The 144,179-nt window shown below is 41.4% G+C and overlaps 1 protein-coding gene and 4 long non-coding RNA genes across 9 annotated transcripts in view; all 5 read left to right on the forward strand.

Moving 5' to 3' along the window:
- The window catches only part of LOC148315791 (uncharacterized), an 11,029-nt gene extending 4,232 nt beyond the window's left edge, over window positions 1–6,797 (forward strand). Inside the window, exons 2-3 of the long non-coding RNA XR_015840570.1 lie at window positions 6,521–6,621; window positions 6,697–6,797. This is a non-coding gene — a long non-coding RNA (uncharacterized LOC148315791). The remainder of the gene's footprint in view (window positions 1–6,520; window positions 6,622–6,696) is intronic.
- A 6,609-nt stretch (window positions 6,798–13,406) lies between these two features.
- Window positions 13,407–16,847, forward strand: LOC148315792 (uncharacterized). The gene is made up of 3 exons (XR_015840569.1): window positions 13,407–13,513; window positions 16,571–16,671; window positions 16,747–16,847. It is a non-coding gene; the product is annotated as an uncharacterized LOC148315792 (long non-coding RNA).
- A 17,405-nt stretch (window positions 16,848–34,252) lies between these two features.
- Window positions 34,253–50,314, forward strand: LOC148315793 (uncharacterized). Its single transcript, XR_015840567.1, has 5 exons — window positions 34,253–34,348; window positions 46,970–47,089; window positions 48,294–48,463; window positions 49,264–49,401; window positions 49,529–50,314. It is a non-coding gene; the product is annotated as an uncharacterized LOC148315793 (long non-coding RNA).
- Window positions 50,315–55,212: 4,898 nt separating this feature from the next.
- On the forward strand, window positions 55,213–99,435 carry LOC148315794 (uncharacterized). 5 transcript variants are annotated; one of them, XM_088287334.1, is made up of 11 exons: window positions 55,213–55,313; window positions 55,390–55,490; window positions 66,174–66,274; window positions 66,352–66,437; window positions 84,855–84,974; window positions 85,582–85,745; window positions 86,088–86,276; window positions 87,217–87,469; window positions 88,551–88,646; window positions 89,704–89,856; window positions 89,964–90,702. In XM_088287334.1, the coding sequence occupies exons 8-11, from the start codon at window positions 87,392–87,394 to the stop codon at window positions 89,979–89,981; spliced, it is 345 nt and encodes a 114-aa protein (XP_088143460.1). In that variant the 5' UTR covers window positions 55,213–55,313; window positions 55,390–55,490; window positions 66,174–66,274; window positions 66,352–66,437; window positions 84,855–84,974; window positions 85,582–85,745; window positions 86,088–86,276; window positions 87,217–87,391; the 3' UTR covers window positions 89,982–90,702. The 5 variants fall into 5 exon arrangements, 4 of the variants coding, with proteins under 4 accessions (XP_088143460.1, XP_088143462.1, XP_088143463.1 ...); XM_088287335.1 differs by lacking the exons at window positions 55,213–55,313; window positions 55,390–55,490; window positions 66,174–66,274; window positions 66,352–66,437 and adding an exon at window positions 84,141–84,194; XM_088287336.1 differs by lacking the exons at window positions 84,855–84,974; window positions 85,582–85,745; window positions 86,088–86,276; window positions 87,217–87,469.
- LOC148315795 (uncharacterized) lies at window positions 91,326–92,625 on the forward strand. Its single transcript, XR_015840571.1, has 3 exons — window positions 91,326–91,656; window positions 92,223–92,276; window positions 92,366–92,625. It is a non-coding gene; the product is annotated as an uncharacterized LOC148315795 (long non-coding RNA).
- Window positions 99,436–144,179: the final 44,744 nt, after the last annotated feature.

Below are 144,179 nucleotides of genomic sequence, written 5' to 3' on the forward strand. Positions count from 1 at the left end.
GAATCCGACTGAAAATTAGTCAGAAAAGACTCAAGACAATGATCTTACTCTCTGCCGAATTTTGTGACGTTTTGGCAAAAGAATAGAAATAATAGAAATCCCTTTATTGTCATTGTACTCAAGTGTGCAACGAGATTAGAGGCGTGGCTATTAAGGTGCTGAAAAGTCCGATTGTACTCTGTGACAACAAAAGCTCCGGCAACATGACTCAGATGATCCTATCTTCTCGAAGTTGTACACATTTGAGGATACTTCAGCCCTGAAGACATCTACCAACTTATTTTACATCGTAGTAGTAGCGCCACCAACTGGTAAAAGCTAATACAAGTTATTTTCTTGGATGTTTTTCTCCGTGCAACTCAACAAGGTCGCCCTCATATATGCTCGGATGACTGTTTCGGCCATGAGGATGTCACAATACGAAATTCGTCCTTTTTCGTGAAAAGTTGTGGGAGTGGCATTGCACTGTTCGGCAATAAAACAAAGCTGATTATGAGGTTCTAAATATGAACGACAACTCGTAAAACTTTACACACACATCAGGCCGAGCAAATTTATCAATATTTTATACGTTAGTTGTGCAGCTTTTTTGAAATGGCTCGCCATGGCCCTCGAGAAATGTTAAAAAAAGCAGCTCTGGTTGAGTGTTTCACCTCGCTTTTTGTAAATTTTATGGAGTACAGTGAACCCTCGGTTATCGCGGTTAATGGGGACCGAGACCACCCGCGAAAACTGAAAATCCGCGAAGTAGCGGCGCACCTTCAAAAATGCTTAAAAAAAATATACAATATATATAATAAATATATATATATATATATATATATATAAATATATATATATATATATATACTGGGAGAGAGAGAGTGAAATTCATGTTATAACAAAAAAACCAAATTATTATTAAAACGTATTATTTTTTTATTCCCCAGCCATTCTTTTAGTATTTATTTAATTACTCCGACTTTTACCTGCTGGTACGCCGTCCGGTGTGCCCTGTGAAATGAAAGGTGGCATTCTTTATTTATTTATTTATTTATTCATTCATAACTGACAGCCTCGCGCTCCGCTCGTGCCCGGGCAGAAGAGGTGCTCCAATTTGGCTTAACTGTGACACACGCCCGCCCTCCTCCCCCGGAGCTTCCATTCGGTTAAACTTAGGGGCCGCTTGGCACCGCCCGTGCCCGGGGAAGGTGCTCCTCTTCGGCTTACTGTGACGCGAGCATGCCCTCCTCCTCCGGAGCTTCCATTCGGTTAAACTTAGGGGCCGCTTGGAACCGCCCGTGCCCGGGGAAGGTGCTCCTCTACGGCTTAACTGCCACGCACGCCGGCCGGAGCTCTGGTACGGTCCGAACCGCGCGAAACGTCACCACCGATCGTGTCCGGGGGAACGTGCTCTTCTTCGTCCACTCTCCTCTTCGCCCACGCTCTTCTTCGGCGCACGCCGGCCGTCTAACCGCTCCAGCGCCCCGTCGTGCCGCTCGGCGAAACTACAATGCCCCCGAATATTTTTTAGACCCGCGAAGCACTGAACCCGCGAAAGGTGAACCGCGAAGTAGCGAGGGTTCACTGTATGTATAAGACCAAGACCTACAAAAAAGTCTCTTGGAGCAATGAGCTAGGTTTTACAGGAAGTCGGCCATTTTGAATTTACTTAAAAGGGGGCGGGTCACCACAATGGACTTTGTGTAGAAATTATTATTGGGGCCCGAGCAGCGACCGCGGCGAGGTCCCTATTGTTTTTGTAGAAAACATTATTACTTTTATTATTATTATTATTATTATTATTAGGGCCTGAGCAGCGACCGCTGCGAAGTCCCTATTGTTTTTGTAGAAATTATTATTATTATTATTTTTCCGATTGCTCGATCGCATTTTTGACCCCCGAAACATGCACAAAAACTCACCAAACTTGGCAGTCTCATCGGGCATGGCGAAAAATTTGATATTTTAACGTCTAATATGAACAGGAAGTGAGTTATGAATTTTTGAAAGTCCGACTTTTGCCCTTTTTTGCATGTTTACAGGGGTCATTCTTTTGCACCCTGATCCTAAAGGCTTCATCTGATTGCCTTAAAATTCTGTCTGTAGCATCTGAAGACCTGGGACAAACACTGGGGCTAAAATTTTTTGTTTCCGAAATACTATATGACGGGGGCGGGGCTTCAAAGTTTTCACTTAAGATTTCCTTCGCCGCAATGGACAAAATGCTTAATAACTCTCCTGCACATGCTGCTAAAAATCCAAAACTTCACATGTACATAAAGAGTCTGTACCTGAAGACATCGATATGTTTATATTCAGTTATACACCTTGCGCCAATCAATATCATTTTTTACATTTTGACGTACTGCATGGTACCCTTTTAACGAATCCGATTGAAAATTGGCTAGAAAAGACTCAAGACATTGATCTTACTCTATCCCTATTTTTATGACTTTCCTTCAAAGGGCGTGGCTATTACGGTGCCGCAGAGTCTGATTATTCTCCGTGGCAACAAAAGTTCCTGCAAAATGATTCAGATGATCCATCTTCTGGAAATCTTTCACATTTGAGGATATTCAGGCCCTGAAGACGGCTGCCAACTTATTTTTGATCGCAGTGGTAGCGCCACCAACTGGTTAAAACAAATACAAATTATTTTCGTTGATGTTTTTCTCCGGGCAGGTGAACAAAATCTACCTTATATTTGCTCGGATGAGTGTTTAGGCCTTGAGCATGTCACAATACAAAAGTCTTTCGCCTTCTTCAGAGTGTCACATGATGCTGTCTTGTGACCCGTCTTTATCAGCTGATGTTCCATGAGGGCGTGACTTACCTGTCACAAGAATGAAGGCAAGTCACGCCCCCCGCTGTCCGTTCACTCCGCCAAGATGCTGGTCCAGGTGGTAGAAAGGATGAAGGCTCCCTTGTCTCTGTTCATGGTTTTTATGCCTCGCTTGCAGATCTCAATGGCCTCTCTGATCCAGCGCTGTTGTTTGTTCTCTTCTGTGCGGATGACCCTGCCCTTCTCCCGGTCCATGATGTGGTTTTCCCTTTTGCAGTGGTCAGTGATTGCTGATTTGTAATGTTCATGTTGTGCTTGTTCTTTTACTGCTCTGATTTTTTCATTTTTTTGACAGGTAAGTCACACCCTCATGGAACATCAGCTGATAAAGACGGGTCTCAAGACACCATCATGCGACACTCTGAAGAAGGCGAAAGACTCGCCGAAACATGTCAGGTAAAAAATTAACCTAAAACATAATTGTCTGCTTTTAATGAATCAGTCAAATATCAATAATAAGAAGACAAAATGAACCTAATACAAATAAATGAATGCTTAATAACTCCCCTGCACATGCTCCTAAAAATCCAAACCTTCACCTGTAAATAAAACGTCCCGACCTGAAGACATCGTAATGTTATTATTTTGTTATACACACAGTGCCGCCAAGTGGAATCAAAAATTTGTTTTTATTTTAATTTTCACGTACTGCACGGTGCCCTTTTGACGAATCCGACTGAAAATTAGTCAGAAAAGACTCAAGACAATGATCTTACTCTCTGCCGAATTTTGTGACGTTTTGGCAAAAGAATAGAAATAATAGAAATCCCTTTATTGTCATTGTACTCAAGTGTGCAACGAGATTAGAGGCGTGGCTATTAAGGTGCTGAAAAGTCCGATTGTACTCTGTGGCAACAAAAGCTCCGGCAACATGACTCAGATGATCCTATCTTCTCGAAGTTGTACACATTTGAGGATACTTCAGCCCTGAAGACATCTACCAACTTATTTTACATCATAGTAGTAGCGCCACCAACTGGTAAAAGCTAATACAAGTTATTTTCTTGGATGTTTTTCTCCGTGCAACTCAACAAGGTCGCCCTCATATATGCTCGGATGACTGTTTCGGCCATGAGGATGTCACAATACGAAATTAGTCCTTTTTCGTGAAAAGTTGTGGGAGTGGCATTGCACTGTTCGGCAATAAAACAACGCTGATTATGAGGTTCTAAATATGAACGACAACTCGTGAAACTTTACACACACATCAGGCCGAGCAAATTTATCAATATTTTATACGTTAGTTGTGCAGCTTTTTTGAAATGGCTCGCCATGGCCCTCGAGAAATGTTAAAAAAAAGCAGCTCTGGTTGAGTGTTTCACCTCGCTTTTTGTAAATTTTATGGAGTACAGTGAACCCTCGGTTATCGCGGTTAATGGGGACCGAGACCACCCGCGAAAACTGAAAATCCGCGAAGTAGCGGCGCACCTTCAAAAATGCTTAAAAAAAATATACAATATATATAATAAATATATATATATATATATATATATATATATATATATATATATACGGGAAGAGAGAGAGTGAAATTCATGTTATAACAAAAAAAACTAATTATTATTAAAACGTATTATTTTTTTATTCCCCAGCCATTCTTTTTGTATTTATTTAATTACTCCGACTTTTACCTGCTGGTACGCCGTCCGGTGTGCCCTGTGAAATGAAAGGTGGCATTCTTTATTTATTTATTCATTTATTCATTCATAACTGACAGCCTCGCGCTCCGCTCGTGCCCGGGCAGAAGAGGTGCTCCAATTTGGCTTAACTGTGACACACGCCCGCCCTCCTCCCCCGGAGCTTCCATTCGGTTAAACTTAGGGGCCGCTTGGCACCGCCCGTGCCCGGGGAAGGTGCTCCTCTTCGGCTTACTGTGACGCGAGCATGCCCTCCTCCTCCGGAGCTTCCATTCGGTTAAACTTAGGGGCCGCTTGGAACCGCCCGTGCCCGGGGAAGGTGCTCCTCTTCGGCTTACTGTGACGCGAGCATGCCCTCCTCCTCCGGAGCTTCCATTCGGTTAAACTTAGGGGCCGCTTGGCACCGCCCGTGCCCGGGGAAGGTGCTCCTCTACGGCTTAACTGCCACGCACGCTGGCCGGAGCTCTGGTACGGTCCGAACCGCGCGAAACGTCGCCACCGATCGTGTCCGGGGGAACGTGCTTTTCTTCGTCCACTCTCCTCTTCGCCCACGCTCTTCTTCGGCGCACGCCGGCCGTCTAACCGCTCCAGCGCCCCGTCGTGCCGCTCGGCGAAACTACAATGCCCCCGAATATTTTTTAGACCCGCGAAGCACTGAATCCGCGAAAGGTGAACCGCGAAGTAGCGAGGGTTCACTGTATGTATAAGACCAAGACCTACAAAAAAGTCTCTTGGAGCAATGAGCTAGGTTTTACATTTTAAATTTACTTAAAAGGGGGCGGGTCACCACAACGGACTTTGTGTAGAAATTATTATTGGGGCCCGAGCAGCGACCGCGGCGAGGTCCCTATTGTTTTTGTAGAAAATATTATTACTTTTATTATTATTATTATTATTATTATTTGGGCCTGAGCAGCGACCGCTGCGAAGTCCCTATTGTTTTTGTAGAAATTATTATTATTATTATTTTTCCGATTGTTCTATCGCATTTTTGACCCCCGAAACATGCACAAAAACTCACCAAACTTGGCAGTCTCATCGGGCATGGCGAAAAATTTGATATTTTAACGTCTAATATGAACAGGAAGTGAGTTATGAAATTTTGAAAGTCCGACTTTTGCCCTTTTTTGCATGTTTACAGGGGTCATTCTTTTGCACCCTGTTCCTAAAGGCTTCATCTGATTGCCTTAAAATTCTGTCTGTAGCATCTGAAGACCTGGCACAAACACTGGGGCTAAAATTTTTTGTTTCCGAAATACTATATGACGGGGGCGGGGCATCAAAGTTTTCACTTAAGATTTCCTTCGCCGCAATGGACAAAATGCTTAATAACTCTCCTGCACATGCTGCTAAAAATCCCAAACTTCACATGTACATAAAGAGTCTGTACCTGAAGACATCTATATGTTTATATTCAGTTATACACCTTGCGCCAATCAATATCATTTTTTACATTTTGACGTACTGCACGGTGCCCTTTTAACGAATCTGATTGAAAATTGGCTAGAAAAGACTCAAGACATTAATCTTACTCTATCCCTATTTTTGTGACTTTCCTTCGAAGGGCGTGGCTATTACGGTGCCGCAGAGTCTGATTATTCTCCGTGGCAACAAAAGTTCCTGCAAAATGATTCAGATGATCCATCTTCTCGAAATTTTTCACATTTCAGGATATTCAGGCCCTGAAGACGGCTGCCAACTTATTTTTGATCGCAGTGGTAGCGCCACCAACTGGTTAAAACAAATACAAATTATTTTCGTTGATTTTTTTCTCCGGGCAGGTTAACAAAATCTACCTTACATTTGCTCGGATGAGTGTTTAGGCCTTGAGGATGTCACAATACGAAAGTCTTTCGCCTTCTTCAGAGTGTCACATGATGGTGTCTTGTGGCCCGTCTTTATCAGCTGATGTTCCATGAGGGCGTGACTTACCTGTCACAAGAATGAAGGCAAGTCACGCCCCCCGCTGTCCGTTCACTCCGCCAAAATGCTGCTCCAGGTGGTAGAGAGGATGAAGGCTCCCTTGTCTCTGTTCATGGTTTTTATGCCTCGCTTGCAGATCTCAATGGCCTCTCTGATCCAGCGCTGTTGTTTGTTCTCTTCGGTGCGGATGACCCTGCCCTTCTCCCGGTCCATGATGTGGTTTTCCCTTTTGCAGTGGTCAGTGATTGCTGATTTGTAATGTTCATGTTGTGCTTGTTCTTTTACTGCTCTGATTTTTCATTTTTTTGACAGGTAAGTCACACCCTCATGGAACATCAGCTGATAAAGACGGGTCTCAAGACACCATCATGCGACACTCTGAAGAAGGCGAAAGACTCGCCGAAACATGTCAGGTAAAAAATTAACCTAAAACATAATTGTCTGCTTTTAATGAATCAGTCAAATATCAATAATAAGAAGACAAAATGAACCTAATACAAATAAATGAATGCTTAATAACTCCCCTGCACATGCTCCTAAAAATCCAAACCTTCACCTGTAAATAAAACGTCCCGACCTGAAGACATCTTAATGTTATTATTTTGTTATACACACAGTGCCGCCAAGTGGAATCAAAAATGTGTTTTTATTTTAATTTTCACGTACTGCACGGTGCCCTTTTGACGAATCCGACTGAAAATTAGTCAGAAAAGACTCAAGACAATGATCTTACTCTCTGCCGAATTTTGTGACGTTTTGGCAAAAGGCGTGGCTATTAAGGTGCTGAAAAGTCCGATTGTACTCTGTGGCAACAAAAGCTCCGGCAACATGACTCAGATGATCCTATCTTCTCGAAGTTGTACACATTTGAGGATACTTCAGCCCTGAAGACATCTACCAACTTATTTTACATCGTAGTAGTAGCGCCACCAACTGGTAAAAGCTAATACAAGTTATTTTCTTGGATGTTTTTCTCCGTGCAACTCAACAATATGCTCGGATGACTGTTTCGGCCATGAGGATGTCACAATACGAAATTCGTGATTTTTCGTGAAAAGTTGTGGGAGTGGCATTGCACTGTTCGGCAATAAAACAAAGCTGATTATGAGGTTCTAAATATGAACGACAACTCGTAAAACTTTACACACACATCAGGCCGAGCAAATTTATCAATATTTTATACGTTAGTTGTGCAGCTTTTTTGAAATGGCTCGCCATGGCCCTCGAGAAATGTTAAAAAAAAGCAGCTCTGGTTGAGTGTTTCACCTCGCTTTTTGTAAATTTTATGGAGTACAGTGAACCCTCGGTTATCGCGGTTAATGGGGACCGAGACCACCCGCGAAAACTGAAAATCCGCGAAGTAGCGGCGCACCTTCAAAAATGCTTAAAAAAAATATACAATATATATAATAAATATATAAATATATATATATATATATATATATATATATATATATATATATACGGGGAGAGAGAGAGTGAAATTCATGTTATAACAAAAAAACCAAATTATTATTAAAACGTATTATTTTTTTATTCCCCAGCCATTCTTTTTGTATTTATTTAATTACTCCGACTTTTACCTGCTGGTACGCCGTCCGGTGTGCCCTGTGAAATGAAAGGTGGCATTCTTTATTTATTTATTCATTCATAACTGACAGCCTCGCGCTCCGCTCGTGCCCGGGCAGAAGAGGTGCTCCAATTTGGCTTAACTATGACACACGCCCGTCCTCCTCCCCCGGAGATTCCATTCGGTTAAACTTAGGGGCCGCTTGGCACCGCCCGTGCCCGGGGAAGGTGCTCCTCTACGGCTTAACTGCCACGCACGCTGGCCGGAGCTCTGGTACGGTCCGAACCGCGCGAAACGTCGCCACCGATCGTGTCCGGGGGAACGTGCTCTTCTTCGTCCACTCTCCTCTTCGCCCACGCTCTTCTTCGGCGCACGCCGGCCGTCTAACCGCTCCAGCGCCCCGTCGTGCCGCTCGGCGAAACTACAATGCCCCCGAATATTTTTTAGACCCGCGAAGCACTGAACCCGCGAAAGGTGAACCGCGAAGTAGCGAGGGTTCACTGTATGTATAAGACCAAGACCTACAAAAAAGTCTCTTGGAGCAATGAGCTAGGTTTTACAGGAAGTCGGCCATTTTGAATTTACTTAAAAGGGGGCGGGTCACCACAATGGACTTTGTGTAGAAATTATTATTGGGGCCCGAGCAGCGACCGCGGCGAGGTCCCTATTGTTTTTGTAGAAAATATTATTACTTTTATTATTATTATTATTATTATTATTAGGGCCTGAGCAGCGACCGCTGCGAAGTCCCTATTGTTTTTGTAGAAATTATTATTATTATTATTTTTCCGATTGTTCGATCGCATTTTTGACCCCCGAAACATGCACAAAAACTCACCAAACTTGGCAGTCTCATCGGGCATGGCGAAAAATTTGATATTTTAACGTCTAATATGAACAGGAAGTGAGTTATGAATTTTTGAAAGTCCGACTTTTGCCCTTTTTTGCATGTTTACAGGGGTCATTCTTTTGCACCCTGATCCTAAAGGCTTCATCTGATTGCCTTAAAATTCTGTCTGTAGCATCTGAAGACCTGGGACAAACACTGGGGCTAAAATATTTTGTTTCCGAAATACTATATGACGGGGGCGGGGCATCAAAGTTTTCACTTAAGATTTCCTTCGCCGCAATGGACAAAATGCTTAATAACTCTCCTGCACATGCTGCTAAAAATCCAAAACTTCACATGTACATAAAGAGTCTGTACCTGAAGACATCTATATGTTTATATTCAGTTATACACCTTGCGCCAATCAATATCATTTTTTACATTTTGACGTACTGCACGGTGCCCTTTTAACGAATCTGATTGAAAATTGGCTAGAAAAGACTCAAGACATTGATCTTACTCTATCCCTATTTTTACGACTTTCCTTCAAAGGGCGTGGCTATTACGGTGCCGCAGAGTCTGATTATTCTCCGTGGCAACAAAAGTTCCTGCAAAATGATTCAGATGATCCATCTTCTGGAAATCTTTCACATTTGAGGATATTCAGGCCCTGAAGACGGCTGCCAACTTATTTTTGATCGCAGTGGTAGTGCCACCAACTGGTTAAAACAAATACAAATTATTTTCGTTGATGTTTTTCTCCGGGCAGGTGAACAAAATCTACCTTATATTTGCTCGGATGAGTGTTTAGGCCTTGAGCATGTCACAATACGAAAGTCTTTCGCCTTCTTCAGAGTGTCACATGATGCTGTCTTGTGACCTGTCTTTATCAGCTGATGTTCCATGAGGGCGTGACTTACCTGTCACAAGAATGAAGGCAAGTCACGCCCCCCGCTGTCCGTTCACTCCGCCAAGATGCTGCCCCAGGTGGTAGAGAGGATGAAGGCTCCCTTGTCTCTGTTCATGGTTTTTATGCCTCGCTTGCAGATCTCAATGGCCTCTCTGATCCAGCGCTGTTGTTTGTTCTCTTCTGTGCGGATGACCCTGCCCTTCTCCCGGTCCATGATGTGGTTTTCCCTTTTGCAGTGGTCAGTGATTGCTGATTTGTAATGTTCATGTTGTGCTTGTTCTTTTACTGCTCTGATTTTTTCATTTTTTTGACAGGTAAGTCACACCCTCATGGAACATCAGCTCAAGACACCATCATGCGACACTCTGAAGAAGGCAAAAGACTCGCCGAAACATGTCAGGTAAAAAATTAACCTAAAACATAATTGTCTGCTTTTAATGAATCAGTCAAATATCAATAATAAGAAGACAAAATGAACCTAATACAAATAAATGAATGCTTAATAACTCCCCTGCACATGCTCCTAAAAATCCAAACCTTCACCTGTAAATAAAACGTCCCGACCTGGAGACATCTTAATGTTATTATTTTGTTATACACACAGTGCCGCCAAGTGGAATCAAAAATTTGTTTTTATTTTAATTTTCACGTACTGCACGGTGCCCTTTTGACGAATCCGACTGAAAATGAGTCAGAAAAGATTCAAGACAATGATCTTACTCTCTGCCGAATTTTGTGACGTTTTGGCAAAAGGCGTGGCTATTAAGGTGCTGAAAAGTCCGATTGTACTCTGTGGCAACAAAAGCTCCGGCAACATGACTCAGATGATCCTATCTTCTCGAAGTTGTACACATTTGAGGATACTTCAGCCCTGAAGACATCTACCAACTTATTTTACATCGTAGTAGTAGCGCCACCAACTGGTAAAAGCTAATACAAGTTATTTTCTTGGATGTTTTTCTCCGTGCAACTCAACAAGGTCGCCCTCATATATGCTCGGATGACTGTTTCGGCCATGAGGATGTCACAATACGAAATTCGTCCTTTTTCATGAAAAGTTGTGGGAGTGGCATTGCACTGTTCGGCAATAAAACAAAGCTGATTATGAGGTTCTAAATATGAACGACAACTCGTAAAACTTTACACACACATCAGGCCGAGCAAATTTATCAATATTTTATACGTTAGTTGTGCAGCTTTTTTGAAATGGCTCGCCATGGCCCTCGAGAAATGTTAAAAAAAGCAGCTCTGGTTGAGTGTTTCACCTCGCTTTTTGTAAATTTTATGGAGTACAGTGAACCCTCGGTTATCGCGGTTAATGGGGACCGAGACCACCCGCGAAAACTGAAAATCCGCGAAGTAGCGGCGCACCTTCAAAAATGCTTAAAAAAAATAAACAATATATATAATAAATATATATATATATATATATATATATATATATATATATATATATATATATACGGGGAGAGAGAGAGTGAAATTCATGTTATAACAAAAAAACCAAATTATTATTAAAACGTATTATTTTTTTATTCCCCAGCCATTCTTTTAGTATTTATTTAATTACTCCGACTTTTACCTGCTGGTACGCCGTCCGGTGTGCCCTGTGAAATGAAAGGTGGCATTCTTTATTTATTTATTCATTTATTCATTCATAACTGACAGCCTCGCGCTCCGCTCGTACCCGGGCAGAAGAGGTGCTCCAATTTGGCTTAACTGTGACACACGCCCGCCCTCCGCCCCCGGAGCTTCCATTCGGTTAAACTTAGGGGCCGCTTGGCACCGCCCGTGCCCGGGGAAGGTGCTCCTCTTCGGCTTACTGTGACGCGAGCATGCCCTCCTCCTCCGGAGCTTCCATTCGGTTAAACTTAGGGGCCGCTTGGAACCGCCCGTGCCCGGGGAAGGTGCTCCTCTACGGCTTAACTGCCACGCACGCCGGCCGGAGCTCTGGTACGGTCCGAACCGCGCGAAACGTCGCCACCGATCGTGTCCGGGGGAACGTGCTCTTCTTCGTCCACTCTCCTCTTCGCCCACGCTCTTCTTCGGCGCACGCCGGCCGTCTAACCGCTCCAGCGCCCCGTCGTGCCGCTCGGCGAAACTACAATGCCCCCGAATATTTTTTAGACCCGCGAAGCACTGAACCCGCGAAAGGTGAACCGCGAAGTAGCGAGGGTTCACTGTATGTATAAGACCAAGACCTACAAAAAAGTCTCTTGGAGCAATGAGCTAGGTTTTACAGGAAGTCGGCCATTTTGAATTTACTTAAAAGGGGGCGGGTCACCACAATGGACTTTGTGTAGAAATTATTATTGGGGCCCGAGCAGCGACCGCGGCCAGGTCCCTATTGTTTTTGTAGAAAACATTATTACTTTTATTATTATTATTATTATTATTATTAGGGCCTGAGCAGCGACCGCTGCGAAGTCCCTATTGTTTTTGTAGAAATTATTATTATTATTATTTTTCCGATTGTTCGATCGCATTTTTGACCCCCGAAACATGCACAAAAACTCACCAAACTTGGCAGTCTCATCGGGCATGGCGAAAAATTTGATATTTTAACGTCTAATATGAACAGGAAGTGAGTTATGAATTTTTGAAAGTCCGACTTTTGCCCTTTTTTGCATGTTTACAGGGGTCATTCTTTTGCACCCTGATCCTAAAGGCTTCATCTGATTACCTTAAAATTCTGTCTGTAGCATCTGAAGACCTGGGACAAACACTGGGGCTAAAATTTTTTGTTTCCGAAATACTATATGACGGGGGCGGGGCTTCAAAGTTTTCACTTAAGATTTCCTTCGCCGCAATGGACAAAATGCTTAATAACTCTCCTGCACATGCTGCTAAAAATCCAAAACTTCACATGTACATAAAGAGTCTGTACCTGAAGACATCTATATGTTTATATTCAGTTATACACCTTGCGCCAATCAATATCATTTTTTACATTTTGACGTACTGCATGGTGCCCTTTTAACGAATCCGATTGAAAATTGGCTAGAAAAGACTCAAGACATTGATCTTACTCTATCCCTATTTTTATGACTTTCCTTCAAAGGGCGTGGCTATTACGGTGCCGCAGAGTCTGATTATTCTCCGTGGCAACAAAAGTTCCTGCAAAATGATTCAGATGATCCATCTTCTGGAAATCTTTCACATTTGAGGATATTCAGGCCCTGAAGACGGCTGCCAACTTATTTTTGATCGCAGTGGTAGCGCCACCAACTGGTTAAAACAAATACAAATTATTTTCGTTGATGTTTTTCTCCGGGCAGGTGAACAAAATCTACCTTATATTTGCTCGGATGAGTGTTTAGGCCTTGAGCATGTCACAATACAAAAGTCTTTCGCCTTCTTCAGAGTGTCACATGATGCTGTCTTGTGACCCGTCTTTATCAGCTGATGTTCCATGAGGGCGTGACTTACCTGTCACAAGAATGAAGGCAAGTCACGCCCCCCGCTGTCCGTTCACTCCGCCAAGATGCTGGTCCAGGTGGTAGAGAGGATGAAGGCTCCCTTGTCTCTGTTCATGGTTTTTATGCCTCGCTTGCAGATCTCAATGGCCTCTCTGATCCAGCGCTGTTGTTTGTTCTCTTCTGTGCGGATGACCCTGCCCTTCTCCCGGTCCATGATGTGGTTTTCCCTTTTGCAGTGGTCAGTGATTGCTGATTTGTAATGTTCATGTTGTGCTTGTTCTTTTACTGCTCTGATTTTTTTCATTTTTTTGACAGGTAAGTCACACCCTCATGAAACATCAGCTCAAGACACCATCATGCGACACTCTGAAGAAGGCGAAAGACTCGCCGAAACATGTCAGGTAAAAAATTAACCTAAAACATAATTGTCTGCTTTTAATGAATCAGTCAAATATCAATAATAAGAAGACAAAATGAACCTAATACAAATAAATGAATGCTTAATAACTCCCCTGCACATGCTCCTAAAAATCCAAACCTTCACCTGTAAATAAAACGTCCCGACCTGAAGACATCGTAATGTTATTATTTTGTTATACACACAGTGCCGCCAAGTGGAATCAAAAATTTGTTTTTATTTTAATTTTCACGTACTGCACGGTGCCCTTTTGACGAATCCGACTGAAAATTAGTCAGAAAAGACTCAAGACAATGATCTTACTCTCTGCCGAATTTTGTGACGTTTTGGCAAAAGGCGTGGCTATTAAGGTGCTGAAAAGTCCGATTGTACTCTGTGGCAACAAAAGCTCCGGCAACATGACTCAGATGATCCTATCTTCTCGAAGTTGTACACATTTGAGGATACTTCAGCCCTGAAGACATCTACCAACTTATTTTACATCGTAGTAGTAGCGCCACCAACTGGTAAAAGCTAATACAAGTTATTTTCTTGGATGTTTTTCTCCGTGCAACTCAACAAGGTCGCCCTCATATATGCTCGGATGACTGTTTCGGCCATGAGGATGTCACAATACGAAATTCGTCCTTTTTCGTGAAAAGTTGTGGGAGTGGCATTGCACTGTTCGGCAATAAAACAAAGCTGATTATGAGGTTCTAAATATGAACGACAACTCGTAAAACTTTACACACACATCAGGCCGAGCAAATTTATCAATATTTTATACGTTAGTTGTGCAGCTTTTTTGAAATGGCTCGCCATGGCCCTCGAGAAATGTTAAAAAAAGCAGCTCTGGTTGAGTGTTTCACCTCGCTTTTTGTAAATTTTATGGAGTACAGTGAACCCTCGGTTATCGCGGTTAATGGGGACCGAGACCACCCGCGAAAACTGAAAATCCGCGAAGTAGCGGCGCACCTTCAAAAATGCTTAAAAAAAATATACAATATATATTATATATATATATATATATATATATATATATATATATATATACGGGGAGAGAGAGAGTGAAATTCATGTTATAACAAAAAAACCAAATTATTATTAAAACGTATTATTTTTTTATTCCCCAGCCATTCTTTTAGTATTTATTTAATTACTCCGACTTTTACCTGCTGGTACGCCGTCCGGTGTGCCCTGTGAAATGAAAGGTGGCATTCTTTATTTATTTATTCATTTATTCATTCATAACTGACAGCCTCGCGCTCCGCTCGTGCCCGGGTAGAAGAGGTGCTCCAATTTGGCTTAACTGTGACACACGCCCGCCCTCCTCCCCCGGAGCTTCCATTCGGTTAAACTTAGGGGCCGCTTGGCACCGCCCGTGCCCGGGGAAGGTGCTCCTCTTCGGCTTACTGTGACGCGAGCATGCCCTCCTCCTCCGGAGCTTCCATTCGGTTAAACTTAGGGGCCGCTTGGAACCGCCCGTGCCCGGGGAAGGTGCTCCTCTACGGCTTAACTGCCACGCACGCCGGCCGGAGCTCTGGTACGGTCCGAACCGCGCGAAACGTCGCCACCGATCGTGTCCGGGGGAACGTGCTCTTCTTCGTCCACTCTCCTCTTCGCCCACGCTCTTCTTCGGCGCACGCCGGCCGTCTAACCGCTCCAGCGCCCCGTCGTGCCGCTCGGCGAAACTACAATGACCCCCGAATATTTTTTAGACCCGCGAAGCACTGAACCCGCGAAAGGTGAACCGCGAAGTAGCGAGGGTTCACTGTATGTATAAGACCAAGACCTACAAAAAAGTCTCTTGGAGCAATGAGCTAGGTTTTACAGGAAGTCGGCCATTTTGAATTTACTTAAAAGGGGGCGGGTCACCACAATGGACTTTGTGTAGAAATTATTATTGGGGCCCGAGCAGCGACCGCGGCGAGGTCCCTATTGTTTTTGTAGAAATTATTATTATTATTATTTTTCCGATTGTTCGATCGCATTTTTGACCCCCGAAACATGCACAAAAACTCACCAAACTTGGCAGTCTCATCGGGCATGGCGAAAAATTTGATATTTTAACGTCTAATATGAACAGGAAGTGAGTTATGAATTTTTGAAAGTCCGACTTTTGCCCTTTTTTGCATGTTTACAGGGGTCATTCTTTTGCACCCTGATCCTAAAGGCTTCATCTGATTGCCTTAAAATTCTGTCTGTAGCATCTGAAGACCTGGGACAAACACTGGGGCTAAAATTTTTTGTTTCCGAAATACTATATGACGGGGGCGGGGCTTCAAAGTTTTCACTTAAGATTTCCTTCGCCGCAATGGAAAAAATGCTTAATAACTCTCCTGCACATGCTGCTAAAAATCCAAAACTTCACATGTACATAAAGAGTCTGTACCTGAAGACATCTATATGTTTATATTCAGTTATACACCTTGCGCCAATCAATATCATTTTTTACATTTTGACGTACTGCATGGTGCCCTTTTAACGAATCCGATTGAAAATTGGCTAGAAAAGACTCAAGACATTGATCTTACTCTATCCCTATTTTTATGACTTTCCTTCAAAGGGCGTGGCTATTACGGTGCCGCAGAGTCTGATTATTCTCCGTGGCAACAAAAGTTCCTGCAAAATGATTCAGATGATCCATCTTCTGGAAATCTTTCACATTTGAGGATATTCAGGCCCTGAAGACGGCTGCCAACTTATTTTTGATCGCAGTGGTAGCGCCACCAACTGGTTAAAACAAATACAAATTATTTTCGTTGATGTTTTTCTCCGGGCAGGTGAACAAAATCTACCTTATATTTGCTCGGATGAGTGTTTAGGCCTTGAGCATGTCACAATACAAAAGTCTTTCGCCTTCTTCAGAGTGTCACATGATGCTGTCTTGTGACCCGTCTTTATCAGCTGATGTTCCATGAGGGCGTGACTTACCTGTCACAAGAATGAAGGCAAGTCACGCCCCCCGCTGTCCGTTCACTCCGCCAAGATGCTGGTCCAGGTGGTAGAGAGGATGAAGGCTCCCTTGTCTCTGTTCATGGTTTTTATGCCTCGCTTGCAGATCTCAATGGCCTCTCTGATCCAGCGCTGTTGTTTGTTCTCTTCGGTGCGGATGACCCTGCCCTTCTCCCGGTCCATGATGTGGTTTTCCCTTTTGCAGTGGTCAGTGATTGCTGATTTGTAATGTTCATGTTGTGCTTGTTCTTTGACTGCTCTGATTTTTCATTTTTTTGACAGGTAAGTCACACCCTCATGGAACATCAGCTGATAAAGACGGGTCTCAAGACACCATCATGCGACACTCTGAAGAAGGCGAAAGACTCGCCGAAACATGTCAGGTAAAAAATTAACCTAAAACATAATTGTCTGCTTTTAATGAATCAGTCAAATATCAATAATAAGAAGACAAAATGAACCTAATACAAATAAATGAATGCTTAATAACTCCCCTGCACATGCTCCTAAAAATCCAAACCTTCACCTGTAAATAAAACGTCCCGACCTGAAGACATCTTAATGTTATTATTTTGTTATACACACAGTGCCGCCAAGTGGAATCAAAAATTTGTTTTTATTTTAATTTTCACGTACTGCACGGTGCCCTTTTGACAAATCCGACTGAAAATTAGTCAGAAAAGACTCAAGACAATGATCTTACTCTCTGCCGAATTTTGTGACGTTTTGGCAAAAGGCGTGGCTATTAAGGTGCTGAAAAGTCCGATTGTACTCTGTGGCAACAAAAGCTCCGGCAACATGACTCAGATGATCCTATCTTCTCGAAGTTGTACACATTTGAGGATACTTCAGCCCTGAAGACATCTACCAACTTATTTTACATCGTAGTAGTAGCGCCACCAACTGGTAAAAGCTAATACAAGTTATTTTCTTGGATGTTTTTCTCCGTGCAACTCAACAAGGTCGCCCTCATATATGCTCGGATGACTGTTTCGGCCATGAGGATGTCACAATACGAAATTCGTGATTTTTCGTGAAAAGTTGTGGGAGTGGCATTGCACTGTTCGGCAATAAAACAAAGCTGATTATGAGGTTCTAAATATGAACGACAACTCGTAAAACTTTACACACACATCAGGCCGAGCAAATTTATCAATATTTTATACGTTAGTTGTGCAGCTTTTTTGAAATGGCTCGCCATGGCCCTCGAGAAATGTTAAAAAAAAGCAGCTCTGGTTGAATGTTTCACCTCGCTTTTTGTAAATTTTATGGAGTACAGTGAACCCTCGGTTATCGCGGTTAATGGGGACCGAGACCATCCGCGAAAACTGAAAATCCGCGAAGTAGCGGCGCACCTTCAAAAATGCTTAAAAAAAATATACAATATATATAATAAATATATAAATATATATATATATATATATATACGGGGAGAGAGAGAGTGAAATTCATGTTATAACAAAAAAAACAAATTATTATTAAAACGTATTATTTTTTTATTCCCCAGCCATTCTTTTTGTATTTATTTAATTACTCCGACTTTTACCTGCTGGTACGCCGTCCGGTGTGCCCTGTGAAATGAAAGGTGGCATTCTTTATTTATTTATTCATTTATTCATTCATAACTGACAGCCTCGCGCTCCGCTCGTGCCCGGGCAGAAGAGGTGCTCCAATTTGGCTTAACTGTGACACACGCCCGTCCTCCTCCCCCGGAGCTTCCATTCGGTTAAACTTAGGGGCCGCTTGGCACCGCCCGTGCCCGGGGAAGGTGCTCCTCTTCGGCTTACTGTGACGCGAGCATGCCCTCCTCCTCCGGAGCTTCCATTCGGTTAAACTTAGGGGCCGCTTGGAACCGCCCGTGCCCGGGGAAGGTGCTCCTCTTCGGCTTACTGTGACGCGAGCATGCCCTCCTCCTCCGGAGCTTCCATTCGGTTAAACTTAGGGGCCGCTTGGCACCGCCCGTGCCCGGGGAAGGTGCTCCTCTACGGCTTAACTGCCACGCACGCTGGCCGGAGCTCTGGTACGGTCCGAACCGCGCGAAACGTCGCCACCGATCGTGTCCGGGGGAACGTGCTCTTCTTCGTCCACTCTCCTCTTCGCCCACGCTCTTCTTCGGCGCACGCCGGCCGTCTAACCGCTCCAGCGCCCCGTCGTGCCGCTCGGCGAAACTACAATGCCCCCGAATATTTTTTAGACCCGCGAAGCACTGAACCCGCGAAAGGTGAACCGCGAAGTAGCGAGGGTTCACTGTATGTATAAGACCAAGACCTACAAAAAAGTCTCTTGGAGCAATGAGCTAGGTTTTACAGGAAGTCGGCCATTTTGAATTTACTTAAAAGGGGGCGGGTCACCACAATGGACTTTGTGTAGAAATTATTATTGGGGCCCGAGCAGCGACCGCGGCGAGGTCCCTATTGTTTTTGTAGAAAATATTATTACTTTTATTATTATTATTATTATTATTATTAGGGCCTGAGCAGCGACCGCTGCGAAGTCCCTATTGTTTTTGTAGAAATTATTATTATTATTATTTTTCCGATTGTTCGATCGCATTTTTGACCCCCGAAACATGCACAAAAACTCACCAAACTTGGCAGTCTCATCGGGCATGGCGAAAATTTTGATATTTTAACGTCTAATATGAACAGGAAGTGAGTTATGAATTTTTGAAAGTCCGACTTTTGCCCTTTTTTGCATGTTTACAGGGGTCATTCTTTTGCACCCTGATCCTAAAGGCTTCATCTGATTGCCTTAAAATTATGTCTGTAGCATCTGAAGACCTGGCACAAACACTGGGGCTAAAATTTTTTGTTTCCGAAATACTATATGACGGGGGCGGGGCATCAAAGTTTTCACTTAAGATTTCCTTCGCCGCAATGGACAAAATGCTTAATAACTCTCCTGCACATGCTGCTAAAAATCCAAAACTTCACATGTACATAAAGAGTCTGTACCTGAAGACATCTATATGTTTATATTCAGTTATAGACCTTGCGCCAATCAATATCATTTTTTACATTTTGACGTACTGCACGGTGCCCTTTTAACGAATCTGATTGAAAATTGGCTAGAAAAGACTCAAGACATTGATCTTACTCTATCCCTATTTTTGTGACTTTCCTTCGAAGGGCGTGGCTATTACGGTGCCGCAGAGTCTGATTATTCTCCGTGGCAACAAAAGTTCCTGCAAAATGATTCAGATGATCCATCTTCTCGAAATTTTTCACATTTGAGGATATTCAGGCCCTGAAGACGGCTGCCAACTTATTTTTGATCGCAGTGGTAGCGCCACCAACTGGTTAAAACAAATACAAATTATTTTCGTTGATTTTTTTCTCCGGGCAGGTTAACAAAATCTACCTTACATTTGCTCGGATGAGTGTTTAGGCCTTGAGGATGTCACAATACGAAAGTCTTTCGCCTTCTTCAGAGTGTCACATGATGGTGTCTTGTGGCCCGTCTTTATCAGCTGATGTTCCATGAGGGCGTGACTTACCTGTCACAAGAATGAAGGCAAGTCACGCCCCCCGCTGTCCGTTCACTCCGCCAAAATGCTGCTCCAGGTGGTAGAGAGGATGAAGGCTCCCTTGTCTCTGTTCATGGTTTTTATGCCTCGCTTGCAGATCTCAATGGCCTCTCTGATCCAGCGCTGTTGTTTGTTCTCTTCGGTGCGGATGACCCTGCCCTTCTCCCGGTCCATGATGTGGTTTTCCCTTTTGCAGTGGTCAGTGATTGCTGATTTGTAATGTTCATGTTGTGCTTGTTCTTTTACTGCTCTGATTTTTCATTTTTTTGACAGGTAAGTCACACCCTCATGGAACATCAGCTGATAAAGACGGGTCTCAAGACACCATCATGCGACACTCTGAAGAAGGCAAAAGACTCGCCGAAACATGTCAGGTAAAAAATTAACCTAAAACATAATTGTCTGCTTTTAATGAATCAGTCAAATATCAATAATAAGAAGACAAAATGAACCTAATACAAATAAATGAATGCTTAATAACTCCCCTGCACATGCTCCTAAAAATCCAAACCTTCACCTGTAAATAAAACGTCCCGACCTGAAGACATCTTAATGTTATTATTTTGTTATACACACAGTGCCGCCAAGTGGAATCAAAAATTTGTTTTTATTTTAATTTTCACGTACTGCACGGTGCCCTTTTGACGAATCCGACTGAAAATTAGTCAGAAAAGACTCAAGACAATGATCTTACTCTCTGCCGAATTTTGTGACGTTTTGGCAAAAGGCGTGGCTATTAAGGTGCTGAAAAGTCCGATTGTACTCTGTGGCAACAAAAGCTCCGGCAACATGACTCAGATGATCCTATCTTCTCGAAGTTGTACACATTTGAGGATACTTCAGCCCTGAAGACATCTACCAACTTATTTTACATCGTAGTAGTAGCGCCACCAACTGGTAAAAGCTAATACAAGTTATTTTCTTGGATGTTTTTCTCCGTGCAACTCAACAAGGTCGCCCTCATATATGCTCGGATGACTGTTTTGGCCATGAGGATGTCACAATACGAAATTCGTGATTTTTCGTGAAAAGTTGTGGGAGTGGCATTGCACTGTTCGGCAATAAAACAAAGCTGATTATGAGGTTCTAAATATGAACGACAACTCGTAAAACTTTACACACACATGAGGCCGAGCAAATTTATCAATATTTTATACGTTAGTTGTGCAGCTTTTTTGAAATGGCTCGCCATGGCCCTCGAGAAATGTTAAAAAAAAGCAGCTCTGGTTGAGTGTTTCACCTCGCTTTTTGTAAATTTTATGGAGTACAGTGAACCCTCAGTTATCGCGGTTAATGGGGACCGAGACCATCCGCGAAAACTGAAAATCCGCGAAGTAGCGGCGCACCTTCAAAAATGCTTAAAAAAAATATACAATATATATAATAAATATATAAATATATATATATATATATATATATATATATACGGGGAGAGAGAGAGTGAAATTCATGTTATAACAAAAAAAACAAATTATTATTAAAACGTATTATTTTTTTATTCCCCAGCCATTCTTTTTGTATTTATTTAATTACTCCGACTTTTACCTGCTGGTACGCCGTCCGGTGTGCCCTGTGAAATGAAAGGTGGCATTCTTTATTTATTTATTCATTTATTCATTCATAACTGACAGCCTCGCGCTCCGCTCGTGCCCGGGCAGAAGAGGTGCTCCAATTTGGCTTAACTGTGACACACGCCCGTCCTCCTCCGTCCGGAGCTTCCATTCGGTTAAACTTAGGGGCCGCTTGGCACCGCCCGTGCCCGGGGAAGGTGCTCCTCTTCGGCTTACTGTGACGCGAGCATGCCCTCCTCCTCCGGAGCTTCCATTCGGTTAAACTTAGGGGCCGCTTGGAACCGCCCGTGCCCGGGGAAGGTGCTCCTCTTCGGCTTACTGTGACGCGAGCATGCCCTCCTCCTCCGGAGCTTCCATTCGTTTAAACTTAGGGGCCGCTTGGCACCGCCCGTGCCCGGGGAAGGTGCTCCTCTACGGCTTAACTGCCACGCACGCCGGCCGGAGCTCTGGTACGGTCCGAACCGCGCGAAACGTCGCCACCGATCGTGTCCGGGGGAACGTGCTCTTCTTCGTCCACTCTCCTCTTCGCCCACGCTCTTCTTCGGCGCACGCCGGCCGTCTAACCGCTCCAGCGCCCCGTCGTGCCGCTCGGCGAAACTACAATGCCCCCGAATATTTTTTAGACCCGCGAAGCACTGAACCCGCGAAAGGTGAACCGCGAAGTAGCGAGGGTTCACTGTATGTATAAGACCAAGACCTACAAAAAAGTCTCTTGGAGCAATGAGCTAGGTTTTACAGGAAGTCGGCCATTTTGAATTTACTTAAAAGGGGGCGGGTCACCACAATGGACTTTGTGTAGAAATTATTATTGGGGCCCGAGCAGCGACCGCGGCCAGGTCCCTATTGTTTTTGTAGAAAACATTATTACTTTTATTATTATTATTATTATTATTATTAGGGCCTGAGCAGCGACCGCTGCGAAGTCCCTATTGTTTTTGTAGAAATTATTATTATTATTATTTTTCCGATTGTTCGATCGCATTTTTGACCCCCGAAACATGCACAAAAACTCACCAAACTTGGCAGTCTCATCGGGCATGGCGAAAAATGTGATATTTTAACGTCTAATATGAACAGGAAGTGAGTTATGAATTTTTGAAAGTCCGACTTTTGCCCTTTTTTGCATGTTTACAGGGGTCATTCTTTTGCACCCTGATCCTAAAGGCTTCATCTGATTGCCTTAAAATTCTGTCTGTAGCATCTGAAGACCTGGGACAAACACTGGGGCTAAAATTTTTTGTTTCCGAAATACTATATGACGGGGGCGGGGCTTCAAAGTTTTCACTTAAGATTTCCTTCGCCGCAATGGACAAAATGCTTAATAACTCTCCTGCACATGCTGCTAAAAATCCAAAACTTCACATGTACATAAAGAGTCTGTACCTGAAGACATCTATATGTTTATATTCAGTTATACACCTTGCGCCAATCAATATCATTTTTTACATTTTGACGTACTGCATGGTGCCCTTTTAACGAATCCGATTGAAAATTGGCTAGAAAAGACTCAAGACATTGATCTTACTCTATCCCTATTTTTATGACTTTCCTTCAAAGGGCGTGGCTATTACGGTGCGGCAGAGTCTGATTATTCTCCGTGGCAACAAAAGTTCCTGCAAAATGATTCAGATGATCCATCTTCTGGAAATCTTTCACATTTGAGGATATTCAGGCCCTGAAGACGGCTGCCAACTTATTTTTGATCGCAGTGGTAGCGCCACCAACTGGTTAAAACAAATACAAATTATTTTCGTTGATGTTTTTCTCCGGGCAGGTGAACAAAATCTACCTTATATTTGCTCGGATGAGTGTTTAGGCCTTGAGCATGTCACAATACAAAAGTCTTTCGCCTTCTTCAGAGTGTCACATGATGCTGTCTTGTGACCCGTCTTTATCAGCTGATGTTCCATGAGGGCGTGACTTACCTGTCACAAGAATGAAGGCAAGTCACGCCCCCCGCTGTCCGTTCACTCCGCCAAGATGCTGCTCCAGGTGGTAGAGAGGATGAAGGCTCCCTTGTCTCTGTTCATGGTTTTTATGCCTCGCTTGCAGATCTCAATGGCCTCTCTGATCCAGCGCTGTTGTTTGTTCTCTTCTGTGCGGATGACCCTGCCCTTCTCCCGGTCCATGATGTGGTTTTCCCTTTTGCAGTGGTCAGTGATTGCTGATTTGTAATGTTCATGCTGTGCTTGTTCTTTTACTGCTCTGATTTTTTAATTTTTTTGACAGGTAAGTCACACCCTCATGGAACATCAGCTCAAGACACCATCATGCGACACTCTGAAGAAGGCAAAAGACTCGCCGAAACATGTCAGGTAAAAAATTAACCTAAAACATAATTGTCTGCTTTTAATGAATCAGTCAAATATCAATAATAAGAAGACAAAATGAACCTAATACAAATAAATGAATGCTTAATAACTCCCCTGCACATGCTCCTAAAAATCCAAACCTTCACCTGTAAATAAAACGTCCCGACCTGAAGACATCTTAATGTTATTATTTTGTTATACACACAGTGCCGCCAAGTGGAATCAAAAATTTGTTTTTATTTTAATTTTCACGTACTGCACGGTGCCCTTTTGACGAATCCGACTGAAAATGAGTCAGAAAAGATTCAAGACAATGATCTTACTCTCTGCCGAATTTTGTGACGTTTTGGCAAAAGGCGTGGCTATTAAGGTGCTGAAAAGTCCGATTGTACTCTGTGGCAACAAAAGCTCCGGCAACATGACTCAGATGATCCTATCTTCTCGAAGTTGTACACATTTGAGGATACTTCAGCCCTGAAGACATCTACCAACTTATTTTCCATCGTAGTAGTAGCGCCACCAACTGGTAAAAGCTAATACAAGTTATTTTCTTGGATGTTTTTCTCCGTGCAACTCAACAAGGTCGCCCTCATATATGCTCGGATGACTGTTTCGGCCATGAGGATGTCACAATACGAAATTCGTCCTTTTTCATGAAAAGTTGTGGGAGTGGCATTGCACTGTTCGGCAATAAAACAAAGCTGATTATGAGGTTCTAAATATGAACGACAACTCGTAAAACTTTACACACACATCAGGCCGAGCAAATTTATCAATATTTTCTACGTTAGTTGTGCAGCTTTTTTTAAATGGCTCGCCATGGCCCTCGAGAAATGTTAAAAAAAGCAGCTCTGGTTGAGTGTTTCACCTCGCTTTTTGTAAATTTTATGGAGTACAGTGAACCCTCGGTTATCGCGGTTAACGGGGACCGAGACCACCCGCGAAAACTGAAAATCCGCGAAGTAGCGGCGCACCTTCAAAAATGCTTAAAAAAAATAAACAATATATATAATAAATAAATATATATATATATATATATATATATATATATATATATATACGGGGAGAGAGAGAGTGAAATTCATGTTATAACAAAAAAACCAAATTATTATTAAAACGTATTATTTTTTTATTCCCCAGCCATTCTTTTAGTATTTATTTAATTACTCCGACTTTTACCTGCTGGTACGCCGTCCGGTGTGCCCTGTGAAATGAAAGGTGGCATTCTTTATTTATTTATTCATTTATTCATTCATAACTGACAGCCTCGCGCTCCGCTCGTGCCCGGGCAGAAGAGGTGCTCCAATTTGGCTTAACTGTGACACACGCCCGTCCTCCTCCCCCGGAGCTTCCATTCGGTTAAACTTAGGGGCCGCTTGGCACCGCCCGTGCCCGGGGAAGGTGCTCCTCTTCGGCTTACTGTGACGCGAGCATGCCCTCCTCCTCCGGAGCTTCCATTCGGTTAAACTTAGGGGCCGCTTGGAACCGCCCGTGCCCGGGGAAGGTGCTCCTCTTCGGCTTACTGTGACGCGAGCATGCCCTCCTCCTCCGGAGCTTCCATTCGGTTAAACTTAGGGGCCGCTTGGCACCGCCCGTGCCCGGGGAAGGTGCTCCTCTACGGCTTAACTGCCACGCACGCTGGCCGGAGCTCTGGTACGGTCCGAACCGCGCGAAACGTCGCCACCGATCGTGTCCGGGGGAATGTGCTCTTCTTCGTCCACTCTCCTCTTCGCCCACGCTCTTCTTCGGCGCACGCCGGCCGTCTAACCGCTCCAGCGCCCCGTCGTGCCGCTCGGCGAAACTACAATGCCCCCGAATATTTTTTAGACCCGCGAAGCACTGAACCCGCGAAAGGTGAACCGCGAAGTAGCGAGGGTTCACTGTATGTATAAGACCAAGACCTACAAAAAAGTCTCTTGGAGCAATGAGCTAGGTTTTACAGGAAGTCGGCCATTTTGAATTTACTTAAAAGGGGGCGGGTCACCACAATGGACTTTGTGTAGAAATTATTATTGGGGCCCGAGCAGCGACCGCGGCGAGGTCCCTATTGTTTTTGTAGAAAATATTATTACTTTTATTATTATTATTATTATTATTATTAGGGCCTGAGCAGCGACCGCTGCGAAGTCCCTATTGTTTTTGTCGAAATTATTATTATTATTATTTTTCCGATTGTTCGATCGCATTTTTGACCCCTGAAACATGCACAAAAACTCACCAAACTTGGCAGTCTCATCGGGCATGGCGAAAAATTTGATATTTTAACGTCTAATATGAACAGGAAGTGAGTTATGAATTTTTGAAAGTCCGACTTTTGCCCTTTTTTGCATGTTTACAGGGGTCATTCTTTTGCACCCTGATCCTAAAGGCTTCATCTGATTGCCTTAAAATTCTGTCTGTAGCATCTGAAGACCTGGCACAAACACTGGGGCTAAAATTTTTTGTTTCCGAAATACTATATGACGGGGGCGGGGCATCAAAGTTTTCACTTAAGATTTCCTTCGCCGCAATGGACAAAATGCTTAATAACTCTCCTGCACATGCTGCTAAAAATCCAAAACTTCACATGTACATAAAGAGTCTGTACCTGAAGACATCTATATGTTTATATTCAGTTATACACCTTGCGCCAATCAATATCATTTTTTACATTTTGACGTACTGCACGGTGCCCTTTTAACGAATCTGATTGAAAATTGGCTAGAAAAGACTCAAGACATTGATCTTACTCTATCCCTATTTTTGTGACTTTCCTTCGAAGGGCGTGGCTATTACGTTGCCGCAGAGTCTGATTATTCTCCGTGGCAACAAAAGTTCCTGCAAAATGATTCAGATGATCCATCTTCTCGAAATTTTTCACATTTGAGGATATTCAGGCCCTGAAGACGGCTGCCAACTTATTTTTGATCGCAGTGGTAGCGCCACCAACTGGTTAAAACAAATACAAATCATTTTCATTGATTTTTTTCTCCGGGCAGGTTAACAAAATCTACCTTACATTTGCTCGGATGAGTGTTTAGGCCTTGAGGATGTCACAATACGAAAGTCTTTCGCCTTCTTCAGAGTGTCACATGATGGTGTCTTGTGGCCCGTCTTTATCAGCTGATGTTCCATGAGGGCGTGACTTACCTGTCACAAGAATGAAGGCAAGTCACGCCCCCCGCTGTCCGTTCACTCCGCCAAAATGCTGCTCCAGGTGGTAGAGAGGATGAAGGCTCCCTTGTCTCTGTTCATGGTTTTTATGCCTCGCTTGCAGATCTCAATGGCCTCTCTGATCCAGCGCTGTTGTTTGTTCTCTTCGGTGCGGATGACCCTGCCCTTCTCCCGGTCCATGATGTGGTTTTCCCTTTTGCAGTGGTCAGTGATTGCTGATTTGTAATGTTCATGTTGTGCTTGTTCTTTTACTGCTCTGATTTTTCATTTTTTTGACAGGTAAGTCACACCCTCATGGAACATCAGCTGATAAAGACGGGTCTCAAGACACCATCATGCGACACTCTGAAGAAGGCAAAAGACTCGCCGAAACATGTCAGGTAAAAAATTAACCTAAAACATAATTGTCTGCTTTTAATGAATCAGTCAAATATCAATAATAAGAAGACAAAATGAACCTAATACAAATAAATGAATGCTTAATAACTCCCCTGCACATGCTCCTAAAAATCCAAACCTTCACCTGTAAATAAAACGTCCCGACCTGAAGACATCTTAATGTTATTATTTTGTTATACACACAGTGCCGCCAAGTGGAATCAAAAATTTGTTTTTATTTTAATTTTCACGTACTGCACGGTGCCCTTTTGACGAATCCGACTGAAAATTAGTCAGAAAAGACTCAAGACAATGATCTTACTCTCTGCCGAATTTTGTGACGTTTTGGCAAAAGGCGTGGCTATTAAGGTGCTGAAAAGTCCGATTGTACTCTGTGGCAACAAAAGCTCCGGCAACATGACTCAGATGATCCTATCTTCTCGAAGTTGTACACATTTGAGGATACTTCAGCCCTGAAGACATCTACCAACTTATTTTACATCGTAGTAGTAGCGCCACCAACTGGTAAAAGCTAATACAAGTTATTTTCTTGGATGTTTTTCTCCGTGCAACTCAACAAGGTCGCCCTCATATATGCTCGGATGACTGTTTCGGCCATGAGGATGTCACAATACGAAATTCGTGATTTTTCGTGAAAAGTTGTGGGAGTGGCATTGCACTGTTCGGCAATAAAACAAAGCTGATTATGAGGTTCTAAATATGAACGACAACTCGTAAAACTTTACACACACATGAGGCCGAGCAAATTTATCAATATTTTATACGTTAGTTGTGCAGCTTTTTTGAAATGGCTCGCCATGGCCCTCGAGAAATGTTAAAAAAAAGCAGCTCTGGTTGAGTGTTTCACCTCGCTTTTTGTAAATTTTATGGAGTACAGTGAACCCTCAGTTATCGCGGTTAATGGGGACCGAGACCATCCGCGAAAACTGAAAATCCGCGAAGTAGCGGCGCACCTTCAAAAATGCTTAAAAAAAATATACAATATATATAATAAATATATAAATATATATATATATATATATATATATATATATATACGGGGAGAGAGAGAGTGAAATTCATGTTATAACAAAAAAAACAAATTATTATTAAAACGTATTATTTTTTTTATTCCCCAGCCATTCTTTTTGTATTTATTTAATTACTCCGACTTTTACCTGCTGGTACGCCGTCCGGTGTGCCCTGTGAAATGAAAGGTGGCATTCTTTATTTATTTATTCATTTATTCATTCATAACTGACAGCCTCGCGCTCCGCTCGTGCCCGGGCAGAAGAGGTGCTCCAATTTGGCTTAACTGTGACACACGCCCGTCCTCCTCCCCCGGAGCTTCCATTCGGTTAAACTTAGGGGCCGCTTGGCACCGCCCGTGCCCGGGGAAGGTGCTCCTCTTCGGCTTACTGTGACGCGAGCATGCCCTCCTCCTCCGGAGCTTCCATTCGGTTAAACTTAGGGGCCGCTTGGAACCGCCCGTGCCCGGGGAAGGTGCTCCTCTTCGGCTTACTGTGACGCGAGCATGCCCTCCTCCTCCGGAGCTTCCATTCGGTTAAACTTAGGGGCCGCTTGGCACCGCCCGTGCCCGGGGAAGGTGCTCCTCTACGGCTTAACTGCCACGCACGCTGGCCGGAGCTCTGGTACGGTCCGAACCGCGCGAAACGTCGCCACCGATCGTGTCCGGGGGAACGTGCTCTTCTTCGTCCACTCTCCTCTTCGCCCACGCTCTTCTTCGGCGCACGCCGGCCGTCTAACCGCTCCAGCGCCCCGTCGTGCCGCTCGGCGAAACTACAATGCCCCCGAATATTTTTTAGACCCGCGAAGCACTGAACCCGCGAAAGGTGAACCGCGAAGTAGCGAGGGTTCACTGTATGTATAAGACCAAGACCTACAAAAAAGTCTCTTGGAGCAATGAGCTAGGTTTTACAGGAAGTCGGCCATTTTGAATTTACTTAAAAGGGGGCGGGTCACCACAATGGACTTTGTGTAGAAATTATTATTGGGGCCCGAGCAGCGACCGCGGCGAGGTCCCTATTGTTTTTGTAGAAAATATTATTACTTTTATTATTATTATTATTATTATTATTAGGGCCTGAGCAGCGACCGCTGCGAAGTCCCTATTGTTTTTGTAGAAATTATTATTATTATTATTTTTCCGATTGTTCGATCGCATTTTTGACCCCCGAAACATGCACAAAAACTCACCAAACTTGGCAGTCTCATCGGGCATGGCGAAAATTTTGATATTTTAACGTCTAATATGAACAGGAAGTGAGTTATGAATTTTTGAAAGTCCGACTTTTGCCCTTTTTTGCATGTTTACAGGGGTCATTCTTTTGCACCCTGATCCTAAAGGCTTCATCTGATTGCCTTAAAATTATGTCTGTAGCATCTGAAGACCTGGCACAAACACTGGGGCTAAAATTTTTTGTTTCCGAAATACTATATGACGGGGGCGGGGCATCAAAGTTTTCACTTAAGATTTCCTTCGCCGCAATGGACAAAATGCTTAATAACTCTCCTGCACATGCTGCTAAAAATCCAAAACTTCACATGTACATAAAGAGTCTGTACCTGAAGACATCTATATGTTTATATTCAGTTATACACCTTGCGCCAATCAATATCATTTTTTACATTTTGACGTACTGCACGGTGCCCTTTTAACGAATCTGATTGAAAATTGGCTAGAAAAGACTCAAGACATTGATCTTACTCTATCCCTATTTTTGTGACTTTCCTTCGAAGGGCGTGGCTATTACGGTGCCGCAGAGTCTGATTATTCTCCGTGGCAACAAAAGTTCCTGCAAAATGATTCAGATGATCCATCTTCTCGAAATTTTTCACATTTGAGGATATTCAGGCCCTGAAGACGGCTGCCAACTTATTTTTGATCGCAGTGGTAGCGCCACCAACTGGTTAAAACAAATACAAATTATTTTCGTTGATTTTTTTCTCCGGGCAGGTTAACAAAATCTACCTTACATTTGCTCGGATGAGTGTTTAGGCCTTGAGGATGTCACAATACGAAAGTCTTTCGCCTTCTTCAGAGTGTCACATGATGGTGTCTTGTGGCCCGTCTTTATCAGCTGATGTTCCATGAGGGCGTGACTTACCTGTCACAAGAATGAAGGCAAGTCACGCCCCCCGCTGTCCGTTCACTCCGCCAAAATGCTGCTCCAGGTGGTAGAGAGGATGAAGGCTCCCTTGTCTCTGTTCATGGTTTTTATGCCTCGCTTGCAGATCTCAATGGCCTCTCTGATCCAGCGCTGTTGTTTGTTCTCTTCGGTGCGGATGACCCTGCCCTTCTCCCGGTCCATGATGTGGTTTTCCCTTTTGCAGTGGTCAGTGATTGCTGATTTGTAATGTTCATGTTGTGCTTGTTCTTTTACTGCTCTGATTTTTCATTTTTTTGACAGGTAAGTCACACCCTCATGGAACATCAGCTGATAAAGACGGGTCTCAAGACACCATCATGCGACACTCTGAAGAAGGCAAAAGACTCGCCGAAACATGTCAGGTAAAAAATTAACCTAAAACATAATTGTCTGCTTTTAATGAATCAGTCAAATATCAATAATAAGAAGACAAAATGAACCTAATACAAATAAATGAATGCTTAATAACTCCCCTGCACATGCTCCTAAAAATCCAAACCTTCACCTGTAAATAAAACGTCCCGACCTGAAGACATCTTAATGTTATTATTTTGTTATACACACAGTGCCGCCAAGTGGAATCAAAAATTTGTTTTTATTTTAATTTTCACGTACTGCACGGTGCCCTTTTGACGAATCCGACTGAAAATTAGTCAGAAAAGACTCAAGACAATGATCTTACTCTCTGCCGAATTTTGTGACGTTTTGGCAAAAGGCGTGGCTATTAAGGTGCTGAAAAGTCCGATTGTACTCTGTGGCAACAAAAGCTCCGGCAACATGACTCAGATGATCCTATCTTCTCGAAGTTGTACACATTTGAGGATACTTCAGCCCTGAAGACATCTACCAACTTATTTTACATCGTAGTAGTAGCGCCACCAACTGGTAAAAGCTAATACAAGTTATTTTCTTGGATGTTTTTCTCCGTGCAACTCAACAAGGTCGCCCTCATATATGCTCGGATGACTGTTTTGGCCATGAGGATGTCACAATACGAAATTCGTGATTTTTCGTGAAAAGTTGTGGGAGTGGCATTGCACTGTTCGGCAATAAAACAAAGCTGATTATGAGGTTCTAAATATGAACGACAACTCGTAAAACTTTACACACACATGAGGCCGAGCAAATTTATCAATATTTTATACGTTAGTTGTGCAGCTTTTTTGAAATGGCTCGCCATGGCCCTCGAGAAATGTTAAAAAAAAGCAGCTCTGGTTGAGTGTTTCACCTCGCTTTTTGTAAATTTTATGGAGTACAGTGAACCCTCAGTTATCGCGGTTAATGGGGACCGAGACCATCCGCGAAAACTGAAAATCCGCGAAGTAGCGGCGCACCTTCAAAAATGCTTAAAAAAAATATACAATATATATAATAAATATATAAATATATATATATATATATATATATATATATATACGGGGAGAGAGAGAGTGAAATTCATGTTATAACAAAAAAAACAAATTATTATTAAAACGTATTATTTTTTTATTCCCCAGCCATTCTTTTTGTATTTATTTAATTACTCCGACTTTTACCTGCTGGTACGCCGTCCGGTGTGCCCTGTGAAATGAAAGGTGGCATTCTTTATTTATTTATTCATTTATTCATTCATAACTGACAGCCTCGCGCTCCGCTCGTGCCCGGGCAGAAGAGGTGCTCCAATTTGGCTTAACTGTGACACACGCCCGTCCTCCTCCGTCCGGAGCTTCCATTCGGTTAAACTTAGGGGCCGCTTGGCACCGCCCGTGCCCGGGGAAGGTGCTCCTCTTCGGCTTACTGTGACGGTGAGCATGCCCTCCTCCTCCGGAGCTTCCATTCGTTTAAACTTAGGGGCCGCTTGGCACCGCCCGTGCCCGGGGAAGGTGCTCCTCTACGGCTTAACTGCCACGCACGCCGGCCGGAGCTCTGGTACGGTCCGAACCGCGCGAAACGTCGCCACCGATCGTGTCCGGGGGAACGTGCTCTTCTTCGTCCACTCTCCTCTTCGCCCACGCTCTTCTTCGGCGCACGCCGGCCGTCTAACCGCTCCAGCGCCCCGTCGTGCCGCTCGGCGAAACTACAATGCCCCCGAATATTTTTTAGACCCGCGAAGCACTGAACCCGCGAAAGGTGAACCGCGAAGTAGCGAGGGTTCACTGTATGTATAAGACCAAGACCTACAAAAAAGTCTCTTGGAGCAATGAGCTAGGTTTTACAGGAAGTCGGCCATTTTGAATTTACTTAAAAGGGGGCGGGTCACCACAATGGACTTTGTGTAGAAATTATTATTGGGGCCCGAGCAGCGACCGCGGCCAGGTCCCTATTGTTTTTGTAGAAAACATTATTACTTTTATTATTATTATTATTATTATTATTAGGGCCTGAGCAGCGACCGCTGCGAAGTCCCTATTGTTTTTGTAGAAATTATTATTATTATTATTTTTCCGATTGTTCGATCGCATTTTTGACCCCCGAAACATGCACAAAAACTCACCAAACTTGGCAGTCTCATCGGGCATGGCGAAAAATTTGATATTTTAACGTCTAATATGAACAGGAAGTGAGTTATGAATTTTTGAAAGTCCGACTTTTGCCCTTTTTTGCATGTTTACAGGGGTCATTCTTTTGCACCCTGATCCTAAAGGCTTCATCTGATTGCCTTAAAATTCTGTCTGTAGCATCTGAAGACCTGGGACAAACACTGGGGCTAAAATTTTTTGTTTCCGAAATACTATATGACGGGGGCGGGGCTTCAAAGTTTTCACTTAAGATTTCCTTCGCCGCAATGGACAAAATGCTTAATAACTCTCCTGCACATGCTGCTAAAAATCCAAAACTTCACATGTACATAAAGAGTCTGTACCTGAAGACATCTATATGTTTATATTCAGTTATACACCTTGCGCCAATCAATATCATTTTTTACATTTTGACGTACTGCATGGTGCCCTTTTAACGAATCCGATTGAAAATTGGCTAGAAAAGACTCAAGACATTGATCTTACTCTATCCCTATTTTTATGACTTTCCTTCAAAGGGCGTGGCTATTACGGTGCCGCAGAGTCTGATTATTCTCCGTGGCAACAAAAGTTCCTGCAAAATGATTCAGATGATCCATCTTCTGGAAATCTTTCACATTTGAGGATATTCAGGCCCTGAAGACGGCTGCCAACTTATTTTTGATCGCAGTGGTAGCGCCACCAACTGGTTAAAACAAATACAAATTATTTTCGTTGATGTTTTTCTCCGGGCAGGTGAACAAAATCTACCTTATATTTGCTCGGATGAGTGTTTAGGCCTTGAGCATGTCACAATACAAAAGTCTTTCGCCTTCTTCAGAGTGTCACATGATGCTGTCTTGTGACCCGTCTTTATCAGCTGATGTTCCATGAGGGCGTGACTTACCTGTCACAAGAATGAAGGCAAGTCACGCCCCCCGCTGTCCGTTCACTCCGCCAAGATGCTGCTCCAGGTGGTAGAGAGGATGAAGGCTCCCTTGTCTCTGTTCATGGTTTTTATGCCTCGCTTGCAGATCTCAATGGCCTCTCTGATCCAGCGCTGTTGTTTGTTCTCTTCTGTGCGGATGACCCTGCCCTTCTCCCGGTCCATGATGTGGTTTTCCCTTTTGCAGTGGTCAGTGATTGCTGATTTGTAATGTTCATGCTGTGCTTGTTCTTTTACTGCTCTGATTTTTTAATTTTTTTGACAGGTAAGTCACACCCTCATGGAACATCAGCTCAAGACACCATCATGCGACACTCTGAAGAAGGCAAAAGACTCGCCGAAACATGTCAGGTAAAAAATTAACCTAAAACATAATTGTCTGCTTTTAATGAATCAGTCAAATATCAATAATAAGAAGACAAAATGAACCTAATACAAATAAATGAATGCTTAATAACTCCCCTGCACATGCTCCTAAAAATCCAAACCTTCACCTGTAAATAAAACGTCCCGACCTGAAGACATCTTAATGTTATTATTTTGTTATACACACAGTGCCGCCAAGTGGAATCAAAAATTTGTTTTTATTTTAATTTTTACGTACTGCACGGTGCCCTTTTGACGAATCCGACTGAAAATGAGTCAGAAAAGATTCAAGACAATGATCTTACTCTCTGCCGAATTTTGTGACGTTTTGGCAAAAGGCGTGGCTATTAAGGTGCTGAAAAGTCCGATTGTACTCTGTGGCAACAAAAGCTCCGGCAACATGACTCAGATGATCCTATCTTCTCGAAGTTGTACACATTTGAGGATACTTCAGCCCTGAAGACATCTACCAACTTATTTTCCATCGTAGTAGTAGCGCCACCAACTGGTAAAAGCTAATACAAGTTATTTTCTTGGATGTTTTTCTCCGTGCAACTCAACAAGGTCGCCCTCATATATGCTCGGATGACTGTTTCGGCCATGAGGATGTCACAATACGAAATTCGTCCTTTTTCATGAAAAGTTGTGGGAGTGGCATTGCACTGTTCGGCAATAAAACAAAGCTGATTATGAGGTTCTAAATATGAACGACAACTCGTAAAACTTTACACACACATCAGGCCGAGCAAATTTATCAATATTTTCTACGTTAGTTGTGCAGCTTTTTTTAAATGGCTCGCCATGGCCCTCGAGAAATGTTAAAAAAAGCAGCTCTGGTTGAGTGTTTCACCTCGCTTTTTGTAAATTTTATGGAGTACAGTGAACCCTCGGTTATCGCGGTTAACGGGGAACGAGACCACCCGCGAAAACTGAAAATCCGCGAAGTAGCGGCGCACCTTCAAAAATGCTTAAAAAAAATAAACAATATATATAATAAATATATATATATATATATATATATATATATATATATACGGGGAGAGAGAGAGTGAAATTCATGTTATAACAAAAAAACCAAATTATTATTAAAACGTATTATTTTTTTATTCCCCAGCCATTCTTTTAGTATTTATTTAATTACTCCGACTTTTACCTGCTGGTACGCCGTCCGGTGTGCCCTGTGAAATGAAAGGTGGCATTCTTTATTTATTTATTCATTTATTCATTCATAACTGACAGCCTCGCGCTCCGCTCGTGCCCGGGCAGAAGAGGTGCTCCAATTTGGCTTAACTGTGACACACGCCCGTCCTCCTCCCCCGGAGCTTCCATTCGGTTAAACTTAGGGGCCGCTTGGCACCGCCCGTGCCCGGGGAAGGTGCTCCTCTTCGGCTTACTGTGACGCGAGCATGCCCTCCTCCTCCGGAGCTTCCATTCGGTTAAACTTAGGGGCCGCTTGGAACCGCCCGTGCCCGGGGAAGGTGCTCCTCTTCGGCTTACTGTGACGCGAGCATGCCCTCCTCCTCCGGAGCTTCCATTCGGTTAAACTTAGGGGCCGCTTGGCACCGCCCGTGCCCGGGGAAGGTGCTCCTCTACGGCTTAACTGCCACGCACGCTGGCCGGAGCTCTGGTACGGTCCGAACCGCGCGAAACGTCGCCACCGATCGTGTCCGGGGGAATGTGCTCTTCTTCGTCCACTCTCCTCTTCGCCCACGCTCTTCTTCGGCGCACGCCGGCCGTCTAACCGCTCCAGCGCCCCGTCGTGCCGCTCGGCGAAACTACAATGCCCCCGAATATTTTTTAGACCCGCGAAGCACTGAACCCGCGAAAGGTGAACCGCGAAGTAGCGAGGGTTCACTGTATGTATAAGACCAAGACCTACAAAAAAGTCTCTTGGAGCAATGAGCTAGGTTTTACAGGAAGTCGGCCATTTTGAATTTACTTAAAAGGGGGCGGGTCACCACAATGGACTTTGTGTAGAAATTATTATTTCGGCCCGAGCAGCGACCGCGGCGAGGTCCCTATTGTTTTTGTAGAAAATATTATTACTTTTATTATTATTATTATTATTATTATTATTAGGGCCTGAGCAGCGACCGCTGCGAAGTCCCTATTGTTTTTGTAGGAATTATTATTATTATTATTTTTCCGATTGTTCGATCGCATTTTTGACCCCCGAAACATGCACAAAAACTCACCAAACTTGGCAGTCTCATCGGGCATGGCGAAAAATTTGATATTTTTTAACGTCTAATATGAACAGGAAGTGAGTTATGAATTTTTGAAAGTCCGATTTTTGCCCTTTTTTGCATGTTTACAGGGGTCATTCTTTTGCACCCTGATCCTAAAGGCTTCATCTGATTGCCTTAAAATTCTGTCTGTAGCATCTGAAGACCTGGGACAAACACTGGGGCTAAAATTTTTTGTTTCCGAAATACTATATGACGGGGGCGGGGCTTCAAAGTTTTCACTTAAGATTTCCTTCGCCGCAATGGACAAAATGCTTAATAACTCTCCTGCACGTGCTGCTAAAAATCCAAAACTTCACATGTACATAAAGAGTCGGTACCTGAAGACATCTATATGTTTATATTCAGTTATACACCTTGCACCAATCAATATAAATTTTTACATTTTGACGTACTGCACGGTGCCCTTTTAACGAATCCGATTGAAAATTGGCTAGAAAAGACTCAAGACATTGATCTTACTCTATCCCTATTTTTATGACTTTCCTTCAAAGGGCGTGGCTATTACGGTGCCGCAGAGTCTGATTATTCTCCGTGGCAACAAAAGTTCCTGCAAAATGATTCAGATGATCCATCTTCTGGAAATCTTTCACATTTGAGGATATTCAGGCCCTGAAGACGGCTGCCAACTTATTTTTGATCGCAGTGGTAGCGCCACCAACTGGTTAAAACAAATACAAATTATTTTCGTTGATGTTTTTCTCCGGGCAGGTTAACAAAATCTACCTTATATTTGCTCGGATGAGTGTTTAGGCCTTGAGGATGTCACAATACGAAAGTCTTTCGCCTTCTTCAGAGTGTCACATGATGGTGTCTTGTGACCCGTCTTTATCAGCTGATGTTCCATGAGGGCGTGACTTACCTGTCACGAGAATGAAGGCAAGTCACGCCCCCCGCTGTCCGTTCACTCCGCCAAGATGCTGGTCCAGGTGGTAGAGAGGATGAAGGCTCCCTTGTCTCTGTTCATGGTTTTTATGCCTCGCTTGCAGATCTCAATGGCCTCTCTGATCCAGCGCTGTTGTTTGTTCTCTTCTGTGCGGATGACCCTGCCCTTCTCCCGGTCCATGATGTGGTTTTCCCTTTTGCAGTGGTCAGTGATTGCTGATTTGTAATGTTCATGTTGTGCTTGTTCTTTTACTGCTCTGATTTTTTCATTTTTTTGACAGGTAAGTCACACCCTCATGGAACATCAGCTCAAGACACCATCATGCGACACTCTGAAGAAGGCGAAAGACTCGCCGAAACATGTCAGGTAAAAAATTATCCTAAAACATAATTGTCTGCTTTTAATGAATCAGTCAAATATCAATAATAAGAAGACAAAATGAACCTAATACAAATAAATGAATGCTTAATAACTCCCCTGCACATGCTCCTAAAAATCCAAACCTTCACCTGTAAATAAAACGTCCCGACCTGAAGACATCTTAATGTTATTATTTTGTTATACACACAGTGCCGCCAAGTGGAATCAAAAATTTGTTTTTATTTTAATTTTCACGTACTGCACGGTGCCCTTTTGACGAATCCGACTGAAAATTAGTCAGAAAAGACTCAAGACAATGATCTTACTCTCTGCCGAATTTTGTGACGTTTTGGCAAAAGGCGTGGCTATTCAGGTGCTGAAAAGTCCGATTGTACTCTGTGGCAACAAAAGCTCCGGCAACATGACTCAGATGATCCTATCTTCTCGAAGTTGTACACATTTGAGGATACTTCAGCCCTGAAGACATCTACCAACTTATTTTACATCGTAGTAGTAGCGCCACCAACTGGTAAAAGCTAATACAAGTTATTTTCTTGGATGTTTTTCTCCGTGCAACTCAACAAGGTCGCCCTCATATATGCTCGGATGACTGTTTCGGCCATGAGGATGTCACAATACGAAATTCGTGATTTTTCGTGAAAAGTTGTGGGAGTGGCATTGCACTGTTCGGCAATAAAACAAAGCTGATTATGAGGTTCTAAATATGAACGACAACTCGTAAAACTTTACACACACATCAGGCCGAGCAAATTTATCAATATTTTATACGTTAGTTGTGCAGCTTTTTTGAAATGGCTCGCCATGGCCCTCGAGAAATGTTAAAAAAAAGCAGCTCTGGTTGAGTGTTTCACCTCGCTTTTTGTAAATTTTATGGAGTACAGTGAACCCTCGGTTATCGCGGTTAATGGGGACCGAGACCACCCGCGAAAACTGAAAATCCGCGAAGTAGCGGCGCACCTTCAAAAATGCTTAAAAAAAATAAACAGGTCACTGCTCGGGCCCTAATAATAATAATAATAATAATTTCCACAAAAACAATAGGGACCTCGCCGCGGTCGCTGCTCGGGCCCCAATAATAATTTCTACACAAAGTCCATTGTGGTGACCCGCCCCCTTTTAAGTAAATTCAAAATGGCCGACTTCCTGTAAAACCTAGCTCATTGCTCCAAGAGTCTTTTTTGTAGGTCTTGGTCTTATACATACAGTGAACCCTCGCGACTTGGCGGTTCACCTTTCGCGGGTTCAGTGCTTCGCGGGTCTAAAAAATATTCGGGGGCATTGTAGTTTCGCCGAGCGGCACGACGGGGCGCTGGAGCGGTTAGACGGCCGGCGTGCGCCAAAGAAGAGCGTGGGCGAAGAGGAGAGTGGACGAAGAAGAGCACGTTCCCCCGGACACGATCGGTGGCGACGTTTCGCGCGGTTCGGACAGTACCAGAGCTCCGGCCGGCGTGCGTGGCAGTTAAGCCGTAGAGGAGCACCTTCCCCGGGCACGGGCGGTGCCAAGCGGCCCCTAAGTTTAACCGAATGGAAGCTCCGGAGGAGGAGGGCATGCTCGCGTCACAGTAAGCCGAAGAGGAGCACCTTCCCCGGGCACGGGCGGTTCCAAGCGGCCCCTAAGTTTAACCGAATGGAAGCTCCGGGGGAGGAGGGCATGCTCGCGTCACAGTAAGCCGAAGAGGAGCACCTTCCCCGGCCACGGGCGGTTCCAAGCGGCCCCTAAGTTTAACCGAATGGAAGCTCCGGAGGAGGAGGGCATGCTCGCGTCACAGTAAGCCGAAGAGGAGCACCTTCCCCGGGCACGGGCGGTGCCAAGCGGCCCCTAAGTTTAACCGAATGGAAGCTCCGGGGGAGGAGGGTGGGCGTGTGTCACAGTTAAGCCGAATTGGAGCACCTCTTCCGCCCGGGCACGAGCGGAGCGCGAAGCTGTCAGTTATGAATGAATAAATGAATAAATAAATAAAGAAAGAAAGAATGGCACCTTTCATTTCACAGGGCACACCAGACGGCGTACCAGCAGGTAAAAGTCTGAGTAATTAAATAAATACAAAAAGAATGGCTGGGGAATAAAAAAATAATACGTTTTAATAATAATTTGGTTTTTTTGTTATAACATCAATTTCACTCTCTCTCTCTCTCCCCGTATATATATATTTATATATTTATTATATATATTGTATTTTTTTTTAAGCATTTTTGAAGGTGCGCCGCTACTTCGCGGATTTTCAGTTTTCGCGGGTGGTCTCGGTCCCCATTAACCGCGATAACCGAGGGTTCACTGTACTCCATAAAATTTACAAAAAGCGAGGTGAAACACTCAACCAGGGCTGCTTTTTTTAACATTTCTCGAGGGCCATGGCGAGCCATTTCAAAATAGCTGCACAACTAACGTATAAAATATTGATAAATTTGCTCTGCCTGATGTGTGTGTAAAGTTTCACGAGTTGTCGTTCATATTTAGAACCTCATAATCAGCGTTGTTTTATTGCCGAACAGTGCAATGCCACTCCCACAACTTTTCACGAAAAAGGATGAATTTCGTATTGTGACATCCTCATGGCCGAAACAGTCATCCGAGCATATATGAGGGCGACCTTGTTGAGTTGCACGGAGAAAAACATCCAAAAAAATAACTTGTATTAGCTTTTACCAGTTGGTGGCGCTACTACTACGATGAAAAATAAGTTGGTGGATGTCTTCAGGGCTGAAGTATCCTCAAATGTGTACAACTTCGAGAAGATAGTATCATCTGAGTAATGTTGCCGGAGCTTTTGTTGCCACAGAGTACAATCGGACTTTTCAGCACCGTAATAGCCACGCCTTTTGCCAAAACGTCACAAAATTCGGCAGAGAGTAAGTGAGTCTTTTCTGACTAATTTTCAGTCGGATTCGTCAAAAGGGCACCGTGCAGTACGTGAAAATTAAAATAAAAACAAATTTTTGATTCCACTTGGCGGCGCTGTGTGTATAACAAAATAATAACATTAAGATGTCTTCAGGTCGGGACGTTTTATTTACAGGTGAAGGTTTGGATTTTTAGGAGCATGTCCAGGGGAGTTATTAAGCATTCATTTATTTGTATTAGGTTCATTTTGTCTTCTTATTATTGATATTTGACTGATTCATTAAAAGCAGACAATTATGTTTTAGGTTAATTTTTTACCTGACATGTTTCGGCGAGTCTTTCGCCTTCTTCAGAGTGTCGCATGATGGTGTCTTGAGACCCGTCTTTATCAGCTGATGTTCCATGAGGGTGTGACTTACCTGTCAAAAAAATTAAAAAATCAGAGCAGTAAAAGAACAAGCACAACATGAACATTACAAATCAGCAATCACTGACCACTGCAAAAGGGAAAACCACATCATGGACTGGGAGAAGGGCAGGGTCATCCGCACCGGAGAGAACAAACTACAGCGCTGGATCAAAGAAGCAATTGAGATCTGCAAGCGAGGCATAAAAACCATGAACAGAGACAAGGGAGCCTTCATCCTCTCTACCACCTGGAGCAGCATCTTGGCGGAGTGAACGGACAGCGGGGGGCGTGACTTGCCTTCATTCTTGTGACAGGTAAGGCACGCCTTCATGGAACATCAGCTGATTAAGACTGGTCACAAGACACCATCACAGGGTTCGAAGTTAACTTTAAAAACTGCTTCCCCATAGGGCAAGTGCCACTAAAATTTGCCTTGCCCGAGTGGCCAAATTACTTGCCCAACTTGGGCAAGTGACAATTCTTTTTCTCTTGCCCTGAGTGACTTTTTGTATGACAAAGTGTATAATTACAAATTGCATGAATTTTTTGTTCGGACAGTTCCCGCCTAGAAAGAATTAAAAATACGTTACAATCATAAGTGTTGCTTATATAAAAATGTATCATGTATTAACACATTAATTAGGTGTCTGCTGACCCAGGATTATGTTATTGTTATGTTATGTTATATATCAAAGAGAATGTGGAATGACACTGAACGATGGAAGGTGGAAGGATGTGGAAAGATCGTGAATGACATTGAATGATTTGGAATGACACTGAAAGATTTTGAATAATACTGAATGACACTGAATGAAGTAAAACTCTCTGGGAACGGGCCAATTCAAGATAGCTGCCGCACTGTGGGGGAGGCTTTGGTACCAAATTTGGAAAGAGACCCAAACGGTTGGGTCCATTTTATATCAGTGTGGGGGTGAAACGTTGGTCTCTGCGGAGCTGTCTGAATATTGGAGAAGTGAGAAGACAAAGTAAAACAGAACAATTAAAATCACTCTTCAAATACATATTGTTTGGTAAGCAGAGCATGATTTACAGCTCACCATTTTATTGCATGCACCAAGCATGTTATACATTTTTCTGTCCACGGGATGGCGTAGTCAAGAAAAATGAAGCATCTCGAAGCCCATTCGTGTGTGAAGTATTTCCCTGCAGGGCTTGGCTGCTTTATGGGGCTTCATTTTGCCATCACTAGTTTTAGATAGTTTTAATTTTTGAAAGAGCATTTTCATTTTACAGTGAACCCTCGCTACTTCGCGGTTCACCTTTCGCGGGTTCAGTGCTTCGCGGGTCTAAAAAATATTCGGGGGCATTGTAGTTTCGCCGAGCGGCACGACGGGGCGCTGGAGCTGTTAGACGGCCGGCATGCGCCGAAGAAGAGCGTGGGCGAAGAGGAGAGTGGACGAAGAAGAGCACGTTCCCCCGGGCACGATTTGGGGCGACGTTTCGCGCGGTTCGGACCGTACCAGAGCTCCGGCCAGCGTGCGTGGCAGTTAAGCCGAAGAGGAACAACTTCCGCCCGGGCACTAGCGGGGCGACATTTCGCTCTGTTCGGGAGCGTACGAGAGCTCCGGAGGAGGCCGGCCGGCGTGCGTGGCAGTTAAGCCGAAGAGGAGCACCTTCCCCGGGCACGGGCGGTGTCAAGCGGCCCCTAAGTTTAACCGAATGGAAGCTCCGGAGGAGGAGGGCATGCTCGCGTCACAGTTAAGCCGAAGAGAAGCACCTTCCCCGGGCACGGGCGGGGCGAAATGAAACCGAGTTCAACCGAACGGAGACACGCTTCGGGGGAGCAGGTGCATGACAATTAAGCCGAAGAGGAGCACCTCTTCCGCCCGAGCACGAGCGGAGCGCGAGGCTGTCAGTTATGAATGAATAAATGAATAAAAAAAATAAATGAAGAATGCCACCTTTCATTTCACAGGGCACACCGGACGGCGTACCAGCAGGTAAAGGTCGAAGTAATTAAAAAAATACAAAAAGAAGTAATTGAATAAATACAAAAATAATGGCTGGGGAATAAAAAAATAATAAGTTTTAATAATAATTTTTTTTTTTTGTTATAGCATGAATTTCACTCTCTCTCTCTCTCTACCCGTGTATATATATATATATATATATACATATATATATATATATATATATACATATTTATTATTATTTTTTTTTAAGCATTTTTGAAGGTGCACCACTACTTCGCACTTTTTTTTTTTAAGCATTTTTGAAGGTGCGCCGCTACTTCGCGGATTTTCAGTTTTCGCGGGTGGTCTCGGTCCCCATTAACCGCGATAACCGAGGGTTCACTGTATTTTTTTCATTATCGAATTTTATTTTTTTCTATTCAAGTTTTGAGTTCATTTTCGTTTACTAAAATAACCTTGGGCTGCAACTACTATCACAGCAACGGCTCATTATATTTTGGCTGCTAAATATGCCAATTTGTCAGAGAGAAGACCGTGACAAAGAATGGCCCAATCGCAATAAACACTCTACACCATACGTTCCTCGTTGACGTGTACATGGGGTGTTGCAGAGCACAGGTTCCAAGCGTACCGATATTGCAAAATTGGGACAATGCGTGTGACGACACCAACTTCCGCCTCCTATGTCATCGAGCTTGGCGGCACGTTATCATTATGTATTTATTTGTAACAATTTTGACGTTGAGAGTGATATTAAAACTTAAGTAATGTGGTAGTTAAGAAAAAACCCTGGCTTGGGACCCACCGGAACAAGCTATAGCTTCATTTGTACTATTTGAGGCGCTCTCACAATCTGCGGCGCATGCACACAAGGTCGCTAAGTACGCTAGCTGCACTCGGACAAAACACGTAGGTGACTTTAAAAGAGTGACCGAAATTGCACACATGCAACTGTTTATCATAATGTCATAATTTGATATGTACATTTGAAGAGAATTTTTTTCAGCATGGGCACAAGAATTCCACCGAACATCGCCAGTTCAATGGGATTTTGGTTAAGTCCGCAAATAATTGTGGACAATATACTTTGGCTGCGCGCTCGAATAATTTTACTCGTATATACTTCAATGAGGGTGTAGTGTGGGTATCGGGATCTTTAACACGCCCTAACACGAAGCTGACTCTCCAACCGCCACAGCCTTTTAATGACGAAATTATAAAATAAACAAAAACACTGTTCAACAACATAAAATAAAATAAAAAATCACATCATACTTACATTTATAAACTTTAATCCTCAAGAACATTATTCTCAGGTTGACCGAAAGACGAGGACACGGGAGCGCCTCTGGCATGTTCTTCTTCCTTGTGTAGGCGAATGACGTTTTAAGGTGCTTGTCCGCCACCTGCTGTGCTGAACTATGTATTAAATAAGAAAAGCAAATTGTTGAATGTTTTTTCCCCAATGAAGACTGAATTGTAAAATACCCGGAAATGGCTTTTCTGTTTTATTGTGCATTTAAAAAAAATTCAGATTGTCCTTTTTTGTTGAGATAATTGTTGAATATTGAAATTGCACATGTAACTGGTAATTTAGTTTTAGATATTATTTGAACCAGTGGAGGGCCATGCATTTCACACCTGGGCCTTCAATGAAGTCCTACTTAGTCCTACTTGAATAAATCCCCCTCATAATACCATAATTTATGACACCACGGGTGGACAAACAATATACAGAAAAGCACTTAGACAGCACTGACCGAGTGTTGGACGATATAGCTTCTCTTGAAAGGTCCGTGTTGAAAATGGCCTCGCAAGTGAATCTTCAATTTCTAAAGATAAAGATGTCTTTTAATTGTCCCATAACGGGGACATTTGCAGTGTTACAGCAGCAAAGATATACATCACACAGTGGCACCGACGTAATGTAGCCGTTAATGTATAACATTGGCAGCAGGCATTCATAAAAAGCATGCAAATATACACAGTATATACGTATATACACAGATCCCCATGTATATACACACTTACAGCCCACAACATATACAAGTGTAAGGAAACACTCCTAATGCCTGTCTATGGTTCAGAGGGGAAATAAATAAAAATGCTGCAATGATAAAAAAAAATACTGAATGATTGAAAATACTGCAATGATAAAAATACTGCAAGAATAAAAGTACTGTACCCAGCCAACATGTCCAACTGGGCCCCAAATGGGGTAAATGCGGGATTCCTGGGTACCAAGTGGGAATGGGCTAGAAGTGGGCAATGGTACAGGGTTCCATGTGGGCGCCATCTGGGATTGGTGGGCATGGGCTTAAACTGGGCAAATGTTGTGGGTGCAATACGGGTTGTGTATGGGCTAAGTGGGCATGGGTTAGAACTGGTAAAGATAAAGATAAAGATGGCCTTTATTAGTCCCACAATGGGGAAATTTGAGGTGTTACAGCAGCAAAGATATAGCTCACACAGAGTCGGCGGCGTAATGTAGCCGTTAATGTATAACATTAGCAGCAGACATTCATAAAAAGCATGCAAATATACACAGTATAAACGTATCTAAGTGTAAGGAAACACTCCTAATGTCTGTCCATTATACAGAGGGGAAAATGCTGTAATGATAAAAACTACTGAATCTACTACTGAAACCATTTATAGGTCCTATTTGGGTTATGTGTGGGCTAAGTGGGCATGGGTTAGAACTGGTCAACCATGTGAGGGTCTCATATGGGCTGTATATGGGCCAAGTGGGCATGGGTTAGAGCTGGTCAACCATGTCTGGGTCCTATTTGGGTTATGTGTGGGCTAAGTGGGCATGGGTTAGAAGTGGTCACCATTTATCGGTCCTGTTTGGGTTATGTGTGGGATAAGTGGGCATAGGTTAGAGCTGGTCAACCATGTCTGGGTCCTGTATGGGTTATAGATGAGCTAAGCGGGCATGGGTTTGAAAATTTGTTCTGGAGCCTTTTTGATATTTAATGCATGCTATGCTAATAGTAACCACCCGAAGACTATTCTCAGTAGAACTATTCAATGGATGCCAAAACGATAGAGACATGGCCATGGAGCCTATGCTGCGAGATTGTGAAAGGACTAAAATAAGTGTAGGATTTTTGAGGACCAGAAGTCAGCTTTTATTAGGTTTGACATTGATTTAACTTATGGAACAATGCAAATTATGGTCGGGTTGTTGTTGGACTTTTTCCGCTTTTGACTAAGGGACGGGTGTTTTTATTTTCTGGGACTCTTTAGAACAAGCGGCACGGTGGCGGACTGGTTAGCAAGTCCGCATCACAGTACAGAAGTGCAAGGTTCTCCCTGTGCCTGCTAGGGTTTTCGCCGGTTTCCTCCCACTTTCCAAAAACATCCATGATAGGTTGATTGGTCACTGGTCCAAGGTCTGAGTGTGAGAGCGGATGGTTGCTTGTCTCTGTGTGCCCTGCGATTGACTGGCAACCAGTTCAGGGTGTACCCTGTCGACTGCCCGAAGACAGCTGGGATAGGCTCCAGCACTCCCGGGGACCCTTGTGAGGACAAGAAGCAGTACAGAGGATTGATTGATTTATTAAAATTAAAATTAAATTCATGTATTTATCTATGCTAAATTTAACAAGGCTGGATGTTATATTTTGTGAATTTACATGTACCCCCAACTGTGACTTAATAACCCTTAAGGGACAAGATAACATTTTATAATATACCAGACAGCTAAGATTGTCATCTATGAACTATTTGACAAGGCAGGTCCAGCATTGTCAGCCACATCCAACAGTCAACACAGTTACTTTTTTTTAAATAAACAAAATCAACATTATTAATTAGTTATTTTATTAATTCTGTATGCTGTGAAAGATCTTTATTCAAAGTATATTTGAAGTTATTTCTACCTTATTGCTTGATTTTTGTAGATTCAAGTTGGAGTTGTCAAAATTACAGATTCTTTTGAAGGCAGCATATTCAAACTGTGAGAAAAGGAGCGAATGCAAGCTACGCGGTCTTTGAGGTGCGGCAGAAGAGCTGAAAGCACGGTGAGTCCCGAACGATAATTGAATTAATTAATTAATCTTGGGTAAATGTCTGGCTCTCATTTTTTAGACTTACTTTACAATGTGTTTTGTAATTTTTCAAGGTTGCCTGTGTTGGAAAACTGCTTGGTGCGTTAGCTAAAACACAGTATGCTAAAATGATAAGTGACGAGAACACAGAGGGTATATCAACAACGTACGTACTCGAATTATTTTGGGGAAAACTTAAGTACATTATAATCACCCTTTTAATAATACTGATAAGCGTTGTGTGTTTTATTTATTTTTATGAGGACCTTTACAACGAGCTACATATTGTTCGCATTGGGCCTACGACGCTAAACACAGTGTCCCTCGATCTCTCTCCAAAATTCTCCAAAAGACTTAAGCTTTCACTCAAATTAATACAATCTACTCCACTAGCTCATTTAAGGCTTTTTTGTGATGTGTTTGATTTGGGTAAGTAAAGCAAAACATATTAACTGTTGAATGTTGCCTGTTATTTAAATAATAGAAATTCAAGATGAAAGTTGAACAGATATTGAAATGCTAGATTGGCTCATTCAGAATCATGCCACAATGTGCTTTGTATGTTTTGTGTGTGGGTTTATCAAGCTCTAATTCAATGCAGTGTCCAAAACGAGCGCGCATAATTGTTGGATGAATGTTGGTTAATAGAGTCAGATAATAGTTAAAATTCCAACAGTTGAACAGATGTTGAAATGCTAGATTGGCTCATTCAGAATCATGCCACAATGTGCTTTGTATGTTTTGTGTGTCGGCTTATCAAGCTCTAATTCAATGCAGTGTTGAGCTGCATTTGAGAGGAACTACGTAAGTAACTAATGTGGAAAAATTGTGACTTCTTTGTGTACTTTTATTTTGAATATTCAAATTTTGTGGGTAAAGGTTAGAGAAAATAAGTTAAAAATGAGAGCTGTACAGGTATTTAAGTTTTTGGTTTGTAAAATACCCGAATGTGGGTTTCAGCAGGTGAGGCAATGATTGGACAGAGCAAAAGCTATGCTCCAAAATAGAAGTGATTACACCTTCACTAGACTAACCTGCAGCTAATTACATAATTATAAAATTAACACTTTAACCTGGCTTCCCCATCACAGATGTATTCTTTTAAATGCAAAGCTTTTTGTTCTAGCTTTTGTTGTTAAATGACATTCATGCCCAAGTGTCTATGCATCCATTGCAGGGATGTTTTCTCAAGTGACGAGTCTGAAGCCTGTGATGACGAAGTACCATCTACACCTCCCCATGGATTGTCACAGAGAAAAAGCTTCCTAACCAAGAGAGGCGCTGCAGAAGGTCCTTGAGTACGTCCAACGTGTTGAGTCTGTGAGTCTACTGCAGGATCTAATGCAGGTATGAAAATGATGAAATTTTAATGTATTATCTTCAAAATTATAAATAATTATTTAATTTCTTGAAATATAAAATTAGGTACCCTAAACCCAAGTAGGAACCCCAGTCCCAGTACATTCCTGATTCTGGAGCTACAGAGATCAAACCATCCTACTGTATCACTAAATAGCCCCACCTCTAAAACCCTGATTCGGAAGGCCGAGTTGAAAGACTTCAGAGTTCAAGATGGTCAACTGCAACTATGATAAGCCGAATGTGTTCACCCCAAGTCGGAAACTGAGAAAAAGACTCAATTTTCACATGATTTCAGTCCCTTCTATATTTAAAAGAATGTATTGGGGCTCTAAAAATGTGAAATATTTTTACAAGTATTTCTTTTACTACTCATAGGCAGTTTCATAATAATAGTACAATTTGGCATCGTGTATTGTTTTTTGGTTCCATTCAAAATGCACAAGACGTATAGACATATTTTGTTTGTGGATCGCTGCAGCATCACACGAGCGCACAGAGACAAACGTGGCAGCAACTTAAAACAATTAAAATATCGAATCGAAATCGGGAACTGAAAATCAAAAATCGAATCGGGGCTTGAGTGAATCGTTACCTCCCTAATCATAATCATTTTGGTAGAATGTTGGGCTCTTGCCCTTTGAGTGTATATGGCGTTACCGAAGCTGTTCACTTAATCGACAATTCCTTTCCTGTGACGTTTATCATACCCAGTTTAACTGCCAAAATATTTTTAAGTGTGTGATGATTATCTGGATCGAGTGACACCCATGTTATAATGGTTGCAGGTATTGGTGGATTGGACGATAGTGTCAGAACAATGATGGCGTTCATCATGACAAATCCTCTGTCTCTGAAGTACAATCTCTTTGGACATCGTAGCAAGAACAAGCGCCGAGACCTGCCTTTTTCTGATGTTCTATACGGTAATATATTTTTTTTTAAATTTTTTTTTTAAGGGATTGTGGTGTGAAGACATTTCAGCATGTCCCATAAGGTTTCACAATCATTAAATAGCTTTACTAAGTTGGCTTCTTGTCTTTTTTGTTTTAGGAGCACTGAAAAGGAATGGAGCCACAAAGGACATCAACGAGAAGGACACAGGCAACCCTGTCCAAGTGGTTCATGGGAGCTTGTGATCAAGGTGGGAATAGGGCAGTTCGAGCTCGGAGATCTCAAGGCAACTGTCAGGTTTAAAACGTCCTGACGCCATTTTTAGACTGAAGGTGGCATAAATCCAGACCAAACCAGTTAGAGTTTTGTTTTTGACCATTCGCGAATGGGAGAGGAAGTCAGGAGGTGAAGCAGGCGTCTTGCCAGTTCAATCTCGCGCACTCTCTCTCACTCTCTACCACCCGTTCGGTCTTTTATCAGCAACCTAAGCAGACAATGGAGGTCTGTCTGAAATTCTAGCAGGCAGGCAGGAAGCAATCAACCACAGTAGTCAGTCAGGAATTCGAAACTAAAGTGTGTGCGTGTGTTCCAGTTGTGCGCGTGTGTGCTAAAGCAATAATGTGAGTGTCTGTGTGTGTGCGCAATTATAACTGATACAAATAGTGTATAAAAACATGATTAGAAATACACAAACTATTTACATATCCTCATCCCATCTCACATTTCCCCGTTTGTGGGTTTAAATCATGTCCTTACGGCTTTAAGACAGATCATCATAATGAAATCATACAACAGTGTGGTCATCCGTGGAGGGGCGAAAACCCTCAGTAGGGACAAAATTCCCCTCCTCCCTTCCGGCGTGGAACGAGATTCTCATGGTATGTTGGTCACTTGGGAATAAAACATAAAAAAACTTCAATATACCTAGTGAAAAATAACAAAACTGTCTCCACGCAGAGTTTGTCTCCACGCAGAGCTTGTCTCTGCGGCGACTTGATGGAGGCCCTTGCCTCGTTGTAGGAGGGGACAGCCGTCTTTACCTCCCGGATCTTCGTGTGTGGTGTATGTGTGTGCATGTGTGGGGGCAGGGGCAAAAGGGTCCATGTGTTATTTAGGTTTCAGTGTCCAGTTCGAGTTTGTCATTGTCCAGTTCGAATTCGTCATTCTCAACATCAATCAGGTTGTAATGGTACATTTGGGCAACAAACATGCAGTTAATAATCATCTTTGTCATAAGAATAATGCAACATGAACAGACTACACATAACAAAAATGAAAACCATAATTATCCCGATATATTGTCTTTCAAATTCTTCGTAGTGGTCATAACATCAATAATTGTTTCATTTTATTAAAAATGTAAATGCAGTAATGTTCTCCAATCAAGGCTAAAATTCTTTATGTACGTCATTAATTTCCAAACAATATCTAATCTTTTTGTTCTGTGGCTTCAACATTCGTATCTGTGGCTGGTTGTGCGGTTCCGATGTGCGTGTGGTCCGATATTGTGACTCAGGTGGGCTCCTGTTCGAGGGATTCGCGTTGCTCGGCCTTTAGCTGGAAACCGGAGAAGCTTGTACTGCAACTGGTGGATCCAGCTGCCACGCCCCGCGACCTTTGCTGCCGTCGGGGTCACTGCAATCATCTGGCGAGGGCCATCTCAGCATTCACTTGTCCCAACGAAGTCGTTTCAGCACCTTGAAGAAGAGTTGGTCTCCCACACGGACGTGATTTCTCTGTGGATCAGAACACACTGACCAGTAATTGCGTCTTTTTTTTTTTTTTTCTTTTTGGTCAAAACATGTTTCCCATGTGGACTGGGACTGATGTGCCAGTCGCTGGTGGTTCTGATGAACCTGAGAGTCGATAGGGGATAGTGTCCTAACTTCGGCTGGCACTATCCTCATTGTTGTGATTGAAACACAGTCTGGTCATTGTCTCCTTTTTTTCCCTCATTGTCTTGATAAGTCTGCCCTTAACAGTCCCATTTGTGCGTTCCACAAGTCCTGCAGACTGTATGCACAATGACGCTTTGAGTCAATTTTGCAACAACTGTCCCACTTGTTACAACATCATTCACAAAATGCATAATTTTCACTTCAAATCACTTCTTGAAATTCCAAATGTCAGGATAATTTGTGTTAGGTTGAAGATGTATTTTATCCCATATTTTACTCTATTAGTATTGCAAAAGAATTGTTCCACAGCGTGACCCATGTTTGACCATATGGATGAGAAGACTTCACAGAGAAGCGGATGCCTGAAGACTGGATCAACGTCTGCAACATCAAAGGAGGTGTGCTGAGACACACCTCTGAAACAAAAGGACTGAGACTTTAGTACCAGAGCACTAAAAGGGCATATCTGCCTTTTCAATCAGTGGATGACTGCCATTGATGTCTGTCTTTCCTCTTGTGTCTGAGATGTTTACATGTTCCTGCTGGTGCTCCCCCCTTCATCCCTTAGTGCAAATACATTGTATTGTTAGGGACTTCCCTAATAAAATAGAGGGCTCGGCGGAGTGTGCTCCAGAACGAATTTGGAGATGTAACTGAGCACACCTCCGTTCGTTCTCCTCGCGAGTAAAAGATCAACTCTTGTCTTCCTTCCATTCATTTAGCCTATGTTCAGTGAATGCTTAGGTGATTGAACCTGACAATTTGATTACACAACACTTTTTCCAACTGTTTTAGCATCAACATATGTTGTCGGAAACAACTTAATCCATTTTGAAAACATATGAATTACAACCAAACAATATTGCATCTCAAACAAATAACACTATCTAAAAAAAAGTTTTTTGTTGAAAAGTCTGTATGTGGGAACAATTTCATATCATACTACCCCTCTCTTGACACATAGTTATGCTCGTGTGTCACTCTTATTACTTTTCCAATCAATGAATTAGGCAGCCAGGATTTGCCATCTGCCAATTTGCTGATCCTGTCCTCAGCAATGTTTGCACCTTTGTTCTCCCAATGTGTGCGTTCAATTACTGGTACCTTTTTCCCTGGCGTGGGATCAAATTGTCAAGTTGATTTTCTGCGTGTGTGTGCGTGTGGGGGTGTGTTCATTTTCCCTTTTAGCTGCGCTGTGTCGATATAAAGGCGAGGCAGTTTCCAATTGTAATTGTGTCATTTTCTGTTAAGTGAATTTTGCGTTCACAAATAACTATTTTAGACGTGCTTTATGCACAACTTTTCTTTTCCTGTTGTGGTTTTTAAAGCCCAATGTCGACAGAACGCATGAACATTTATCTTGACTGTCAGTCCACATTGTAACCATACAACTCATACAAGATGGGAAACCCCAAATTTTAATTAGCTCACACCCGCCTACGCTCTTCCTGCTTATCCTAACAATCTCTTATCCGTTGGTATCACAATGTTAGTACTCCCATCGCATAAAAGTCAGTTTGATTTCAGGCTGCGACCTTGGTTCTCAAACACTTTTACTTCTTATCAGTCTGGAATGCGCACCTGGTCTGTGTTACAAGTCTGAGTTCCTCCAGTCGGGAGGAAGGTCAAGTCGCGGTTTGGTGATAATTTGGACGGCTCCACAGTCGTGTGGCGCCTCCTAGATGATGCGGGGAAAAAATGACGCTGGGCTGAAATGCACCGCAACTTATCAGTATAATGTGTCCCTGTGACAATTAGGCCGGCGTGCAATGTGAATGTGGTGGGAAAAGAATGTAATTTTTTGATTCCTTAAAGCAGCAGTGAAAGCTCTTAATCACACTCTAAGTGGTTCTCTGCCACGAAATCCAAATTGTTGTGACTAAATATGCAAATGAATTCATTTTGCCCTGGTTCCTGCAGTAACCCAGGCTAATGAAGTCATTTTTTGCAGTCACTGTTTTGCTCAAATGGCTTATAATAATTTGGTAGTGCGTTAAGATGCTTTGTCGATACAATCTTGTAGTGTATCTTCACAAGTTCCAACATACACAACCCATTCCATGGCCATGACGATACTGTTTTAAAGATTACCAAGGCTTGTTGGACCTTTCTCTGCCACATAAATTACAGCCCTGAGAGGCACTGGGCCTCAACTTTATCTATGAAGGGTCAGGGATTTAATGGGGGTCACCGAGGCGTCCCAAGGAAAGTTTTTACAGAAAAGTGGTCTGGCAATATCTTTTCTCTTTCTTATCACTTACCCCTTTAAAGTTTTGACGTTTGTTTGAATTCGCCCGTGCTTATTAATTCTATTGAAGTCCAATTTTGCCAGTGTATCACGGCCTAATGAGTAAAACGCATGTTGATGTAGAACTCCTTCTACACACACTTTTATGTTTGACTTTTTACGTCACGTGATCCTCCATTGCTACCACAACTCGTCCTGAAAAGTTAATGTTTTGTAACAAGACTTACTGCTTCCTCCTTTCTTTCTTTTCTTTTTCCTTCCTTCTGCCCAACACGTTCATGCTTTCTGTGCATAATTTAGAATTTTCTTTTCCATTTTACAAGTTGGCCAATTTAAATTAGGTTGTTTTATTTGAAAAGCCTGTAATTCTCTTTTTTTTCCCCTTTTCACCTAATCACAAATTTCTTATCACAAAAATGAACATGTTAATTCTATTTTATTTCCTATTTTTCCAATCTTGTGACTCATTTCACTTCAACCAGTTCTACCTTAAAGTGGACAAGTACACATCAATGTTTTTTGTAGTTTCTATTTTCTTCTCTGCTTTAATGAAAATTATAGCCCTTCTAGCCAAATTTTTCCTGTGTCATTTCGATCTCTGCATTTCATTCCATTTCTGGCCTACCTTAATACTAAAACAAAAATGCTCTTTCAAAAATTAAAACTATCTAAAACTAGTGATGGCAAAATGAAGCCCCATAAAGCAGCCAAGCCCTGCAGGGAAATACTTCACACACGAATGGGCTTCGAGATGCTTCATTTTTCTTGACTACGCCATCCCATGGACAGAAAAATGTATAACATGCTTGGTGCATGCAATAAAATGGTGAGCTGTAAATCATGCTCTGCCCACCAAACAATATGTATTTGAAGAGTGATTTTAATTGTTCTGTTTTACTTTGTCTTCTAACTTCTCCAATATTCAGACAGCTCCGCCGAGACCAACGTTTAACCCCCACACTGATATAAAATGGACCCAACCGTTTGGGTCTCTTTCCAAATTTGGTACCAAAGCCTCCCCCACAGTGCGGCAGCTATCTTGAATTGGCCCGTTCCCAGAAAGTTTTACTTCATTCAGTGTCATTCAGTATTATTCAAAATCTTTCAGTGTCATTCCAAATCATTCAATGTCATTCACAATCTTTCCACATCCTTCCACCTTCCATCGTTCAGTGTCATTCCACATTCTCTTTCATATATAACATAACATAACAATAACATAATCCTGGGTCAGCAGACACCTAATTAATGTGTTAATACATGATACATTTTTCTATAAGCAACCCTTATGATTGTAACGTATTTTTAATTCTTTCTAGGCGGGAACTGTCCGAACAAAAAATTCATGCAATTTGTAATTAGACACTTTGTCATACAAAAAGTCACTCAGGGCAAGAGAAAAAAAATTGTCACTTGCCCAAGTTGGGCAAGTAATTTGGCCACTCGGGCAAGGCACATTTTAGTGGCACTTGCCCTATGGGCAAGCAGTTTTTAAAGTTAACTTCGAACCCTGTGATGGTGTCTTGTGACCTGTCTTTATCAGCTGATGTTCCATGAAGGCGTGCCTTACCTGTCACAAGAATGAAGGCAAGTCACGCCCCCCGCTGTCCATTCACTCCGCCAAGACGCTGCTCCAGGTGGTAGAGAGGATGAAGGCTCCCTTGTCTCTGTTCATGGTTTTTATGCCTCGCTTGCAGATCTCAATGGCCTCTCTGATCCAGCGCTGTAGTTTGTTCTCTTCTGTGCGGATGACCCTGCCCTTCTCCCGGTCCATGATGTGGTTTTCCCTTTTGCAGTGGTCAGTGATTGCTGATTTGTAATGTTCATGTTGTGCTTGTTCTTTTACTGCTCTGATTTTTTAATTTTTTTGACAGGTAAGTCACACCCTCATGGAACATCAGCTGATAAAGACTGGTCTCAAGACACCATCATGCGACACTCTGAAGAAGGCGAAAGACTCGCTGAAACATGTCAGGTAAAAAATTAACCTAAAACATAAATGTCTGCTTTTAATGAATCAGTCAAATATCAATAATAAGAAGACAAAATGAACCTAATACAAATAAATGAATGCTTAATAACTCCCCTGCACATGCTCCTAAAAATCCAAACCTTCACCTGTAAATAAAACGTCCCGACCTGAAGACATCTTAATGTTCTTATTTTGTTTTACACACAGCGCCGCCAAGTGGAATCAAAAATTTGTTTTTATTTAAATTTTCACGTACTGCACGGTGCCCTTCTGACGAATCCGACTGAAAATTAGTCAGAAAAGACTCAAGACAATGATCTTACTCTCTGCCGAATTTTGTGACGTTTTGGCAAAAGGCGTGGCTATTACGGTGCTGAAAAGTCCGATTGTACTTTGTGACAACAAAAGCTCCGGCAACATGACTCAGATGATCCTATCTTCTCGAAGTTGTACACATTTGAGGATACTTCAGCCCTGAAGACTTCTACCAACTTATTTTTCATCGTAGTAGTAGCGCCACCAACTGGTAAAAGCTAATACAAGTTATTTTCTTGGATGTTTTTCTCCGTGCAACTCAACAAGGTCGCCCTCATATATGCTCGGATTACTGTTTCGGCCATGAGGATGTCACAATACGAAATTCGTCCTTTTTCGTGAAAGGTTGTGGGAGTGGCATTGCACTGTTCGGCAATAAAACAACGCTGATTATGAGGTTGTAAATATGAACGACAACTCGTGAAACTTTACACACACATCAGGCCGAGCAAATTTATCAATATTTTATACGTTAGTTGTGCAGCTTTTTTGAAATGGCTCGCCATGGCCCTCGAGAAATGTTCAAAAAAGCAACCCTGGTTGAGTGTTTCACCTCGCCTTTTGTAAAATTTATGGAGTACAGTGAACCCTCGGTTATCGCGGTTAATGGGGACCGAGACCACCCGCGAAAACTGAAAATCCGCGAAGTAGCGGCACACCTTCAAAAATGCTTAAAAAAAATACAATATATATAATAAATATATAAATATATATATATATATATATATATATATATATATATATACGGGGAGAGAGAGAGTGAAATTCATGTTATAACAAAAAAAACAAATTATTATTAAAACATATTATTTTTTAATTCCCCAGCCATTCTTTTTGTATTTATTTAATTACTCCGACTTTTACCTGCTGGTACGCCGTCCGGTGTACCCTGTGAAATGAAAGGTGGCATTCTTTATTTATTTATTCATTTATTCATTCATAACTGACAGCCTCGCGCTCCGCTCGTGCCCGGGCGGAAGAGGTGCTCCAATTCGGCTTAACTGTGACACACGCCCGCCCTCCTCCCCCGGAACTTCCATTCGGTTAAACTTAGGGGCCGCTTGGCACCGCCCGTGCCCGGGGAAGGTGCTCCTCTTCGGCTTACTGTGACGCGAGCATGCCCTCCTCCTCCGGAGCTTCCATTCAGTTAAACTTAGGGGCCGCTTGAAACCGCCCGTGCCCGGGGAAGGTGCTCCTCTTCGGCTTACTGTGACGCGAGCATCCCCTCCTCCTCCGGAGCTTCCATTCGGTTAAACTTAGGGGCCGCTTGGAACCGCCCGTGCCCGTGGAAGGTGCTCCTCTTCGGCTTACTGTGACGCGAGCATGCCCTCCTCCTCCGGAGCTTCCATTCGGTTAAACTTAGGGGCCGCTTGGCACCGCCCGTGCCCGGGGAAGGTGTTCCTCTACGGCTTAACTGCCACGCACGCCGGCCGGAGCTCTGGTACGGTCCAAACCGCGCGAAACGTCGCCACCGATCGTGTCCGGGGGAACGTGCTCTTCTTCGTCCACTCTCCTCTTCGCCCACGCTCTTCTTCGGCGCACGCCGGCCGTCTAACCGCTCCAGCGCCCCGTCGTGCCGCTCGGCGAAACTACAATGCCCCCGAATATTTTTTAGACCCGCGAAGCACTGAACCCGCGAAAGGTGAACCGCGAAGTAGCGAGGGTTCACTGTATGTATAAGACCAAGACCTACAAAAAAGTCTCTTGGAGCAATGAGCTAGGTTTTACAGGAAGTCGGCCATTTTTAATTTCCTTAAAAGGGGGCGGGTCACCACAATGGACTTTGTGTAGAAATTATTATTGGGGCCCGAGCAGCGACGGCGGCGAGGTCCCTATTGTTTTTGTAGAAATTATTATTAGGGCCCGAGCAGCGACCGCTACGAGGTCCCCATTGTTTTTGTGGAAATTATTATTATTTTTATTATTATTATTAGGGCCCGAGCAGTGACCGCTGCGAGGTCCCTATTGTTTTTCTAGAAATTGTTATTAGGGCCCGAGCTGCGACGGCTGCGAGGTCCCTATTGTTTTTGTAGAAAATATTATTACTTTTATTATTAATAATATTATTATTATTATTATTAGGGCCTGAGCAGCGACCGCTGCGAAGTCCCTATTGTTTTTGTAGAAATTATTATTATTATTATTTTTCCGATTGTTCGATCGCATTTTTGACCCCCGAAACATGCACAAAAACTCACCAAACTTGGCAGTCTCATCGGGCATGGCGAAAAATTTGATATTTTAACGTCTAATATGAACAGGAAGTGAGTTATGAATTTTTGAAAGTCCGACTTTTGCCCTTTTTTGCATGTTTACAGGGGTCATTCTTTTGCACCCTGATCCTAAAGGCTTCATCTGATTGCCTTAAAATTCTGTCTGTAGCATCTGAAGACCTGGGACAAACACTGGGGCTAAAATTTTTTGTTTCCGAAATACTATATGACAGGGGCGGGGCTTCAAAGTTTTCACTTAAGATTTCCTTCGCCGCAATGGACAAAATGCTTAATAACTCTCCTGCACATGCTGCTAAAAATCCAAAACTTCACATGTACATAAAGAGTCTGTACCTGAAGACATCTATATGTTTATATTCAGTTATACACCTTGCGCCAATCAATATCATTTTTTACATTTTGACGTACTGCACGGTGCCCTTTTAACGAATCTGATTGAAAATTGGCTAGAAAAGACTCAAGACATTGATCTTACTCTATCCCTATTTTTGTGACTTTCCTTCGAAGGGCGTGGCTATTACGGTGCCGCAGAGTCTGATTATTCTCCGTGGCAACAAAAGTTCCTGCAAAATGATTCAGATGATCCATCTTCTCGAAATTTTTCACATTTGAGGATATTCAGGCCCTGAAGACGGCTGCCAACTTATTTTTGATCGCAGTGGTAGCGCCACCAACTGGTTAAAACAAATACAAATTATTTTCGTTGATGTTTTTCTCCGGGCAGGTTAACAAAATCTACCTTATATTTGCTCGGATGAGTGTTTAGGCCTTGAGCATGTCACAATACAAAAGTCTTTCGCCTTCTTCAGAGTGTCACATGATGGTGTCTTGTGACCCGTCTTTATCAGCTGATGTTCCATGAGGGCGTGACTTACCTGTCACAAGAATGAAGGCAAGTCACGCCCCCCGCTGTCCGTTCACTCCGCCAAGATGCTGGTCCAGGTGGTAGAGAGGATGAAGGCTCCCTTGTCTCTGTTCATGGTTTTTATGCCTCGCTTGCAGATCTCAATGGCCTCTCTGATCCAGCGCTGTTGTTTGTTCTCTTCTGTGCGGATGACCCTGCCCTTCTCCCGGTCCATGATGTGGTTTTCCCTTTTGCAGTGGTCAGTGATTGCTGATTTGTAATGTTCATGTTGTGCTTGTTCTTTTACTGCTCTGATTTTTTTCATTTTTTTGACAGGTAAGCCACACCCTCATGGAACATCAGCTCAAGACACCATCATGCGACACTCTGAAGAAGGCGAAAGACTCGCCGAAACATGTCAGGTAAAAAATTATCCTAAAACATAATTGTCTGCTTTTAATGAATCAGTCAAATATCAATAATAAGAAGACAAAATGAACCTAATACAAATAAATGAATGCTTAATAACTCCCCTGCACATGCTCCTAAAAATCCAAACCTTCACCTGTAAATAAAACGTCCCGACCTGAAGACATCTTAATGTTATTATTTTGTTATACACACAGTGCCGCCAAGTGGAATCAAAATTTTTTTTTTATTTTAATTTTCACGTACTGCACGGTGCCCTTTTGACGAATCCGACTGAAAATTAGTCAGAAAAGACTCTAGACAATGATCTTACTCTCTGCCGAATTTTGTGACGTTTTGGCAAAAGGCGTGGCTATTACGGTGCTGAAAAGTCCGATTGTACTCTGTGGCAACAAAAGCTCCAGCAACATGACTCAGATGATCCTATCTTCTCGAAGTTGCACACATTTGAGGATACTTAAGCCCTGCAGACATCTACCAACTTATTTTTCATCGTAGTAGTAGCGCCACCAACTGCTAATAGCTAATACAAGTTATTTTCTTGGATGTTTTTCTCCGTGCAACTCAACAAGGTCGCCCTCATATATGCTCGGATGACTGTTTCGGGCCATGAGGATGTCATAATACGAAATTTGTCCTTTTTCATGAAAAGTTGTGGGAGTGGCATTGCACTGTTCGTCAATAAAACAACGCTGATTATGAGGTTCTAAATATGAACAACAACTCGTGAAACTTTACACACACATCAGGCCGAGCAAATTTATCAATATTTTATACGTTAGTTGTGCAGCTTTTTTGAAATGGCTCACCATGGCCCTCGAGAAATGTTCAAAAAAGCAGCCCTGGTTGAGTGTTTCACCTCGCTTTTTGTAAATTTTATGGAGTACAGTGAGCCCTCGGTTATCGCGGTTAATGGGGACCGAGACCACCCGCGAAAACTGAAAATCCGCGAAGTAGCGGCCACCTTCAAAAATGCTTAAAAAAAATATACAATATATATAATAAATATATAAATATATATATATATATATATATATATATATATATATATATATACGGGGGGAGAGAGAGAGACAGAGAGTGAAATTCATGTTATAACAAAAAAAACAAATTATTATTAAAACTTATTATTTTTTTATTCCCCAACCATTCTTTTTGTATTTATTTAATTACTCCGACTTTTACCTGCTGGTACGCCGTCCGGTGTGCCCTGTGAAATGAAAGGTGGCATTCTTTATTTATTTATTCATTTATTCATTCATAACTGACAGCCTCGCGCTCCGCTCGTGCCCGGGCAGAAGAGGTGCTCCAATTCGGCTTAACTGTGACACACGCCCGCCCTCCTCCCCCGGAGCTTCCATTCGGTTAAACTTAGGGGCCGCTTGGCACTGCCCGTGCCCGGGGAAGGTGCTCCTCTTCGGCTTACTGTGACGCGAGCATGCCCTACTCCTCCGGAGCTTCCATTCGGTTAAACTTAGGGGCCGCTTGGAACCGCCCGTGCCCGGGGAAGGTGCTCCTCTTCGGCTTACTGTGACGCGAGCATGCCCTCCTCCTCCGGAGCTTCCATTCGGTTAAACTCAGGGGCCGCTTGGAACCGCCCGTGCCCGGGGAAGGTGCTCCTCTACGGCTTAACTGCCACGCACGCCGGCCGGAGCTCTGGTACGGTCCGAACCGCGCGAAACGTCGCCACCGATCGTGTCCGGGGGAACGTGCTCTTCTTCGTCCACTCTCCTCTTCGCCCACGCTCTTCTTCGGCGCCCGCCGGCCGTCTAACCGCTCCAGCGCCCCGTCGTGCCGCTCGGCGAAACTACAATGCCCCCGAATATTTTTTAGACCCGCGAAGCACTGAACCCGCGAAAGGTGAACCTCGAAGTAGCGAGGGTTCACTGTATGTATAAGACCAAGACCTACAAAAAAGTCTCTTGGAGCAATGAGCTAGGTTTTACAGGAAGTCGGCCATTTTGAATTTACTTAAAAGGGGGCGGGTCTCCACAATGGACTTTGTGTAGAAATTATTATTGGGGCCCGAGCAGCGACCGCGGCGAGGTCCCTATTGTTTTTGTAGAAAATATTATTACTTTTATTATTATTATTATTATTATTATTATTATTAGGGCCTGAGCAGCGACCGCTGCGAAGTCCCTATTGTTTTTGTAGGAATTATTATTATTATTATTTTTCCGATTGTTCGATCGCATTTTTGACCCCCGAAACATGCACAAAAACTCACCAAACTTGGCAGTCTCATCGGGCATGGCGAAAAATTTGATATTTTTTAACGTCTAATATGAACAGGAAGTGAGTTATGAATTTTTGAAAGTCCGACTTTTGCCCTTTTTTGCATGTTTACAGGGGTCATTCTTTTGCACCCTGATCCTAAAGGCTTCATCTGATTGCCTTAAAGTTCTGTCTGGAGCATCTTAAGACCTGGGACAAACACTGGGGCTAAAATTTTTTGTTTCCGAAATACTATATGACGGGGGCGGGGCTTCAAAGTTTTCACTTAAGATTTCCTTCGCCGCAATGGACAAAATGCTTAATAACTCTCCTGCACGTGCTGCTAAAAATCCAAAACTTCACATGTACATAAAGAGTCGGTACCTGAAGACATCTATATGTTTATATTCAGTTATACACCTTGCGCCAATCAATATAAATTTTTACATTTTGACGTACTGCACGGTGCCCTTTTAACGAATCCGATTGAAAATTGGCTAGAAAAGACTCAAGACATTGATCTTACTCTATCCCTATTTTTATGACTTTCCTTCAAAGGGCGTGGCTATTACGGTGCCGCAGAGTCTGATTATTCTCCGTGGCAACAAAAGTTCCTGCAAAATGATTCAGATGATCCATCTTCTGGAAATCTTTCACATTTGAGGATATTCAGGCCCTGAAGACGGCTGCCAACTTATTTTTGATCGCAGTGGTAGCGCCACCAACTGGTTAAAACAAATACAAATTATTTTCGTTGATGTTTTTCTCCGGGCAGGTTAACAAAATCTACCTTATATTTGCTCGGATGAGTGTTTAGGCCTTGAGCATGTCACAATACGAAAGTCTTTCGCCTTCTTCAGAGTGTCACATGATGGTGTCTTGTGACCCGTCTTTATCAGTTGATGTTCCATGAGGGCGTGACTTACCTGTCACAAGAATGAAGGCAAGTCACGCCCCCCGCTGTCCGTTCACTCCGCCAAGATGCTGGTCCAGGTGGTAGAGAGGATGAAGGCTCCCTTGTCTCTGTTCATGGTTTTTATGCCTCGCTTGCAGATCTCAATGGCCTCTCTGATCCAGCGCTGTTGTTTGTTCTCTTCTGTGCGGATGACCCTGCCCTTCTCCCGGTCCATGATGTGGTTTTCCCTTTTGCAGTGGTCAGTGATTGCTGATTTGTAATGTTCATGTTGTGCTTGTTCTTTTACTGCTCTGATTTTTTCATTTTTTTGACAGGTAAGTCACACCCTCATGGAACATCAGCTCAAGACACCATCATGCGACACTCTGAAGAAGGCGAAAGACTCGCCGAAACATGTCAGGTAAAAAATTAACCTAAAACATAATTGTCTGCTTTTAATGAATCAGTGAAATATCAATAATAAGAAGACAAAATGAACCTAATACAAATAAATGAATGCTTAATAACTCCCCTGCACATGCTCCTAAAAATCCAAACCTTCACCTGTAAATAAAACGTCCCGACCTGAAGACATCTTAATGTTATTATTTTGTTATACACACAGTGCCGCCAAGTGGAATCAAAAATGTGTTTTTATTTTAATTTTCACGTACTGCACGGTGCCCTTTTGACGAATCCGACTGAAAATTAGTCAGAAAAGACTCAAGACAATGATCTTACTCTCTGCCGAATTTTGTGACGTTTTGGCAAAAGGCGTGGCTATTAAGGTGCTGAAAAGTCCGATTGTACTCTGTGGCAACAAAAGCTCCGGCAACATGACTCAGATGATCCTATCTTCTCGAAGTTGTACACATTTGAGGATACTTCAGCCCTGAAGACATCTACCAACTTATTTTACATCGTAGTAGTAGCGCCACCAACTGGTAAAAGCTAATACAAGTTATTTTCTTGGATGTTTTTCTCCGTGCAACTCAACAAGGTCGCCCTCATATATGCTCGGATGACTGTTTCGGGCCATGAGGATGTCATAATACGAAATTTGTCCTTTTTCATGAAAAGTTGTGGGAGTGGCATTGCACTGTTCGTCAATAAAACAAAGCTGATTATGAGGTTCTAAATATGAACGACAACTCGTAAAACTTTACACACACATCAGGCCGAGCAAATTTATCAATATTTTATACGTTAGTTGTGCAGCTTTTTTGAAATGGCTCGCCATGGCCCTCGAGAAATGTTAAAAAAAAGCAGCTCTGGTTGAGTGTTTCACCTCGCTTTTTGTAAATTTTATGGAGTACAGTGAACCCTCGGTTATCGCGGTTAATGGGGACCGAGACCACCCGCGAAAACTGAAAATCCGCGAAGTAGCGGCGCACCTTCAAAAATGCTTAAAAAAAATATACAATATATATAATAAATATATATATATATATATATATATATATACGGGGAGAGAGAGAGTGAAATTCATGTTATAACAAAAAAAACAAATTATTATTAAAACGTATTATTTTTTTATTCCCCAGCCATTCTTTTTGTATTTATTTAATTACTCCGACTTTTACCTGCTGGTACGCCGTCCGGTGTGCCCTGTGAAATGAAAGGTAGCATTCTTTATTTATTTATTCATTTATTCATTCATAACTGACAGCCTCGCGCTCCGCTCGTGCCCGGGCAGAAGAGGTGCTCCAATTCGGCTTAACTGTGACACACGCCCGCCCTCCTCCCCCGGAGCTTCCATTCGGTTAAACTTAGGGGCCGCTTGGCACCGCCGTGCCCGGGGAAGGTGCTCCTCTTCGGCTTACTGTGACGCGAGCATGCCCTCCTCCTCCGGAGCTTCCATTCGGTTAAACTTAGGGGCCGCTTGGAACCGCCCGTGCCCGGGGAAGGTGCTCCTCTTCGGCTTACTGTGACGCGAGCATGCCCTCCTCCTCCGGAGCTTCCATTCGGTTAAACTTAGGGGCCGCTTGGAACCGCCCGTGCCCGAGGAAGGTGCTCCTCTTCGGCTTACTGTGACGCGAACATGCCCTCCTCCTCCGGAGCTTCCATTCGGTTAAACTTAGGGGCCGCTTGGCACCGCCCGTGCCCGGGGAAGGTGCTCCTCTACGGCTTAACTGCCACACACGCCGGCCGGAGCTCTGGTACGGTCCGAACCGCGCGAAACGTCGCCACCGATCGTGTCCGGGGGAACGTGCTCTTCTTCGTCCACTCTCCTCTTCGCCCACGCTCTTCTTCGGCGCACGCCGGCCGTCTAACCGCTCCAGCGCCCCGTCGTGCCGCTTGGCGAAACTACAATGCCCCCGAATATTTTTTAGACCCGCGAAGCACTGAACCCGCGACAGGTGAACCACGAAGTAGCGAGGGTTCACTGTATGTATAAGACCAAGACCTACAAAAAAGTCTCTTGGAGCAATGAGCTAGGTTTTACAGGAAGTCGGCCATTTTGAATTTACTTAAAAGGGGGCGGGTCACCACAATGGACTTTGTGTAGAAATTATTATTGGGGCCCGAGCAGCGACCGCGGCGAGGTCCCTATTGTTTTTGTAGAAAATATTATTACTTTTATTATTATTATTATTAGGGCCTGAGCAGCGACCGCTGCGAAGTCCCTATTGTTTTTGTAGAAATTATTATTATTATTATTTTTCCGATTGTTCGATCGCATTTTTGACCCCCGAAACATGCACAAAAACTCACCAAACTTGGCAGTCTCATCGGGCATGGCGAAAAATTTGATATTTTAACGTCTAATATGAACAGGAAGTGAGTTATGAATTTTTGAAAGTCCGACTTTTGCCCTTTTTTGCATGTTTACAGGGGTCATTCTTTTGCACCCTGATCCTAAAGGCTTCATCTGATTGCCTTAAAGTTCTGTCTGTAGCATCTGAAGACCTGGGACAAACACTGGGGCTAAAATTTTTTGTTTCCGAAATACTATATGACGGGGGCGGGGCTTCAAAGTTTTCACTTAAGATTTCCTTCGCCGCAATGGACAAAATGCTTAATAACTCTCCTGCACATGCTGCTAAAAATCCAAAACTTCACATGTACATAAAAAGTCTGTACCTGAAGACATCTATATGTTTATATTCAGTTATACACCTTGCGCCAATCAATATCAATTTTTACATTTTGACGTACTGCACGGTGCCCTTTTAACGAATCTGATTGAAAATTGGCTAGAAAAGACTCAAGACATTGATCTTACTCTATCCCTATTTTTGTGACTTTCCTTCGAAGGGCGTGGCTATTACGGTGCCGCAGAGTCTGATTATTCTCCGTGGCAACAAAAGTTCCTGCAAAATGATTCAGATGATCCATCTTCTGGAAATCTTTCACATTTGAGGATATTCAGGCCCTGAAGACGGCTGCCAACTTATTTTTGATCGCAGTGGTAGCGCCACCAACTGGTTAAAACAAATACAAATTATTTTCGTTGATGTTTTTCTCCGGGCAGGTGAACAAAATCTACCTTATATTTGCTCGGATGAGTGTTTAGGCCTTGAGCATGTCACAATACGAAAGTCTTTCGCCTTCTTCAGAGTGTCACATGATGCTGTCTTGTGACCCGTCTTTATCAGCTGATGTTCCATGAGGGCGTGACTTACCTGTCACAAGAATGAAGGCAAGTCACGCCCCCGCTGTCCGTTCACTCCGCCAAGATGCTGGTCCAGGTGGTAGAGAGGATGAAGGCTCCCTTGTCTCTGTTCATGGTTTTTATGCCTCGCTTGCAGATCTCAATGGCCTCTCTGATCCAGCGCTGTTGTTTGTTCTCTTCTGTGCGGATGACCCTGCCCTTCTCCCGGTCCATGATGTAGTTTTCCCTTTTGCAGTGGTCAGTGATTGCTGATTTGTAATGTTCATGTTGTGCTTGTTCTTTTACTGCTCTAATTTTTTTCATTTTTTTGACAGGTAAGTCACACCCTCATGGAACATCAGCTCAAGACACCATCATGCGACACTCTGAAGAAGGCGAAAGACTCGCCGAAAGATGTCAGGTAAAAAATTTACCTAAAACATAATTGTCTGCTTTTAATGAATCAGTCAAATATCAATAATAAGAAGACAAAATGAACCTAATACAAATAAATGAATGCTTAATAACTCCCCTGCACATGCTCCTAAAAATCCAAACCTTCACCTGTAAATAAAACGTCCCGACCTGAAGACATCGTAATGTTATTATTTTGTTATACACACAGTGCCGCCAAGTGGAATCAAAAATTAGTTTTTATTTTAATTTTCACGTACTGCACGGTGCCCTTTTGACGAATCCGACTGAAAATTAGTCAGAAAAGACTCAAGACAATGATCTTACTCTCTGCCGAATTTTGTGACATTTTGGCAAAAGGCGTGGCTATTAAGGTGCTGAAAAGTCCGATTGTACTCTGTGGCAACAAAAGCTCCGGCAACATGACTCAGATGATCCTATCTTCTCGAAGTTGTACACATTTGAGGATACTTCAGCCCTGAAGACATCTACCAACTTATTTTACATCGTAGTAGTAGCGCCACCAACTGGTAAAAGCTAATACAAGTTATTTTCTTGGATGTTTTTCTACGTGCAACTCAACAAGGTCGCCCTCATATATGCTCGGATGACTGTTTCGGCCATGAGGATGTCACAATACGAAATTCGTCCTTTTTCGTGAAAAGTTGTGGGAGTGGCATTGCACTGTTCGGCAATAAAACAAAGCTGATTATGAGGTTCTAAATATGAACGACAACTCGTAAAACTTTACACACACATCAGGCCGAGCAAATTTATCAATATTTTATACGTTAGTTGTGCAGCTTTTTTGAAATGGCTCGCCATGGCCCTCGAGAAATGTTAAAAAAAGCAGCTCTGGTTGAGTGTTTCACCTCGCTTTTTGTAAATTTTATGGAGTACAGTGAACCCTCGGTTATCGCGGTTAATGGGGACCGAGACCACCCGCGAAAACTGAAAATCCGCGAAGTAGCGGCGCACCTTCAAAAATGCTTAAAAAAAATATACAATATATATAATAAATATATATATATATATATATATATACGGGGAGAGAGAGAGTGAAATTCATGTTATAACAAAAAAACCTAATTATTATTAAAACGTATTATTTTTTTATTCCCCAGCCATTCTTTTTGTATTTATTTAATTACTCCGACTTTTACCTGCTGGTACGCCGTCCGGTGTGCCCTGTGAAATGAAAGGTGGCATTCTTTATTTATTTATTCATTTATTCATTCATAACTGACAGCCTCGCGCTCCGCTCGTGCCCGGGCAGAAGAGGTGCTCCAATTTGGCTTAACTGTGACACACGCCCGCCCTCCTCCCCCGGAGCTTCCATTCGGTTAAACTTAGGGGCCGCTTGGCACCGCCCGTGCCCGGGGAAGGTGCTCCTCTTCGGCTTACTGTGACGCGAGCATGCCCTCCTCCTCCGGAGCTTCCATTCGGTTAAACTTAGGGGCCGCTTGGAACCGCCCGTGCCCGGGGAAGGTGCTCCTCTACGGCTTAACTGCCACGCACGCTGGCCGGAGCTCTGGTACGGTCCGAACCACGCGAAACGTCGCCACCGATCGTGTCCGGGGGAACGTGCTCTTCTTCGTCCACTCTCCTCTTCGCCCACGCTCTTCTTCGGCGCACGCCGGCCGTCTAACCGCTCCAGCGCCCCGTTGTGTCGCTCGGCGAAACTACAATGCCCCCGAATATTTTTTAGACCCGCGAAGCACTGAACCCGCGAAAGGTGAACCGCGAAGTAGCGAGGGTTCACTGTATGTATAAGACCAAGACCTACAAAATAGTCTCTTGGAGCAATGAGCTAGGTTTTACAGGAAGTCGGCCATTTTGAATTTACTTAAAAGGGGGCGGGTCACCACAATGGACTTTGTGTAGAAATTATTATTGGGGCCCGAGCAGCGACCGCGGCGAGGTCCCTATTGTTTTTGTAGAAATTGTTATTAGGGCCCGAGCTGCGACGGCTGCGAGGTCCCTATTGTTTTTGTAGAAAATATTATTACTTTTATTATTATTATTATTATTATTATTATTAGGGCCTGAGCAGCGACCACCTTGCACCACCCAGTGGTGACAAAAATTATAATTTTTTACATTTTGACGTACTGCACGGTGCCCTTTTAACGAATCTGATTGAAAATTGGCCAAAAATGACTTTAGACATTGATCTTGTTGAATCCTTTTGGGCAATTTATCGATACTCATAGTGGTGTCTTTGAAAAAGGTACCGATGACGCGCTGGTCCAATGATCAGCATCTCGGTTTTATCTGAGTTAAGACGCAAAAAATTGAAAGACATTCATAGTTTAATTTCGGCAAGGCATGCCTCTAATTTATAGCAATCACACGGATTCGTTATATCCAACGGCATGTATAATTGCGTATCATCAGCATAACAATGAAAACTAATGTTATATTTCCGTATAATATCACCAAGCGGTAGCATCTAGTACCAATCCCTGCGGAACTCCGCGTGTGATCTTACAAAGATCAGAAGTCGCATTGCCATGAATTACACGGTGCCTCCTCTCCGACAGATACGAATTAAACCAAGAAAGCGCTGAACCTGAAATGCCAACACAAGTTTCAAGGCGTTTTAATAATATGTTATGATCAAGTGTCAAAAGCGGCGCCAAGATCGAGTAAGAGTAATACAGTGAACCCTCGGTTATCGCGGTTAATGGGGACCGAGACCACCCGCGAAAACTGAAAATCCGCGAAGTAGCGGCGCACCTTCAAAAATGCTTAAATTATATATATATATATATATATATATATATATACGGGTAGAGAGAGAGAGAGTGAAATTCATGTTATAACAAAAAAAAATTATTATTAAAACTTCTTATTTTTTTATTCCCCAGCCATTATTTTTGTATTTATTCAATTACTTATTTTTGTATTTATTTAATTACTTCGACTTTTAACTTCTGGTACGCCGTCCGGTGTGCCCTGTGAATGTTATGATCCTCCAGCAGAGCTGGAGGATTGAGCAGGACTCTCCAAACGCAGACACAAGTAGGATAACAATCCGACGCCAGGTAGTCAGTGTAGGTGGTAGTGAGTGTAATCAGTGAGTGAATGGGAATCCGGTGCGGGGCTGGTGGGCGCGTCTCGCAGCAGCTGACCGCATGGCGCGAGACGATCGCTGGAGGAACGCCCACACAGCTGAAAAAACAAAAACACACGCGGCATGACAGGCACGGATCATGCCAGTGAAATGAAAGGTGGCATTCTTCATTTATTTATTTATTCATTTATTCATTCATAACTGACAGCCTCGCGCTCCGCTCGTGCCCGGGGGGAAGAGGTGCTCCTCTTCGGCTTAACTGTGACGCGAGCATGCCCTCCTCCTCCGGAGCTTCCATTCGGTTAAATTTAGGGGCCGCTTGACACCGCCCGTGCCCGGGGAAGGTGCTCCTCTTCGGCTTAACTGTGACGCGAGCATGCCCTCCTCCTCCGTAGCTTCCATTCGGTAAAACCTGATTGGAAAGGTTCAAATTGATTATTACTAGTCATATATTCATTAAGTTTTTCAAGATTTTTGCAATAAACGGAAGATTTGAAACCGGTCTATAGTTGTTGAGACTCTCTGGGTCGAGGTTTGGTTGCTTAAGTAGCGGTCGCATAATGGCGGTCCTAAAGCTGCTGGTACTATACCCGTGGTAAGTGATAGATTAATAATATTTAAGACAGACGGTCCTAGGGTCATAAACAGTTCTTTAATTAGTTTGCCAGGAAGCGGATCGAGCACACAAGTTGTCGGTTTTGCCCCACTAACCAATTTTGTTTGGCTTTCAAGAGATACTTTTTTAAATTGAGATAAGGTTATCGGACAGTTATCAGCCCTAATGTCCCTATTAACACCATTTATGACGGAATTCAACGGAATTGTAAGAACAGTGTCTTTAATCTCATCACGAATACACTCAATCTTCTGAGTAAAGAATTGCATGAAATCGTGAGCTGAATAGGAAGAGCTATCCGAGGTTGGTTGCTGTTGCGTTAGCATTGCTACAGTAGCAAATAAATATTTAGGGTTGTTTTTATGTAAAACAATTAATCTAGAGTAATAATTAGTTTTGGCTAGATTGAGCGCTTCCTTGTATAAACTAGCGCACCATGCCTGACGGAAGACCTCCAGTTTGGTCGCACGCCATTTGCGCTCAAGCTTCCTACAAGAATCGTTTCAGTATGCGTGTTTCCTCATAAAACCACGGAGTCAGCCTCTTTGGACAAGTTTTAGTTTTTAAAGGTGCGACGGAGTCAGGCGCATTTAACAGAGCGACATTAAAGTTGTTTGTAAGATCATCAATCGTACCAATATAATTAGGAAACGAATCGGTTACTAAAGGGAGTAGCTCAGAGAGCGCAGCGGTGGTTAAGGAGCTAATGTTGCGGCTGCTATAGCTTTGATCATGGTCAGAACGATGGCAATGCGCCAAGACTTCAAATTTGATTAAGTAATGGTCAGCTATAGCACTAGTATATGGTAATACAATTATTTTTGAGGATGCTAAGCCCCGGGTTAATACCAAATCTAACGTGTTACCATTTATATGCGTTGCTTCATCTATTATTTGCATGAAACCAAACATATCAATTATTGTCCGAAACGCCACGGTAAGTGGTTCCGACGGGAGATTCATATGAATGTTGAAGTCGCCCATGATATATTATCCGCATGAGTTACCAAATCAGCCACAAATTCAGAAAATTCATCTAAAAAGCCTGAGTAAGAGCCAGGGGGACGGTAAAAAACGGCAAGATAAAACGGCAGTGCGGCCGTGGATCGCATAATGAGAACTTCAAATGTTTTGAAGGAATTGCTAGGACGAGGACTAAGTTTTAGATTAAATTCGGAAATGAGGGCTACACCCCCATCTTTCTCATCATTGCCTCTCGCAGGCAAGGGGCCAGAGACAATTACTCGACTCAGACTCATCTTTCTGGCGAGATCACAAGTCCTTGCTATGTTTTTTCTTTGTGATCTCTGATTGCTTCATCCTAGTTGTTGGAGCAGTTTTCTTTTGAGTAATGCAGTATGGCAACACCACCACTAGGGCAATTGATGACGTCAGCACTGGTTGCGTTCATCCATAAATAACAAATGCAGGACAGGTGGGGGAACGCTGGTCGGATACCGTTTTTCAACCGCACTTACTCAAGACGCATTATTTATGTACAAACTGGAAGATAGAAGATAGTATATTGTATTGATTACCGCATATGCGCGGATGTTTTTGATTTGAAGTTTGGAAGACCGTAGCCATTGATTTATTTATTTGATTTACTTGACTTCACGGCATGACATCTGGACTGAAATGACTACGATTAAGACTAACCCTTGACTGTTTGACGTGACATACATAACTACACATCAACATCAAGACCAGTGAAGCCGAGCGAACGTCATCGCAACTTCAACCCATGGTGAGTGAGTGCGCGTTAAAACTTTCTTTAGCCAGCGTATCATTGAAACGGCAGTAACACTAGTGTCATTGGAGCCGACGTGTATTACTATATCTGAATAGCTAGCGTTGTTTGCACTGCGCTGGTGTCTAGGTCTCTTGTGTGCTAGCTCCATAAGATTAGCTTCAATGTCGGGTGCTCTGGCCCCAGCAATACACATTCTGTGGTTGGATTTTCAAGCTTAATGTATCGAGTAATGGAGTCACCTTTCACTAAAGTGCGGGAGCCAGGAGACCGAGGTGGAATGGAGCTGCTCTGTGTCTTAACAGGCTCAACGCGATTAGCAAGCCGTTTACGGCCAATGCTAACCGGTGCTGTCCGCCACATTTACGCTTACCACAGTACTCTGCTCTAGCTGGCGGACACGTCCCTCCAGCAGGGAGAGTCTTTCCATGAGAATGGTGCAAGTGTTGCATGTGGTGGTGCACGAAACCATAGTTGCGTTTTCACTTACTTTTGATACATTGTATCTGATAGTCCCTTGCAGACTAACCATGTGTTGCACGTCATCGCCCAAACAGACTCTATTGTGAGCTACTTCTAATAATTTATTGACGTCCTATTTTGTTCTTCCAAATGTAGCAACCGATAATAATGTGCCCTTTTAAAGTTTTGACGTTTGTTTGAATTCGCCCTTGCTTATTGACTCTGATATTAAGGTCCAATTGTGTCAGTGTATCACGGCCTAATAAGTAAAACGCACGTTCATGTAGAACTGCTTCTCCACTTGCTTTTTTTGTTTGTTTTTTACGTCACGTGATCCTCCGTTGCTTTCACGACTGGTCCTGACAAATCACAAATTTCTTATCAAACTTGATTCTGTCTGTGTAAATTGTAATCGGTTTTCCTGGGTGGTTGACGGCAGTTTCGAGCAAAGTGGCCATGTTTCCTACAGTTGTAGCAGACGTCGTCTTTTGTTGGCAGGTGTCCTCTTCCTCTTCCACGTCCTTGGTAGAAGATCGGTGCTGACGGGGTGGTCGTGAGGCCCGCAGCCCATTTACGCATATTATCTTGGATTGGTGTGATTGTTTGGCAGGCCGCTTTGCATTCATCTCTTGTGGCAGGCTTCCCAGGGCGCTGTTGTCCACTTGTTGAGGCAATCCCGGCTCCTTTTCTCGCTGGCCCTCCTCCTCAGCTCTCTCACCCTGACTTCCTTTTTCACTGTCACTGTCTCTTTGATCCTCGGCTGGTGCATTTCCTCCTTTTTTTCTCGCTCCTGTTTCTTCGTCTTTCTTTATCTCCATATTAAGTACTTTCTGCTTCTTCTCTTAAACGTCTTTCACTCTCTTTCTAAATCAGCACACATCTTTCTTGGAGATGATAACCACCGGACTGCACCACTCCGACTTGGAAGGCTCAATGACTCCAAGCTTCAGCATTTCCTGGAGCTCCTTGGTTAGTCTCTCCACCAAGTGTTGCGGAACTCGGTAGGGGCGCTGACGAATTGGTAATCCTTCTTTGAGACGAATGACGTGTTCTACCACCGTCGTCTTCCCTGGGCTGGCGGAAAAAAGAGAAGGCACCGTCTTGAAAATTAAGCACATCTCTGTGACTTGCTTGGGTTTCCGACGTGCCAGTGCAGGCGCATCTGTCGTCGTCGAGGACTCCAGCTCTGCCTCGTCATCATCATCATCATCATCATCATTGTCGTCGTCCTCGTCCTTGTCGTCGTCGTCGTCCTCCTCCACCTTCCGCGCGAGTATGACCTCCTTTGGAGCCTGGTTTGAACGCTCCTTCCACTCTTTGAGGAGGTTCACATGATAAGTTTGTTTATTTTTTTTCTTCTCCGGATGGAAAATCTCATAGGTCACTGGACCCATCTTCCGGGTGACCTCATATGGCCCCTGCCACTTTACTAAAAGCTTGTTGTTGCATGTGGGGAGAAGCCGCAATACTTTTTGGCCGGGTTTAAACTCCCGGTGGCGAGCTTGCTGGTCATACCAGGTCTTCTGGCTTTTCTGGGCCTCCCGCAGGTTGACCTCTGCCTCCTACTGGTACCTGGCCAGTCTCTCCCTCATTTCCAGCACAAATTTCACCACCCCCCGATCACTTCACGTGGTGGAAGGTGCCTCCTAGGCCTTTCGGAGCAAGTCCAATGGCCCCTGAACCTCCCAAGCATGCAAGAGTTCAAAGGGAGAGAAACCTGTTGACGCCTGAGGAACTTCGCGATAGGCAAACAGCAAAAAGGGCAGCCACCGGTCCCAGTCTTTTCCAGTATCATCCACAAATTTCTGGAGCATCTTCTTTAAGGTCTGATTGAACCTTTCCACTAGTCCATCAGTCTATGGGTGGTATGGAGTGGTTTTGATGGCGGAGATGCCCAGTTGTTTGTTGAACAGTTGCATTAACCTTGAAGTGAAATTGGTTCCCTGGTCTGTTAGAATCTCATCTGGTATGCCAACTCTGGAAAGGAGTTGCACCAAGGCACAAAGTACTGCCGGAGCAGTGATTGTGCGCAATGGAAATGCCTCTGGGAAACGTGTGGCGTTGTCACACACTACACCACTGCTTTTTGTCAAAGGACCCACAATGTCCATAGCAATCCTGCGGAATGGAATGTGCAGCTTTTTTAAAATGGCTTGCCATGGCCCTCTAGAAATATTCAAAAACATCAGCCCTGGTTGAGTGATTCACCTACTTTTTGTAAATTCGATGGAGTATGTATAAGGCCAAGACCTACAAAAAAGTCTCTTGGAGCCATGCGCTAGGTTTTACAGGAAGTCGGCCATTTTGAATTTACTTAAATGGGGGCGGTTCACCACAATGGACTAAATGCTTAAAAACTCCCCTGCTCATGCTCTAAAAAAATCCCAAACTTACCCTGTACATAAGGTGCTAACTTTGATAGGTAAGCTAAACTTTAGCCACAGTAGACGCGTCAGCGACTATGCAATCGGTGGGTGGCATTCATGAGAATCGGGATCGCTCAACATACAGATAATAAATAAAATCACTGTAACTGGAGGGATTGTAAACTGCTAAAGCAGGTACAACAAGCGGATCCAAAAAATTTCTGAGAGTTACCGGTGAGCAGTGGCAGCCAAACGTGCCAGCGTCCACCCAACCGGGAGTTGATTCAATATTCACAATATTTTATTATTTTGTCGTACAGTTGTTTAAAAATGGCTCGCTATCGCCCCCTAGAAAAAAAAAACAACAAAAAAAAACAGCCCCATATCTCTGTTTCACCAAACTGAAAATTTGATGAAGTGTGTACAAAGCCAAGACCTAATAAAAAGTCTCATGGAGCCGTATGCTAAATTGAACAGGAAGTCGGCCATTCTAAATTTATCAGAATCCGAAATCCTTTTATTGTCATTGTACAGTGTGCAACAAGATTAGGGAGCTCCCCTCTCCAGTGCAATACAACAATAATTTAATCAAATATATAAATTAGATAAATAAGAGAATAAATATTGTGATGGAAAATAGTATGAAATTGGAGAAATACAACACAATACGTCGCTGTTCAGCAAGGTAAGGGTGGTCGTGTGTGTGTGCATGTGTGTGAGAGTTCAGAATGGTGATGGCTCTCGGAAAGAAAATGTTTTTCAGTCTATTAGTCTTTGATTTGATGCACCTGTAGTGCCTGCCAACAAATTTACTTCAAACATTGACGAGGCTTTGAAAACAAAAGCTGCTCTAACTTTAACTACAAGCAAATTCCTCTTGAAGATTCCTCACGTTATTTCTCGGAAATATTTCACATTTCCAACGTGCCAGTACCCCAACGTTGTCCGGGTGGCGAGGGCCCTTTATAGCTGCTCGCAGCTCTAGTTTTTAATTAATTTTTTAAAATCAATGGTGATGACAGTGAAATATGTCTGGTCTGGTATCATGATAGCTGGAGGATATTTTGTCATGATATTTTAGTCAGGCGTGATAACAGTGATGTATGCTGATTTCAGGCTACTTTTATTTTGAAATGCCGTATCACATTTTGGTGGGACCGCAATTGATGGACAACTGGGGTTGTCTAGTGTCCCCCAAAATGGGTCTGATATCACGATAGCTCGAGGGTATTTTGAAATGATTATTTTAAAATCAGTGTTGATGACAATGAAATGTGCATATTTCAGGTGTTTTTTTTTTTATTGTGAAATTACACCAGATTTTGATGGGACCACTTTTGATGAACAGCTGGGGTCGTCGAGTGTCCAACAAAACTAGTCTGGTATTACGACAGCTCCAGCTCTTTTATTTTAAAATGCCTCCTTACATTTTGATGGGACTACTTTTGGTGGAAAGCTGTGTTGTCTAGTGTCCTCCAAACCTGGTTTGGTATTACCATAGCTAGAGGATATTTTTTAATGAAATTTTAAAGTCAGGCATGATGACAGTGAAATGTGCAGATTTCAGGCAACTTTTAGTTTGAAATTACAAATTAGATTTCAATGGGACCACTTTTTATGGACAGCTGGGGTAGTCTCGTGTCCCACAAAACTGGTCTGGTATCACGAAAGCTCGAGCTATGTTTTTTTTTAACTCAGTGGTGATGACCGTGAAATAAGCGAATTTCAGGCTACTTTTATTTTGAAGTGCCACATCACATTTTGATGTGACCACTTTTGGTGGACAGCTGGTGTGGTCTAGTATCCCCAGTCCTGGTTTGGTATCACGATAGTTTGAGGATATTTTTTAAAGATTTTTCTTTTAAATCAGTGTTGATCACAGTGCATATTTCAGGTGATTTTTTTATTTTGAAATGCCACATCAAATTTTGAAGTGACCACTTTTTGTGGACAACTGGGGTGGTCTGGTGTCCCGCAGAACTCGTCTGGTATCACGATAGCTTGAGGATTTTGTAATGATTTTAATTTTTTTAATCATTGGTGACGACAGACAAATAAGCAAATTTTCACGCTTTTATTTTTAAATATCCAATCAGATTTTGATGGGACCACATTTGTTTTTCCGGTTCCGTCGCCACGCGAGTGGCTACCTGCTAGAGCAGCACGGCTCACTATTTGAGCCTTTTTCGCGTGTTTTTCCCTTTACCCAGTTTTATTTATTTTACCTCATCGCAGCAATGGACATCCAAATTGCGGTGGTTTTATTGCTGCTGAGGGCTGTTTTTTGCGTGATCGTGTCCGGAGATGTCACTGGGAGCTACGGATCAATCGTTTACACAAGAGATCAGCTGTTAGCACTTCGTGCTAACCCCGTGCCGACTCCCGGAGCGAGACCCGATATCCCCCACGAGTTGAGGAGGAAGAGACGGGGGATGTCGCGCGGGGGCGAAACGCCAGGCAAAGAGGAGGCGTGACCACCCCGTCCTCCCGTCCGTTTTTATGGGAAATGTTAGATACCTTCCCAAGAAAATGGACGAGCTAACAGCGCTAACGCGGCACGAGAGGAACTTCCAATGAGCTAGCTTGCTGATGTTCACGGATTCATGGCTAACAGAGCTAACGCCGGACACCGTTGTGGAATTTGACGGCTTCCAAATACTACTTGCGGACAGGACACTGGAAAGCGGTAAGAGGAAAGAGGAGGGCTGGCTGTGTTTGTTAATGATAGATAGTGTAACCCTAGGCACATCACAGCTAAGGAGCAACTTTCCAGTCGGGACAATGAGCTGCTAGCTGTTAGCATGCGTCCATACTTGACAAGCATCGCGAGTTAACAAGGACGCGCACGTAACAGGTGCGTGAGTAAACTGCTTAAAACTTTGATCGTCATTCGGCTGACCTGCAAATTGAGACGCTACAGTCAGTTTGACGTTTTTGTTTGCTTCATTGTGGATTGACATGGAGGAACAAGACAGTGGAAAGCGGACATTAAAAATGACGGAGAAAAGCTGTAGAAGATCACAAGCCTAAACGGATGCAGGCACGCAGCTGCAAATTTGCTCAATTGACCTCCATGCAACGTCAAATTGAACAATTGATGGAGGATGATGCAAATGTTGACGCTGTAAAAAACTGAGGTTCGTGTTTGCTTTAGCGGCATGGAGCAAGAATTTGTGGACCTCAATTCCGGTCTGCAAAATTTAAAGACTGAAGAGGATTTTGCCGATGACCAAAATAACTGGTTTGATCCAAAAAATGTAATTAATGGAAATGTGAGCAATGGAAGAAGGACGTTTTGAAACGTGCAGAGGAAGGATGCAATAAACAAATATCACCTGCTGATAGTAGATCTGCATCAACTAACTACACCCATAGAAGTAGAAGTAAAGAATCTAACAGACAGAAGCTCACTTCTGTCAACGTCTTCAATTAAATTAAAGGCTCAAATGGAACGAGCATGTTTAAAGGCAAAGGCTGCTGATTTACAACAAAGGTTGGCACTTGAGCAAGAAGAAGCTGCAATTAAAGCAAAGAAGGAAATGCATGCAATGCAAACGGCACTCCCTGAGTCTGATGCTAAATTGGATGTCTTGAGAAGATATGAAAATACCCAGGAGGATGGTATCCACATTCCTGATGAGTGTGTTACAATTTAAACAAGGAAAAACATTCAATTACCATCACAGCCTATCAGAGCAACAAGCAGTGTTGACCTGAAATGCTCCCACTTCGACTATTCCAATGGCTAGATTTCCACATCAGACAGAAAGTAGAGAACAACAGGGACATGTGCTTGATGGCCTTTGCCACGCAATCTCACAGCAAGCCAGTGTCGCAGAATACTTAGCAAAGAGTCAAAAAGCATCGCTTCTTCCCGAACTTTCCATTCCTACGTTTTACAGGCGACCCTCTGCATTATAAAACCTGTATAGGTGCCATTGAACATGGGATTGAAGGCCGTACAAGTGATAACCGTGATCATCTTCAATTTTAGCTGCAGTATACTAGTGAACAACCACATGAGTTGGTGAAGAGCTGCATCCATATGGAACCTCTGACAGGATATACCAAAGCAAAACAAATCTTGAAGGAGTTTTATGGTGATGACTTCATGATAGCAGAAGCATATTTAAAGGAAGCCATGGATTGGCCAACAATCAAGTCTGAAGATGGTGTTGCACTTCAGTCTTTCACATTATTCCTTATGGGCTGTTCGAACATAATGGCAGATGTTAATTACATGGAGGACTTGGACAACATGGCTAATATAAAGGCATTGGCAAACAAACTTCCATACAGACTTATAGAATCTTGGAGAAAATTTGCCTGCAATCTCCAAGAAAGAACAAATAGAAGAGTGAAGTTTAAGGATTTTGTTGACTTTGTTGACAAGCACGAAAGATTTCTATAAAACAGAAAACAAAATCACAACACACAGAAACAACAAAATCAAAGAAAGTCTTCACAACAGTCATTGTGCCCGCCAAGATGGAAAACAACAAAACCACCACGCCAAAGGCAGAACCTGTTTCAGTGGATGCTATTGCCAAACCATGTGCTAATTGTAATGGAGAGCAACACAGTCTCACAATTGGTAAGGAATTTAGGAGAAAGCATCACAAGGATAAGATTGACTTCTTGAGGAGCAAGGGTCTGTGTTTTGCATGTTTGATGCACGGTCGCATTAGCAGTTGCTGGAAACAAAAGCTTCAATGTCAAGAATGCTCTAGACTGCATCCTACAGCACTACACATTGTCCATAAACTTCTGCAAAGAAACAGCCTAAGACGATTGTGAATAGCAGTACCTATTAAGCGCCCTCGTACAAACAACAGAAACCTGGGGTGTCACTTGGGCCTGTAAATAGGACTGCATCCTTTCAATAATTCCGGTATGGGTCAAGGCACAAAAAGGAACCAAGACAGTGGCGACTTACTGTCCGGTTTAAAAATGCCCTGACGCCTTTTTTAGACTGAAATAACTTACTAAAGTTTTCGTTTTGTGCCATTCAGAATGGGAGAGGGAGCCAGGAGGTGAAACAGCCGTCTTGCCAGTTCAATCCCGCACACCCTCTGACTCTCACCCTCCGTTCTGCCTTTTTATTGAAACTAACTCATCAATAACTAATCACCAGAAGACAGAAAAGCATCAACAACTAATCACCAAGAGACAGAAAACATCAATAACTCACGGTATAAAGGTCAGTTTAACTAAAGCATCAATAACTAATCACCAGGGACTCCAGCAGGCAGAAAATCATAACCCAAGGTCAGTTTAACTAAACACATCTTCAGGATACGGTGTCTGTGTGTGTGTGTGTTAAAATAACAAGTAAGTGTCTCTGTGTGTGTTCAACATTAATGAGTGTATAAAAACATGATTATGAATACACAAACTGATTACCTATCCTCAGCCCATCTTACATTTCCCCCCTGTTGTGGATTTAAAAATCATGTCCTTACGGCTTTAAGACAGATCATCATAATGAAATCATACAACAGTGTGATCATCAGTGGAGGAGCGAAAACCTCACATTAGGGAAAAATTCCCCTCCTCCCTTCCGGCGTAGAATGAGATCCTCATAATTTGATGACCATCAGGGAATAAAACTTGTCCCTGGGGTGACTTGGTGGAGGCCCTTGCCTCGTTGTAGGAGAGATAAGATAAGATAAGATAAGATAAGATGTCCTTTATTAGTCCCACAATGGGGAAATTTGAGGTGTTACAGCAGCAAAGATATAGATCACACAGAGTCGGCGGCGTAATGTAGCCGTTAATGTATAACATTAGCAGCAGACATTCAGAAAAAGCATGCAAATATACACAGTATAAACGTATCTAAGTGTAAGGAAACACTCCTAATGTTTGTCCATTATACGGAGGGGGAAACGCTGTAATGATAAAAACTACTGAATGATTGAAAATACTGCAATCATAAAAATATTGCAATGATAAAAGTACTGTAATGGTAAGAGTACTGAAATGATAGAAAAGTACTGCATGATAGAAAATACTGCAATGGTAAAAGTACTGTAATAGTAAAAGTACTGCAACGATAGAAAAATACTGCAATGATGAAAGTACTGCAATGGTAAAAGTACTGCAATGGTAAAAGTACTGTAATAGTAAAAGTACCGCAATGATAGAAAAATACTGCAATGATAAAAGTACTGCAATGATAAAAGTACTGTAATAGTGAACATCCTGCAGTGGTAGAAATACTACAGTGATAGAAGTATTGTAATAAGAATACTGTAATGGTAAACAAAATACATCATTGGTCAATATTTAAGTACACCCTTGGCTGAAAGTACAGTAGTAGTTAATATTGCATCCTAGGACTGCACAATTGCACTAATGCCCTCCCGTTTGTAGGCCTGACCCAATGTTCTTGTTAAAAAGTCTGACAGCAGTTGGCAGGAAGGAGCGGCGAAATCTCTCTTTGGTACAGCGAGGGTGTAAAAGTCTGTCACTGAAGGAGCTGTAAAGTGTTCTCAGAGTGTCATTGAATGGGTGGGCTGGTTTGTCCAGCATTGATGACAGTTTTGCCGTCATCCTTCTGCCCCCCACTGAGTCCACAGAGTCCAGGGAGCAGCCCAGGACAGAGCTGGCCCTCCTCACCAGTTTGTCCAGTCTCTTTTTGTCTCGGCCCGAGATGCCTCCTGCCCAGGAGACCACTCCATAGAAGATGACTGATGAAACCACCGAGTCATAGAAGTTCCTGAGGAGTGTTCCCCGAACGCCAAAGGACCTCAGCCGCCTGAGTAGGAAGAGTCTGCTCTGACCCTTCCTATAGAGAGCGTCTGTGTTGTCGCTCCAGTCCAGTTTATTGTTCAGATGAACACCCAGGTACTTGTAAGTTGAGACCCTCTCAACGTCTGTTCCCTGGATATTCACTGGTGCAGGTGGAGAGTGCCGACGCTTGCGGAAATCCACCACCAGCTCTTTGGATTTCCCAGCGTTGATTTGGAGGCGGTTCTGCTGACACCAGTCCACGAACCCCTGCGTAACCCCTCTGTACTCCCGATCGTCATCGTCAGTGATGAGGCCGACAATCGCAGAGTCATCAGAGAACTTCTGCAGGTGACAGGTTGTGGAATTGTATTTGTAGTCCGAGGTGTAGAGGGTGAACAGGAAGGGAGCCAGCACAGTTCCCTGCGGCGCTCCCGTGCTGCAGAGGAGCACGTCAGACACACAGTCCTGTGTTCTCACGTACTGTGGCCGGTTTGTGAGGTAGTTGTGAATCCATGTGATGAGGTGGTGGGCCACTCCCGCCTGCTCCAGCTTGTCTCCCAATAAGGCGGGCTGGATGGTGTTGAAAGCACTTGAGAAATCAAAGAACATGATCCTCACCGTGCCCCCCGCCTTCTCCAGGTGGAAGAGTGAAGTGTGGAGCAGGTAGATGATGGCATCATCCACACTGATGCCAGGCTGGTATGCAAATTGGAGTGGGTCCATTGAGGAGCTGACCAGGGGGCGCAGATGGACGAGGACCAGTCTCTCCAGGGTCTTCATCAGATGAGACGTCAGCGCCACTGGTCTGAAGTTGTTGAGCTCCTTCGGATGGGGTGTCTTTGGAACCGGAACCAGGCAGGATGTTTTCCACAGCTGGGGGACTCTGCCCAGCTTCAAGCTCAGGTTGAACATGTGCTGGACGATTCCACACAGCTGGTCTGCGCAGGATTTGAGGAGCTGGGAGCTGGTCCCATCTGGGCCTGCCGCCTTCCTCGCCTTCATCTTCCTCAGCTGGTTCTTCACCTGAGATGTTGTGAGGAACAAGGCTGAGCAGGAGGAAGTGGTGGTTGTCTGATGAGGCTGGGAACTGGAGCCTGTGGAGAGAGAGAGGGGCGAGAGAGGGGGAGAGAGGGTCTTGTTCGCAGTGGCAGGAGGGGTGGGTGGGGGCTGCATCAGGGAAGCCTGAGCGGGGTCAGACATTTGATCAAACCTATTGAAAAATAGGTTCAACTCATTTGCCCACTGAAGCCCCCCCCCCTTCTGGGTCTTACCTGCTTGTCCGTGGCCTGAGATGGTCTTCAGGCCCCTCCAGACATCCCTGGCATTGTTCCGCTGCAGTTGTTCTTCCATCCGCATCCTGTAGGACAGCCGTCCTTACCTCCCGGATCTTCGTGTATGGTGTGTGTGTGTGTGCACGTGTGAGGACAGGGGCAAGAAGTCCATGTGTTTTTACGTTTCAGTGTCCAGTTTGAGTTCGTCATTCTCAACATTAATCAGGTTGTAATGGTACATTTGGGCAACAAACCTACGATTAACCATCGTCTTTGTCATAAAAATAATGCAACATGAACAGACTACACATAACAAAATGAAAACTATAATTATCCCTATATATTGTTTTTTAAATTCTTCATAGTGGTCATAACATCAATAATTGTTTCATTTTTATTAAAAATTTAAATGCAGTAATGTACTCCAATCAAGGCTGATATTCCTTTATGTACGTCATTAATTTCCAAACAATATCTAATCTTTTTGTTCTGTGGCTTCAACATATTTATCATCTCATCAATATTAGCACCACAGAGTACTGAGTTTCGAGATCCTCACAATAGTCGTTCTCAAAATGATATTTTATTTTTATCAATTTAGCTTTGTTAAGGTAAGATATTTTATTGACAATCTAACATTAATATGCAAAGAACATGTACATTAGTACGAAATGTAAAAGAAAATTGTGGTGGGGGGGTGTGAATTGTTTTCTTCTTGGTAGGGGGGGCATGACAGGAAATAATTGAGAACCACTGGTCTCGTCACACACCAGCTCGGGTTCATTCCCTACCAGAGAAATGACATTCCATGTCCCCAGAGCTAGGCGCTTTATGTTGTCGGGGATTGGACTGCCTTTGACTGCCTCCTAGCTCAAAGGAAACCCAAATTCTTTGGTCCCGCCCACTGGTAGTGAGCCGAAGCCCTTGTATTAAATAATAAATAAATACATAAAATAAAAAAATTAATAAATTTAAAAAACGGACCGATCCACTGCTTGGGTTAGTTTGACCCACCTTGAGATCCGTTCCCACTCAGTGACAGTGTCTACAAGCCACTGCCACCAGGCCAGTGAACCCAACGTCCAGGCAGTGACAAAAAACGTGATCAAATTACATTGCTCATCATAAGGTGTTTGTGAGACGCTCTTTGTATGTTTCCTCAATTAAGACCTGTTTTCCATTGGTGTATTTGAAAAAAGTGGTGAACCTGTTAAATTCACTACAAAACGTTAAGAAGATGAAAGTAATGTTTGAAGGAATATTATTTTTCTATCGACGTGCCGGCGGGCGGGCACAGATAGAGAGTGATAAAGCAGCACCACCCGCGCGGGGCGTGCTGACGAAAAGGCAAGCGCTCCTCCTCTCATCGCGTCCTTATTAAGACAGAAAAAAGACGCTGTTGAATTTGACCTATTCGCAGTTCGAGCAGGTGCTTAACGCTGGAGAATATCACCACTTCGAAGTTCGAACTGCTGTTGAAACGGAGAGGTAAGTGTTTTTCGTTGGTTTTTTTTCAAAACATGCGTCGAGTGCATTTGTTCATAGTTAGAGATAGTTGTGTGGAAAACACTATACAAAGTAGCACCATGGATGTGGGCCTACAACACTGGCCTAGCAAACATGTGCTCCTACATCGACATAATTGACGAGCTCCAGTTAAGCATTGAATAATTATAAAACGTCATGGTGCTTTTACTCATTTAAAGAACTAAACCGACGCGTATTGTCATCCGGTGGTCAGGTTTGCATTGAATGTGAGCACGAGGGACGCTAGCTTGTTGCGTTAGCTTTGCGGAGCTAACAGCTTGCACTTTTGTTATAGAACCACAGAATGCAAGTACCATGATAATTTCTGTCATTAATTTTTGTGTAAGACACGATGTTCACTGGTTAATTACATGATTCTTAAAGCAAAGGTTACTGTGAATGCAATTTTGGTAAGATTTTTGTAGTCGCACTGCATAAATCTGTCTGTGTCTGTTGTTTAAACTTCAATATAAACTATTATGGTTGAAATCGTTAATTGGGATGGAGGAATTGATATTTTTTTAATTTATAATTTATTTTTCTTACACTGATATTGTTAAAACTCCATTTAGCCCATAGTATTAATAATTCTCAACACAATACTGTCTTTTTTCTTTATAGAATAAACAATGCCTTCCCTGAGATGCAGGAAGTCCCCAAAGCAGGATACTATTGAACATGCAGTCAAGGGTCTGGACAAGACTGCAGAGTTAGAAGCGAAGTATATAAACTAATTTAAAGGTATGATGTTAACGCTTTTGCTAAGATATATTATTGTTTTCTGATAACCAAGCTGACATCGTTTTTTAAGTGGTTATTTTACATTAAGAGTGTCTTGACCTTTTCTTTTGCCACTTTTGTCAGTTTCAAGTTATTTCAGTGAGTGTGAAACCTGATGGTAGGAGTTCTATCTAAATTAAGGCTGTACTTGATGACGCCCTCCGGCATTTTTATACCACAATAGACCGGTGAACAAGTCCGATATTGATAGTCTAGTGTAAAGCACGTAATACGTCACAGAGATCACGTGACGCGATCCAATATGACTGTGTACAGTGTATGTCATTGTTTTGAAACTAAATAATCTTAAAGTTTTTTTTTTACGTAACCAGGTGCAATTGACATTTGTACTTTCAGTCCTAATACATACTGGCTAATGCAATGCTGGAAAATGAATTTTGGCTGGTCTGTTCCTTTAAAATCATAAAGAAGGGCTCTGCTCTATCCCTCACAAGAAGCAATGTTTCAAACCACCCTACATTAGTATAGTGGCCCAAATGAATATGATGACTCCTTATTTGTGTGCTTAAAAATATGACGAAGCTAACTTGATTTCCCTGTTAACTAGGTCGAGGAGTATTTACCAAGGCCCCTTTCAGGAAAGACGACTTTATTCTTTATTATGGAGTACAGAGGAAAATTGATAGATTCTGATGAATCTCAACGCAGGAAGATGGATGGAAGAGGCACTGTCTTTTTGTTTGACTTCCGCCGGCAAGAAAAAACTTGGAGGTGAGGCAAAGATTGAGATGTTATCTTATTTTTGTTTTTATTTAAAAAAATAAACACATACTCATCCCATAAGTGTTAGGGGAAAAATCATTCTCTAAGCAAAAATGTATAATTACTTTTATTCATGCGTTGAATCTGTACAAATGAAAATATAGATCATGAAGTCTCAAAGACAAGCTGTTAATAGGGTCTGATTCCAATAGAAATTTCTTGTATGATTTGATTTAGATTTAAAAATTGTGGATTTCCTATTTTTATGTTTTGTGTACACAAGATTGTCTCAAAGATTAATTTCTGACATTGATTGAATAATTGTTTTTTTTTTTTTTAATCTATTTTAAGTGTTGATGCAGCTCAAGAAGATGGCAGTCTGGGAAGACTGGTTAATGATGACCACATGCACCCCAACTGTAAAATGAAGAAGATGACAACAGAGGACAGACCACACCTCTGTCTGTTTGCGCTCCGAGACATTGATGTTGGCGAAGAAATAACTTAAGACTATGGACCAGCTGGCCTTGGAGAACACAGGTTTGTAAGATGCATCTTTAAGTACAATAACAGAGCCCACTTGTGGTGTTCTGGTGATGTAGTTTCCAATTAGTTTGGCAATCTAATAAATGTATGTGAAGTTTCTATGGAAGTTGAACATGATGACTGACTGGGGGAGTTCTCCATTGTCCACTATCTGTAATTCAAATTTGTGGGTCTGAGTCAAAGTTTGGCTCTGCAGGAACAACGAACTGGTCAGGGAGTGACAGTATTACAAAGTTCTGCGTTACTCCTTTCTGGGCGGTGGCCCTGTTAGGCCATCATATGCCATATTGCAAATATCCCCATTGTGGGACTAATTAAGGACATCTTTATGTTGTGGTTTCCCTACCAGAACCAGCACCAACCCTGTATATTCATGATATAAAACACTGTTTCAATTTGATATTTAGCCTTTCTATACTGTAAAAATAGAAGACCCCAGGCTTTCCTGCGCTCCCTTGCCCAATTGGTGGTGTTCAGGAGACAACCTGGGACTGAAATATCAGTCACAACCAGTGTTGTTTTCGTCACTGATGACTATGACGAAAATACTTCGTTAACGCCCCTTTTTTAATGACGATGACAAGCTATACGAGGTTCTTTTATGACGAAAACATGACGTGATGTACATGAATTTTTTTCGTTGACTAGACAAAATTGTTAGCATGTGGTTCATAAATTATTTTATGTTGCTTTTAGTGAAATAAAGCCACAACAGTTGCCCAACAAAATGTTTTGCTTCTCTGCTTATTTTGGAGTAGTGAGTATTGATTCCACTGTTGCCACTTTTTTCTGTTTGTAATGAAGAATCCTTAGTAGTCCATCCAAAAGTCTTTGTTATTGGGTGGAAACCTTGAATGCCTTGTTTTAACTCAAATGGACTTAAACCCATCCATCCATCCATCCATCCGTTATCTGTACCGCTTCTCCTCACTAGGGTCGCGGGGGGTGTTGGAGCCTATCCCAGCTGTCTTCGGCAGTAGGCGAGGTACACCCTGAATTGGTGTCCAGCCAATCGCAGGACATGCATAGACGAACAACCATCCACGCTCACACTCATGCCTCGGGGCAATTAGAGTGTCCAAGTAACTTGCCATGCATGTTTTAAGAATATGGGAGGAAACCGGATTACCCAGAGGAAACCCACGCAGGAAGGCCGGAGCCAGAATCGTACCTACGACCTCAATATTGTGAGGCCATCATGCTAACCAGTTGGGCCACCGTGCCGCTTGGACTAAAACCTTTGTGAATAAATTGACGAAAACTAGGGTAAAACTTTTTTTGCGTTTCCGTCGATTAAAACTGGACTAAAACCCTTTTTTTAGTTTTCGTTGACTAAAACTGGACTAAAACTATAACGAATTGGGATGACTAAATGTGATGTAAACAAATCAGCACTTTGTCCAAATGACTTGGACAAAATCTAAAATGCCTGCCAAAAACAACACTGGTCACAACACGTGTCTACAGAAGATTAATTGGCATGGGCGAAATTAATTAGTTTTATTTCATTCATGAGCTTATGTTTTGTTTTGGGTGGCTAAGGCTTAAAATGTGTAAAAATCTAATCCAACCTCAAATATAATTAATTCAATAAATTTATGATGCTACTAAAACATCGAAGCAGCCTCCTCCAGGCTTTACAGACTCAGAAATGGAGGTATGCGTATCGTGTGCTCATCCTGTCGTGTCTCGAGATGTTAAAATTGCAGTTAGATAGACGTGTGCTGATTAGACAAGACTTCTAATATATCTGGTGTCACAGGATATTTGTCAGTGAATGTGTATGTCTGGTTTGAGGCTCACTCAGCTTTTTCTTGTGTTGTGGGGTCCAGTTGAGTTGAATTGCGAGTCAGGTATGTTGGCCATCTGACACCCAACTGTCAGGTTTGCGTTCGTGGGGACCCCGTAGAGCCATTTTTATTGTTGACATAAATCATAGCTAATCATCTTTTCCTTCATTATCATATGAAATACAGTTAGGAGTTGTATGTGCCTTTACTATGTTATAATCTTAGAACCTACCAGCCACTACAGCTGTCCGACAAGAAGACTTTTGGCTGTCCTGTGCTCCATTGCGGCCCTGGTGGCGTTCAAAAGACAACCTGTGACTGAAATATCAGTCACAACATATCTCTACTGAAGATTAATTGTCATGCGCTAAAGTAATTGGTTTTGTTTCATTCGTGAACTTGTTCGTTAAAATGTGTAAAATTCTGATCCATTTTCTTTTTTTGAATTCATTAAATTAATATTCAACTTGTTCATTAGGATGGAGGACAACCGACAATGACTGAATCGGCTGAGGTTGATGCCACCAGAACATCGAAGCAGCCTTCTCAAGGTTTGACAGACTCTGAAAAGGAGGTATGCGTATCATGTGGTCATCCTGTCGTGTCTTGAGATGTTAAAATTACAGTTAGATAGACCTGTGCTGGTTGGACAAGTTTTCTAATATATCTGGACATAAATCGTAGCTAATAATATTTTCCCTCATCATCATATGATATACAGTTATGCGTAGTGTATGTCTTTACTATGTTACAATCTAAGAACCTACCAGCCACTACAGTTCTCTCATTGGGAGACTTAAGCTTTCGTCAGGCTGTCGACTGCTGCATTGCCCTCTTATTGGCTTTAAGTACACAACCTGTAACTGAATTATCTGTCAGAACAGAACCTATGTGTCCACAGCAGGTGATTTGGCATGTGGATTCTTCAGATTTTTAGAAAATAGGTAAAATTGTGATCAAAAGTTTAAAATGTATAAAATTCTGGTATAGTTTGCAATAGTATATCTATTAAATCATTTCAAAACTTCTTAACAAGGATGGAGAACATTGGCTGTGACCGAATTGGTTGAGGTTTACATTACCAGGACCATTGAGCAGCCTCCTCGGGATCTACAAATTTAGGAATGAAGATATGCATCCCATGTTACAATCCTGTTATGGCCCGAGGTTTTGAAGTTGCAGTTACATATTGGGCTGGGCGATATGGCTGATAAGTACATAGCGATATAAGTATTTCATATGGGTCCATCGATACACATTGAATTCTTTTTTCGTATTATTTTATTCATTATTTTTTTTATTTTCCAATATTTTCACTGCCCTGTTAAAAAAACATTTAATGTAGTTTTCCTCCCGGGAGCTTTTTGTTACGGTCAATTAAGTGTTTTTGTTAAATATAGCTGCGTAGAATAATTATATGCATTATTATCGTACCACAATGTTTTGGTTTTGCAAATAATTTCCTAAAATCATTCTAATTTTATGACATTATTTTGTCATAATATCATTCATCAATATTTTAGTTTTTTTTTTTTTTCAAATAGAATTAAGACCTTTTTCTGTGCAGATTCCTCTGGGGATTAAGTATTTAATGGGTTCTCAATTTTCTCTTGGACTCTGATGCAACCCAGTCTCCTCCCTTGGACAAAAAATATGGGCTGAATCTTCCTTGGAATAACGACACAGATTCTGACGAATCATTGTCAAATCCTGCCCCTGAACTTTGTGCCTCAGACCCAGACCATATTACTATCCCAAGGCTCAGGAGGACCAAAAGTATACAGGTAAACAACCCATATAGATTTCAGGGAATCTTACAAGCAAATTGCATATATTTTATTGGTCTCCTGCCTTCTATCCTTTATATTTCGTTGTTGTTGTTGTTTTTTAGATTAAAAAAACAGGCTGACTTTGGAATGGAGAAGCATTATTACTCCAACTCAGATGACGGTGGAGATGAATATATTCCGGATACAAGTGAGGCCTCTGATTCAGACGGAAGTGAATCTTTGAAAATTGTGGACCCTCTCTTGAAGTCTAAGAATGCCTTCAGAGATTTTTCTCCCACACCACGAATCTCAAAAGCCACCTCAACGCAGGTTGTTAATCAAGGGCGTTCACCCGTTCGGAGGAGTAGCAGCACTGGTGTGATTCTTGAATTCTATGGCTCTTCAAATATTTGTGCAGTTTAACACAAATCATCCAAAATAGAATTCAAGCACATCTGTGACAGAAATTCAAATTCAGAAGTCAAAGAGAGAGAACAAAAAAAAAATCTAATGCTGCGCTTCTTCCGAAGACATATACTGTAAACAGTAAATGTATGTTAGGACAATCTTGAAAAAAGTATTAGAACACCCTTTACTTTTATTTCTTGTTAATTTTATTAACCAAAATATGTCCATTTTTATTACAGATTAATGAATACAAAATTAAAACTCTAATCAGCTACTTTTTAATCGTTATATTTGTATAAACAAATGTTATACATCTGTGTGTTAACTTATACAAGAAATGACGGAAAAGCAAGGGTGGTTTAGTATTTTTTTATCGTATATAGTCTGTATAATATCTTTAACCTATGCTGATGCTGTTTAATACTGATTTAAATAATAATAATAATGTCATAATCTGTTGGTTTTACATGAACAAAACCTTTCAAGCACTTTTTAAAATTCTAAATACTACCTCTTGTCAGTAAGTTGGTTCACAGCACTGCCTTGGAGTGAAAGTGTGTAGTGCTGAGACAGTCGGTATGTGCTGAGTCGTCTGACGTTTGTGTGACTGGTACCCAGGAAGGTAGCAAAACCAGGCAGTGTGTATGTCGTACCCAGGAAGGCAGAGAAACCAAGCAATATGTATGTGGTACCCACGAAGGCAGAGAAACTAAGCAGTGTGTATGTGGTACCCGGGAAGGTAGCAAAACCAGGGAGTGTGCATAGATACAGACCCCAAAAGTGATTAAAACCAAATAAAGTCCCCAGAAGATCATCTGTAGTCAGGTGAAGGACCCTGTACTTTGTTCAACTCATTTACTCCCTTAGACGTACAAAGACGTCTTTTAATGCAATGGCGCCCTCTACCAAAGACGTATAAGTACGTTTCCTGTCTTTTTTACGTCATAGTGTACATAAGGGTCTGATGCAACCTCTGACTGAGAATCAGCCTTGTCCGCATTGTGAATCATGTAAAAATCACCCAGCAGGGGGCAGAGGTGCAAAAGATCCGCCTTGAATCTGCGCCAGAGGTACAAATGGGGGGGCGGGATCCTGGGGTAGACTTATAAGTGTGGAGAGCAGCGTGGGTAGCAGCAGCATCGGCAGCACTAGCAGCAGTCGCATTAGTAGCGTTAGCAATGAAATCCTCCAAGCAAATGACGATCGAGGAATGCTTTTTTTTTAAAAAAAAGCTTCCTAAAAGCATCAAGGCGATGGAGACGCTTTGGTTGAGAGGATGACGCTTCGTCGTCGTCACAACAAAACGGCGTCTAAAGAGGGTGCGCGTGCCTTGCGGCCTGCATCGCCTGCCTTCGGACAATAGCCAAAGCAGCTGAGAGTCCTCACCAGATCCCCCCGAACGAGGAGGTAAGCGCTCGCAAGTTACCATTGAACATGTGGTTTTACCCCTCATGCTTTTATTGTACATATCATGCATCTTGCGGGCAGAAAATGTCGCGTAAATGTGCAGTTAGACGCGAGCTTGCTCGCTGACTTCCTCATCCGGCCGCCTCTATTGCACAATTACACGCGAGCGTAAGTCCTCGCCGACGAGGAAGTAAACGCTCGCAAGTTACCATTAAACATGTGGTTTTAGCCCTCATGCTTTTATTGTACATATCATGCATCTTGCGGGCAGAAAATGTCGCGTAAATGTGCAGTTAGACGCAAGCTTGCTCGCTGACTTTCTCGTCCGGGCGCCTATTGCACAATTACACGCGAGCGTAAGTCCTCGCCGACGAGGAAGTAAACGCTCGCAAGTTACCATTGAACATGTGGTTTTAGCCCTCATGCTTTTATTGTACATATCATGCATCTTGCGGGCAGAAAATGTCGCGTAAATGTGCAGTTACGCGCGAGCGCATCTCCTCCCCGACGAGGAAACAACAATACTGAATGGTGTGGTAATCATGCATACTTTCTAAAATTCACAGATTGTGCATCCCGCGGCAAGAAAGTTCCTCCTCGTCTTGTTGGTGTAAAGAAAGGTAAATTATAATATGAAACTTCACACGCCAGCAATAAAATGCAGCAATAAATATATATTTCCAATTGTTTGTATTTCTGTAATTTACAGGTTGTGCATCAGGAAGCAGTGGTTCCGGATGGCGTCACACTGGATGGCAACCGAGGAAAATCGACTTTACAGCAACCCCTGGACCACTGAATGCCGCTGCCCATTTGGAGTCTGAGGAGCCAGCTGATTTCCTGCAGCTGTTTCTCACGGATGAGCTTCTGCAGCACATCGCGGATGCCAGCAATCACTTCCCAGACAATTATTTTCACACAAACCCCAGTGGACAAACACAAGCTCGCCTATTTTCCACGGACCAGCAAAGCCAGACCACAACGAAAGTGTCGGGTCTGTTTGTGCAAAGGCAAACGGAGTGAAACAAGAATGTGGTGTGAACTATGTTGTGTGCCCTTGCATCAAGGCAACTGTTTTATTTTATATCACACAAAAAAAAAGTATGTATGACACTGATGTATTTCATTTTTGTACATAGTTCAACAGTTCAGTCGTTTAGTGTTATGTGCAAATAAATTTATTTTATCAAAAACATTTTTTGTGCTTTTTTTTGTTATTTTATAGAAGGCATGCATTATTTAGATGTTAGAGGTGTCATAAAAGCCATAAATAATAGTGTCAAAATTCAAATTATGGTCAAAATGCATCAGTTTACAAAAAGCTCATTTTCTCAGTTTTTTCCCCAGGGATTGGAGTTTTCATGAAATTTAGCTATTTTCAAATGCCGATTGCTCAAGAATGGAAAAAGATAGGAACAAACATTTTTTTCTGTTGAAAGAAGAGAGTCTCATCTTTCTTCGGGTGTGCTCCATGTCTATATAGCATTAGAATACTATATTCTGTGGGCCTTGCAATATTAGTCAAAACCCAGGAAAACGCTGGGATTGAGCGGGTTGCTCCAGTGAAAATGGATGGTATTTAATGAGTTAAGACTGGTTAGGACATCCGGCTCGCAGTCCCAAGGTGCAGGGTTCGATCCCGGGACCCAGCTTTCCTGTGTGGAGGTTGCATTTGTGAGTGAGTTTGAGCGCAGATGGTTGTTCGTCTTTGCGTGCCCTGCGATTGGCTGGCAACCACTTCAGGGTGTGCCCCGCCTACTGTCCGTTGACAGCTGGGTAGGCTCCAGCACGCTATCCTTGTGAGAATAAGCGGATTGGATATTACATGTATGTGTTTATGCCCTAGGCCAGGCGAGGGCAAACTACGGCCCGGGGGCCACATGCGGCCCGTTAAGTTTTAATCCGGGCCGCCGAACTTGAAAAAAATTTAATGAATAAACCTTGTTAATGTTTTATTTTCTAAACACTGTGGTTTTCAAAGACAAATATTATTGTTGGAATGCTTTTATTCACTTTCATTTAAAATTAAATGTATTTTTTTTCTCAGATGAGGTGAGGTTTCCAAAACACTCCATCCATCTGCTCCTGGTCCGGCCCCTCTGTCATATTTTAGAACCCATTGTGGTCCTCCAATCAAAAAGTTTGCCCGCCCCTGCCCTAGGCTTTGTGTCTTTGCTTGGTTGACTGTGTAATGAGTGTATGAATGCATTTCTTTCTACCAGACACCTTGGACTTCCCATGGCAGATTAATAATCTATTTTATCTATCCATCAGGGTCACGAATGTCATTTGATGAGTAGAGAATTTAGAGTCTCCAATTAACCTAATATACATGGATTTGCGCATGGAAACCTGAGAAAAAGCCCTTAGTCCTACTTTTCCATCTGAACCACTTTATCCTCACGAGGGTCACAGCCGTGACATCCCAGCTGACTTCAGAAAGTAAGTGGGCGACGACTCATGATCTCTTGGTTGAATAATATTGTTAGGGGCTCAAAATGGCCCTCTACAATAAAATGGCAGAAGAATATTACATACTCTCTGGCAGAAGAATATTGCGTTTTTTTGTTTTGTCCAATTAACTTAAATAAAACTTGGGAAAATTTAATGATTACATGTAAACCAGCTGGTCTTCCCCATACCAAGCCCTGGCTAAAACTGACTGAAAAATGCATGATGTGTGCCTTTTAAACTCCTCGGCCCATCCACTATGCCAGGGATGGGCAAACTTTTTGATTGGGAGGGGGGGGGCACAATGAGTCCTAAAATACATTTAATTTTAAACGAAAGTGAACAAAAGCATTACAACAATATATATGTCTTTGAAAAACCACAGTATTTAGAAAATAAACCATTAACAAGGCTTATTCATTTAATTTTTTTCAAGTTTGGGGGGCTGGATTGAAACGTTTAACGGGCCACAAGTGGCCCCCGGGCCGTAGTTTGCCCAAGTGCCCTAAGCCAATTGATTCTAAAAAATAACAGTTTTCTTCATCAAAACAACATTTTATGATCAACATAAATGTTAGTGAGTACATAAAGGTATACTCATTCGATCTATCATAACCCCATGCACTTAGACTGTACAAAAAAAAGAAAATTTTTATTTTAAAACCTAGTATTTCGCCATGACGTCACACGCTAGCGTCAAGTGCTTGGCGCTAAAAACCCGGAAGTAACAGCGGCGCTCGGTTTGAAAGTGGAGAGTTGTGCATGGTAGGCGAATTCGGGAGAAATGTTTGTTGAACACGAGGACTGTGGCGTAGAAGATGGTTTAACAGCAATCTAGTGCGCACCCAACCGTGATGGCTGACCAACGAAATAAATGCGGACCGACGGAGTGGACTGACAGGACGTGGAAAACAGGTGTGTGGCATGTGTGCGTGTGCACGAATGTGGGAGCGCGTTCACTATGGTGGCAGCGATCGCAAAGCAGCAGCACCACTCCTTGACAAAAGTATTGTACTTTCTCTGATGTTTTGGGTTTGCTCTGCTTTGGGGTTTGTAGTTCTGGCCACGCAAAAGTAACAAAGCAAGTTCTTGGATGTCTGCTTTTTTCTTGAACTGTTAATTGGTTAACATCGTGGCTCTTATTTTTATCTAATGTATGGAGTTTGGTGGCTATCTATATGCACAACTATATTAGTTGCACTTGAAATTGCATACAGAAAATTTGTATAAATAGGTTACGCTATAAAGTATAACAATATTAACAATCGTTTATTGTTGTTACTGTTTATTTATTTTATTTTGCAATAACTGTGCTCCAAGCTTAGCTGTTGTGCCAGCTGCCAAGTAAAAATATGTAATCTCACTCAATAATAGGAATAAATACTTAACTAACATCTCAATTTTTCGGGTTGGGCTGTGGGGGAGGGGAGGGTGGCTGCCTGACATAAAGCAGACTGTCCTGCACATGCGCAGACCAGCCGAGTGTGTGAAGTGTGCGTAAGTGCAGTACCGGGACCGACCACTAGACAGCGATCCTGAGTAATTTTTCGCACACACATTTCTAGCACACTCGTCTTGTTTTTGTGACCTTCCTGGGAAGCCCTGAAACTTTGACAGGACCTCCCCCTGAGCTTCTTATCACTGAATTCAATGCTCTTTTTTGTGGGGCCCAGATTTTTGGTCCCCACAAAAATTTTGGTCCCCTACAGTGGGTGTGCTGTCCGATGTTGGTCCCCAACATGTAGCTTATACAAACACACACACACACCCCTACTTGTTTTTTTTGACATTGTTGGGCCACCTGAGCAAAACTCACATTGTGGGAACCACCCTTTCTAGTGGTTGTACAGCTCTGAAAAAAATCAGGCAGTGTCCAGGAATTTAGTTAAACACAAAAACCACTTCAAATTACCAATTAATGACCTGGAGGTCAAATGAGTGACTCAAGTGCATGTAATTCAGTCACTGTAGCCCAAAGATTCTCTGGGCCAGTGGATGAACCATTATTCGTCTTGGACAGCATTGAAGCAGGCCGTAGCCTGGTTTCTAAAGCTGAAAGACTTACTGACAGAGTAAAGGAAAATAGAAAGGAGTTAATCACATTAGGTGAAGAAGGCAAGATGAATTTATTCAAGAGAACTGTCAAAGGAAAGTATTTGACCTGCGACGACTTGGATAAAGCAGAAAGAGAACTTGTGAAATACTGTCAAAGGCGAAGTTTCAAAAAAGATTTAGCCATATTTGAAAAACAAAAAAGGGTGAAGAAAAGTAGCCCACTTTACAAGTTCAATATAGTACTTCAAGATGGTGTCATGAGGGTTGGTGGACAGTTGAGCCACGCAGCCATGCCTGAAACAGCAAAACAGCAAGCCATCTTGCCAAGGATTCACATAACACAAAGCTAGTCCTGAGATACATTCATGAGATTACAGCTCACGCTGGAAGGAACCACATGATGGCTAATCTGCATCAACAGTTTTGGATACCTCGAGCTGCTAGAGTCATCAGAAGAGTGCTACCTGACGATCCGCCTTTCAAGAGAATTGGCGTTGATTATTTTGGTCCATTCTAAGTAAGTAGGGTTAGAGGACAAGTAAAGAGATACGGCGTGATTTTTACATGTCTCGCTGTACGAGCCGTACATCTGGAAATTGCATCTTCACGTGACACAGATGCTTGTCTCAACGCAATCCGAAGATTTCTTGTCAGAAGAGGACAAGTGAGAGAGATGTATTCTGATAACGGAACCAACTTTAGATCAGCTGACAGTGAAATGAAGAAATCAATCAAAGAATGGAACACTAAGTAAATCGAGAAACACTTGCTGCAAAAAGGTATTCAGTGGCATAGCAATCCCCCAGCAGGTTCCCACCACGGAGGAAGCTGTGAGCGACTTATTTGGTCTGTGAGAAAAATCCTGAATGTCACTGTAAAAGAACAAATTTCGGGTGAAGAAAGTCAATATACCTTGCTTGGTGAGGCTGAAGCAGTTATAAACAGCAGGCCTATCACAAGGACATCTTCCGACCTCAACGACTTGGAAGCACTCACACCCAACACTCTGTTGTGGCTGAAGGTCAAACCTGAGTTACCTCCTGGAGTCTTCTGTAAAGACGACCAATACGCCCCAATACGTACCTCTGGGAATGAGCTGGTCAGCTCTTTAAAGAGTATTATGTAAGTTGAAATACATTAATCCATTTTTCTTTTTTGGACCATCTTTAACTGTGTAGTGTGTAATGTCTAAAATACAAAATGATCAGATTTTAGGGTGCAGTTGACGACTGTGGCACAGGTCCTCGCTCTACAAGTGCTAATAGTCTTCGGCAAAGAGAAAAATCTGCCATAAGGTACAGAAAACATTGGCATCAGAGTAAATGGATGCATGTTTTTGCAATGTGCGAGGAAACTGGCGAACTCAGAGAAAACTACGCAGGCTTGGGAGAACATGCAAACTCTACACAGGAAGGCCGGAGCCGGAATCGATCCCACAACCTCTGCATTGTGAGACCATCGTGCTCACAAGTCGCCCACCGTGGCGGCCGTCCATTATGAATGCCATCCCACCATCCATTATCTATACGGCTTCTCCTCACAAGGGTTGCGGGGGGTGCTGGAGCCTATCCCAGCTATCTTGGGGCAGTAGGTGGGGTACACCCTAAACTGGTTGCCAGCCAATCGCAGGTCACACAAAGACAAACAACCATCCGCGCTCACACTCACACCAATTTAGGGTGTCCAAACAACCTGCCATGCATGTGTTTGGAATGTGGGAGGAAACCGGAGAACCCACGCAGGCGTGTGGGAAACATGCAAACTCCAAACAGGAAAGCCGGAATCAATCCCGCGACCTCTGCATTGTGAGACCATCGTGCTAACAAGTCGCCCACCATGCATCCCTGCTAAATAAATGATTAATTTTTACATTTTAGTATTTGTAAGCGATCTTGTGTTCATGACAGCATTTTCAACAGTGTGGGTGTTTGTATGAAAGCATTTCACTCGTGTATGGGCATGAGCATGTTTCAGTTGTATTTATGAATAACAATAATTTCACAATTGTGCCTGAGCGCCTTTCACTGGTGTGTATGAGAATGTTTCACCTATGTGTATGAGCGCATTTGACGAGTGTATGAGCAACAACTATTTCACTAGTGTGTATGAGAGCGTTTCACTCGTATGTATGATAGCGTTTCATAAGTATGCATGAGCAACAACAATTTCACTGGTGTGTAAGAGTGCATTTCAGAAGTGTGAAGCGATTCCTGACTTTTGTCCCCAACGGCACCTCATACTCCCCATCTCCCGCTCACTTCTCCTGACCCCATGAGCCATCCCCGTTGCTACTACATGGAGATTTGATGTGTTTTTTTGTTTTTTTTGTTATTAGCTTCTTCAACATCTCTTCTGATTCTCATCTCTTCTCTGGCGCTCGTCTCCGCCTGTCTGATTTGAAGTCGACCTCAGAATTTGCACTATTTTGACATGACTTCTGTGGTAATCACTACTGACATATTGTGTCATTTGCTCAATAATACATTAAAATTATAATAAATAATTAAAATGGGTCCGGTGCCGAGCTCTGGCTTCATATCTTTAAAAGTGGTCTTCTCAAATCTGTTACTAATGGCCTCTAAATCAGTTGTGGTAGAGAAGGGGCAAATTAGACCTTATGGCATCTTAATTTGGTCAAGTCTTGTACCCATTTTCAAGGCCAGCGACTATTGCTTTAGCTATATACAAGAAAAGGATTACTCTGAATATACACAACAACAAATCCCAGATGTCCAACCCAAATGTTGTTTCAAAATAATCCAGTTCAGATGATAAACAAATGTATTGGTATGTTGAGGTCATTATTTCAAATCAAAATATACACTTCTTTTTCAGACAATGGGGAGGATCGAAGAAGTGGAAAAGTTGCAGGAGTAACTTCAAAACAATGCAAAGAGACAGAATCTGGAAGAATGTCAAGTTTGTCCATGTTTATATTTCTGGAATTTAGTGGGCGTGCATCTCGAAATGTTTGGGGATGGTTCGGGCTGCCAGACAAGACTTTCACTGCGAGCGCTGGACCACTGGATGCTGCGGCAAACAGCGGACTTCTTGCAGCTATTTATTACCAACAAGCTACTCCTGCACATCAATGATGCGGATGGCACAGACTGCTTTGCAGACAATTATTTTGAGGCAAAACCAAGAGGTCTGTAAGCACTCTGAAAACAAAGTAAAATATTTGACACCCACGGCAAAAAAAGCCATGCTACAGCATAGGGCTGGGCGATAAACCGAAAATTTACCGTTACCGAAATTTATTACAATGACCGAAATCATTTTGCCCATGTCGGTAAATTCGATGAATAAAAAAAGAAAAGCCTTTTGTCTGCGGCAATGTTCATGCCCCTTTAAGACCGCTACAGCGCCTCTAGTCATGTGACTCCACCCGTCTGTCGCTCTCGTTGCTGGCGATTCAAATCCAGAAGCTTTCTCACCACCCACAACACAACCATGCTGTGCTGAAAGTTCAAAGTGAGAAGCAAGGTTCGACAAGTGACAACAGCCCATGAACGGAGGCGACACCATACGAGAGAACGTCTCAGAGGTGGACGCGATAGCTTAGCACATAGCTAAAGATAAAGCTCCTCTAGTTACGTGGCGCGCACAGGATTTAAACGCTTCATGAAAGCCGTATTTCCCGATATGGACTACATCGGGCCGGGAGCTTAGACATGTCAAGCATTTTGCATCTACATCCGACTTGTGGTCGGGTCGCAACATGGATCCCTGATTGAGCCTAACTGTGCATTACATAGATGACAAGTGGCGACTGCGCAGCAGAGTACTCGAGACGGCACATTTTCCCCGATAATACCCACTTGTTTATTTGGCTTGCATTGACATTTTCTTTCATTTTATTTAGCGTTTTTTTATTTGCCATTATTTACATCATGAGAGCATCTTGGCGCAATCTATTTGCAGAAAAAGATTTCGCAAGAGGTACCCTTTTTCTTTGTGACATTGTTCAAGTCATGCAAAGCAAGCTCAGGGTTCGCGGTTAACCGCTTCCCGATTGCCCGGGGCAAGTGAAATTTGGCCACGGGCAAGGTAAAATTATGGGCAACTTGCCCGACCGGGCAAGCATTTTTTAAAGCAGCCAAATATCTTTAATTTTGACGAAAACGGTGGTGTGATCTGTTTGTGTGCACTGTATGGTGATGGTTTAACCCAGACAACCCCTTATGTTTTGGTATGGTCCATTGGCCTTATCGGGGGCAATGGGCGGGCGCTACGGGGATCAGTTAGTTCAGTGAATGTCGAGTTAAAGTGGACGTCAATAAATCCCGCAGTATTGGAACTCGCTGTCGTAGCATCCTCATTTGAAGTTTGAAAAACACAACAAAAACCTACGATATTTTGGCCGAAAATTGGCGACGAGTTCGTTCAAATCCGAACATTTCGGATTCCTCTGACATGACTAAAATAGCTCGAATATTTTTAAGTAGACAATTCAGTTGTGAGTAAGGAAGGGAGTAATATTTGATTATTGGCTGTTAATTCATTAGCTCCATGATGTGACCTGACATAGTGTCAGTGACTGTGTTCTGTTTATGCTATGAAACTTATGGAGGCAGCACCACAGGCACTGGTCTTAAAGGAATACACAAATTTGCCACACTCATAATTTACTCATGTGATTCCTCAATTAATACGCTCTCCTGGACTTAAAATTGATCATCTGGATTGCTGTAATATCATTTTCCCAATTTAACATGCAGATTTGTTAATTATTAAAACTACAATTAACATTTTCAATAACTGCACAGGATGATACATTTGCTCTTGTGAGTAGGGTTTCATGGTTGACGATGAAAACAAGATTAATTTATGCTTATCAGATTATATGTTTATTTACATTTGTGGCGCACATTTTACAACCATAAACATTTTATTCTTAGAGAAAAAAAATTGTCACTTGCCCAAGTCGGGCAAGTAATTTGGCCACTCGGGCAAGGCAAATTTTAGTGGCACTTGCCCTATGGGCAAGCAGTTTTTAAAGTTAACCGCGAACCCTGCAAGCTATTTGGAATGTTCATACAAATGATTTTTGTACTTTTATTTTTCATTGAAAGTAAAGTGTACCAGTTGGTCAATAAAAAAAACAGTCAATATGCAATTCCTGCATTTATTTTGATTTTAGTCCACGTGGGAATTTATTGTGCATTTATCGTTATCGAGGTAAAATTGCTCGATTTCTCGCGATATTGATTTGAGGTCATATCGCCCAGCCCTTCTACAGCATGTATACAGTGTGAGACGTGTTGTGTTCACTTGCTCCAAGGCAATTGTTTTTAAGTGTATACCACATACCCAACGAATTGTGTAATTTGTATGGCGGGGTGTACACATGCGTTGCAAAAACACATGCACACACTGTCACTCACGCACTTCCGTATATAGTTTATTTCAGCACCTTTTGTCATGCTGTTTTTATTTTATAGAAGGAAAGCATTATTTTGATGTCTGAGCTGTCACAAAAGAAAAAATAGAACTGTTGAAGTCAAGTCAAGCTTGTGCTTGAAATGTTTGTTCTTAGTTTCTCAGTTTTTCGTGAGCAATGGGAATTCAGTTATATTCAAACGCTGTCAGGTAAAGGCTCCATATTTTTATAGCATTATAGCACACTATTCTGTGGGCGCTAGAATTGAAGGGTTTGCGTTAGTAAAAATAGGTGGGATTAAATGAGCTGAAGTGTATCTCTTGAGTGCTCCTTAAATATTTGCCTGTGTTGGTATATTTTATTTTGGTCGTGTCATGTTTATTCTTACGCTGAAAGAGACATGAGGTGTTCGAAAAAAATAAATGATTTTTTTTTCCCGGTCAAAACTACCAATGGTGTCTGTTTTTTTTCCCTCCGTGAAATGTACGAGTTATCACTTTGACGCGCATGATGTCACGTGGCTGGAGGACTGGAAACTTGCACGAACAACATTTACGTTGAAATGTAACAATGACACATATATCGACATCTAACAAACATGCATGGGCATCTAACATTGACACTTACATTGACGTCTATAACATAAACCATTACAATCACATCTAACAAACACGGACATCTAACAGACACATCGACATCCATCATAAACATTTACATAGACATCGACATCTAACCAACCTTTACATAGACATCTTACACACATCGACATCTAACAAACATTTACATAGACATCTAACATAAACACATCTAATATAGACACATAGATTGACATCTAACATCGACACATTGAGATCTAACATAGACATACATTGACATCTAACAAAGACTGTTACATCGACAACTAACATCGACACAAGGCTTTGTCAAATGACACGTCATGACGACATATACAGAGACACAAGGCACAACAGCATATTTTTGGTACAAATTGAACCCGATATGTTAGCTACCTCGTTCGACTTAAAGGGTTAGCGAACTTGTTATGGTGGTTGAGGCGTGGTGGCTACCCAGCTCGTGTAGTGTATATTAAACTTAAGTTAATAATTTATGACCAGTAAACACGGATGTTGTAACGCAAAACAATGTTCAAATGTTAGTTTTTTTTCAACACATTTCATGAGAAAAAGCTCTACTTGTCTGTGAGAAATGTATGTTGTAGACCCATTATATAACACAATATTACACAATTTTACATTGGAATTTCATTTAATAAAACATTGACAATTATCTTTACAAACACTGTGTATGATTCATCTTTTCATTTGTTGTTCAATGAGCAAAACAGTGGCGATCAAAACAGTGCAAATTAAATGACATTTTATAGGTATCTGGCTGCAATACAGTGAACCCTCGCTACTTCGCGGTTCACCTTTCGCGGGTTCAGTGCTTCGCGGGTCTAAAAAATATTCGGGGGCATTGTAGTTTCGCCGAGCGGCACGACGGGGCGCTGGAGTGGTTAGACGGCCGGCGTGCGCCGAAGAAGAACGTGGGCGAAGAGGAGAGTGGACAAAGAAGAGCACGTTCCCCCGGGCACGATTTGGGGCGACGTTTCGCGCGGTTCGGACCGTACCAGAGCTCCGGCCAGCGTGCGTGGCAGTTAAGCCGAAGAGGAACAACTTCCGCCCGGGCACTAGCGGGGCGACATTTCGCTCCGTTCGGGACCGTGCGAGAGCTCCGGAGGAGACCGGCCGGCGTGCGTGGTTGTTAAGCCGAAGAGGAACACCTTCCGCCCGGGCATGAGCGGAGCGCGAGGCTGTCAGTTATGAATGAATAAATGAATAAATAAATGAAGAATGCCAGGGCACACCGGACGGCGTACCAGCAGGTAAAAGTCGAAGTAATTAAATAAATACAAAAAGAAGTAATTGAATAAATACAAAAATAATGGCTGGGGAATAAAAAAATGTTTTAATAATTTTTTTTTTTGTTATAACATGAATTTCACCCTCTCTCTCTCTACCCGTATATATATATATATATATATATATATATATATATATATATTATTTTATTTATTTATTTTTTTAAGCATTTTTGAAGGTGCGCCGCTACTTCGCACTTTTTTTTTTTAAGCATTTTTGAAGGTGCGCCGCTACTTCGCACTTTTTTTTTTTAAGCATTTTTGAAGGTGCGCCGCTACTTCGCGGATTTTCAGTTTTCGCGGGTGGTCTCGGTCCCCATTAACCGCGATAACCGAGGGTTCACTGTAGTAAGTTACATTCTAATTTACATTTACAGGTAATGGAAATGACTACTGGTAACCTCAATTTAACTGTATTTCAGTCAGAATGCCTCAAACATCATAAAAAAATAAAACGTTGAGTATTATTTCTCCTTCAAAATGTCAGAAGAAATACTCTATAATGGCCTGACGACATTAACATAGTTTATAGTATATAGCAGGGGTGGGAAAACTTTTTTATTGGCGGGCCACAATGGGTTCTAAAATTTGACAGAGGGGCTGGACCAGGAGCAGATGGATGGAGTGTTTTGGTAACCTCATCTCATCTGAGAAAAAAAATACATTTAATTTTAAATGAAAGTGAACAAAAGCTTGTCTTTGAAAAACCACACTATTTTGAAAATAAAACATTAACAAGGTTTATTTATTTTTTTTTCAAATTCGGCGGGCCGGATTAAAACGTTTAACGGGCCGCATGTGGCCCCCAGGCCGTAGTTTTCTCACGACGGTATATAGCATAGCGGCATAGGTTCCCTCGTCAACATCAAGTGAGTTACCCTCTTACCAAGACCAAAATACGGGGCTCCCCATCTCCCGGTCACTTCTCCAGACCCCAACAGTCACCCTCGTTGCGAGAACTTTAAGATTCGATGTTTATTTTTTTTCGCTTCTTCAACTTCGTGTCTGATTCTTTTCTCTTCTCTGGCTCCAGGATTCCGCTGTCAATCAGATGACGATTGAGGCGGGACTTCCGGTTCAAAGTCACCCTCAGAGTTTGCAACCATTTGAGATGGCTTCTGTGGTAATAACAACTGTCATAGGTGCAATTTGCTCTATAAAGCATTAAAAAAAAAAAATAATAATAAATTACAAAAAATAGTCAAGTACAGCACTCGTCTCATAAACTAGGTAAGAATTTAGCGTTACTAACGTTGCTACACTATAAAGAGTGTTTTACTGACTAGCTAAACCCAGTTTTGGTTTAGCTGTTATAAAAGTTTGGTTTTTTAGTGCTGTAAATGCATTTTCAGCTCGCGCTGTACACATTTGCTATGAGAGGCATTATCTCATAAGGGAAATATTGGACAATCAAATTAATGACTGCCCAGGCATCAGGATGTCTTTTTACACTATATAAAGGTGGAAATTTACATTGGAAACGTTTAGTTTAGCTGTTAATGAAGTTTCGTTTTTTTTAGTGCTGAAAATTCATTGTCTGCTGGCGCTGTACACTTTTTCTAAGTGTTGCAATATCTCATGAAGGAAATACTGGACAATCAAATTAATGACTTTCCAGGCTTCAGGATGCCTTTCTACACTATATAAAGGTGGAAATTTACATTGGAAACGTTTGGTTTAGCTGTTATAAAAGTTTGGTTTTTTAGTGCTGTAAATGCATTTTCAGCTCGCGCTGTACACATTTGCTATGAGAGGCATTATCTCATAAGGGAAATATTGGACAATCAAATTAATGACTGCCCAGGCTTCAGGATGTCTTTTTACACTATATAAAGGTGGAAATTTACATTGGAAACGTTTGGTTTAGCTGTTATAAAAGTTTGGTTTTTTTAGTGCTGAAAATGCATTTTCAGCTCGCACTGTACACATTTGCTATGTGAGGCATTATCTCATAAGGGAAATACTGGACAATCAAATTAATGACTGCCCAGGCTTCAGGATGTCTTTTTACACTATATAAAGGTGGAATTTACATTGGAAACGTTTGGTTTAGCTGTTATAAAAGTTTGGTTTTTTGTGCTGAAAATGCATTTTCAGCTCGCACTGTACACATTTGCTATGTGAGGCATTATCTCATGAAGGAAATACTGGACAATCAAATTAATGACTTTCCAGGCTTCAGGATGCCTTTTTACACTATATAAAGGTGGAAATTTACATTGGAAACGTTTGGTTTAGCTGTTATAAAAGTTTGGTTTTTTAGTGCTGTAAATGCATTTTCAGCTCGCGCTGTACACATTTGCTATGAGAGGCATTATCTCAAAAGGGAAATATTGGACAATCAAATTAATGACTGCCCAGGCTTCAGGATGTCTTTTTACACTATATAAAGGTGGAATTTTCATTGGAAACGTTTGGTTTAGCTGTTATAAAAGTTTGGTTTTTTAGTGCTGAAAATGCATTTTCAGCTCGCACTGTACACATTTGCTATGTGAGGCATTATCTCATGAAGGAAATACTGGACAATCAAATTAATGACTTTCCAGGCTTCAGGATGCCTTTTTACACTATATAAAGGTGGAAATTTACATTGGAAACGTTTGGTTTAGCTGTTATAAAAGTTTGGTTTTTTAGTGCTGTAAATGCATTTTCAGCTCGCGCTGTACACATTTGCTATGAGAGGCATTATCTCATAAAGGAAATATTGGACAATCGAATTAATGACTGCCCAGGCTTCAGGATGTCTTTTTACACTATATAAAGGTGGAAATTTACATTGGAAACGTTTGGTTTAGCTGTTATAAAAGTTTGGTTTTTTAGTGCTGAAAATGCATTTTCAGCTCGCACTGTACACATTTGCTATGTGAGGCATTATCTCATAAGGGAAATACTGGACAATCAAATTAATGACTTCCCAGGCTTTCAGGATGCCTTTTTACACTCTATAAATGTGGAAATTTACATTGGAAACGTTTGGTTTAGCTGTTAATGAAGTTTCGTTTTTTTAGTGCTGAAAATTCATTGTCTGCTGGCGCTGTACACCTTTTCTAAGTGTTGCAATATCTCATGAAGGAAATACTGGACAATCAAATTAATGACTTTCCAGGCTTCAAGATGCCTTTCTACACTATATAAAGGTGGAAATTTACATTGGAAACGTTTGGTTTAGCTGTTATAAAAGTTTGGGTTTTTAGTCCTGTAAATGCATTTTCAGCTCGCGCTGTACACATTTGCTATGAGAGGCATTATCTCATAAGCGAAATATTGGACAATCAAATTAATGACTGCCCAGGCTTCAGGATGTCTTTTTACACTATATAAAGGTGGAAATTTACATTGGAAACGTTTAGTTTAGCTGTTATAAAAGTTTGTTTTTTTAGTGCTGTAAATGCATTTTCAGCTCGCGCTGTACACATTTGCTATGTGAGGCATTATCTCATAAGGGAAATACTGGACAATCAAATTAATGACTGCCCAGGCTTCAGGATGTCTTTTTACACTATATAAAGGTGGAAATTTACATTGGAAACGTTTGGTTTAGCTGTTATAAAAGTTTGGTTTTTTAGTGCTGAAAATGCATTTTCAGCTCGCACTGTACACATTTGCTATGTGAGGCATTATCTCATAAGGGAAATACTGGACAATCAAATTAATTACTTCCCAGGCTTCAGGATGCCTTTTTACACTCTATAAATGTGGAAATTTACATTGGAAACGTTTGGTTTAGCTGTTAATGAAGTTTCGTTTTTTTAGTGCTGAAAATTCATTGTCTGCTGGCGCTGTACACTTTTTCTAAGTGTTGCAATATCTCATGAAGGAAATACTGGACAATCAAATTAATGACTTTCCAGGCTTCCGGATGCCTTTCTACACTATATAAAGGTGGAAATTTACATTGGAAACGTTTGGTTTAGCTGTTATAAAAGTTTGGTTTTTTAGTGCTGTAAATGCATTTTCAGCTCGCGCTGTACACATTTGCTATGAGAGGCATTATCTCATAAGGGAAATATTGGACAATCAAATTAATGACTGCCCAGGCTTCAGGATGTCTTTTTACACTATATAAAGGTGGAAATTTACATTGGAAACGTTTGGTTTAGCTGTTATAAAAGTTTGGTTTTTTAGTGCTGTAAATGCATTTTCAGCTCGCGCTGTACACATTTGCTATGAGAGGCATTATCTCATAAGGGAAATATTGGACAATCAAATTAATGACTGCCCAGGCTTCAGGATGTCTTTTTACACTATATAAAGGTGGAAATTTACATTGGAAACGTTTAGTTTAGCTGTTAATGAAGTTTCGTTTTTTTAGTGCTGAAAATTCATTGTCTGCTGGCCTGTACACTTTTTCTAAGTGTTGCAATATCTCATGAAGGAAATACTGGACAATCAAATTAATGACTTTCCAGGCTTCAGGATGCCTTTCTACACTATATAAAGGTAGAAATTTACATTGGAAACGTTTGGTTTAGCTGTTATAAAAGTTTGGTTTTTTAGTGCTGTAAATGCATTTTCAGCTCGCGCTGTACACATTTGCTATGAGAGGCATTATCTCATAAGGGAAATATTGGACAATCAAATTAATGACTGCCCAGGCTTCAGGATGTCTTTTTACACTATATAAAGGTGGAAATTTACATTGGAAACGTTTGGTTTAGCTGTTATAAAAGTTTGGTTTTTTAGTGCTGTAAATGCATTTTCAGCTCGCGCTGTACACATTTGCTATGAGAGGCATTATCTCATAAGGGAAATATTGGACAATCAAATTAATGGCTGCCCAGGCTTCAGGATGTCTTTTTACACTATATAAAGGTGGAAATTTACATTGGAAACGTTTAGTTTAGCTGTTAATGAAGTTTCGGTTTTTTAGTGCTGAAAATTCATTGTCTCCTGGCGCTGTACACTTTTTCTAAGTGTTGCAATATCTCATGAAGGAAATACTGGACAATCAAATTAATGACTTTCCAGGCTTCAGGATGCCTTTTTACACTATATAAAGGTGGAAATTTACATTGGAAACGTTTGGTTTAGCTGTTATAAAAGTTTGGTTTTTTAGTGCTGTAAATGCATTTTCAGCTCGCGCTGTACACATTTGCAATGAGAGGCATTATCTCATAAAGGAAATATTGGACAATCGAATTAATGACTGCCCAGGCTTCAGGATGTCTTTTTACACTATATAAAGGTGGAAATTTACATTGGAAACGTTTGGTTTAGCTGTTATAAAAGTTTGGTTTTTTAGTGCTGAAAATGCATTTTCAGCTCGCACTGTACACATTTGCTATGTGAGGCATTATCTCATAAGGGAAATACTGGACAATCAAATTAATGACTTCCCAGGCTTTCAGGATGCCTTTTTACACTCTATAAATGTGGAAATTTACATTGGAAACGTTTGGTTTAGCTGTTAATGAAGTTTCGTTTTTTTAGTGCTGAAAATTCATTGTCTGCTGGCGCTGTACACCTTTTCTAAGTGTTGCAATATCTCATGAAGGAAATACTGGACAATCAAATTAATGACTTTCCAGGCTTCAAGATGCCTTTCTACACTATATAAAGGTGGAAATTTACATTGGAAACGTTTGGTTTAGCTGTTATAAAAGTTTGGGTTTTTAGTCCTGTAAATGCATTTTCAGCTCGCGCTGTACACATTTGCTATGAGAGGCATTATCTCATAAGCGAAATATTGGACAATCAAATTAATGACTGCCCAGGCTTCAGGATGTCTTTTTACACTATATAAAGGTGGAAATTTACATTGGAAACGTTTAGTTTAGCTGTTATAAAAGTTTGTTTTTTTAGTGCTGTAAATGCATTTTCAGCTCGCGCTGTACACATTTGCTATGTGAGGCATTATCTCATAAGGGAAATACTGGACAATCAAATTAATGACTGCCCAGGCTTCAGGATGTCTTTTTACACTATATAAAGGTGGGAATTTACATTGGAAACGTTTGGTTTAGCTGTTATAAAAGTTTGGTTTTTTAGTGCTGAAAATGCATTTTCAGCTCGCACTGTACACATTTGCTATGTGAGGCATTATCTCATAAGGGAAATACTGGACAATCAAATTAATGACTTCCCAGGCTTCAGGATGCCTTTTTACACTCTATAAATGTGGAAATTTACATTGGAAACGTTTGGTTTAGCTGTTAATGAAGTTTCGTTTTTTTAGTGCTGAAAATTCATTGTCTGCTGGCGCTGTACACTTTTTCTAAGTGTTGCAATATCTCATGAAGGAAATACTGGACAATCAAATTAATGACTTTCCAGGCTTCAGGATGCCTTTCTACACTATATAAAGGTGGAAATTTACATTGGAAACGTTTGGTTTAGCTGTTATAAAAGTTTGGTTTTTTAGTGCTGTAAATGCATTTTCAGCTCGCGCTGTACACATTTGCTATGAGAGGCATTATCTCATAAGGGAAATATTGGACAATCAAATTAATGACTGCCCAGGCTTCAGGATGTCTTTTTACACTATATAAAGGTGGAAATTTACATTGGAAACGTTTAGTTTAGCTGTTAATGAAGTTTGGTTTTTTTAGTGCTGAAAATTCATTGTCTGCTGGCGCTGTACACTTTTTCTAAGTGTTGCAATATCTCATGAAGGAAATACTGGACAATCAAATTAATGACTTTCCAGGCTTCAGGATGCCTTTCTACACTATATAAAGGTGGAAATGTACATTGGAAACGTTTGGTTTAGCTGTTATAAAAGTTTGTTTTTTTAGTGCTGTAAATGCATTTTCAGCTCGCGCTGTACACATTTGCTATGAGAGGCATTATCTCATAAGGGAAATATTGGACAATCAAATTAATGACTGCCCAGGCTCCAGGATGTCTTTTTACACTATATAAAGGTGGAAATTTACATTGGAAACGTTTGGTTTAGTTGTTATAAAAGTTTGGTTTTTTTCGTGCTGAAAATGCATTTTCAGCTCGCACTGTACACATTTGCTATGTGAGGCATTATCTCATAAGGGAAATACTGGACAATCAAATTAATGACTGCCCAGGCTTCAGGATGTCTTTTTACACTATATAAAGGTGGAAATTTACATTGGAAACGTTTGGTTTAGCTGTTATAAAAGTTTGGTTTTTTAGTGCTGAAAATGCATTTTCAGCTCGCACTGTACACATTTGCTATGTGAGGCATTATCTCATAAGGGAAATACTGGACAATCAAATTAATGACTTCCCAGGCTTCAGGATGCCTTTTTACACTCTATAAATGTGGAAATTTACATTGGAAACGTTTGGTTTAGCTGTTAATGAAGTTTCGTTTTTTTAGTGCTGAAAATTCATTGTCTGCTGGCGCTGTACACTTTTTCTAAGTGTTGCAATATCTCATGAAGGAAATACTGGACAATCAAATTAATGACTTTCCAGGCTTCAGGATGCCTTTCTACACTATATAAAGGTGGAAATTTACATTGGAAACGTTTGGTTTAGCTGTTATAAAAGTTTGTTTTTTTAGTGCTGTAAATGCATTTTCAGCTCGCGCTGTACACATTTGCTATGAGAGGCATTATCTCATAAGGGAAATATTGGACAATCAAATTAATGGCTGCCCAGGCTTCAGGATGTCTTTTTACACTATATAAAGGTGGAAATTTACATTGGAAACGTTTAGTTTAGCTGTTATAAAAGTTTGTTTTTTTAGTGCTGTAAATGCATTTTCAGCTCGCGCTGTACACATTTGCTATGTGAGGCATTATCTCATAAGGGAAATACTGGACAATCAAATTAATGACTGCCCAGGCTTCAGGATGTCTTTTTACACTATATAAAGGTGGAAATTTACATTGGAAACGTTTGGTTTAGCTGTTATAAAAGTTTGGTTTTTTAGTGCTGTAAATGCATTTTCAGCTCGCGCTGTACACATTTGCTATGAGAGGCATTATCTCATAAGGGAAATATTGGACAATCAAATTAATGGCTGCCCAGGCTTCAGGATGTCTTTTTACACTATATAAAGGTGGAAATTTACATTGGAAACGTTTAGTTTAGCTGTTAATGAAGTTTCGGTTTTTTAGTGCTGAAAATTCATTGTCTCCTGGCGCTGTACACTTTTTCTAAGTGTTGCAATATCTTATGAAGGAAATACTGGACAATCAAATTAATGACTTTCCAGGCTTCAGGATGCCTTTCTACACTATATAAAGGTGGAAATTTACATTGGAAACGTTTGGTTTAGCTGTTATAAAAGTTTGGTTTTTTAGTGCTGTAAATGCATTTTCAGCTCGCGCTGTACACATTTGCTATGAGAGGCATTATCTCATAAGGGAAATATTGGACAATCAAATTAATGACTGCCCAGGCTTCAGGATGTCTTTTTACACTATATAAAGGTGGAATTTACATTGGAAACGTTTGGTTTAGCTGTTATAAAAGTTTGGTTTTTTAGTGCTGAAAATGCATTTTCAGCTCGCACTGTACACATTTGCTATGTGAGGCATTATCTCATGAAGGAAATACTGGACAATCAAATTAATGACTTTCCAGGCTTCAGGATGCCTTTTTACACTATATAAAGGTGAAAATTTACATTGGAAACGTTTGGTTTAGCTGTTATAAAAGTTTGGTTTTTTAGTGCTGTTAATGCATTTTCAGCTCGCGCTGTACACATTTGCTATGAGAGGCATTATCTCATAAAGGAAATATTGGACAATCGAATTAATGACTGCCCAGGCTTCAGGATGTCTTTTTACACTATATATAGGTGGAAATTTACATTGGAAACGTTTGGTTTAGCTGTTATAAAAGTTTGGTTTTTTAGTGCTGAAAATGCATTTTCAGCTCGCACTGTACACATTTGCTATGTGAGGCATTATCTCATAAGGGAAATACTGGACAATCAAATTAATGACTTCCCAGGCTTCAGGATGCCTTTTTACACTCTATAAATGTGGAAATTTACATTGGAAACGTTTGGTTTAGCTGTTAATGAAGTTTCGTTTTTTAGTGCTGAAAATTCATTGTCTGCTGGCGCTGTACACCTTTTCTAAGTGTTGCAATATCTCATGAAGGAAATACTGGACAATCAAATTAATGACTTTCCAGGCTTCAAGATGCCTTTCTACACTATATAAAGGTGGAAATTTACATTGGAAACGTTTGGTTTAGCTGTTATAAAAGTTTGGGTTTTTAGTCCCGTAAATGCATTTTCAGCTCGCGCTGTACACATTTGCTATGAGAGGCATTATCTCATAAGGGAAATATTGGACAATCAAATTAATGACTGCCCAGGCTTCAGGATGTCTTTTTACACTATATAAAGGTGGAAATTTACATTGGAAACGTTTAGTTTAGCTGTTATAAAAGTTTGTTTTTTTAGTGCTGTAAATGCATTTTCAGCTCGCGCTGTACACATTTGCTATGTGAGGCATTATCTCATAAGGGAAATACTGGACAATCAAATTAATGACTGCCCAGGCTTCAGGATGTCTTTTTACACTATATAAAGGTGGAAATTTACATTGGAAACGTTTGGTTTAGCTGTTATAAAAGTTTGGTTTTTTAGTGCTGAAAATGCATTTTCAGCTCGCACTGTACACATTTGCTATGTGAGGCATTATCTCATAAGGGAAATACTGGACAATCAAATTAATGACTTCCCAGGCTTCAGGATGCCTTTTTACACTCTATAAATGTGGAAATTTACATTGGAAACGTTTGGTTTAGCTGTTAATGAAGTTTCGTTTTTTTAGTGCTGAAAATTCATTGTCTGCTGGCGCTGTACACTTTTTCTAAGTGTTGCAATATCTCATGAAGGAAATACTGGACAATCAAATTAATGACTTTCCAGGCTTCAGGATGCCTTTCTACACTATATAAAGGTGGAAATTTACATTGGAAACGTTTGGTTTAGCTGTTATAAAAGTTTGGTTTTTTAGTGCTGTAAATGCATTTTCAGCTCGCGCTGTACACATTTGCTATGAGAGGCATTATCTCATAAGGGAAATATTGGACAATCAAATTAATGACTGCCCAGGCTTCAGGATGTCTTTTTACACTATATAAAGGTGGAAATTTACATTGGAAACGTTTAGTTTAGCTGTTAATGAAGTTTCGTTTTTTTAGTGCTGAAAATTCATTGTCTGCTGGCGCTGTACACTTTTTCTAAGTGTTGCAATATCTCATGAAGGAAATACTGGACAATCAAATTAATGACTTTCCAGGCTTCAGGATGCCTTTCTACACTATATAAAGGTGGAAATGTACATTGGAAACGTTTGGTTTAGCTGTTATAAAAGTTTGTTTTTTTAGTGCTGTAAATGCATTTTCAGCTCGCGCTGTACACATTTGCTATGAGAGGCATTATCTCATAAGGGAAATATTGGACAATCAAATTAATGACTGCCCAGGCTCCAGGATGTCTTTTTACACTATATAAAGGTGGAAATTTACATTGGAAACGTTTGGTTTAGTTGTTATAAAAGTTTGGTTTTTTTCGTGCTGAAAATGCATTTTCAGCTCGCACTGTACACATTTGCTATGTGAGGCATTATCTCATAAGGGAAATACTGGACAATCAAATTAATGACTGCCCAGGCTTCAGGATGTCTTTTTACACTATATAAAGGTGGAAATTTACATTGGAAACGTTTGGTTTAGCTGTTATAAAAGTTTGGTTTTTTAGTGCTGAAAATGCATTTTCAGCTCGCACTGTACACATTTGCTATGTGAGGCATTATCTCATAAGGGAAATACTGGACAATCAAATTAATGACTTCCCAGGCTTCAGGATGCCTTTTTACACTCTATAAATGTGGAAATTTACATTGGAAACGTTTGGTTTAGCTGTTAATGAAGTTTCGTTTTTTTAGTGCTGAAAATTCATTGTCTGCTGGCGCTGTACACTTTTTCTAAGTGTTGCAATATCTCATGAAGGAAATACTGGACAATCAAATTAATGACTTTCCAGGCTTCAGGATGCCTTTCTACACTATATAAAGGTGGAAATTTACATTGGAAACGTTTGGTTTAGCTGTTATAAAAGTTTGTTTTTTTAGTGCTGTAAATGCATTTTCAGCTCGCGCTGTACACATTTGCTATGAGAGGCATTATCTCATAAGGGAAATATTGGACAATCAAATTAATGGCTGCCCAGGCTTCAGGATGTCTTTTTACACTATATAAAGGTGGAAATTTACATTGGAAACGTTTAGTTTAGCTGTTATAAAAGTTTGTTTTTTTAGTGCTGTAAATGCATTTTCAGCTCGCGCTGTACACATTTGCTATGTGAGGCATTATCTCATAAGGGAAATACTGGACAATCAAATTAATGACTGCCCAGGCTTCAGGATGTCTTTTTACACTATATAAAGGTGGAAATTTACATTGGAAACGTTTGGTTTAGCTGTTATAAAAGTTTGGTTTTTTAGTGCTGTAAATGCATTTTCAGCTCGCGCTGTACACATTTGCTATGAGAGGCATTATCTCATAAGGGAAATATTGGACAATCAAATTAATGGCTGCCCAGGCTTCAGGATGTCTTTTTACACTATATAAAGGTGGAAATTTACATTGGAAACGTTTAGTTTAGCTGTTAATGAAGTTTCGGTTTTTTAGTGCTGAAAATTCATTGTCTCCTGGCGCTGTACACTTTTTCTAAGTGTTGCAATATCTTATGAAGGAAATACTGGACAATCAAATTAATGACTTTCCAGGCTTCAGGATGCCTTTCTACACTATATAAAGGTGGAAATTTACATTGGAAACGTTTGGTTTAGCTGTTATAAAAGTTTGGTTTTTTAGTGCTGTAAATGCATTTTCAGCTCGCGCTGTACACATTTGCTATGAGAGGCATTATCTCATAAGGGAAATATTGGACAATCAAATTAATGACTGCCCAGGCTTCAGGATGTCTTTTTACACTATATAAAGGTGGAATTTACATTGGAAACGTTTGGTTTAGCTGTTATAAAAGTTTGGTTTTTTAGTGCTGAAAATGCATTTTCAGCTCGCACTGTACACATTTGCTATGTGAGGCATTATCTCATGAAGGAAATACTGGACAATCAAATTAATGACTTTCCAGGCTTCAGGATGCCTTTTTACACTATATAAAGGTGAAAATTTACATTGGAAACGTTTGGTTTAGCTGTTATAAAAGTTTGGTTTTTTAGTGCTGTTAATGCATTTTCAGCTCGCGCTGTACACATTTGCTATGAGAGGCATTATCTCATAAAGGAAATATTGGACAATCGAATTAATGACTGCCCAGGCTTCAGGATGTCTTTTTACACTATATATAGGTGGAAATTTACATTGGAAACGTTTGGTTTAGCTGTTATAAAAGTTTGGTTTTTTAGTGCTGAAAATGCATTTTCAGCTCGCACTGTACACATTTGCTATGTGAGGCATTATCTCATAAGGGAAATACTGGACAATCAAATTAATGACTTCCCAGGCTTCAGGATGCCTTTTTACACTCTATAAATGTGGAAATTTACATTGGAAACGTTTGGTTTAGCTGTTAATGAAGTTTCGTTTTTTAGTGCTGAAAATTCATTGTCTGCTGGCGCTGTACACCTTTTCTAAGTGTTGCAATATCTCATGAAGGAAATACTGGACAATCAAATTAATGACTTTCCAGGCTTCAAGATGCCTTTCTACACTATATAAAGGTGGAAATTTACATTGGAAACGTTTGGTTTAGCTGTTATAAAAGTTTGGGTTTTTAGTCCCGTAAATGCATTTTCAGCTCGCGCTGTACACATTTGCTATGAGAGGCATTATCTCATAAGGGAAATATTGGACAATCAAATTAATGACTGCCCAGGCTTCAGGATGTCTTTTTACACTATATAAAGGTGGAAATTTACATTGGAAACGTTTAGTTTAGCTGTTATAAAAGTTTGTTTTTTTAGTGCTGTAAATGCATTTTCAGCTCGCGCTGTACACATTTGCTATGTGAGGCATTATCTCATAAGGGAAATACTGGACAATCAAATTAATGACTGCCCAGGCTTCAGGATGTCTTTTTACACTATATAAAGGTGGAAATTTACATTGGAAACGTTTGGTTTAGCTGTTATAAAAGTTTGGTTTTTTAGTGCTGAAAATGCATTTTCAGCTCGCACTGTACACATTTGCTATGTGAGGCATTATCTCATAAGGGAAATACTGGACAATCAAATTAATGACTTCCCAGGCTTCAGGATGCCTTTTTACACTCTATAAATGTGGAAATTTACATTGGAAACGTTTGGTTTAGCTGTTAATGAAGTTTCGTTTTTTTAGTGCTGAAAATTCATTGTCTGCTGGCGCTGTACACTTTTTCTAAGTGTTGCAATATCTCATGAAGGAAATACTGGACAATCAAATTAATGACTTTCCAGGCTTCAGGATGCCTTTCTACACTATATAAAGGTGGAAATTTACATTGGAAACGTTTGGTTTAGCTGTTATAAAAGTTTGGTTTTTTAGTGCTGTAAATGCATTTTCAGCTCGCGCTGTACACATTTGCTATGAGAGGCATTATCTCATAAGGGAAATATTGGACAATCAAATTAATGACTGCCCAGGCTTCAGGATGTCTTTTTACACTATATAAAGGTGGAAATTTACATTGGAAACGTTTAGTTTAGCTGTTAATGAAGTTTCGTTTTTTTAGTGCTGAAAATTCATTGTCTGCTGGCGCTGTACACTTTTTCTAAGTGTTGCAATATCTCATGAAGGAAATACTGGACAATCAAATTAATGACTTTCCAGGCTTCAGGATGCCTTTCTACACTATATAAAGGTAGAAATTTACATTGGAAACGTTTGGTTTAGCTGTTATAAAAGTTTGGTTTTTTAGTGCTGTAAATGCATTTTCAGCTCGCGCTGTACACATTTGCTATGAGAGGCATTATCTCATAAGGGAAATTTTGGACAATCAAATTAATGACTGCCCAGGCTTCAGGATGTCTTTTTACACTATATAAAGGTGGAAATTTACATTGGAAACGTTTGGTTTCGCTGTTATAAAAGTTTGGTTTTTTAGTGCTGAAAATGCATTTTCAGCTCGCACTGTACACATTTGCTATGTGAGGCATTATCTCATAAGGGAAATACTGGACAATCAAATTAATGACTTCCCAGGCTTCGGGATGCCTTTTTACACTCTATAAATGTGGAAATTTGCATTGGAAACGTTTGGTTTAGCTGTTAATGAAGTTTCGTTTTTTTAGTGCTGAAAATGCATTTTCAGCTCGCACTGTACACATTTGCTATGTGAGGCATTATCTCATAAGGGAAATACTGGACAATCAAATTAATGACTTCCCAGGCTTCAGGATGCCTTTTTACACTATATAAAGGTGGAAATTTACATTGGAAAGTTTGGTTTAGCTGTTATAAAAGTTTGGTTTTTTAGTGCTGTAAATGCATTTTCAGCTCGCGCTGTACACATTTGCCTATGAGAGGCATTATCTCATAAAGGAAATATTGGACAATCGAATTAATGACTGCCCAGGCTTCAGGATGTCTTTTTACACTATATAAAGGTGGAAATTTACATTGGAAACGTTTGATTTAGCTGTTATAAAAGTTTGGTTTTTTAGTGCTGAAAATGCATTTTCAGCTCGAACTGTACACATTTGCTATGTGAGGCATTATCTCATAAGGGAAATACTGGACAATCAAATTAATGACTTCCCAGGCTTCAGGATGCCTTTTTACACTCTATAAATGTGGAAATTTACATTGGAAACGTTTGGTTTAGCTGTTAATGAAGTTTCGTTTTTTTAGTGCTGAAAATTCATTGTCTGCTGGCGCTGTACACTTTTTCTAAGTGTTGCAATATCTCATGAAGGAAATACTGGACAATCAAATTAATGACTTTCCAGGCTTCAGGGTGCCTTTCTACACTATATAAAGGTGGAAATTTACATTGGAAACGTTTGGTTTAGCTGTTATAAAAGTTTGTTTTTTTAGTGCTGTAAATGCATTTTCAGCTCGCGCTGTACACATTTGCTATGAGAGGCATTATCTCATAAGGGAAATATTGGACAATCAAATAAATGGCTGCCCAGGCTTCAGGATGTCTTTTTACTCTATATAAAGGTGGAAATTTACATTGGAAACGTTTAGTTTAGCTGTTAATGAAGTTTCGTTTTTTTAGTGCTGAAAATTCATTGTCTGCTGGCGCTGTACACTTTTTCTAAGTGTTGCAATATCTCATGAAGGAAATACTGGACAATCAAATCAATGACTTTCCAGGCTTCAGGATGCCTTTCTACACTATATAAAGGTGGAAATTTACATTGGAAACGTTTGGTTTAGCTGTTATAAAAGTTTGGTTTTTTAGTGCTGTAAATGCATTTTCAGCTCGAACTGTACACATTTGCTATGTGAGGCATTATCTCATAAGGGAAATACTGGACAATCAAATTAATGACTTCCCAGGCTTCAGGATGCCTTTTTACACTCTATAAATGTGGAAATTTACATTGGAAACGTTTGGTTTAGCTGTTAATGAAGTTTCGTTTTTTTAGTGCTGAAAATTCATTGTCTGCTGGCGCTGTACACCTTTTCTAAGTGTTGCAATATCTCATGAAGGAAATACTGGACAATCAAATTAATGACTTTCCAGGCTTCAGGATGCCTTTCTACACTATATAAAGGTGGAAATTTACATTGGAAACGTTTGGTTTAGCTGTTAATGAAGTTTCGATTTTTTAGTGCTGAAAATTCATTGTCTGCTGGCGCTGTACACCTTTTCTAAGTGTTGCAATATCTCATGAAGGAAATACTGGACAATCAAATTAATGACTTTCCAGGCTTCAGGATGCCTTTCTACACTATATAAAGGTGGAAATTTACATTGGAAACGTTTAGTTTAGCTGTTATAAAAGTTTGGTTTTTTAGTGCTGTAAATGCATTTTCAGCTCGCGCTGTACACATTTGCTATGAGAGGCATTATCTCATAAGGGAAATATTGGACAATCAAATTAATGACTGCCCAGGCTTCAGGATGTCTTTTTACACTATATAAAGGTGGAAATTTACATTGGAAACGTTTAGTTTAGCTGTTAATGAAGTTTCGTTTTTTTAGTGCTGGAAATTCATTGTCTGCTGGCGCTGTACACTTTTTCTAAGTGTTGCAATATCTCATGAAGGAAATACTGGACAATCAAATTAATGACTTTCCAGGCTTCAGGATGCCTTTCTACACTATATAAAGGTGGAAATTTACATTGGAAACGTTTGGTTTAGCTGTTATAAAAGTTTGGTTTTTTAGTGCTGTAAATGCATTTTCAGCTCGCGCTGTACACATTTGCTATGAGAGGCATTATCTCATAAGGGAAATATTGGACAATCAAATTAATGACTGCCCAGGCTTCAGGATGTCTTTTTACACTATATAAAGGTGGAAATTTACATTGGAAACGTTTAGTTTAGCTGTTAATGAAGTTTCGGTTTTTTAGTGCTGAAAATTCATTGTCTGCTGGCGCTGTACACTTTTTCTAAGTGTTGCAATATCTCATGAAGGAAATACTGGACAATCAAATTAATCACTTTCCAGGCTTCAGGATGCCTTTCTACACTATATAAAGGTGGAAATTTACATTGGAAACGTTTGGTTTAGCTGTTATAAAAGTTTGGTTTTTTAGTGCTGTAAATGCATTTTCAGCTCTCGCTGTACACATTTGCTATGTGAGGCATTATCTCATAAGGGAAATACTGGACAATCAAATTAATGACTTCCCAGGCTTCAGGATGCCTTTTTACACTCTATCTATAAATGTGGAAATTTACATTGGAAACGTTTGGTTTAGCTGTTAATGAAGTTTCGTTTTTTTAGTGCTGAAAATTCATTGTCTGCTGGCGCTGTACACCTTTTCTAAGTGTTGCAATATCTCATGAAGGAAATACTGGACAATCAAATTAATGACTTTCCAGGCTTCAGGATGCCTTTCTACACTATATAAAGGTGGAAATTTACATTGGAAACGTTTGGTTTAGCTGTTATAAAAGTTTGGGTTTTTAGTGCTGTAAATGCATTTTCAGCTCGCGCTGAACACATTTGCTATGAGAGGCATTATCTCATAAGGGAAATATTGGACAATCAAATTAATGACTGCCCAGGCTTCAGGATGTCTTTTTACACTATATAAAGGTGGAAATTTACATTGGAAACGTTTAGTTTAGCTGTTATAAAAGTTTGTTTTTTTAGTGCTGTAAATGCATTTTCAGCTCGCGCTGTACACATTTGCTATGAGAGGCATTATCTCATAAGGGAAATATTGGACAATCAAATTAATGACTGCCCAGGCTTCAGGATGTCTTTTTACACTATATAAAGGTGGAAATTTACATTGGAAACGTTTAGTTTAGCTGTTATAAAAGTTTGTTTTTTTAGTGCTGAAAATGCATTTTCAGCTCGCACTGTACACATTTGCTATGTGAGGCATTATCTCATAAGGGAAATACTGGACAATCAAATTAATGACTTCCCAGGCTTTAGGATGCCTTTTTACACTCTATAAATGTGGAAATTTACATTGGAAACGTTTGGTTTAGCTGTTAATGAAGTTTCGTTTTTTTAGTGCTGAAAATTCATTGTCTGCTGGCGCTGTACACTTTTTCTAAGTGTTGCAATATCTCATGAAGGAAATACTGGACAATCAAATTAATGACTTTCCAGGCTTCAGGATGCCTTTCTACACTATATAAAGGTGGAAATTTACATTGGAAACGTTTGGTTTAGCTGTTATAAAAGTTTGTTTTTTTAGTGCTGTAAATGCATTTTCAGCTCGCGCTGTACACATTTGCTATGAGAGGCATTATCTCATAAGGGAAATATTGGACAATCAAATTAATGGCTGCCCAGGCTTCAGGATGTCTTTTTACACTATATAAAGGTGGAAATTTACATTGGAAACGTTTAGTTTAGCTGTTATAAAAGTTTGTTTTTTTAGTGCTGTAAATGCATTTTCAGCTCGCGCTGTACACATTTGCTATGTGAGGCATTATCTCATAAGGGAAATACTGGACAATCAAATTAATGACTGCCCAGGCTTCAGGATGTCTTTTTACACTATATAAAGGTGGAAATTTACATTGGAAACGTTTGGTTTAGCTGTTATAAAAGTTTGGTTTTTTAGTGCTGTAAATGCATTTTCAGCTCGCGCTGTACACATTTGCTATGAGAGGCATTATCTCATAAGGGAAATATTGGACAATCAAATTAATGGCTGCCCAGGCTTCAGGATGTCTTTTTACACTTTTTAAAGGTGGAAATTTACATTGGAAACGTTTAGTTTAGCTGTTAATGAAGTTTCGGTTTTTTAGTGCTGAAAATTCATTGTCTCCTGGCGCTGTACACTTTTTCTAAGTGTTGCAATATCTTATGAAGGAAATACTGGACAATCAAATTAATGACTTTCCAGGCTTCAGGATGCCTTTCTACACTATATAAAGGTGGAAATTTACATTGGAAACGTTTGGTTTAGCTGTTATAAAAGTTTGGTTTTTTAGTGCTGTAAATGCATTTTCAGCTCGCGCTGTACACATTTGCTATGAGAGGCATTATCTCATAAGGGAAATATTGGACAATCAAATTAATGACTGCCCAGGCTTCAGGATGTCTTTTTACACTATATAAAGGTGGAATTTACATTGGAAACGTTTGGTTTAGCTGTTATAAAAGTTTGGTTTTTTAGTGCTGAAAATGCATTTTCAGCTCGCACTGTACACATTTGCTATGTGAGGCATTATCTCATGAAGGAAATACTGGACAATCAAATTAATGACTTTCCAGGCTTCAGGATGCCTTTTTACACTATATAAAGGTGAAAATTTACATTGGAAACGTTTGGTTTAGCTGTTATAAAAGTTTGGTTTTTTAGTGCTGTTAATGCATTTTCAGCTCGCGCTGTACACATTTGCTATGAGAGGCATTATCTCATAAAGGAAATATTGGACAATCGAATTAATGACTGCCCAGGCTTCAGGATGTCTTTTTACACTATATATAGGTGGAAATTTACATTGGAAACGTTTGGTTTAGCTGTTATAAAAGTTTGGTTTTTTAGTGCTGAAAATGCATTTTCAGCTCGCACTGTACACATTTGCTATGTGAGGCATTATCTCATAAGGGAAATACTGGACAATCAAATTAATGACTTCCCAGGCTTCAGGATGCCTTTTTACACTCTATAAATGTGGAAATTTACATTGGAAACGTTTGGTTTAGCTGTTAATGAAGTTTCGTTTTTTAGTGCTGAAAATTCATTGTCTGCTGGCGCTGTACACCTTTTCTAAGTGTTGCAATATCTCATGAAGGAAATACTGGACAATCAAATTAATGACTTTCCAGGCTTCAAGATGCCTTTCTACACTATATAAAGGTGGAAATTTACATTGGAAACGTTTGGTTTAGCTGTTATAAAAGTTTGGGTTTTTAGTCCCGTAAATGCATTTTCAGCTCGCGCTGTACACATTTGCTATGAGAGGCATTATCTCATAAGGGAAATATTGGACAATCAAATTAATGACTGCCCAGGCTTCAGGATGTCTTTTTACACTATATAAAGGTGGAAATTTACATTGGAAACGTTTAGTTTAGCTGTTATAAAAGTTTGTTTTTTTAGTGCTGTAAATGCATTTTCAGCTCGCGCTGTACACATTTGCTATGTGAGGCATTATCTCATAAGGGAAATACTGGACAATCAAATTAATGACTGCCCAGGCTTCAGGATGTCTTTTTACACTATATAAAGGTGGAAATTTACATTGGAAACGTTTGGTTTAGCTGTTATAAAAGTTTGGTTTTTTAGTGCTGAAAATGCATTTTCAGCTCGCACTGTACACATTTGCTATGTGAGGCATTATCTCATAAGGGAAATACTGGACAATCAAATTAATGACTTCCCAGGCTTCAGGATGCCTTTTTACACTCTATAAATGTGGAAATTTACATTGGAAACGTTTGGTTTAGCTGTTAATGAAGTTTCGTTTTTTTAGTGCTGAAAATTCATTGTCTGCTGGCGCTGTACACTTTTTCTAAGTGTTGCAATATCTCATGAAGGAAATACTGGACAATCAAATTAATGACTTTCCAGGCTTCAGGATGCCTTTCTACACTATATAAAGGTGGAAATTTACATTGGAAACGTTTGGTTTAGCTGTTATAAAAGTTTGGTTTTTTAGTGCTGTAAATGCATTTTCAGCTCGCGCTGTACACATTTGCTATGAGAGGCATTATCTCATAAGGGAAATATTGGACAATCAAATTAATGACTGCCCAGGCTTCAGGATGTCTTTTTACACTATATAAAGGTGGAAATTTACATTGGAAACGTTTAGTTTAGCTGTTAATGAAGTTTCGTTTTTTTAGTGCTGAAAATTCATTGTCTGCTGGCGCTGTACACTTTTTCTAAGTGTTGCAATATCTCATGAAGGAAATACTGGACAATCAAATTAATGACTTTCCAGGCTTCAGGATGCCTTTCTACACTATATAAAGGTAGAAATTTACATTGGAAACGTTTGGTTTAGCTGTTATAAAAGTTTGGTTTTTTAGTGCTGTAAATGCATTTTCAGCTCGCGCTGTACACATTTGCTATGAGAGGCATTATCTCATAAGGGAAATTTTGGACAATCAAATTAATGACTGCCCAGGCTTCAGGATGTCTTTTTACACTATATAAAGGTGGAAATTTACATTGGAAACGTTTGGTTTCGCTGTTATAAAAGTTTGGTTTTTTAGTGCTGAAAATGCATTTTCAGCTCGCACTGTACACATTTGCTATGTGAGGCATTATCTCATAAGGGAAATACTGGACAATCAAATTAATGACTTCCCAGGCTTCGGGATGCCTTTTTACACTCTATAAATGTGGAAATTTGCATTGGAAACGTTTGGTTTAGCTGTTAATGAAGTTTCGTTTTTTTAGTGCTGAAAATGCATTTTCAGCTCGCACTGTACACATTTGCTATGTGAGGCATTATCTCATAAGGGAAATACTGGACAATCAAATTAATGACTTCCCAGGCTTCAGGATGCCTTTTTACACTATATAAAGGTGGAAATTTACATTGGAAAGTTTGGTTTAGCTGTTATAAAAGTTTGGTTTTTTAGTGCTGTAAATGCATTTTCAGCTCGCGCTGTACACATTTGCCTATGAGAGGCATTATCTCATAAAGGAAATATTGGACAATCGAATTAATGACTGCCCAGGCTTCAGGATGTCTTTTTACACTATATAAAGGTGGAAATTTACATTGGAAACGTTTGGTTTAGCTGTTATAAAAGTTTGGTTTTTTAGTGCTGAAAATGCATTTTCAGCTCGAACTGTACACATTTGCTATGTGAGGCATTATCTCATAAGGGAAATACTGGACAATCAAATTAATGACTTCCCAGGCTTCAGGATGCCTTTTTACACTCTATAAATGTGGAAATTTACATTGGAAACGTTTGGTTTAGCTGTTAATGAAGTTTCGTTTTTTTAGTGCTGAAAATTCATTGTCTGCTGGCGCTGTACACTTTTTCTAAGTGTTGCAATATCTCATGAAGGAAATACTGGACAATCAAATCAATGACTTTCCAGGCTTCAGGATGCCTTTCTACACTATATAAAGGTGGAAATTTACATTGGAAACGTTTGGTTTAGCTGTTATAAAAGTTTGGTTTTTTAGTGCTGTAAATGCATTTTCAGCTCGAACTGTACACATTTGCTATGTGAGGCATTATCTCATAAGGGAAATACTGGACAATCAAATTAATGACTTCCCAGGCTTCAGGATGCCTTTTTACACTCTATAAATGTGGAAATTTACATTGGAAACGTTTGGTTTAGCTGTTAATGAAGTTTCGTTTTTTTAGTGCTGAAAATTCATTGTCTGCTGGCGCTGTACACCTTTTCTAAGTGTTGCAATATCTCATGAAGGAAATACTGGACAATCAAATTAATGACTTTCCAGGCTTCAGGATGCCTTTCTACACTATATAAAGGTGGAAATTTACATTGGAAACGTTTGGTTTAGCTGTTATAAAAGTTTGGGTTTTTAGTGCTGTAAATGCATTTTCAGCTCGCGCTGTACACATTTGCTATGAGAGGCATTATCTCATAAGGGAAATATTGGACAATCAAATTAATGACTGCCCAGGCTTCAGGATGTCTTTTTACACTATATAAAGGTGGAAATTTACATTGGAAACGTTTAGTTTAGCTGTTATAAAAGTTTGTTTTTTTAGTGCTGTAAATGCATTTTCAGCTCGCGCTGTACACATTTGCTATGTGAGGCATTATCTCATAAGGGAAATACTGGACAATCAAATTAATGACTGCCCAGGCTTCAGGATGTCTTTTTACACTATATAAAGGTGGAAATTTACATTGGAAACGTTTGGTTTAGCTGTTATAAAAGTTTGGTTTTTTAGTGCTGAAAATGCATTTTCAGCTCGCACTGTACACATTTGCTATGTGAGGCATTATCTCATAAGGGAAATACTGGACAATCAAATTAATGACTTCCCAGGCTTCAGGATGCCTTTTTACACTCTATAAATGTGGAAATTTACATTGGAAACGTTTGGTTTAGCTGTTAATGAAGTTTCGTTTTTTTAGTGCTGAAAATTCATTGTCTGCTGGCGCTGTACACTTTTTCTAAGTGTTGCAATATCTCATGAAGGAAATACTGGACAATCAAATTAATGACTTTCCAGGCTTCAGGATGCCTTTCTACACTATATAAAGGTGGAAATTTACATTGGAAACGTTTAGTTTAGCTGTTATAAAAGTTTGGTTTTTTAGTGCTGTAAATGCATTTTCAGCTCGCGCTGTACACATTTGCTATGAGAGGCATTATCTCATAAGGGAAATATTGGACAATCAAATTAATGACTGCCCAGGCTTCAGGATGTCTTTTTACACTATATAAAGGTGGAAATTTACATTGGAAACGTTTAGTTTAGCTGTTAATGAAGTTTCGTTTTTTTAGTGCTGGAAATTCATTGTCTGCTGGCGCTGTACACTTTTTCTAAGTGTTGCAATATCTCATGAAGGAAATACTGGACAATCAAATTAATGACTTTCCAGGCTTCAGGATGCCTTTCTACACTATATAAAGGTGGAAATTTACATTGGAAACGTTTGGTTTAGCTGTTATAAAAGTTTGGTTTTTTAGTGCTGTAAATGCATTTTCAGCTCGCGCTGTACACATTTGCTATGAGAGGCATTATCTCATAAGGGAAATATTGGACAATCAAATTAATGACTGCCCAGGCTTCAGGATGTCTTTTTACACTATATAAAGGTGGAAATTTACATTGGAAACGTTTAGTTTAGCTGTTAATGAAGTTTCGGTTTTTTAGTGCTGAAAATTCATTGTCTGCTGGCGCTGTACACTTTTTCTAAGTGTTGCAATATCTCATGAAGGAAATAGTGGACAATCAAATTAATCACTTTCCAGGCTTCAGGATGCCTTTCTACACTATATAAAGGTGGAAATTTACATTGGAAACGTTTGGTTTAGCTGTTATAAAAGTTTGGTTTTTTAGTGCTGTAAATGCATTTTCAGCTCGCGCTGTACACATTTGCTATGTGAGGCATTATCTCATAAGGGAAATACTGGACAATCAAATTAATGACTTCCCAGGCTTCAGGATGCCTTTTTACACTCTATCTATAAATGTGGAAATTTACATTGGAAACGTTTGGTTTAGCTGTTAATGAAGTTTCGTTTTTTTAGTGCTGAAAATTCATTGTCTGCTGGCGCTGTACACCTTTTCTAAGTGTTGCAATATCTCATGAAGGAAATACTGGACAATCAAATTAATGACTTTCCAGGCTTCAGGATGCCTTTCTACACTATATAAAGGTGGAAATTTACATTGGAAACGTTTGGTTTAGCTGTTATAAAAGTTTGGGTTTTTAGTGCTGTAAATGCATTTTCAGCTCGCGCTGAACACATTTGCTATGAGAGGCATTATCTCATAAGGGAAATATTGGACAATCAAATTAATGACTGCCCAGGCTTCAGGATGTCTTTTTACACTATATAAAGGTGGAAATTTACATTGGAAACGTTTAGTTTAGCTGTTATAAAAGTTTGTTTTTTTAGTGCTGTAAATGCATTTTCAGCTCGCGCTGTACACATTTGCTATGAGAGGCATTATCTCATAAGGGAAATATTGGACAATCAAATTAATGACTGCCCAGGCTTCAGGATGTCTTTTTACACTATATAAAGGTGGAAATTTACATTGGAAACGTTTAGTTTAGCTGTTATAAAAGTTTGTTTTTTTAGTGCTGAAAATGCATTTTCAGCTCGCACTGTACACATTTGCTATGTGAGGCATTATCTCATAAGGGAAATACTGGACAATCAAATTAATGACTTCCCAGGCTTTAGGATGCCTTTTTACACTCTATAAATGTGGAAATTTACATTGGAAACGTTTGGTTTAGCTGTTAATGAAGTTTCGTTTTTTTAGTGCTGAAAATTCATTGTCTGCTGGCGCTGTACACTTTTTCTAAGTGTTGCAATATCTCATGAAGGAAATACTGGACAATCAAATTAATGACTTTCCAGGCTTCAGGATGCCTTTCTACACTATATAAAGGTGGAAATTTACATTGGAAACGTTTGGTTTAGCTGTTATAAAAGTTTGGTTTTTTAGTGCTGTAAATGCATTTTCAGCTCGCGCTGTACACATTTGCTATGAGAGGCATTATCTCATAAGGGAAATATTGGACAATCAAATTAATGACTGCCCAGGCTTCAGGATGTCTTTTTACACTATATAAAGGTGGAAATTTACATTGGAAACGTTTAGTTTAGCTGTTATAAAAGTTTGTTTTTTTAGTGCTGTAAATGCATTTTCAGCTCGCGCTGTACACATTTGCTATGTGAGGCATTATCTCATAAGGGAAATACTGGACAATCAAATTAATGACTGCCCAGGCTTCAGGATGTCTTTTTACACTATATAAAGGTGGAAATTTACATTGGAAACGTTTGGTTTAGCTGTTATAAAAGTTTGGTTTTTTAGTGCTGAAAATGCATTTTCAGCTCGCACTGTACACATTTGCTATGTGAGGCATTATCTCATAAGGGAAATACTGGACAATCAAATTAATGACTTCCCAGGCTTCAGGATGCCTTTTTACACTCTATAAATGTGGAAATTTACATTGGAAACGTTTGGTTTAGCTGTTAATGAAGTTTCGTTTTTTTAGTGCTGAAAATTCATTGTCTGCTGGCGCTGTACACTTTTTCTAAGTGTTGCAATATCTCATGAAGGAAATACTGGACAATCAAATTAATGACTTTCCAGGCTTCAGGATGCCTTTCTACACTATATAAAGGTGGAAATTTACATTGGAAACGTTTGGTTTAGCTGTTATAAAAGTTTGGTTTTTTAGTGCTGTAAATGCATTTTCAGCTCGCGCTGTACACATTTGCTATGAGAGGCATTATCTCATAAGGGAAATATTGGACAATCAAATTAATGACTGCCCAGGCTTCAGGATGTCTTTTTACACTATATAAAGGTGGAAATTTACATTGGAAACGTTTAGTTTAGCTGTTAATGAAGTTTCGTTTTTTTAGTGCTGGAAATTCATTGTCTGCTGGCGCTGTACACTTTTTCTAAGTGTTGCAATATCTCATGAAGGAAATACTGGACAATCAAATTAATGACTTTCCAGGCTTCAGGATGCCTTTCTACACTATATAAAGGTGGAAATTTACATTGGAAACGTTTGGTTTAGCTGTTATAAAAGTTTGGTTTTTTAGTGCTGTAAATGCATTTTCAGCTCGCGCTGTACACATTTGCTATGAGAGGCATTATCTCATAAGGGAAATATTGGACAATCAAATTAATGACTGCCCAGGCTTCAGGATGTCTTTTTACACTATATAAAGGTGGAAATTTACATTGGAAACGTTTAGTTTAGTTGTTAATGAAGTTTCGGTTTTTTAGTGCTGAAAATTCATTGTCTGCTGGCGCTGTACACTTTTTCTAAGTGTTGCAATATCTCATGAAGGAAATACTGGACAATCAAATTAATCACTTTCCAGGCTTCAGGATGCCTTTCTACACTATATAAAGGTGGAAATTTACATTGGAAACGTTTGGTTTAGCTGTTATAAAAGTTTGGTTTTTTAGTGCTGTAAATGCATTTTCAGCTCGCGCTGTACACATTTGCTATGTGAGGCATTATCTCATAAGGGAAATACTGGACAATCAAATTAATGACTTCCCAGGCTTCAGGATGCCTTTTTACACTCTATAAATGTGGAAATTTACATTGGAAACGTTTGGTTTAGCTGTTATAAAAGTTTGGTTTTTTAGTGCTGTAAATGCATTTTCAGCTCGCGCTGTACACATTTGCTATGAGAGGCATTATCTCATAAGGGAAATATTGGACAATCAAATTAATGGCTGCCCAGGCTTCAGGATGTCTTTTTACTCTATATAAAGGTGGAAATTTACATTGGAAACGTTTAGTTTAGCTGTTAATGAAGTTTCGTTTTTTTAGTGCTGAAAATTCATTGTCTGCTGGCGCTGTACACTTTTTCTAAGTGTTGCAATATCTCATGAAGGAAATACTGGACAATCAAATCAATGACTTTCCAGGCTTCAGGATGCCTTTCTACACTATATAAAGGTGGAAATTTACATTGGAAACGTTTGGTTTAGCTGTTATAAAAGTTTGGTTTTTTAGTGCTGTAAATGCATTTTCAGCTCGAACTGTACACATTTGCTATGTGAGGCATTATCTCATAAGGGAAATACTGGACAATCAAATTAATGACTTCCCAGGCTTCAGGATGCCTTTTTACACTCTATAAATGTGGAAATTTACATTGGAAACGTTTGGTTTAGCTGTTAATGAAGTTTCGTTTTTTTAGTGCTGAAAATTCATTGTCTGCTGGCGCTGTACACCTTTTCTAAGTGTTGCAATATCTCATGAAGGAAATACTGGACAATCAAATTAATGACTTTCCAGGCTTCAGGATGCCTTTCTACACTATATAAAGGTGGAAATTTACATTGGAAACGTTTGGTTTAGCTGTTAATGAAGTTTCGATTTTTTAGTGCTGAAAATTCATTGTCTGCTGGCGCTGTACACCTTTTCTAAGTGTTGCAATATCTCATGAAGGAAATACTGGACAATCAAATTAATGACCTTCCAGGCTTCAGGATGCCTTTCTACACTATATAAAGGTGGAAATTTACATTGGAAACGTTTGGTTTAGCTGTTATAAAAGTTTGGGTTTTTAGTGCTGTAAATGCATTTTCAGCTCGCGCTGTACACATTTGCTATGTGAGGCATTATCTCATAAGGGAAATACTGGACAATCAAATTAATGACTGCCCAGGCTTCAGGATGTCTTTTTACACTATATAAAGGTGGAAATTTACATTGGAAACGTTTGGTTTAGCTGTTATAAAAGTTTGGTTTTTTAGTGCTGAAAATGCATTTTCAGCTCGCACTGTACACATTTGCTATGTGAGGCATTATCTCATAAGGGAAATACTGGACAATCAAATTAATTACTTCCCAGGCTTCAGGATGCCTTTTTACACTCTATAAATGTGGAAATTTACATTGGAAACGTTTGGTTTAGCTGTTAATGAAGTTTCGTTTTTTTAGTGCTGAAAATTCATTGTCTGCTGGCGCTGTACACTTTTTCTAAGTGTTGCAATATCTCATGAAGGAAATACTGGACAATCAAATTAATGACTTTCCAGGCTTCAGGATGCCTTTCTACACTATATAAAGGTGGAAATTTACATTGGAAACGTTTGGTTTAGCTGTTATAAAAGTTTGGTTTTTTAGTGCTGTAAATGCATTTTCAGCTCGCGCTGTACACATTTGCTATGAGAGGCATTATCTCATAAGGGAAATATTGGACAATCAAATTAATGACTGCCCAGGCTTCAGGATGTCTTTTTACACTATATAAAGGTGGAAATTTACATTGGAAACGTTTAGTTTAGCTGTTAATGAAGTTTCGTTTTTTTAGTGCTGGAAATTCATTGTCTGCTGGCGCTGTACACTTTTTCTAAGTGTTGCAATATCTCATGAAGGAAATACTGGACAATCAAATTAATGACTTTCCAGGCTTCAGGATGCCTTTCTACACTATATAAAGGTGGAAATTTACATTGGAAACGTTTGGTTTAGCTGTTATAAAAGTTTGGTTTTTTAGTGCTGAAAATGCATTTTCAGCTCGCACTGTACACATTTGCTATGTGAGGCATTATCTCATAAGGGAAATACTGGACAATCAAATTAATGACTTCCCAGGCTTCAGGATGCATTTTTACACTCTATAAATGTGGAAATTTACATTGGAAACGTTTGGTTTAGCTGTTAATGAAGTTTCGTTTTTTTAGTGCTGAAAATTCATTGTCTGCTGGCGCTGTACACCTTTTCTAAGTGTTGCAATATCTCATGAAGGAAATACTGGACAATCAAATTAATGACTTTCCAGGCTTCAGGATGCCTTTCTACACTATATAAAGGTGGAAATTTACATTGGAAACGTTTGGTTTAGCTGTTATAAAAGTTTGGTTTTTTAGTGCTGTAAATGCATTTTCAGCTCGCGCTGTACACATTTGCTATGAGAGGCATTATCTCATAAGGGAAATATTGGACAATCAAATTAATGACTGCCCAGGCTTCAGGATGTCTTTTTACACTATATAAAGGTGGAAATTTACATTGGAAACGTTTAGTTTAGCTGTTATAAAAGTTTGTTTTTTTAGTGCTGTAAATGCATTTTCAGCTCGCGCTGTACACATTTGCTATGAGAGGCATTATCTCATAAGGGAAATATTGGACAATCAAATTAATGACTGCCCAGGCTTCAGGATGTCTTTTTACACTATATAAAGGTGGAAATTTACATTGGAAACGTTTAGTTTAGCTGTTATAAAAGTTTGTTTTTTTAGTGCTGAAAATGCATTTTCAGCTCGCACTGTACACATTTGCTATGTGAGGCATTATCTCATAAGGGAAATACTGGACAATCAAATTAATGACTTCCCAGGCTTCAGGATGCCTTTTTACACTCTATAAATGTGGAAATTTACATTGGAAACGTTTGGTTTAGCTGTTAATGAAGTTTCGTTTTTTTAGTGCTGAAAATTCATTGTCTGCTGGCGCTGTACACTTTTTCTAAGTGTTGCAATATCTCATGAAGGAAATACTGGACAATCAAATTAATGACTTTCCAGGCTTCAGGATGCCTTTCTACACTATATAAAGGTGGAAATTTACATTGGAAACGTTTGGTTTAGCTGTTATAAAAGTTTGGTTTTTTAGTGCTGTAAATGCATTTTCAGCTCGCGCTGTACACATTTGCTATGAGAGGCATTATCTCATAAGGGAAATATTGGACAATCAAATTAATGACTGCCCAGGCTTCAGGATGTCTTTTTACACTATATAAAGGTGGAAATTTACATTGGAAACGTTTAGTTTAGCTGTTATAAAAGTGGGAACTTCCTGGACCTGGCTCTGGCTCGCCGGCTGGGTGTCCCCCTGGAGCCTCTCCCTTCCCCACGGCGCGTGGTGGCTCTGGATGGACGCCTCATCTCCCAGGTCTTCCATCAAACGGGACCCCTAACCCTTATTGTTTCCGGTAACCACCGGGAGACCATCCAGCTCCTCCTAATCCACTCGCCACAAGTCCCCCTGGTCCTGGGTTTCCCGTGGCTCCAGCTACACAACCCCGCGATAGACTGGAGGAGATGTGCAATCACCGGGTGGAGCGAGCTTTGCCACTCACAGTGCCTTCTGTCCGCCGACCCCGCTCCCCGCTCGGTTCCTTGCTCCCCGGCTCCACCCGACCTGGCGTCCGTCCCCACGGACTACCATGACCTGGCCCAGGTTTTTTGCAAAGACCTCGCCCGCACCCTTCCTCCCCATCGGCCCTATGACTGCGCCATAGACCTCTTTCCCGGAGCTCCGCTGCCCAGCTCCCGGCTGTACAACATCTCCCGTCCCGAGAAGGAGGCCCTCGAGACCTACATCCGCGACTCCCTGGCGGCCGGTCTGATTCGGCCCTCTTCCTCGCCCCTGGGAGCGGGTTTCTTTTTTGTCAAGAAGAAAGACTCCTCCCTTCGCCCTTGCATTGACTTCAAGGCTCTCAACGGCATCACAGTCAAAAATAAGACCTCTCTGCCCCTCATAGACCCCTCGTTCGAGCCCCTCTGCGAAGCCCAAGTCTTCTCCAAGCTCGATCTCCGGAACGCCTACCATTTGGTCCGCATCCGCGAGGGCGATGAATGGAAGACGGCCTTCAATACCCCCCTTGGACATTTTGAGTATCTCGTCATGCCCTTCGGCCTCACCAACGCCCCCGCCGTTTTTCAAGCTCTCATGACCGACATTCTCCGGGATATGCTCAACCGTTTCGTCTTTATTTACCTGGATGACATCCTCATCTTCTCCCGATCCCTCGAGGACCACCGCCGCCACGTCCGATCAGTCCTCCAGCGCCTGCTGGAGAACCGCCTGTTCGTGAAACCGGAGAAATGCGAGTTCCACGTCCCATCGATCCATTTCCTGGGCTACGTCATCGCCCGGGGTCAACTCCAGCCGGATCCCGCCAAGATCCAGGCGGTGGTGGAGTGGCCTACTCCCACTACTCGCAAGGAACTCCAACGCTTCCTGGGGTTCGCTAATTTCTACCGGCGATTCATCCGCAATTACAGCAAGGTTGCTAGTCCTCTCACGGCCCTCACCTCCACCCTCACCCCCTTTCAGTGGACTCCGGGAGCGGCTCAAGCTTTCGGGCATCTAAAGGAAGCCTTCACCAGCGCTCCGGTCCTCAGACACCCCGATCCCGCACTCCAGTTCGTGGTGGAGGTGGATGCTTCCGACACGGGGGCGGGAGCGGTGCTCTCCCAACGGGACCCCGACACCCAGAAGACTCATCCATGCGCCTTCTTCTCCCGACGCCTGTCCCCCGCCGAGAAGAACTATGACGTCGGCAATCGGGAGTTGCTGGCAGTCGTCTGGGCTCTCCAGGAGTGGCGGCACTGGCTGGAGGGCACCGCCGTCCCCTTCCTCGTCTGGACCGACCACAAAAATCTGGCCTACCTGCAGTCAGCCAAGCGGATGAACCCCCGTCAAGCCCGTTGGCACCTCTTCTTGAGCCGATTCAACTTCACCCTTTCCTTCCGTCCCGGGTCGAACAACGGCAAGGCGGACGCCCTCTCCCGGATGTTCGCTCCGCCTGCCAGTCCAGAGACCACACAGACCATTCTCCCGTCCTCCTGTCTCCTGGGGGCGGCCTCCTGGGAGATCGAGCGCACGGTTCGCGAGGCGCAGAAAACCCAACCCGATCCCCGACCTGACCCCTCGGACCTCCTCTTCGTCCCCGATGCCGCACGCTCCCAGGTCCTCCAGTGGGGGCACTCCTCCTCGCTCACCTGCCACCCTGGCGTCACGCGCACCCTTCGCTTCCTCCAAGCGCACTTCTGGTGGCCCAGTATGACAAGAGACACGCGAGAATTCGTGCTGGCATGCTCGGTTTGCGCCCGCGGAAAGGCCTCACACTCGGCTCCGGCCGGTCTTCTCCACCCTCTGCCTATCCCGAGCCGCCCCTGGTCCCACATCGCTGTGGACTTCGTCACGGGTCTTCCTTCGTCCAAAGGACACACAGTTATCCTCACCATTATCGACCGCTTCTCCAAGAGCGTCCACTTCGTTCCCCTTCCCAAGCTACCCACCGCCTTGGAGACAGCCACACTCCTGACCCAGCACGTTTTCCGGCTCCACGGCCTCCCGCAAGACATCGTCTCCGACCGGGGCCCCCAGTTCTCTTCCCAGGTCTGGAGGGAGTTCTGTAAGGCAGTGGGCGCCACAGCCAGCCTTTCCTCCGGTTACCACCAACGGGCAGACCGAGCGGGCCAATCAACACCTGGAGGCAGCGCTGCGGTGCGTGGTGGCCCGGAACCCCGAGACATGGAGCGAGGCTCTCGCATGGATCGAGTACGCCCACAACTCCCTCTCCTGCGCCTCGACAGGTATGTCGCCGTTCATGGCCTGTCTTGGCTACCAACCTCCCCTTTTTACGGAGCAGGAGCATGCAGTGGCGGTTCCCTCGGTGGAGGAACACATCAGTCGGGCCAAGGCCGTCTGGGCAGAGGTCAAGGCCTCCCTCACCCGCTCGGCGCAACGCAACAAGCGCCTGGCGGACCGTCGTCGAACCCCAGCTCCCGACTACCAGCCCGGTCAGCAGGTCTGGCTCTCGACCCGCGACCTTCCCCTCCAGACCGATTCACGTAAGCTGTCTCCGCGCTACATTGGTCCCTTTCCCATCACCAAGATCATTAACCCCTGTTCTGTCAGACTAAAGCTCCCCGATTCCCTCAAGATCCACCCCACCTTCCACGTTTCTCTCCTCAAGCCGGTCTCTTCCAGCGTCCTAAGCCCTCCGACCATCTCCCCTCCACCCCCCCTGATGATCGACGACCACCCAGCCTTCACGGTCTCCAAAGTGTTGGACGTTAGACGTCGGGGGAGGGGGTTTCAGTTCCTCGTGGACTGGGAGGGGTACGGTCCGGAGGAACGTTCTTGGATCTCCCGCAAGCTCTTCATTGACGACTCCCCGATCCGGGAGTTTTACGCCACACACCCGGACAAACCAGGAAGGACGCCAGGAGGCGTCCGTTGAGGGGGGGGTACTGTGGGGGTTCGGGTTAGGGGGCCTGCCAAGCTTTTTCCCTTTTCCCTAGGTTCCGGCTGTTTTCCGCCAGGCACGCCTCCGACCGGAGAGGGCGTCGGCTCCTGCGCACCTGCTGCCCATCATCAGCAATCACCGCGGGGGTTTAAAGCTCAGCGCTGCCAGGAGCCAGACGCCGGATTATTCCGTGACCTACCTCGGTACCCGGTCCACGTCGACGTTCGCCTCGTGCACGTCCGCGCTTTGTGTTATGCAACCCGAGTTAACCATTGTCTTTCCTCGCTCTCCCTCCAGCCGCCCAGCGCCAGCCCGAGCCCGATCCTCCGCCGCCAGCCGCCGAGCCCCGGAGCGTCGATCGCACCTCGTACGCCCGTACGCCGCCTGCCTGCCCTTCTCAGCCTCCGCCGGCTCGCCGCCGCCTTCGCCTCCACGCCGCTCTCCGCGCCCGCGTTCCTCCCGCCACAGCACCGGTGCACACTCAGCGCGCCGTCTCCGCTGCACCTCCGCGAGCGCACATCTCGCCACCCCGGCGAGCACCCCGGCGCTGACTCGCCGCTCCTCCACCTGTCCTCCTGCCCTGCTACCGGAACCCGTTCCTCTCCCCCCGAACCCTTCAATAAATCCTCCTCAACCATCCTCGCTTGCTCTTGGGTCCAGTTTTCCTTTCTCACGGTTCCCTGAACCGTTACACATTATCTCATAAGGGAAATATTGGACAATCAAATTAATGACTGCCCAGGCTTCAGGATGTCTTTTTACACTATATAAAGGTGGAAATTTACATTGGAAACGTTTAGTTTAGCTGTTAATGAAGTTTCGTTTTTTTAGTGCTGGAAATTCATTGTCTGCTGGCGCTGTACACTTTTTCTAAGTGTTGCAATATCTCATGAAGGAAATACTGGACAATCAAATTAATGACTTTCCAGGCTTCAGGATGCCTTTCTACACTATATAAAGGTGGAAATTTACATTGGAAACGTTTGGTTTAGCTGTTATAAAAGTTTGGTTTTTTAGTGCTGTAAATGCATTTTCAGCTCGCGCTGTACACATTTGCTATGAGAGGCATTATCTCATAAGGGAAATATTGGACAATCAAATTAATGACTGCCCAGGCTTCAGGATGTCTTTTTACACTATATAAAGGTGGAAATTTACATTGGAAACGTTTAGTTTAGCTGTTAATTAAGTTTCGGTTTTTTAGTGCTGAAAATTCATTGTCTGCTGGCGCTGTACACTTTTTCTAAGTGTTGCAATATCTCATGAAGGAAATACTGGACAATCAAATTAATCACTTTCCAGGCTTCAGGATGCCTTTCTACACTATATAAAGGTGGAAATTTACATTGGAAACGTTTGGTTTAGCTGTTATAAAAGTTTGGTTTTTTAGTGCTGTAAATGCATTTTCAGCTCGCGCTGTACACATTTGCTATGTGAGGCATTATCTCATAAGGGAAATACTGGACAATCAAATTAATGACTGCCCAGGCTTCAGGATGTCTTTTTACACTATATAAAGGTGGAAATTTACATTGGAAACGTTTGGTTTAGCTGTTATAAAAGTTTGGTTTTTTTAGTGCTGAAAATTCATTGTCTGCTGGCGCTGTACACTTTTTCTAAGTGTTGCAATATCTCATGAAGGAAATACTGGACAATCAAATTAATGACTTTCCAGGCTCCAGGATGCCTTTCTACACTATATAAAGGTGGAAATTTACATTGGAAACGTTTGGTTTAGCTGTTATAAAAGTTTGGTTTTTTAGTGCTGTAAATGCATTTTCAGCTCGCGCTGTACACATTTGCTATGAGAGGCATTATCTCATAAGGGAAATATTGGACAATCAAATTAATGACTGCCCAGGCTTCAGGATGTCTTTTTACACTATATAAAGGTGGAAATTTACATTGGAAACGTTTAGTTTAGCTGTTAATGAAGTTTCGTTTTTTTAGTGCTGAAAATTCATTGTCTACTGGCGCTGTACACTTTTTCTAAGTGTTGCAATATCTCATGAAGGAAATACTGGACAATCAAATTAATGACTTTCCAGGCTTCAGGATGCCTTTCTACACTATATAAAGGTGGAAATTTACATTGGAAACGTTTGGTTTAGCTGTTATAAAAGTTTGGTTTTTTAGTGCTGTAAATGCATTTTCAGCTCGCGCTGTACATATTTGCTATGAGAGGCATTATCTCATAAGGGAAATATTGGACAATCAAATTAATGACTGCCCAGGCTTCAGAATGTCTTTTTACACTATATAAAGGTGGAAATTTACATTGGAAACGTTTGGTTTAGCTGTTATAAAAGTTTGGTTTTTTAGTGCTGAAAATGCATTTTCAGCTCGCACTGTACACATTTGCTATGTGAGGCATTATCTCATAAGGGAAATACTGGACAATCAAATTAATGACTTCCCAGGCTTCAGGATGCATTTTTACACTCTATAAATGTGGAAATTTACATTGGAAACGTTTGGTTTAGCTGTTAATGAAGTTTCGTTTTTTTAGTGCTGAAAATTCATTGTCTGCTGGCGCTGTACACCTTTTCTAAGTGTTGCAATATCTCATGAAGGAAATACTGGACAATCAAATTAATGACTTTCCAGGCTTCAGGATGCCTTTCTACACTATATAAAGGTGGAAATTTACATTGGAAACGTTTGGTTTAGCTGTTATAAAAGTTTGGGTTTTTAGTGCTGTAAATGCATTTTCAGCTCGCGCTGTACACATTTGCTATGAGAGGCATTATCGCATAAGGGAAATATTGGACAATCAAATTAATGACTGCCCAGGCTTCAGGATGTCTTTTTACACTATATAAAGGTGGAAATTTACATTGGAAACGTTTAGTTTAGCTGTTATAAAAGTTTGTTTTTTTAGTGCTGTAAAATGCATTTTCAGCTCGCGCTGTACACATTTGCTATGAGAGGCATTATCTCATAAGGGAAATATTGGACAATCAAATTAATGACTGCCCAGGCTTCAGGATGTCTTTTTACACTATATAAAGGTGGAAATTTACATTGGAAACGTTTAGTTTAGCTGTTATAAAAGTTTGTTTTTTTAGTGCTGAAAATGCATTTTCAGCTCGCACTGTACACATTTGCTATGTGAGGCATTATCTCATAAGGGAAATACTGGACAATCAAATTAATGACTTCCCAGGCTTCAGGATGCCTTTTTACACTCTATAAATGTGGAAATTTACATTGGAAACGTTTGGTTTAGCTGTTAATGAAGTTTCGTTTTTTTAGTGCTGAAAATTCATTGTCTGCTGGCGCTGTACACTTTTTCTAAGTGTTGCAATATCTCATGAAGGAAATACTGGACAATCAAATTAATGACTTTCCAGGCTTCAGGATGCCTTTCTACACTATATAAAGGTGGAAATTTACATTGGAAACGTTTGGTTTAGCTGTTATAAAAGTTTGGTTTTTTAGTGCTGTAAATGCATTTTCAGCTCGCGCTGTACACATTTGCTATGAGAGGCATTATCTCATAAGGGAAATATTGGACAATCAAATTAATGACTGCCCAGGCTTCAGAATGTCTTTTTACACTATATAAAGGTGGAAATTTACATTGGAAACGTTTAGTTTAGCTGTTAATGAAGTTTCGTTTTTTTAGTGTTGAAAATTCATTGTCTGCTGGCGCTGTACACTTTTTCTAAGTGTTGCAATATCTCATGAAGGAAATACTGGACAATCAAATTAATGACTTTCCAGGCTTCAGGATGCCTTTCTACACTATATAAAGGTAGAAATTTACATTGGAAACGTTTGGTTTAGCTGTTATAAAAGTTTGGTTTTTTAGTGCTGTAAATGCATTTTCAGCTCGCGCTGTACACATTTGCTATGAGAGGCATTATCTCATAAGGGAAATATTGGACAATCAAATTAATGACTGCGCAGGTTTCAGGATGTCTTTTTACACTATATAAAGGTGGAAATTTACATTGGAAACGTTTGGTTTAGGTGTTATAAAAGTTTGGTTTTTTAGTGCTGAAAATGCATTTTCAGCTCGCACTGTACACATTTGCTATGTGAGGCATTATCTCATAAGGGAAATACTGGACAATCAAATTAATGACTTCCCAGGCTTCAGGATGCCTTTTTACACTCTATAAATGTGGAAATTTACATTGGAAACGTTTGGTTTAGCTGTGAATGAAGTTTCGTTTTTTTAGTGCTGAAAATTCATTGTCTGCTGGCGCTGTACACTTTTTCTAAGTGTTGCAATATCTCATGAAGGAAATACTGGACAATCAAATTAATGACTTTCCAGGCTTCAGGATGCCTTTCTACACTATATAAAGGTGGAAATTTACATTGGAAACGTTTGGTTTAGGTGTTATAAAAGTTTGTTTTTTTAGTGCTGAAAATGCATTTTCAGCTCGCACTGTACACATTTGCTATGTGAGGCATTATCTCATAAGGGAAATACTGGACAATCAAATTAATGACTTCCCAGGCTTCAGGATGCCTTTTTACACTCTATAAATGTGGAAATTTACATTGGAAACGTTTGGTTTAGCTGTTAATGAAGTTTCGTTTTTTTAGTGCTGAAAATTCATTGTCTGCTGGCGCTGTACACTTTTTCTAAGTGTTGCAATATCTCATGAAGGAAATACTGGACAATCAAATTAATGACTTTCCAGGCTTCAGGATGCCTTTCTACACTATATAAAGGTGGAAATTTACATTGGAAACGTTTGGTTTAGCTGTTATAAAAGTTTGGTTTTTTAGTGCTGTAAATGCATTTTCAGCTCGCGCTGTACACATTTGCTATGTGAGGCATTATCTCATAAGGGAAATACTGGACAATCAAATTAATGACTTCCCAGGCTTCAGGATGCCTTTTTACACTCTATAAATGTGGAAATTTACATTGGAAACGTTTGGTTTAGCTGTTAATGAAGTTTCGTTTTTTTAGTGCTGAAAAAACATTGTCTGCTGGCGCTGTACACTTTTTCTAAGTTTTGCAATATCTCATGTAGGAAATACTGGACAATCAAATTAATGACTTTCCAGGCTTCAGGATGCCTTTCTACACTATATAAAGGTGGAAATTTACATTGGAAACGTTTGGTTTAGCTGTTATAAAAGTTTGGTTTTTTAGTGCTGTAAATGCATTTTCAGCTCGCGCTGTACACATTTGCTATGTGAGGCATTATCTCATAAGGGAAATACTGGACAATCAAATTAATGACTGCCCAGGCTTCAGGATGTCTTTTTACACTATATAAAGGTGGAAATTTACATTGGAAACGTTTGGTTTAGCTGTTATAAAAGTTTGTTTTTTTTAGTGCTGAAAATTCATTGTCTGCTGGCGCTGTACACTTTTTCTAAGTGTTGCAATATCTCATGAAGGAAATACTGGACAATCAAATTAATGACTTTCCAGGCTCCAGGATGCCTTTCTACACTATATAAAGGTGGAAATTTACATTGGAAACGTTTGGTTTAGCTGTTATAAAAGTTTGGTTTTTTAGTGCTGTAAATGCATTTTCAGCTCGCGCTGTACACATTTGCTATGAGAGGCATTATCTCAAAAGGGAAATATTGGACAATCAAATTAATGACTGCCCAGGCTTCAGGATGTCTTTTTACACTATATAAAGGTGGAAATTTACATTGGAAACGTTTAGTTTAGCTGTTAATGAAGTTTCGTTTTTTTAGTGCTGAAAATTCATTGTCTACTGGCGCTGTACACTTTTTCTAAGTGTTGCAATATCTCATGAAGGAAATACTGGACAATCAAATTAATGACTTTCCAGGCTTCAGGATGCCTTTTTACACTATATAAAGGTGGAAATTTACATTGGAAACGTTTGGTTTAGCTGTTATAAAAGTTTGGTTTTTTAGTGCTGAAAATGCATTTTCAGCTCGCACTGTACACATTTGCTATGTGAGGCATTATCTCATAAGGGAAATACTGCACAATCAAATTAATGACTTCCCAGGCTTCAGGATGCATTTTTACACTCTATAAATGTGGAAATTTACATTGGAAACGTTTGGTTTAGCTGTTAATGAAGTTTCGTTTTTTTAGTGCTGAAAATTCATTGTCTGCTGGCGCTGGACACCTTTTCTAAGTGTTGCAATATCTCATGAAGGAAATACTGGACAATCAAATTAATGACTTTCCAGGCTTCAGGATGCCTTTCTACACTATATAAAGGTGGAAATTTACATTGGAAACGTTTGGTTTAGCTGTTATAAAAGTTTGGGTTTTTAGTGCTGTAAATGCATTTTCAGCTCGCGCTGTACACATTTGCTATGAGAGGCATTATCTCATAAGGGAAATATTGGACAATCAAATTAATGACTGCCCAGGCTTCAGGATGTCTTTTTACACTATATAAAGGTGGAAATTTACATTGGAAACGTTTAGTTTAGCTGTTATAAAAGTTTGTTTTTTTAGTGCTGTAAATGCATTTTCAGCTCGCGCTGTACACATTTGCTATGAGAGGCATTATCTCATAAGGGAAATATTGGACAATCAAATTAATGACTGCCCAGGCTTCAGGATGTCTTTTTACACTATATAAAGGTGGAAATTTACATTGGAAACGTTTAGTTTAGCTGTTATAAAAGTTTGTTTTTTTAGTGCTGAAAATGCATTTTCAGCTCGCACTGTACACAAATGCTATGTGAGGCATTATCTCAGAAGGGAAATACTGGACAATCAAATTAATGACTTCCCAGGCTTCAGGATGCCTTTTTACACTCTATAAATGTGGAAATTTACATTGGAAACGTTTGGTTTAGCTGTTAATGAAGTTTCGTTTTTTTAGTGCTGAAAATTCATTGTCTGCTGGCGCTGTACACTTTTTCTAAGTGTTGCAATATCTCATGAAGGAAATACTGGACAATCAAATTAATGACTTTCCAGGCTTCAGGATGCCTTTCTACACTATATAAAGGTGGAAATTTACATTGGAAACGTTTGGTTTAGCTGTTATAAAAGTTTGGTTTTTTAGTGCTGTAAATGCATTTTCAGCTCGCGCTGTACACATTTGCTATGAGAGGCATTATCTCATAAGGGAAATATTGGACAATCAAATTAATGACTGCCCAGGCTTCAGAATGTCTTTTTACACTATATAAAGGTGGAAATTTACATTGGAAACGTTTAGTTTAGCTGTTAATGAAGTTTCGTTTTTTTAGTGCTGAAAATTCATTGTCTGCTGGCGCTGTACACTTTTTCTAAGTGTTGCAATATCTCATGAAGGAAATACTGGACAATCAAATTAATGACTTTCCAGGCTTCAGGATGCCTTTCTACACTATATAAAGGTAGAAATTTACATTGGAAACGTTTGGTTTAGCTGTTATAAAAGTTTGGTTTTTTAGTGCTGTAAATGCATTTTCAGCTCGCGCTGTACACATTTGCTATGAGAGGCATTATCTCATAAGGGAAATATTGGACAATCAAATTAATGACTGCGCAGGCTTCAGGATGTCTTTTTACACTATATAAAGGTGGAAATTTACATTGGAAACGTTTGGTTTAGCTGTTATATAAGTTTGGTTTTTTTAGTGCTGAAAATTCATTGTCTGCTGGCGCTGTACACTTTTTCTAAATGTTGCAATATCTCATGAAGGAAATACTGGACAATCAAATTAATGACTTTCCAGGCTTCAGGATGCCTTTCTACACTATATAAAGGTGGAAATTTACATTGGAAACGTTTGGTTTAGCTGTTATAAAAGTTTGGTTTTTTTAGTGCTGTAAATGCATTTTCAGCTCGCGCTGTACACATTTGCTATGAGAGGCATTATCTCATAAGGGAAATATTGGACAATCAAATTAATGACTGCCCAGGCTTCAGGATGTCTTTTTACACTATATAAAGGTGGAAATTTACATTGGAAACGTTTGGTTTAGGTGTTATATAAGTTTGTTTTTTTAGTGCTGAAAATGCATTTTCAGCTCGCACTGTACACATTTGCTATGTGAGGCATTATCTCATAAGGGAAATACTGGACAATCAAATTAATGACTTCCCAGGCTTCAGAATGCCTTTTTACACTCTATAAATGTGGAAATTTACATTG

The sequence above is a fragment of the Idiotropiscis lumnitzeri genome, unplaced genomic scaffold (assembly GCF_059441095.1).
Source record: "Idiotropiscis lumnitzeri isolate Australia: NSW breed Sydney's pygmy pipehorse unplaced genomic scaffold, RoL_Ilum_1.0 HiC_scaffold_38, whole genome shotgun sequence".
In the NCBI taxonomy this organism is placed as follows: domain Eukaryota; kingdom Metazoa; phylum Chordata; class Actinopteri; order Syngnathiformes; family Syngnathidae; genus Idiotropiscis; species Idiotropiscis lumnitzeri.

Coding starts and splice junctions, on each gene's coding strand:
- LOC148315794 (XM_088287334.1), top strand. CDS start 87,392: ATGGGAGGAAACCGGATTACCCAGAGGAAACCCACGCAGGAAGGCCGG. Junction 87,470..88,550: donor GTACCTACGACCTCAATATT/GTGAGGCCATCA, acceptor CTTGTTCATTAG/GATGGAGGACAACCGACAAT. Junction 88,647..89,703: donor TGACAGACTCTGAAAAGGAG/GTATGCGTATCA, acceptor GATGCAACCCAG/TCTCCTCCCTTGGACAAAAA.